The sequence below is a fragment of the Sciurus carolinensis genome, chromosome 12 (genome assembly GCF_902686445.1).
Source record: "Sciurus carolinensis chromosome 12, mSciCar1.2, whole genome shotgun sequence".
NCBI classification, from domain to species: Eukaryota; Metazoa; Chordata; class Mammalia; order Rodentia; family Sciuridae; genus Sciurus; species Sciurus carolinensis.
Window position 1 is genome coordinate 81,011,397 of NC_062224.1, and position 135,219 is coordinate 81,146,615.

General features: G+C 42.7%; 5 protein-coding genes across 27 annotated transcripts; 3 read left to right on the top strand and 2 right to left on the bottom strand.

The window, feature by feature from the left end:
* Positions 1–3,118: 3,118 nt before the first annotated feature.
* On the bottom strand, positions 3,119–11,655 carry C4bpb (complement component 4 binding protein beta). The gene is made up of 6 exons (XM_047521141.1): positions 11,411–11,655; positions 10,713–10,883; positions 9,477–9,653; positions 4,920–5,010; positions 3,904–4,018; positions 3,119–3,313 (listed from the first exon to the last, which is right to left on the bottom strand). Exons 1-6 carry the CDS (start codon positions 11,469–11,471, stop codon positions 3,173–3,175), a joined length of 756 nt encoding a protein of 251 aa, XP_047377097.1. The 5' UTR covers positions 11,472–11,655; the 3' UTR covers positions 3,119–3,172.
* A 4,946-nt stretch (positions 11,656–16,601) lies between these two features.
* Pfkfb2 (6-phosphofructo-2-kinase/fructose-2,6-biphosphatase 2) lies at positions 16,602–41,294 on the bottom strand. 23 transcript variants are annotated; one of them, XM_047520388.1, is made up of 18 exons: positions 40,992–41,129; positions 39,848–39,958; positions 32,593–32,718; positions 31,991–32,087; positions 31,300–31,366; positions 31,107–31,181; positions 30,701–30,757; positions 29,709–29,833; positions 27,915–28,122; positions 27,349–27,495; positions 26,498–26,602; positions 25,665–25,794; positions 24,842–24,904; positions 24,529–24,593; positions 23,743–23,922; positions 23,028–23,096; positions 17,825–17,855; positions 16,602–17,537 (listed from the first exon to the last, which is right to left on the bottom strand). In XM_047520388.1, exons 2-17 carry the CDS (start codon positions 39,936–39,938, stop codon positions 17,847–17,849), a joined length of 1,614 nt encoding a protein of 537 aa, XP_047376344.1. In that variant the 5' UTR covers positions 39,939–39,958; positions 40,992–41,129; the 3' UTR covers positions 16,602–17,537; positions 17,825–17,846. The 23 variants fall into 23 exon arrangements, 22 of the variants coding, with proteins under 22 accessions (XP_047376344.1, XP_047376346.1, XP_047376342.1 ...); XM_047520390.1 differs by having other exon boundaries at positions 23,028–23,100; XM_047520386.1 differs by having other exon boundaries at positions 23,028–23,100; positions 23,731–23,922.
* A 1,547-nt stretch (positions 41,295–42,841) lies between these two features.
* On the top strand, positions 42,842–49,876 carry Yod1 (YOD1 deubiquitinase). The gene is made up of 2 exons (XM_047521436.1): positions 42,842–43,349; positions 44,319–49,876. Exons 1-2 carry the CDS (start codon positions 43,007–43,009, stop codon positions 45,020–45,022), a joined length of 1,047 nt encoding a protein of 348 aa, XP_047377392.1. The 5' UTR covers positions 42,842–43,006; the 3' UTR covers positions 45,023–49,876.
* Positions 49,877–59,599: 9,723 nt separating this feature from the next.
* C12H1orf116 (chromosome 12 C1orf116 homolog) lies at positions 59,600–70,926 on the top strand. Its single transcript, XM_047519813.1, has 4 exons — positions 59,600–59,719; positions 64,770–64,955; positions 67,271–67,448; positions 68,620–70,926. Exons 2-4 carry the CDS (start codon positions 64,851–64,853, stop codon positions 70,161–70,163), a joined length of 1,827 nt encoding a protein of 608 aa, XP_047375769.1. The 5' UTR covers positions 59,600–59,719; positions 64,770–64,850; the 3' UTR covers positions 70,164–70,926.
* Positions 70,927–125,281: 54,355 nt separating this feature from the next.
* Fcamr (Fc alpha and mu receptor) lies at positions 125,282–132,899 on the top strand. The gene is made up of 6 exons (XM_047519970.1): positions 125,282–125,315; positions 126,610–126,753; positions 129,238–129,576; positions 130,690–131,446; positions 132,055–132,170; positions 132,715–132,899. The coding sequence occupies exons 1-6, from the start codon at positions 125,282–125,284 to the stop codon at positions 132,897–132,899; spliced, it is 1,575 nt and encodes a 524-aa protein (XP_047375926.1).
* The last annotated feature ends 2,320 nt before the right edge of the window (positions 132,900–135,219 follow it).

The window sequence follows — 135,219 nt, forward strand, 5'->3', positions numbered from 1 at the left end:
GCTCCTTTTAAGTTGGGTCTCCAAAATACCATTTCCCAATACTTTCCACTGTGATGCTGCAGATTTCTTTCTCCAGGTCACCAAAATTGTCTTACTCTTAGCAAATCATCTTGCTTCCCACTTTACTAAAAATCATTCTATATTAGCTCCATCCACATCCAACTTTCACTCCTATTCATGCTGATTCAGAGAATGGATTCTTCTTCTCCGACCTCATATTCACTTGTCTTTCATTCTGAAATGCTCCCACCATCTTGCCCAAACCTCCACTTCCATTTTTCTTCTTTAGTGTGTTGCTGTACTTCTCAGAAGTGGGACCTGTGCCTTCTGCCCACACTTTCTCATCAATCACTTTCCCTTTTGCCTTCTCATCTGACTTCCACCCACCATCCCACACACACACTTCTCTGAGGCATGCCCTTATCTCCAAATCCAAAATTTCTTTATTTCATTTCTTATCATTTCTGTGTAGCTCTTGACATTGTTGACCATTTCCTTTCTAAACCTTTCTTCTTCTTTGACCTCAACTACCCCAAACTTTCCTGATTATCTTATTTTATTAATTTATCTTTCTCAGTTGTTACCTCCTTTTACTCCTCATTTCTAAGTGTGGGTACATTCCGTGTTCCTTTAAATTTTTTTTTTCTATTATTTTAATAGATTTACATACTCTCATAACTTTAGCTATTTACAGGAAGAGGCTTGTCCCATCCTACATCTTTATCCCTGATTTTATATATATATATAGTCACCCACTGGACATATCACAAGTACGTCACACTCAGCACATCCAAAAAATCATATTTACTGTCCTTTAGCTTCATCTTGTGATACCAACTCTAATCTAGGTTCTCAGACATGGAATTTTGAGCTCGCCTTTGAACTCCTTTTTTTCCTAATCCTCCAACATTCCATCAATTAACAGGTTGATTTAATATGAGTTTCACAATGCCTCTCATTTCTGCTGCTTCCTTTTCACCTCTGCTTTTGTCAGGTCAGTTCTGGTTAACATTGTCTCTTGTGTGGATGTCTTAGTCTGCTTTCTACTGCCCGAGAAAGGCATTTTATAAAGGAGAGAGATTTATGTCTTACATTTTTGAGGCACCCGACACGGGCATTCTTGTTACATCCCACAGTGGAAGGTAGAAGGACAAGAGAGCACAGGGATGAGAGAAAGAAGAAAAGGGGTTGAACTCATTCTTTTATTAGGAAACCACTCCTGTAATAACTCACTCACTCTATAATATCAATTCATTCATTAGGGCTCTGCTCTCATGACCTAATCCCCTCTTAAAGGTTCTACCTCTCATCACTACCACATTGGGGTATGGCATGAACTTTGGGGGCATCCTCAAACCATAGCAGGTGACCATTGCAGTAGCATATTTACTGGTTTCTCAGTCTCAATTTTTTTTCTGCTTCAATCAATACTATATACTATTGTGAGAAAAAATTTCCTCTATGCTCTGCCCTTATTATTTCCTTACTTGAAAGTCTTCTACTCACTGCCTAATAAATTCTCTAATGTGCCATTCAAAATCCTCTTAACTGACTTTAACTGATCTTTCTAGTCAATTCTCTTAGCACTTCCCATGTTTTTCATAAGCTATGTACTGTTTCCTAAATGTTCCATCTTTCCTGCCTCTGGGCAGTGATATATGTATATATATATATATATATATATATATATATACACACACACACAAACACACACATATATCAGAAATTCATTTTAAAACATTAAAGTACTTTAAGAGAATAAATGCCTATAATTTTAACATTTTAAGACAACAATTTTCATCTGTGTATGTCATTGTCCAGTTCTTTGCCACAGAACAGAGGTCTTACATAAATGTAATCATAAGTATTTGTTATTATTCTACTTTTTACTTAAGATTACATTTTCAAGATTTCCTGTGTCTTCATAATTATCACTGTAAAATGATATGTAACGTATGATCTAACGTACATTGTTAAATAGTCTCCTATTGGACAAATGTTTACAAGGTCTTGCTAGTATAGATAATAGAGATAATAGTGTAATAAATACCTTCAAATGAAAAACATTAGTTCCAGTTAGATTAATCCTAACAGTGTACTTACTTGATTAAAAAAACTTATGGCTCTCTTACTCCATTTTCAAAAACTTACTTCCACCTGGAATGTCTTCCACCTTAATCTTTGTCTCTCTTACTTATAAAGACTGAAATGACTACGACCTATTCCTTAATAATTTTCTTCCCCCAGACAGAAATGCTCTGCCTTCTTCTGCACTCCCAGAGCACAGTGATCTCTGAAAAGTGTTTAACTTCATCTTAAACAGCCTAAAATACTGTTTTAAATACACAGGTCTTGTGTCTACTAAAAGACTCTAGGATACTTAAGAGTGCTTATTCTCCTTTGTCACTTCACCTGGAGATCTTCCATTATTTCAAACTCTCTTATGTATTTTGGATTTAATTATTCAGATTTCCTATGTGCTGTAGTAGCAGTCAGGCTCAGGGATGGGAGAAGCATATAGTGTCAGTTCTGTATGACATCTTGACAGAAAGTCTTAGGATTCTTATTTCTTCTATCCTCTAAAAACGAAGAAAATATATTCACTTGTGTTGCATCATCTTACACCTCAAGGCAGTGTAAGACTGGGTTCCATCCAAAAGGGAGTAAGAAGTATTATTGCAGAAAATTGAGAAATCTGGTTTCATAAAACAGATGTAGCAGAGAGCTGGGATCCTAACTCTATGTCTGTCTTGATGGGTCATTTTAAGGATATAACTATTCTGACCCTGTCTTTCCAGGATAAGGAGTTAATTTTTGCCTCATAAATTTTGGGTGATTCAAGGTTAGTTTTTGGTTCATAATTCATGGCTCATAGGAGGTACAGTCTTAGTTGAAATCCAAGCTTCTTCCTTCTCCTTACAGACAGGAAACTAAACTCTCCACAGTTCATCAATGTGGTGCCAACTCTTGTTTTAAATAGAAAACAACCACACTTGGTCTAAGTATGACAATTCACACAGACAAACACACAGAGATACACACATGCAATATATTATACATTTGCAGTTGCCTTCTATGAAGTTGCATTTCAGCTCAATAAGAGACAAACCAATACCAGTTTCAGAACCAAGAGAAAAATTTATTCATAGGTGTATTTGTATTACCAGCCTGCTCAGCTATTATATTGCCATAGTTTTGCCTCCAACTCAGCTTTTTGCATCTCCAGAGAATATTTTAATTCTTCAATTGTTGAACCACTTTCCTTTAATCTTTTCATAAAGTTCTTTATGGCACTGCAAGGATCCTTCCTCTCCTGAAAGGCAAGTCGAAGAAACAAGTTATTTTGAAGTTTTAACTGATGGATTGAGATCCAGCTCTATGCTCTGAAATCTGTAAGCAGCAGGGAGGTCCCTGATTGGTGGTGGGGATCAAAACCATGGAGCTCTGGTGGGGATCTGGGCCTTGAACATGATGAATCATTTACAATTTCTGTCTTAATAAAAATGTATTAATTTTTCCATAGTAATAAATAGGGACTAAAAGAAGAATCTTAAGGAAAATAAATCTGTTCAGTGTTTATTGCAGTCTAGAAGAATTTTAGAGATTCTTCAAAGGAATACTTACAAATATCAGGCATTGATTTTAAGAATCTTGTTCTATAAAGCACATGAGACAATAAATCATACCAACAGTGCTTTACAAGGCATTTGTGAAGAAGGTGGAGAATGGAAATCTCCTTATATAGAAATGTGAGTCAGTGATTTATGAGGCCCCTTTTACAGTCAGGCCAAGGTCACCCATTCAAAAACTATACCAAACTGAAAAGATACTGAGCATGAACTGGGAACAATCCAGGTTCCAGAGACACAACTGTGAATAGGACAAACAAGAGCCCCTACTTACCAGTGCCTTCTCAAACCCAGTCTGTAAACCTGGTTTGTGGATCCTCTCACAGGGAAGTATACTGCCCTGGTCCCCGTCAATGTCCTGCTGCTTCTGTAGGCCCTCTAGGTGGTACCTGAACAGAAGTTAGAACATTTAGTCCTTCTACCTTCAGAACAGAGTAACTGAGGTTACTGAGGTAGTTGTATTTCAGGCTGTGAAAGAAACCCCCTCCCTACCCCTGAGACTTAATGCATGCTTATCTCATTAGTACCAAACAGTTATAAAGTAAAACCATTCTCCTGTTTGGGCGGGGGTAGGTGCAGGGAGGACCCAAGGGACAAGTTGACACCCATAAAACAGAGAGGTGAGAAATTCTGAATTGGTGTGTCCATGCACAGAGTTTTTGGGTGAGGATAGGGAGGGAAAAAGTTTTGACCCATAAACTAATGAGGCATCTGTCATGTAAGCTCTAGAAAGCAGTAGAAAGTTAAAAACACTACTCAAATAAATCTCAGTGAATGGGCTAATAAGTAGCAGTAGCTTTTAATCAGAAAAATACAGAAGTTGACTTCAAAGTCCAAGGCAGGTATATATTGAAACTGAACTGCCAGTGAAGCCATGTGACTTATTAAGAGTGAGACAAGGAAAAGAAAAGGCTGGGCCATCCATCAGGTGGGAGACCGGCAGTCTAGACTGAGGCTGGACTTCGATTAGGATTTTTTAATGGGCCATACCCTGAATATTTATATTTTTTAACTTCTGTTTCTTTACATTCCTTTTTTGTCCTTTGATTCCTTAGAAAAACATACATTTTTAAAACTGAGGGAAAAATGGTACTTTCAAGAGGATAGGATCAGTCTGCTTTCCAGGGTTTGGAGCTGGCTGGCCACGAGCTCATGCAGTTCTCAAAATCAAAATGAGTCCAGAATCCTAAAGCAGGAGGTTGTAGGGACTAGCTACACACAGACTAGGTCATCCCCAAACCAATTCTGCCAAAGAGCAAGATTTCATATTCAAAGACTGTATGCACTTACCTTTCCTCACAGGACGAACTGGTAGACCCTGAGGTGGAATTTCTTCCTTCAAAATATCCATGGGCTGTATCTCCAGGAGGGCGATGGTCTTCTGAGGAAAAGGAGTCCCAGAGGACAGTGGTAAGGTCCCGTGATGCTGAGTGAACTACCTATGTGCAACTACCTAGAACAGCACCTGCCATCTCCAGAGCAGCACTGTGGGACCTGGACCTGTGTTCTCCATTCATTCCCTTCTCATCAAAGTCAGATTTGTTTGCTTGCTAGTGGTGCACACCTGCCATGCCAGTGTCTCGGAAGGAAGGCTGTGGCAGGACGGCCAGTTCATGGGAAATTTAAGAAGACCATGTCTCCAATTTTTAAAAAATGTAGTAGTGGGGGAGCTAACTCAGTGTCACAAAAAAGCAAAATCAGATTTGTCCATGGGAAAAAGCCCTCCCCAGGTTCATCCCCTGAGTTGTGAGGGATTCAGGGTACTTTCTGACTGCAAGGAGCTCAAGAAAAGGAAGTTTAAGTTGTAGGGATGCTAATTATTAATGCACAAGAAAAGAAAAATTAGACCCTAGGTGAAGGCAGAAGTAACCTGAGACAGGAGATGATGGATGTGAGGTCTCATGGGGCTGACATCTATTGTGAAATAGGAGCTTCAGAAACAAGGAAGAACAGAGCTGGGAAGAGGGCAGGTCTGTAGAACTGGAAAGAACATACCAGAAATGGGGCATTTTGATTCTGGCTCTTCCAAGGGCAGAAAAGAAACTCCCTAGCACCAAAGAAATCATTTTGGTCCTCTCTGCTTCTAGTATTTTATGTTATTTTATTTATTTATCTGTTGGTACTGGGGATGGAGCCCAGGGGTTCTTTACTACTGAACTCCATCCCTAGTTCTTTCTATTTTATTGTTCATTTTGAGATAGGATCTCACTAAGTTTCTAGGTTGGCTTCAAACTTAGGATCCTCCTGCCTCAGTCTCCCAAGTTACTGGGATTACAGGCATGGGACACCAGACCAGGCTCAGCTTCTATTAATATAAGATAATTTCAAATTATTTGAAACTTCTAATATTTTAATATTTCAAATACTTTAAGATATTTAGGTTAAATATTATTTCTAATGTCCTTTTCAATTCTAAGATCTATGAGGCTACACATGGTGATCAAGTTTAGAGGCTAAACTAAAGGTATATATGTATACTAAAAATAAAGGTCTTGAAAACAAGTATCTTGAGTAAAGACAGAAAATTATAAAAAAAAATGTATAATATTGAAAATAGTCTTGAAAATCGGGATAGGGTCCTTGTTCCCCCAGTGTTGAAGATTAAACACCTGAGAAACACCAAGGCAAGAGCAAAAAGCAAATTTTATTTAAGAAACAGAACAGAGAGAAGTGGGGGAGCAGTTCAGAGCTGGTGCCTGAGGGAGTGGGGGTGTCTTGCCCTTTTTATAGATTTCAGATTTCCTTTCTTCACATGCTCCCTCCTCCCACCCTGCCTACGTGACCAAAAGTGATCAAAAGGGCAGGAAGAGAGCTGTTCAGGGGGTGGTTGCTTGTGTTGGAAAGTGTGATTCTTCCTCTCCCATAGAGGCTGTTAGCCACCAGGTGATAGGGAGTGCTATTTACCCATTTTCTTTTCTTTGATAATCAGTTACACTGTCCTTTGCCCTGGTCTCAATATAATACTATTTTTGTGAAACAGTCACATACAAACATGCACAGAAAAAAAAAAAAGTCTGTAAATAATATATCGAGGCTTTCCTAATGCTTATCCCCTGGTGGTAGGCTTGTGGGTAATGGTTTTTTCTCTTCTATTTTCTATACTGTATTGTATTTTTAAAAAAGAATCTGTAAAAACTAAAAGACTGAGTTCAAAGACCAGACAGAGAAAATCAAAAAGAATTGCCATGAGTCAACTGAGGAATTCCAGTTTAGAGAGTGTTCTGGTAACTTAAAGAGTTCAGTTTTAAGCTGAAGGACATGATATCGATCTGGGGTCTAAACACAGGGAGCTCCTCCAAGATATGGTCAATTAAGTAACACAAAAAGAGATGCTGTGGTTGAAAGCCAGGGTAGGAGCTGCTAACTTAAAAGACTAAAATAGAAAAGATTTGGAAAAATGAGGAAATACTACAAACCCATGTCAAGCTATGGATGTAAAATATAATCTACATGCTTCTGATGTAACTGCATGTGATACAAAAGCATGTTTTGAATACTCCAAATGCCCACCTAAGACAGCAAATGCAGTATGTGTTTTAAGCTCCTTTCCAGTTATTATCTTAATACCTACTGAAGTCACATACCAAGAATGACCACTTTACATCTCACCAACCTAAGTGGCCATTCTTCATATTGTGAATGATATTAGATGAAATCAACTTTTCACTTTTTGCTAATCTAATTAGTAAAAGATTTGTATTTAATTTTAATTTCCAGTTCCAAAATTATTAGTAAATGTGCAATCAATTGGGAAATAGAAATAAGGTTGGGGTCATAATTTTAGAATTGTCTATCCTTACACAAGTCCACCATTTTTCCATCCCGCCATCTTTTCTGTGCTAATTTCTAGGCTGTTTTTTTTTTTTTTTTTTGGTATGTTTAAAATATGAACTATTTAGCCATCAAGTATGTTGTAAATATTTTCTCCAAATCTGTTATTATCTTTTAATTTATGTAATGTCTTTTAATGTATACAATTTTTATTTGAAGATTTAATTAAATTTGCCTTTATTCTTCCTTTTTGATTTCTGAGTTTTATGTTATTGCTTAGGAAACCCTCCCCATCCCATGATAATAAACATATTCTCTCATGTTTTAATAACTTAATAATTTTGCTTTAATATTCATCTATTTTTAACCTGGTATAAATTAGAGTCCCAACTTTGTCTTCTTCCAAATAGACAATTATTACCACTGAATGCAAATATTTCCCACAGATTCAAAATAAGCCATCCTACTTTTTTGTCCCCATAAATTACTGTTTTAATAGCACATTGATTACAGTTATTATAATTTACATTATTAGACATTTTGCTATATGATAAGGCAAGTATTTCCTCCCATTTGACCCAGTCACATATAAACATTAGTCAACATTTTCCAAAAACAATAAACTTCACATGCCAGAGATATACCCATATGAATGAGATTTTAAAATGAATTTTTTGTTTCATATTTTTAGAATTTAAAATGCTGGTGGAACTGCACCATAACAGTCAGTCCAGCCAGGTCATGGCATATATTTTCTTTTACTCAGGTCTTATTATATGTCCCTCAATAAATTTTAATATAGATTTTGCAAATAGTGTTATTTTACATTTTAATATTCAGCTAGTAATTATCAGTAGAAAATAAAACCATTGATTTTTCAATATTTATTACCAGTATGCATTAAAACTATTTATTGCCATTATGTATTAAAAATTTTTAGTAGAATTTCATGGATCTTTTACATATATTCTGTAAACAATGATAACCTTTGACATAGCAATCATTCTAGGAATTTATCCTAAAGAAATAATAGCATAGGCATAAGCATGTGAATGGGGTGGGTATGAGGCGTTCATTTCAGTCTTTTTCGTAATAACAAAAATGTGGACATAAAATAAATGTCCATCAGCATAAGAAATGTATAATAAATTATGGCATGGCTTTATGCATCTATTAAAAAGCAGGAAAAGCTATATTACTGATCTGGAAAAATGCTCAGGTATATTATTTTATAAAAAAGTAATTCAAAACATAAGTACAGCAAGATCTCATGTTTATAGGCATACATACACAAATGCCTATTTGGTGTTTATTTAATTTAAAATACTCATGTGGGTGTTTATGTTAAATGTCTGCATAAACATAAGGAAAAGAGCCAGGCACCAAAAGAGCCAGACACCGTGGCTCACACCTGCAATACCAGAGGCTCAAGAGACTGAGGCAGGAGGATCTAGGCCAGCCTTGGCAACTTAGCAAAAAATAAATCATGACAGCGAGTGCTGGGATGTGGCTCTGTGGTAGAGTCCCCCTGGACCCAATCCCTAGTGCTCCAAAAAAAAAAAAAAAAAAAAAAAAGGGAAAGAAAGGAGAGAAGGGGGGAGGGGAAAAAGAAAGAAAGAAAAAGACATGGAACAAATATATCCAACTGATTACCTCTGAGAGTATGAATTGTACTAATACAAGAGGGGTTGCCACCGATTGTATATAATTTTTCAATTAATTACTTATGGTCTTTTTTCTCTCTCTTTTGTGTATTTTTCAAACAAAAACTAGTCACTATCTTAAAATGAAAACATAAAATAGAATAGTAAATGCCCCCAAACTACCCTGCACTGAACCTAGTAGAACAGAAATCCTACTTGAACTTAGAAAAAGTCCTTGTTTGGATGCTGTTCACTTCATTGGAATATCACTTGAGATTTGTTTCTCTGAGCTGTTTATTTCTTGACTGCCTGACGGATCCATACCTATCCCCAGATACAAAAAAAGAGAAAAGCATTGCAGGGATATGGAATGTCTGGGGTGACACAGCTCATCAGTATCTTTGGGAGTCCCCATGGTTTCTCTGGTACTTACTGCTTACGCAGATGGGAAAGGGAGGTGCCCAGCTGTGGTCTTCTTGGCACTGGCTCCAACTGCTACCCCGGAGGATGTAGTGATCATTGCACTTAAATGTGATTTTGTCACTTATATTCACAGGCTTGACGAACTGAATTTCACCATTCACCAGCACAGGGTCAGGACAGTGGCCCACTAAAGAAGAAAACTGACAGTGATCTAAAAGGTCCAGGCTAAAATCTGTGACGGCAAAGTCCTGATCTCCTCAGGAACCAGTGAGAAAACAGCAAATCATATCAATGCAGACCAGGTTTCCATAAATAGGGCAGAAATGGTCTTGTCCAAGCATAAGAATGACATGAATTGGTAATTGAATTTGCTAAACAAGATGAAGCCATAATTAGAAATCCCCAACAGTATGCTCATTATCCTGTCCAGCATGCCTCAAAATTCTTGGGCCTATGCTTTAAGCAAGTCTCTCCTTCCCTCTCATTCAGCCAAATATACACTAGCTCATTTTTTGTTTTGTTTTATTTTGTTTCTTCCTATGGTGTGGAAAAACAGGAGAAAATGCCAAGGGATATGAATTTCTTCATACATATGAAGGATAAAAATATTGGTATAGGTATACAGATAGCAGAATTTTTTTCCCAGTTCAAAAGTAATCTGATGAGTGAAATAAAATGTAATATTCTTACTTCAAAAATAAATAAAGTAAGTATATAGCTGAAAAAGGCTTAGCCATGTATTGATAACCGATGAAGCTATGGATGAGTATCTATGTTAATTTGACCTTTCTGAATTTGTATATATTTCCCAATATTAGAAGTAGTTTTTAAAGCAATATGATATTAAATACATTACAGTGAAAAACAAAGTAGTTTTAATATATGGAAAAAAATTCTTTCAGGGGCTGAAGGTGTTGCTCAGTGGTAGACATATACTTAGCATATGTTCATCCCTGGGTTTTATCCTCAGCACCAAGAAGACAAAAGAAAACAAAAATGACAAGAAAACCTTTTTCCTACCTGTAGGAGTAATTGATTCTATTAATGCAAATAAATTAATACCCAGCAAGAGCTGATCTTCTACCTTACCAGAGACATGGCACCACTATGCTACTTTAAAAGGCCATATCCAGAAATGAAGATTTCTTTTAAAATAAAGTTTCAGCATGGCCTAAGGGAATAGAAATATAAAAGAATATATAGCAGGATGACAATATGGGCAAAGAAACAGAAAGATCCAACTTACAGCGGCACTCGGTGGTGGACATGTTCCATCCCTCAGAGGCATTGCAAAGAAAGGTTTTCTTTCCTACCAGGTGGTAGCCCTTGATACAAAAGTAAGTCCCCAGAATCTGTCCTTCCACCTCCTTTGCAACAAATACGCTGTTGTCCACTGTGGGAAGTCCTAGACAATTCTCTGTTGAAAGGAAAAACAAATTGGCATATCACACACTGTGAGGAAGACCTCTCTAGATTCCTGTATCTATATGGCTTTTTGCTGGGTTATTGGTCCTGATTCCTTACATGGCTGCCCCTTCCTTTCTCAAGATTTCCAAAGTTATATTTCCCAAAGGATATCAGGCATTCCACTCAAATTCAGTCACAAGTTATCTACTACACAAACAATTCCCTTCCCAAGTAGCAGTCTTGGGAGAGTTTACAACAGGTGTAACCTCTTGAGATTTTGACATTGGTACTGATATTGCTCCCAGAATAGGAAGGGAAAGTCAAGGGTAACCACCCACTTAAGAAAGCAGAATATTCCTTAAATAGACAGGAAGTCCCTCAGGAATATGGAGCACTAGGTGAAGTAACTTGAGATTTTTCAAAAAAAGAAACAAATATCATAAATGTAAATTTCACTGAAACCCTAGATAGGATGCCTCACAACCCCAAATCTGAGATTAAGTGCCTTGTAAACTGAGTTTCGGAAAGCATACGTACCATCTAAGGCAGAAACCAACCACATGACTGGTACAAGACAGCACACGATCCGACAAAACATTGGTGATCAATTACTCGCATACACGTACATATGTGTATCCCCTGCCACAGGAAATAGTAACAGTAAGGAGGTTGGTGTGGGTAGGGTCCTTGCAAAAACACAAAGATGGTTAAAGAGCTGCCAGTTTTAGTAGTCAGTTTCAGAAATGTTCCAGTCCCTTTTAACTGAGGTTTATTCTTCCCCAACAGATGTGGGCCAAACTGTCTTGCCATGACCTTGATATCTGTCAATATTTGCCAATGTTTACAGTTCCCTTCTGCAACTCTCTAGCATTGGGGGTAGAGGACTGGGTGCTACTCAATGGTGCTTTCCCAAGAATGGTGCTTTCCCAAGTGAGAGCCAATGCTCAGTGCCACCTTCTCCTTTCCCAAACATCAGATCTCAGAAGACTGTAACAGCACTTAAGACTGAAGGCTCAAGGAAGCCAGCTAACCTTACCTGTCTCTATCCCTCCAGATCAGTCCTGACTGATTCCAAACCTGAGAGCTCCTAAGTCCTGGAATGGCACTTCTTCCTCATTTGCCAGAGCTATTCCCATTCTGTGACTCTTCCTGTGGCAGGATGTGGCCTGAGATCATAGTTAACCAAATCAATGAAGAGAGGTGAGGGGAATGTTTTGATCTCAGGAATGAAAGCACATTACATTGCTTTGGGATTCTTTAGCATCTTGTTCTTGACTATTGTAACACTTAGTTGGTTCTCTGTCTCCAGTTCTAAAATTGGGATCAAATTCCTATGAAATTTCTACAAAATTTTAAGTTTTAATAATATATCTAAAGCATCCAAGGACACAGTAAGGTCTTGAATATTATTCTCCACCCATTATCATTACTCTGTAGTGATCTGTTTATGTTCTTCTCCTGAAGGAGTTTGGAATTGCCCCTCCCAAATTTGGCACTTCAGTATAAAAGTTATTTTAAGCTGAAGACACTTCAGATTCAACAAATGCAGGGGAAATTGACCTTTCATGGAGTTTCCCTTATCCAACTAAAAGCAGCAACTTCCAGAAAATAAGGTAGACATAAATTTCTCTTCAAAGCAGATCTACTCCTAGAAAAGAAAATACAAATAAAACCTATCCCATATTCTTCTCCAGGGGAGTTTTATTGCCTTGAAGCATAAAGATCATTCATACTTAACATGAACAAACATTACTGAAATTTCTTATCTCTTGTTTGTTCTCCTGAAAACCCATTTTATCATTAAAAAAGGTCATCTGTAAGTACTTTTCCGGTAAGTACTTTTTCTCTTCTACCACTTCACCTATCAAGTGGGCATATAAATTCCCAATTCTAGTCACTCCTTTGAGCTAATCAGTTCTCCCACACAAATTTGATTTGTTGTTTTTTTCCTTCTATTAATCAATCTTTTGTCAGTTTAATTCTCCGTTCCCAGCTACTGAATCTAAGAGGATAGAGGATTTTTTCCTCCTTTACACTTCAACACTATACTGTTAACAATTCCAGGAAAGGGTTTGTGCCTTATTTGTATTCTACTCCCCCTTCTACTGTATCTATATTGCAAAGCAGAGTTGTCTACTAAATGAATAAAATCAATGCAGGGCTGGGTAGTAGTGGTGCATGCCCATAAACTTAGCTACTCAGGAGGCTGAGGCAGAAGGATCTCAAGTTCAAGGCCAGCCTGGGCAATTTAGTGACATCCTACTCCAAAATAAAATAAAATAAGCAATGTTGGAATAAATAAAAAGAATATAGTCATCTAGATACTCAAGTCACCAAACCAAATGTATACTGATTATTTATCATTTACTGTATTTTTACCTGTTTTTTTTTTCATCTTATCTTTTCTCAAGATGTTATGACTGGTTCAGAGAATTTCAGAAAGATTTATATAGTCAGTCAAAAGCATTATTTTAATAGATGCAAAATTAGTTAATACCTTACAGAACAATAAAACTTGGAATTGACTTTTATACATAATGAAAATTAATTGAAACAAAATTAATTGAAACAAAACTCGTGTTCATTGGTGTTGTCCTCACATAAGAGTAATCTGCACTTTCATCCATTTGCTAGTAACTCACTGAAAAATTATTCTAGTGATCTCTTTTTGCCTAGGTTCAAGTTCTGAATAATTTTTAACATACCACATATTCTACTTCTTGAGTAATATATGTTCTTCAGTGTCTCATATAAAGTTATAAAGATATAAAGATATATATATGTGTGTGTGTGTGTATATATATATATATATATATATATATATATATAGTTTGTTCAATAAAAGATTAAAGACGGAAATTCTAGTTTAGTCCTACATAAATATGGACATAAAATAGAGCACATACTACAGAAAATAATTTTTCATCTTAATGGCTTACTTCAGATGCATGACTCTGAGGACCTTATAGAGCCCATATTGCTTATACTTTACTTCATGAAATATAATATTCACACTAAGTGGGATACATGGAGACTATAAATATGTTCATGAAGTTCAAGTCTAATTTTAGTGTCACATGAGTTAGAAGAAAACTTGGTTTTCAAAGTGTTTTGGAATTTAGAATTAGAGAGAAATGGATGCCACCTGATTATATGTATTTTTACCATATCAAAGTAAGCTCTTGGTTTCCTATCCTAAGATCCAAGGATGACCCCAAAAAAACTGTTTGCAAAATCTACAAGTGTCTGTCTTTTTCTGGGAAGAGTACTTCTTTGCTTGTTAAATTATCAAATTAACTGAAGAAAATGAATGTAGGTTGATGGTGCAATGTCTAGAAATCGTAAAGCTTTGGAATGGGCTGTTGACAGACTGCCACAAGAAGAGCCAGTGGAGTTTGTCACCAACAAGGGCAAGCTAAAAGTCTCAAGGTTGAGCCTCTTCACAGTTGGGTCCCTAGTAAAATCCCTGGAAAAGTTTAACATGGTATAATAAAGCAACAGGAGAAGAGCAACCAATGATCACCATACAAAACAGAGCATTTTCTGAAATCATTTTCTAATCCTGATGTCTTTGTTACCAGTGACATTTAAAAATACTATGGTATGTTTCTTATGCCCTTACTGTTATAAATCTTACCATTTACTTTGCTCTGAGACATTGGTTTTCACAAAAATTTCAACAGTGCTAAGGAGTGTCTTTCAACGACCTGTCTGTAAATGGAGGAGAATGATTGCAGACTCTCAGGTCTTTGACCTCGGATGGCTTGATGTCTGATTTAGGTAATACTTCCAAGTGACTAAAGATTTTTCCAAGGAAATTATACCCTTGACAGCGTACCCACATTAAAGCACAACATATTTATCAATACTTACAACCACTATCTCTCAGTTCCAAACTTAGAAAATTCATAAATAATTTTCATTCTATCAGAAGAACCTTTGAACTAAGAGAATTTGGAAATGCTTTTGGATTCTGGCTTATTTCACTTAGCATGATATTCTCCAGGTCCATCCATTTAGCATCAAGTGCCATAATTTCATTCTTCTTCTTATGAACATTTTATCTCTGTTACTATTTACCCCAAGGAGAATGCACCAAGTTCCTTCACCATACCAATTTACTTAACTATTATCTAATAATGGTTTTGGCTCAAGGTCATTCATGAAGGAGAAATTATTCCCAGAGGGAGGGATGAGACAACAGACTTGCTGTTGACCTTTTCTTTTTCAATAATAAACTCTAGAAAAAGGGCAGGTACTTTGTTTGATCCAAGGCCCACCAACCAGTAGGCAGTCATGAAATATTTGTTGAATATATAAATGCCTAGGATATCAACAATGTCTGGCTTTAACAATCCACTGATATCCCTCTGAAATGCTAGTGGAACTGGAAAAGACAATAATCGCTAATGAAAAGTACTATTATGCTTGGAAATATACACACTATAATAATTTGAGAAAAAAAATTAAAGAATTTGGTTTCAAATACATTTTGTATATGTTCCAAATGTTATCATTTGTGTGTGATTTTAAAAATTAATTGCATTTTTAATTAAAATAACTTTTATTGTATTTTCTTATTACAAAAACAATACATATTACTCACATATTTTAGCATATTTTATTTATCCAAGAGATGAACATTTCTGCGCAGAAATACATCTCTTGATTTGTAATAAAAATCAATGAGGAAAACAGTGCTCAAAAAAAGTCCAACGTGCTTTAACATAGTTACTATCCTTTTACAGACATCCATATTCTGAAAATTTAAGTAACACTATAGACATCAGACTTAAAAGTTCAAACCACCCAGGCCTCTACTAAAACACTGACAAAATAAATTACATTACATTCTGATTAAATACATGCAAATGCTGATAGGAGGATATAAAAATGCTTCATATGGATAAAATAAATAACTAAATAAAACATTGATCATCAGAAGACAGTGTATTTAGATGCAGAAAGAAATCTGCATCAGAAGAACAAATCAATACAGTACAGCATGCTACAAGGAGCCAGATGAAAACCATCTGGTACAGAGCAGAGGAAGGAGCCTTCTGAAGGCAGCTTTGTGCGTATAAAATAAGCTCTGAGTTGCCAGATGCTGAAGTGCCTCCAGCTCAGCTCTTCACATCTTCAGTAACAGTCTCCTGCATCATTCACAGTATAAAAGAACCATTTAGGAAAAGCTGAATCTCATGACTTTTCTTGCCACTCAGACTTTTGCCCAGTAAGTGGACATTTGAGTGAAAAAAGAAAAAAAAAAATTACAGCCCAAACCGTGCTATTTTGGAAAAAAAAAAAAAAAACAAAAAGCAAAAAACAACAAAAAAACAGATTTTGTTTGTAAGATCTAGTGTCCTGTGGGGATTTCACATTCTTCCTCCTCAGGAGTAGCAACATATTAAAGTCACATTCATAGAGACATTTGCATATTTGATGATCACTGATCTAATAATGGTGATCCAGCTTATCTGTAAGGACAGTAAGTGATGAATGCATTGTGGTCTTGGTTCTCCTCTGCTCCTGTGGTGTGACACGGGAGACCAGTTGATCAAGATAGTGACAACAGGATAAGAGGCAGACATCACAGGACTGCTTTCTTGAAATCACAGTCACAGCTTTCTTAGAGAACAGGTCACCATGACAGAGTCCACCAAAGAGCAGTTTTGCCTTTACCCATTTCAAAGCAGGAAAAAAAAAAAAAAAAAAAAAAAAAGCCCCAATAGAGTTAAAGCCCAAGGAGCTGTCTTCATTCCTTCATGGGGGTATAAGTGAAATGGCACCCTCTTTCCAGCCCTCATCCCAGTCACCCTGGAGAATTACCTCAGTCTTCTTCAGCTACGAGAAGAGGCACATCACTGGATAGAGATTACATTACATTCTGATTAAATATGTGCTGTACAAAAACACAGTTGTACAAAAGAGAACTTGAAGATGGGTAACCTCTGGGGAAGTCTGCTAGTCAGGCTCTGCTCTGAAGGGCCTGGAATGAGAAAAACTTCTCTAAATGGAAAGGGCGCTACCGACACTGCGTTCCATCACTTCAGAAGAGACATTCTAGGTACTGAATTTCTTAGATACCTTCCATTCACCTGGAGATTTTGTCTCACTTCCCATGTATCAAGAGATGACTGTTAGCATATGTATATTGGACTCCAGCCAGCTGAGTTGCACCAGATGCAAAGACCAGTCTTATTGCACAGAAAAGGCTTCCTGGAGCTCATCCCTCTCGCTCAGAAACCAAATTTGGAGAGGTATATGTACCTCAGGCAAATAGCCAGCTAGGATGCAGTCACAGGTAGGATGCTGAATGCCTACATAGAATAATATTCACAAACCTGGACCAAACCCAACAAAGAGATGATAAAAACTAATTGGTTCAGGCTGTTAAAATGTTTTGAGGCACAGTATAACTGATATTCCCATTAGGCATGGGGAAAGAAATGTGGTGATGTTTTTCCAGGCCTCATTCTGGTGGCCACGAATTTGCAGTCCCCACTTAACTTCCACTTCTAGCCTCAGTGGAGCTGACATCCCAAGCTTTACAGTAGATCCAGTCCCTCGGAAAGGTCTGGCCTCAGCCTCTACATCATCAGGAGAACAACGTGAGAGATGTCACAGAGGCAGGGTTATGCTCAGTCAGCACAGTATTCACTTCCTAGGAGTCAAAGAGGAAGAGAAGCAAAGCCATTATACCACAACCAGAAGATGAAGAGGGAAAAACAGGAGAATTCAGCCCCAGCCCTTCTGTTGCTTCCCCCGCCCCTCATTTCCCCCCTTCCGCACACATGCAAGGACACACTGGTGTGCTTGCACACACACCTGGACTCTGGGGAATCAGGCAAACTCTAACGGTATAGACAAGAGCTTCTTTCCCTGAGAAGCTGACCTTGTGACCATGTTGGGCCAGGTTCTCCTTTCAGACCTGGACCATAAACTACATACCTAAGATATGATGCAGAAGTGGTCAGGATTCCTGTGGCAAAAAGAAAGTATGCAGCCCATATCAGCCAAAGATCATGTCAAAAAAGTGACACTGCAGTTGGAGGCTACTTGGCTTCTGAGGAGGGTCCTTACCATTATAGTTACTCCAGGCCATTCTGAAATCAGTGATCAGGGCAGATCAACTTTTTCCCCTAACCTGGGATTTAATGTTTTACCTTGTGGGAAGTTCTTCCCCTAGAACAATGTTTCTCAAATGCTAAATGTGCCTATGAATCACCTGGTGATCCTGTAAAAGTGAAGGTCTGAAGTGGTAGGTCTGGGATGGGAGCTGAGACTGCATTTCTAATGAGCTCCTGGTCCTTTTTAGAGTAACAAGGAACAAAGTATGAGAATGGCAAGACGATTTCAGCTGTATTTCCTGTTCCGGAAGTTGTTTAATAACCATTTTATCACCGTGGGCTATAATCTCTTTAAAAATAGGCAGGGTATATTTTAAAAGAAACAACCCACTAAATTATAAAAGATCTCCAAAGTTTGTTTGTTTGTTTGTTTTTTAATAACAGGTAATATGAGCTACATGCTGTTAGTAGGAGTCACGGCACGATAGGGTCAAGAGTAATTTCCCTTTAATTCTTGCATAGTTACCAATTGGTGTACATGACTACTCAAGTTCACATGCTTCCCATGTCCTTCCCGTCCTCCCCAGAAGGTGGTGAAAGAGAGCCATGTCTACCACGGACTCCAGTCACACAGAGAACTCCTGTTGGCCTACCCAAGTCTTCTCAGCATGCGGTGAAGTTTTAGGGGTAGGGTGTCAGTGGGGACATAGCCCAAAACACAAAAGAAAAAACCCAGAAGCCTTCTGATAGGTTCAAGTTACTCAACAATTTTATTTACCCATTCTACACACACACACACACACACACAAAAGCACATTTCCAATACAATTATATACACCTTTAGTGGATCTGAGTAAAAATTTTTGTCATCAGTGTCATCAGATTAAATCAGAATGCTGCCACAGATTGATGTTCCTACATTCAACACAGCTGTGCCTGGGAAGTCCACAGGAGACCTCTATTCCTGGGCTTCCCAGTCCAGACCATCTCCATTCAAATCTGTGGTGCTCAGTCCCACTCTTAGTTTTCTCCAAAGAGCACCAGTGGCAGTTAGTCCTTTGCTTTTGCCACAGAAAAACCATCACCATATCACAATGAGTTGATTTTGTTACTTCAACAACAATAAAAATGTACACAAGCAATTCGGATACAAAAATAGTGAGTATGTAAATGTTGGTCACAGGTACCTAGTGAAAGACTTATGGGAAAGAATACCTTTGCCCACTCTTAAAATCAGTTTCTGAATGCAAATTTCCTTTGCATTTATTATATTAGGAATAAAAACCAAACACATGGCAGATTAAAAACAATAACACTCTCCAATAGAATGCTATATATTCCTTAACAGGGTAAGGTGAGGACAGAAGGTTCAGGAATGGATAGTGAAAGAGAAGTCCTACTCTGAAGCAGGAGACTAGATGACATGACTTTTAGTAGAAATCACAACTTCAGAATTTGAATAGGCATTCCCTTAGCTGAGTTCACAAAATACCATACAACCATCATCTTTATAAAGACAGTGAGAATTTGACCACTATTATACAAGAAATGTCTATGAAAAATTATAGCACACAGAACTTCCCCATAAAGAAAATGTATAGTGTTTAGTTCCTTTCTTTTCAGGACGTGTGCCATAGATAGAAAATTACAATAATGTACCATACTAACAAACAGTACAATGCCAAAACCAAGAAGACTGTTGGCTTACAGACGGTATTGTAGCCCATTAGTCAGTCAGCACACGGACCCCTCTAGAGATAGTCTTAGGGACACTAAGAGTCCAAACAAAATTCCTGGACACACTTCTGATGTCTGGGTTATCTTTAGGGAAAGTCAAAGATCTAACATGCCAATGTGACAATATATCTTTATACTAAAAAATTTAAAAATGTAAAAAGTCAAAATGCATATAGGAAAAGTTGGGTATGTCTATCAAACGTCTTGATAACAAATACAACATGGATTCTGGGCTTGGCTAGGATAATGAAATGTTCATGAGACTCCATCACCCTGTCACAGTTGCCTCAGTGAAGTAGGATGTGTTTCCCCTTGTCCACTGGCCACCCTAAGCACCAATGAGTTTCTCTAGAACCCAGATGTCCTGCCCCCAGAAAAACCAAAAGATGGATTTATTTGCAAACAGCTATCTCATGTTTCTTCAAATACCAGTACAGTTGTAGATCAAATGTGGATTGCAAGAGGCCCACCAGACCTTCACAAGAAACATTCAACCATTCTGCCCAGGTGTACAAATACATTGTATCCTCCACTCCAACTTCTTGGGAAATGAAAACAAAACCCAGAGACAATGATATAGGGCAATTCCCCAACAAAATGCATATAACAAGATTTTTAAGAGATTCAAAATCTTAGGATTAAAAAGATTTTTAAAAGATTTTCTTTTTTGAAAAAGATTTTCTTATTCTATTTTCCAATTTGATATAAAACCAGACCATTACCAAGACAAAATCAAAGACTATACTGATAATAAGAACTAAAATTTCAATTTGGAAATTAGGAGGTAGGAACAGAAGAGAAGTGGGTTCTCTGAATCTGCAACAAAATCCTTTCAAATCTGTTACAGACTTCTTCATTCAGCTTGGAAGTAAGAAAAAACAAATATGATTTTCATTTCCCCATTTTATACCAATAGATCAAATGTCAAAGTCTCACCTAGTTCCCCCAGGCAACACTTAAAATCTCAGCAACGGGTTCTCTGGAGTCCATCCTTTCTTTGTAGGACTTGTGATATAGACACAAGCAGAGTCATAGGTATCTACTAACAATATACATTATTCAAGTAATAAGGGGGAGAAGGACAGAAAAGAAAAGAGGGAAGTAGGACTTCCCTAAAATTTCGAAGAGCTCTATTCAATCCTATATTCTCTTTACATCTTTGAAGGGATCAAAAATTGAAGGATGTTGAACCTTGTGCTGTTTTCAAACTCCAACTTCCCCTGTCCTGTGTGAGGACATGGTTACCTCAGTTCCTCCTCTGGGAATAGCAAACTAACACAGGGGAAGATTAGAAATATCATTGGCAGAATGAGTACCAAAATGAACATCCAGTGACCTGTCTCTAATGACGGTGTTTATAACAGGCTAACCCAATGCTAGTCAGTCAGAGAAGGCCCCTCTGGCCAAGAGGAGGTGCAGCCTAACTCCCACATCTTTGAATCAAAGTTCTCCCTCTTCTTATTTACGATCTCTAAATTACTCTCAGCTCGCAGCAGGAGAAAAGACTGAATGCCCATTTGGGCTAGAGTTGCCACCATCTCAACAAAGTTAGAAAAGGTAACCCTGTAAAAGTGCCACACATACTTCCCAGACATTCATTCTCACACTGGGGAGATGGGCCATCTCTATCCCCCAACACTTTTGGTCTCATAGCCATTGGACAAGAGAACAGTCACAGCAACATCAGTACTTCCAGACTCAGTGTGTGGCTCTTTCACAAATGTTCATTTGTTGCAAATTATCTGCCCTGTCTCTTAAAGTAGCCTTCTTGAGGGCAAGAACCTTTCCCTCTATTTCTGTTCCTCCTTCCCTCATCCAGTCCAAAGCCCTACAGAGACACTACTAAAGACCTTGTGCAACAGCCTGACAGGAAGAACAGGTTACTTTATGTCTAAGACACAATTTTGAGAAGAATCGATGGCAGCAGACTTTGGAGAGAGGCTGTGGTATCCTACTTGGAATATAACAGTGAAGGGCTCAAGGTGGAGACAACCTTCCTTGTCCTGCAGGTAGTAGTACCTCAAGACCTCTCTCCTGGGTGCTTAAAACCCCAGCTTTTATTCAAGGACATTTATGTAATTTAGGAATTTGTTCCACCTCCCTCTGCAATGTGAAGGGTAAAAGATGGAACTAGACCCTACAGTAAGTCTCTAAAGCACAGCGGCCTGACTAAGAGGACTGCTTCATTTAATATGGTGATCTGCTCCAACATCCAACTCCAAAGAACTGTCCTTTTAGAACAAAGAGGAATTCGGAATGCCAAGGTTGATACTTTCTCCAAGAAACTACTATCTGGGTATGTTTCTACCCAGTCTCCTAAGGTGGTATTCCCAACCCGGGCATGAATCAGAATCATTAGGGAATCTGTTTAAACACACACATGTCCAGACTCCAACTCCAGAGTTTCTGAGTCAGCATTCAGCCTGACTCAGATGGACCCAGGCATGTGAAAGTTTCCAAAGCTGTAAAGGAGATCCCAAGAAAGCCTCCTGGGTGAGAGCCATGATGAAAGGTTTTCTATTACAAAACAAACAACCTTGGGAAAGAGCTAACTTGCTCCCACCAGTTAACTCTAAAATGTAAACTGATAGGCAGGGGGTTGCCTATCTCTTAATTATCTCACAAAAACTCTAGATTTGTCTCTCAAAAAAAAATGTGCACATATACATTCATATATTTTGCATATAAAATTGAAATAGAAGAAAACCATCAAGGAGCTAAGAGCCCCTTCTTTAAATAACATCTTTCAAACCCTACAAAGAAAATGAGATGACAGAAATGAATAGGTAAGAATAGTCAAGAGTGGGTCTGCATGGAACTTCTCAGAACGTCAAGATAACCTCTCTTTAAAAACAAAAGAATACCCCAATAAGAGAGATAAAGTTCATTATCAAGCGTTCCCACACTTGATAATTGCTCCATTTTTTTTTTTTTTAAACTTTAGGGCTGTGCTGAAAATTACTGGAAAATAATAAGCAGTTTTAGGAAACCGTAGTGAGCTCTTCTCTGCCTTTTGTTTTGAGTGATTCAGACATCAGTGGTGAATCCAGAATCTAACTTCATCCTTCTAAAAAGCCCCAGAGGTCACTGGCTGTGGCAGGAAAGTTGCTGTGATTGGCAAAGAACCTGAAAGCCACAGGAAAAAAGATCTGACTGAACTGAGAGGCCCAGAAGAACAAGAGACCACCCTATTCTCCCAAACCCCACTCCACAGCCAGAAAGGACTACACCTGGCTCTTCAGGGTAAAAATACAAACCAAGATGTGTCCCACTTCCCCAGAGCCAGGTTCCCCCAAGGCATCAAAACTACAGGATTGTTTCTCATGAAAAGAGGCAAGAACTCTCACCCTATGTCCACTTGCAAGCTCCAGAGCACTCTGTGGATGTTCTGTAATCTGGGCTGGCCCTTTCAGGACCTGGCTAGAGAGGAAGGGAGAAGGGAAAGGAGAGACTCCTCCAGTCCAGATCCACTTAGGCCCACTGCAGAAAACATCACTCGGGCCTGGCCTTCTCCCACACCAATTGTTCCTTCCCTCTTGGACAGACACCACAATGTCATGCATTACACTGGACAATCCAAAGTGGAGATGAAAACGGGAGAGAGTCAACTAAGGACTATGAGTGAAATACACATTAAAGAGAAAAGGTGAAGGAAAAATGGGTTTTCCTGGCTCCCTTGGCTCACCACCATCCCCACATCACCAATGCTAGGATGTGAATGAATTCAGACACCAGAGAACAGAGAAGAACCAAGTTATGAGGTATGCTTAGCCCCAGAGGAATATGTATCCTTTTCCTCCTCCTCCTCCAGACCACCCCATCTGGGAACCTGTCCGAAAAGACCCAACTTGCCATCTTGCCCCTGGATGAGGAGATGTTTCCAACTGGAGAACAACTAAAGTTGGTCTGCACATGGGTGACCTCATATTCTGGGTTAAGAATAATGGTGAGGTGTTGAGGGAAGGGGTGGGGGTGGAAGTTAAATGACTCCTTGAGATTAGTGACAAGGGCAAGAGGCCAGGGCTAAAGGGAAACACACGGTTACACCACCGGAATGCTGACTTGGGTCTTCGGCTGGTCGGCCCCTTCTTGCATGTCCAAGGCACGGAGAGGGCTGAGGGGCTTGAGGGGCCGGCTCCCAACACTGTAATTTCTTGGACGCCTTATTGTATTCGAACTGGACAGAGGCGTAAAGCTGTTCCTTCTCATCCTTACAGGGGTTTGGTTCTTGGGGAGGTTGTTCTGATTGGAAATGGAGGGACACCACACAAATGAAAGCCACGCCAGAAGCTCACTCGCAAAGGTTAAATAACCCTTGAAACCACAGCAGTTGCCTTCCTCCTGCTCCTCTGCACACAGAGAATCTCACAGGACATGGCCTGGTCTCCTGGCCCCAGGGAGCTCAAAGGATCACAGAGAGAAAAGCTCCCTGAGCATTGCATCCCAGAACCAGAAAGGGGTCCACTAAAGAAGGGATTTACTTAAGGCCACAGAGATCACGGGCAGACCAGGAACCAAACTAAACCTGCTGACCCCACCTTTCAGCTCCTCTGAACCCTGTTCTCTAAAGGGAGCCTTCCTCGGGGGGAAGTCTGGATTTCATTTCAGTGGAACATTTCCCATACTTAACTCAATTTCCAGGAGCCAACTTTCAAGGTTAAGATTCATGAAAAAGGTGCTAATTCATTTAAAAATGTATCTTTTCCTTTTAGAAGCAGACTATTGAGGCCATGAGTTCTGGATCAGCTTTCCTTTTGTACATAAAAGAAACCCCAGTCTCTTCATGCCAAAGGTTCAAGGACTCAGGGAGATGGAACCTGACACATTGGTCCATGGGAAAATACTTACAGCCGGTTTGTCGCGGTGAGTGTTCACAGCCTCCACACCGAGCTTAATCGTTTCCACTTTGCACCCTGAGAAACAAAAGAAATTAAGGCCTTCAGGAAAAAGCGCAAAGAATTCCTCAGCTTCCATATAGGAAAGTATGCTCCCCAACACACACACACATATACATATATCCCTTTAAAAATGGACAGCGCTAATGCAATGACCCTGACATATGGGGGTAACAGTCGAATTTCTGGATAACCTTCAGAGAAAACCCAAATACCCTGACCTTCCTCAGTCCCCACCTCCTACCAGCCCCTGATCTCATAGTTACCGTAGGCCACAGGTGTGAGTTTGAAGATAGTATGGAGAGGACACCTCAAGTATGGCAGTTCATCTGAAAGAAGAAAGATTGGGATAAGGGAAGTCTCTGAGAATCATGGAGTAAGATCAAGTTAGCAGCAGAGGATCTGAGCTCCTTAGTCTTATTCAACCCTGACCATCACCTAGAGTTGTACAGCTTCTTCCCTAAAACCCACACAATAATTAGGACCAAGAAGCCACCCAATCTTCTGAGTGGTAAGGAAGGAAATAAGGCCATCTCAGTTTCTTCCATGCAGGCAAAACTGGAATAAGTGCAATACCCCAGGCCCCAAGGGAAGGAAGACTATGGCCCATCTGGATTACCAAAGGCCAATCTGCAGACTTCCGGTGGCTCAAAGAGATTGAGAAGGGAAGGGTCAGAAAAGGAAAAAGCACTTCCTTACTGTTCTTACCTGGAAAGAGCTGCCCACCCCCAACCCAAAGGACGAAGATGCTTCTAAGATACCACCTTCCTAGTAGCCAAAGTGACAAGCAGGGACTATTCAACCACTTTCCTGATGCTGCCAGGAGCATCAGCCAGAGGCTGGCCCCCTAGCAGGCAGGTTCACGCAGCACCAGCAGCAGCCACCCTCCACCGGGGCCTTTTGTAGCAGTGGAGTGAATTCAGCAAGCAGTTGACCCAGTGGCTGCTGGGAGCCCCACACTGCTGCCCGAAGAATGTACTCTAGTTTGAGTGGAAGATGAAGAAGCCCAGTTGCCGGGAATCCTGGTGCCACTGTGAGTCTGGCCCTCTCCCCATGGATGTGTCCCCCAGCCCTTCCCTCCAATGGCACCTGCGCCCTTATCCAAGAAGTAGGCCAGAAGGCATCGCATGACAGCCTGGTGGCAGATGACGAGGACATTGCCCTGACGTTCCAGCTCCATGATGACAGGCTCCAGCCGCTGCACCAGGTCCTGGTATGACTGTGGGGGCAAGTGGAGCAGGCTGGTAGGAGGCCAGGTGCAAGCTGGCAGCCAGGCCAGTGAATGAATCCCAGAGTCAAGAGGCCACTTCTTCCCCAGGCTGGCTCTTCTCCTGGAGGCTCAGTGACTCTGTGTTGCTTACTAGCTGCCACTGCCCATCCCCACCCCCACCTGTATCTTAAGAATACTTCTTGGATCTTTTAATAGCAATCGTGAGACCAAGAAAATCACAGGTCACGAAAAGCAAGTTTGAATTTAACTTGCATGTGTGTGTTTTGTTGTTGTGGTTCCCATGATTAAGAAGCAGGGTATAAGGCAACGAGAGACTTCTAGAAGTTTCCTGGACCTCTGCCATTCTGGTTTATTTATTTTTGCCTTGAATGTCCTAGAGTAGATTAGACCCACTTGAGTGGGGGTGAGAACGAGGGAACAGAATGAAAAAAAGAAAAGGAGTAAAAAAGATCACATGGATTCCACAGTACTCTTCACAGAGGACATCTTGTGACCCTTTTCTCTAGAGATCTTAACAAGTTAATGAGGCATTGGACTGCCTGAGCTGACGGATGACCCACAGTTAGGAAGGTTAATGATAGCGAGACTATCTTTTCTACACCTTCCAAGATCACATCAGCCCATCCTCCAAATTAAAGCTATTCCCCCACCAGCAGAGGGCTGGGTAGTTACTCCACATGAGAAGTCTCACCTCTCCACCAGGATAGCGATACAAATACTTGTCTTGATCTCGAAGAGCAAACTCCTCTGGATACTGTTTCTCGATCTCTGCGTATGTCATCTCCTCACACACACCCTGCAAGGAGCCACACTGGCTGAGGAGATGGACTGGCCCACACTGTCCTATCCCACAGGAAGAAGATGCCACTGAGGAACACCAACTGTTTACTACATGTCAGGCACTGTGCTGGGTTCCTTCATGTACTACAGCTGACTGTGACCAGGGTGTCATGGGGTACCATGCAGGGAAGCCACAGCAGAGAGAAAGCTGCCACTTTCTCCTACTTCTGTAGGGAATGTAAAAGTCAAGAAGAGTCAACAGATTAAAAGGAATAGGAAGCACGGAGGGAGGGACACTGATGAGAACTTAAAGGAGGAATAAAATAGTAGAGAGGAGGGAAGGAAAAATTAATATTTACTTTTGCGTCCAGGGATAGAAAAAGCCAAGAAAAATTGGAGGACTTTCCCAGAATAGCTGACCAAATAATCACAGCAGAAATTTAAAAACGGGTTTGTTAGCTACTTCTTTTTCCCAGGAGGAAATTAGACAAAAGAACAAAACAAGTCCTTATTAGCCCCAGTCTCCCCAGGTACTAGAATGGCTGGGTCAAACATTGGTTTAGGTCCCATCATTGGCACAGATCTTAAAGCAGGCAGGAAGCCCTGATGGGTCCTGTTGTCCTCATTTCCTCCCCCAACCCCCCAAATGGCCATAGATTCAGCTTCCTCAAAGTTTCTACTTGGTGGTTCTAGTTTTCTGGACAAAACAGCCCAAATCATGACTTCTGCAAATTTCCATCTGAATTAGAGACTCCAACTCACAGCATCAATCTCATTCAGAATCTTCCACTGCTCATAGGTCACTCCAAGAGACTCAGCAGTCTGGATAGTCCTCTTCAACTGACTAGTCCACACTTTGAGGTCTTTTATCTCCTGTTCCTCCAGAAAGTTCTTTAGAGCTTGGGAAAACTGGGGTTTAAAAATTGAAAAAAAGAAAACATATACATACTTAATACACACACACACACACACACACACACACACGAACTGCTAACTGCCTATAATTGGCAGTTTATCAAGCCATGATCAAAATATAAACCCAAGAGGAAATGAACTTGAACTGGAGCACCCTGTACTGTGCTAAGTACACAAGTCATGCACAATAAATATTCAATGGCTGAATGATCACAGTGGAGATAGTTCCAAATTACCTGTACTTTAATATGGAGCTGGGGCCACGAGCAAGAAAACATCTTTAGCATTTGCCTGACCATCTGAAACCACAGCCTAAGCCCAAATGGGATTTAAGAAGGGATAAAATAGATGACCTCCACCATGCCCTTCTAATTCTAAGCCTAGGAAATCCAGCTTGCTGGCTAAATACGCACCTGCTTTCCCCGCACAGAGAGGCCAGAGTCACCCCCAATCCTTCCCAAGAGATTATACTCGCTCTCTCCATGCCGGCAAAGGTAAATGGTGCGAGGTTGGACATGAATATTCATGAGGTAGTAGACAATCTTGCTCTGGATGTAGTCCTGGACTCTGTTGACTAAAAAACGCTGGCCCACATTTATCACCTTGATGAAAGAAAGATCCCTAGGATGGGGCAGGAAAACAAAAATTCTAGGGTAAGAAAATCTGTGAATAAGATTAAAGGGGGTGGGTCTGGACAGGGTGGCGCACACCTGAACTGTGCCACCAGTGGAGACAAATATGGCAGATGGAATTCAGGCTTCCCATCAGGCGCTAGACCAGGGGACCTATGAGTTTGTTAAGCCCCAAAGTTGGTGAAAAGCACAGGCCCCATCTGGGGTGGTGAAAATATGGTGCCATTAGAAATGAGAGGAAGGGAGGAAAGCAGAACCACAGGCAGAGACACCGACCCACTCCTCACATCTACCTAATCAAGCTCTCTCAGAGCCACTGCTGAAAACCATCTGCTTTGTGGCCATCGGAAGGTTTTTCTCAATATAAAAGTAATAAGGGCTTATTTAAAAATTAAGAAAACAAGTAGACTGATGTGGGATGTGGCGGTGCATGTCTATAATCCCAGGGACTCAGGAGGCTGAGGCAAGTTTGAGGTCAGCCTCAGCAACTTAGTGAAGCCCTAAGCAACTTGGAGAGACTCTGTCTCAAAACAAAAAATAGAAAGGACTAAGGATGTGGCTCAGTGGTAGAATGCTCCTGGTTTCAATCCCTAGTACCAAACACAAACAAACAAACAAAAAGAGGTAGAATGATACAAATCACCCAAATCCTACCACCAGAGATAACATCTATAAATACACACACTTGTTCAAAACAAGAAACAGACCACGGCAGCAATTTAATGGTGTGCCAGGCGCACTGGTCTCACCATTTGAATAGAGCTGTTAATTACACTCTTCAACAAGGACACATTTACACAGGTTTCCACATGCATACCATTTTTCTTCAACGTGAACTTGACATTTCACTATGGCTCCCATACCTTACATATGGCAAATTCATCTGTATTCTATGTCACATCACCAATAGGCATTGCTGTAGCAATGATGGTTAGCCTCGGTCAGGTATTTCTAGGTCAAACATGTCCTAAGGGCTTTACAGGCATTTTATATATATGAAATGTAATATGTACAATATTATATATGTTATATTACATGTGATATAAGCATATACATATATATACATAGAATACATAGAATAAACTTCTAAAATTGATAAAAAATGATGACACGTCCCCCAGAGTGTCCTGTAACACCCCAGTTCAGAACTACAGATGTGGACAGTGGTTCTTAACCAGGGGATACTTTGCCCCCCAGGGGACATTTAGTAATATCTTTACACATTTTTGGATGTCACAGCTTGGAGTTGTTACTGGCATCTAGTTGGCAGAGGCCAGGATGCTACTAAATATCCTACAATGTATATGAAAGACACCACAACAAAAAATTATCCAATTCACAGTGTCAATAATGCTGAGATGCAAAAAATATAGAGAATAGAGAGAAAAAATTGATTAAAAAAAATTTCAGTGTTTAAAACGCAACCCACATAAAAGCCACAATCTGTACCTGATTTCTTGGGAATAATATAATGTTTACAGGTCTGGAAGGAAGTTACGGGGCAGAGGGAGAAAGGCTCTTCTCCTGATGAGACCCCTGCCTCAGGCCCTTCTAACCATGGCCTTAAAACCTCACTTGTCATAGTTGTCTGGGTCAAGGGGCTGGTAGGTGACTTTGTAGCACTCGATCCTCTTCAGGAAGTCCTCCATCACATTCTCCCTGTTCCTTTCAGGGTAGTCAGGGCTTGACACCTTTACCTCCTGAAATCAAAGGATAGTAAGGGTCTCCTCAAAGGTCTGCCCTTAACAGCATTCCTACAAATAGCCACTGTTAAGAAAAGAAAAAGAGGCCCATCAAAGTAGCCTTTCACTGGAGTGGTGGCGCTCCCCATTCATTGAGCATTCCCTCCCCAGTCCTGTGACCCTGGCAACCAAGAAGGAAAAGACAACTGGGGAGTCATGTGCCTGCCCTTGGCTGAAGGACAGGGGCAGTCACGCAGCTGACACTGCTCCTGGGCCCAATCCCTTTATGTACTTTCCTGGGAAAACAGAATGGGCTCCAATTTTCTCCCACTGCTACTTAGAAGAGGCCCAATGCCTGACTTGGGACCCAGTGCCTCTCCCTCAGATGACCCCAGTTCTGACGTTGTTGGGAAAGCACCTCCATGAGACCACGTGCAGATGATGACTTGGCACAACACAGCACGACCCATTGGATAAGGACTGTCTTGTGCTATGACCCCACAGGGCACGAGGAGCTCAGTGTGTGGAATGCTGACCAGAATGTTAGATAATTTCTGGGCAGATGACATTCCTATAAGTGGCCCTGACAGATAATGAAGAGTCTGATCTAGGATAATATCTAGTCTCAGAACCCAGCTAATAACAGAACACAAGGCCAGGACTCCTACAGTCTAAGTTTTGGTTTTTATTCAGCAGCTCATTCTTATTTTATTGCTCAAAACCTAAGGAAGAATATGGAAGTACAAAATGGCACTCTGGCAGTAAGAAGAGATCACTCTGTGACGTTTAACACATCTATTTCTATCATGATCCCTCCCCATACATATACACATAAACACAGGCCACAAAGGTGAGAAAGAGGTGATACATAGGGGTGTCACCCACCAAGATATTGGCAGCAATGACATCAGGATCATCACAGACAGATTCCACAAAGAATACCTGGCCATGGAGAGAAGGCAGTTATAAACCAGTCAAAAATGCCAGGATGTTAATTAAGAGCACATGCTCCTACCCCACCCGGCCACCACATCTCCCAGGATTTTCTTCATGAAAATCCTTCAAGGCCTCCTCATTTTAAAATGGCTCTTACCACATTCCCTGGGCCTCAAACATACAGGCTAAAGGTCTAAGAAAGGACCTGGAAGAAAACACTCAAGGATTGGGGGTATACCCCAAGAGAAGAGAATCAGATATCCAATCCTGTCCTCACCAGAGTCAAACACATCCACACCCCATCCTAACCCCACCTCCACTCATCCCTTTACTCTACCAGGGAGTCAGATCCTACCTTGAAGGAATTCTCCTCTGCAAAGTTCAAGATCATATTTCTCCTCTCCCTGGTGGTATTGGTGGCATCAAACACCTGGGCAGAAACCCATAAGGTAAATGAATGGGGACAGAGAAATGGAGCCCCGCCAAGGCAGACCGAAGGTGGGACTAGGGAGCTCAGCTGCCAACAGGGTGGAAACCACAATGCTTACCGCAATCTGCCCATTCTCCTCAATCAGATAGGTCTTAACATCTTCCAGGGCCACCAGTGCACAATGTCTGCCATGAGAGCAAAGAAAATCAGCAGGCTCAAACACAGTCAGGGACACAAACAGTGGGACTGCAGTAGGAGTCACATCCCTTCCCACTTAGTTTCCCCTCTGGTCAAATTGTTTCCTTAATTTGATCTTTTTCCCCCACTTGTTTTTTCTTCCTTTGGCAGGAAGTGTGAACTGGGGATTGAAACAAGGGGTGCTTTACCACTGAGCTAAGTTCCTAGCCCTTTTTAAAATTTTGAGACAGGGTCTTGCTAAGTTGCTTAGGGACCAGGGCTTTGCTAAATTGCTGAAGCTGGTTTGAACTTGCAATCCTCCTGCCTCGGTCTCAAGTCGCAGGAATTACGGACATGTGCCACCACATCTGGCTACTTTGAAGTTTTTAATGCCATCTTATACCTTCCTTTGTGCCCCAACACATGTGTCTTCTCTTGTTGGGCATGGTCTACAACTATCTCCCTGAGACCTATTTTTCTACCCAAAAAGCCCAAGATGATCTGCCCATCAGATAACTTCCACTTAAATCCCCACAAGATATTTATTGAGGAAAAACAAGCCCCCTGGCATTCAATCTCATGATGACCCAGAAAGCGTTGACCTGGAGGTCAGGCCTTAAAAAAAGACTCACTTGCGGATCTTCATGGCCTCTTGGTTATCATGCCGAAAGAAGTCGTAGGACTTATAAGACTTGACTGCTTGACGTCGATAAACCCCAAGATTGAACACTGCAGAAGACACCCAAATCCCTCAGCAGCAAAACAGTATCATGGCCTCACCAAGGGGGACATTGGCCTAATGTCAGAGTAGCCAAGGGACTGAAAACAAAAAGTACTGTGGTATGTTGGAGACAATACCAGATTAAGAGTCAAAAGAGTTGGGTTCATGTCCTGATTTATGACACCTTGGGACAAGTCTTGTGTAACTCCAGCTATTTCACAGGGATACTCCTAGGGTTAGATAACATGATGCACATGCAAGGGTTTCAAAAAAGGAAAGCCCTATTCCCACTTAATTCTTAATAATCCTATCAAAGTCTTTCCCTCAAAACTGGACCAATTCATCCAGACCAGGAGGAGACAAGTCTGGGGACAGAGAATCCAAAAATAAGAAAGCAACCACTATTCTGCCAGAAGCACCCATAACCTTAGTTGCTAGACAGAATAAGTCTCCCAGAAGCCAGTGGGACAAAGGAACTAATCATTCCCTTCCCAAGGAATGACCCGCACCTACCTTTGGTGGGCACCCCAATCCAGTTGAGGTAGCGTGTTAGTTTCTTGGACACATAGGTTTTACCCCTGGCTGGCAAACCAATCATAACAATAAGAGTCGGGGAGTTGGTCATGTAGGAGGCCCAGGCTAGAAGGAAATGAAACAAAAAGAATTAAATGACTATAGGCCCCATTAAATTTATTCCCTGTTCTAGAAAACTCAGTCATAATCTGGGGTTGTTGTTGTTGTTATTGTTTTGTTTTGTTTTAAAAACAGTTGCTTCGGTACTGGGGACTGAATCCAGGAGTATTGCTCTATGTTTGAGATAGGGTCTTGCTAAGTTGCTCAGAGTCTCGCTAAGTTGCTGAGGCGGGTCTTGCACTTGTGACCCTTCTGAGTGGGTGGGATTACAGGTGTTTACCACTAGGCCTAGTTCACGATCTTGTTTAATCCTCCTAAACCTGTGGAGCAAAGGTCCAGGAGGAATGGGAAAGCAAACTAAGAATATATTGAGCAGATTCTCCTGAAATGAAGTTAAAGGGTCACACACACTTCCAGAAGGCACCCAAACCAAGGAATGTCTTCCCCATATGCTGAAGTCTTCACAGAAGTACCCAAGATGGAGAGTAACTACAGTACCCTTCCTAACATGAGGATACCTACCAACATAAACATGATAGAGCTGTGATTTTATCAGTGCCCAACTGAGCAGGCTTCTAAAACAGGTCCAACAGTTTCTGTCTTGAGGATTCCACCCATCCCCTCAAAGCCACAGGCAAAAATTAGCCTGCCAACTGCTTGGCTACCTCTATCTGTTTTGGTCTCTGCACTTAGGCCGCCGCCATCTCCTCCATAAGCTAGAATTTCTAAGCCATAGTGAGATTTGGTAGGAAAAGTCTACTTGACACAAATTTGAATAGACCTCAGGAAGCTTCATGGTAGAGCTAAATTCACAAGAGCATCCAGGTCAGCCTGACTCAATGACCCACATAAAAGCAAGACAACTGAAAAGCAGGAACAATGGAAGGTCCATCCTTCCTTAGTAATTGACTTATTCCAGGAATGTTCATTTACAGAGATAAGTCTCACTAGATAGGTGGGGCAATTTAAATGCCCAGAGGTCAGATGACTTGCCTAAAGACACATAATGAGTCAAGGGTAGTGCTGGCGCTGGAATCCAGATCCTGTGCTCCCTCTGAAGTTTTTCTTTATTAAAAGAGGCCCCCTCCCTAGCTTGCTCACAGGTCTGGCTCCTCCCTGCCCATCCCAACAGAGGAGAGGTAGAAGGAACCAGTACCTGCTACAACCCCTTTCCTGCGCCAAGATTCAATCTGAAATCTTGGGGAAGGGGAGGCCTCAAGCTCTTCCTGCTCAGATGGGAAAAGACTTGGAACAGGGACAAGAAATGAAAACATACCCTTTACTTTCTACTTCCCAGCACCACTTTCCAGAAGGGTCCCTGCAAGTTGTGGCTACTTCTCTGCAAGAACAAGGTGGTCCTGTCAGGTTAAGAAACTGTTCAGTAAAATAGTACTTGCATGGGAAGTGCATCATTCATCTTTGGAGAAAGAACTGTTAAAAGATCTCAACGGCGAAGTAGGTAGAAGTGTAACAGCGGTCCACTTTAGGCTTTGAATATAACCCTTGCTTCTCTGCCAATGCAACTTATTTTTAAAATGGACACGTTTCTTTCTCTTCCTCTTTCCCTGTTCTTACCTTATCTCTCTTCCTCTCTAATCTCAGGGGAAACAGGATTACGTTTTTTTCCCCAACCTAGGCACAGTTACCTATCCCTGAGCACACACGCACCATAGGAATGAAGTAATTCAGACTTTGGGATGGTACTAGAGATCTCAGAAATTACTGTCTCCCAAATTAACAAGCGAATTACAACTCCAGACAGAGAACATGGGGAACGTAGTCTTTGAGTCACCTCTTTAAAAGCCTCCATTCCTGCTGATGGGCACAATCACAGCCTTTGGGACAGGAGTCCCCTGTGTTTCTCTTTTGCTAGCAAAACAATAAATTTTCTTTTTTCTTTTTCTCAAAACCACATCCTCATTATTGGATTGGTATGGGGACAAGGACTGAGCTTTCTGCAACAGAAGGACCAAGGAAAAGAAATGACCACAGAAGGAAGAGTTTCATAGGAGTGTTTAGCAAGAAATACTAGGCAGCAGAGTGGCCCAAAGAAGGGGTATATGCCCAGACTCTGGGCCAGAGGATTGGGCTTTTAGCCCTTTATCTTCTGGGCACGCGGAAATTCCTGACTCTGGGCAGGAGCCCCCCAACATAGGTTATGGAGCAGCTAAGATGATATTCATCTCTGTCCAAACAGGGAGCTCTCAAAGGCAAGCAAACACCACCTGGTAGCCTCAGTGGGCATTAATCCTTGGTCGCTAACCCCTAACAAGCACATGTACTCTGCCTGGCATTAGCTGCATCAGGTTCAAGTTGTCAAATCCCCTGGGTCTTCACTTTCTCCAGCTGAGTGCACACTCTTCTCAATCCCCCCTGACTTGGTTCATTAGTTGCGCTTCCAGGACTGCCTTGTCCACACCTTCCAGCCCATTAGGCTCTTCCCCCAAAGGTCCTGTTAGCCTCCCTGAAGCTTAAAATGAACTGAAACTTAGGAGTGACTCTGAAGGCAACCAGGGAGCCAGCTGTTCTGTGTTTACCAGGCTGGACAGAGAATACTAAGAACAAAAGAACACAGTCCCCCAGGGACTCTACACCCTGTCCTCCAGCACCTCCCCTCCTGCCTCTGCTCAGAACACACCCACACACCTGCTGCAACCTGGACTTCTCCCTTCCAGAATGAAACACAAAAACACACTTTCTATCTCAGACTGTTACACTGGCAGAACCAGGAACATTCTGTTCTGTATGTTAAAAAACAAAATCACCCCACACTACTTTAAATTGGAATGGAATCTACTTCACATTGCAGGGACACTGTAATGCAGTGTCTTGACATACAGTGGAAACCTGTTTCATTCCTGGAATTCCCAACTCGCTCCTTTGTGCAGTTTAATTTACTTTTTTAATCATAAATTTATTTTCCCTTCATAAGCATGTTTAGAAAAGATGAAGGTATCTTGATGTCTTCCCTCATACAAAGAAAAACTCTAGCCCAGAGAAGCTGAATATTGCTCACAGTTCCACAACAGAAAGTCAAGGTTAAGGCTCTTGACCAGACTCTAGATTTCACAACTTCCCATTTAGCTGCCGGTCTGGAGCCTCCCAACATGGTAACCATTACTATACTCTCCATCCCAACCTGGAAGAATGATCTGGAGATCAAGGGTTCCTATCCCTTCCATGGTCAAGGTCTTCTTCCAGCATTCACTCTAAATAGGTCCATAAAGCTTGCTTCATTAGTTAATCTAATTTTTATTCATTGTAAGTCATAAAAACTGATTATCTCCTGCTATTTTACTGACCATCACAAAAAAATCAAGTTCATGGGTCTGGGGTTTGTGGCTCAGTGGTAGAGAGTGCTTGCCTAGCGTGTGTGAGGCACTGGGTTCAATTCTCAGCACTGCATATAAATGAATAAAAAAAAAGGTCTAGCAACATTTTAAAAAAAAGTCAAGTTCATCTAACTGCAGCCAAATAATAAGGAAGCTGATGTTTTAGTCAATCAGTGTAACTATAGGTGATCGTGTCCAACTTCCATCACGTATCTTGAAATAGTGGAAGCAGCTTACAAAATTGAATTTCCGTGGAGAGAAAATTAGTAACACTGACCAATAATAACTACGAGTTGTCTGCCATTTCCCCTAACATTTCAGTAGAAAAGATTTCTGACACAAATGTACAAAGGTATAAGAATGCTCATTGCAGCCTTCTTTGTGACAGTGGAAAAGTCGGAGAATAATTTACGTGGAGAATGAGGCAAGTCTGGATTTACCAACATGGAGAAGATTCCACAATACAATAATTTTTATTTATTATAAGGAAATGGCAGCAGAACAAAATATATATAGTACAAACCTATTTTAATCGAATATGCCAGAATAAGATGTCTATAGGAATCAAGCTTAGCAGGGATGGGCGCGATTCTAAAAGATTTTTACTTTTCACTTTCTTTCTATATTATCGAGATTTTTCATGAACATGGACTACTTTTATACTTGGGAAAGGTTCATGTGTGAACTTATCTGCTCCAGATCTACTCAAGGTATCAAAAAATTTTTAAAAACCAACAACAACAAATGTAGTCTCCTCCATTCCTCCATTCAGGGTTCTCTGAAAACAGGAAAGCGGGATGGGACACGGTCAGCAGCCATCTGAATACTTGATGGCTTCTGGTTGCAGCACTCCCTTTGAATTCCCATTCCTGGAGCCCCTGAAGTGCCAATAATGCTCCTTTGGAGGTTCCAGCTCCCTGAAGTCATTCTTCAGCCCTCAAGTCAGTCCTCAAGCCCAGTGGCTTCCCAGACTCAATGTCAGCCAGCAGAGGTGTAATTACCAGCAACTGCTGGTGCAAACATTAGGCAGCCAGGAACCTGAAGCAAGGTACATTCTGCATCTGAATTTAACGACATGGAAAGATGTCCACAATACAGTAAGTTTGTTAAAAAGGATGTGATCGCAGAACAGAATACTTAGGGTATGAACTTACTTTCATTAACAGAATACACCAGAATAAGATGTTTAAAAGAATCGAACTTACATATGTCTCTGTGCATGAGAAAGGAAAACTAACACACAGTCTCATAACTACGTATTCTAGTCTCGTGATTGTGAGTGCCACAGTCTCACAGTCCAATGGGGAGGTGGAGAAAGTGGGGAACATGAATGACAGTGGCTTTAGGATGACCCAGAGACTTCCAGTTGGGGAGAAAAAGCAGTTTGCTAGAACATAAAGCTTGGAAAAGAGAAATTAAGAGCCCAGAACAGGAATGAAAACCTAGAAAATATGAAGGACAGTTAGGATTACTGCTTCCTAAATTAAAGCCCTCAAAGCGGAAAAATTGCAGAAGAGGTAGGAAGGTAGGTAGGAGAGCCTGCTCATGTGCAGAATCAGGCAGAGCTAGGAACAACATGGAGTATCCTATATAGTCAGAAATACCCCTGACTACTGGGCGCAGTGGTACACACCTGTATAATCCTAGCAGCTCTGGAGGCTGAGACAGGAGGATCTTGAGTTCAAACCAGCTTCAGCAACTTAGCAAGGCTCTAAGCAACTCAGTGAGACCCTGTCACTAAATAAAATACAAAAAAGGGCTGAGGATGAAAAGGACTGGGGATGAGACTTAATGCCCCTGAGTTCAATCCCTGGTACCAAAAAAAAAAAAAAAAAAAAAAAAAAACCCACGACCAACTAACTGCTCTACTCCCCAGTTCTCTGGTCTTTTTCTCTTCTTTTTTGGTACTGGGGAGTGAACCCAGAGGTGCTTTATCACTGAGCTATGTCCCCAGTCCCTTTTATTTTGAGACAGGACTCACTAAATTGCCAAAGTTGGCCTCAAACTTATGATCCCCCTGCCTCAGCCTCCCAAACTGCCGAGATTACAAGCATGCACCACCACACCTGGTTTCTACTCTCCTTTGACTCAAGCAGCCTAGTAACATAAGTGTACCCCCTTTAAGAAGTGCATCCTAATCCGGGCACAGTGGCACACACTTGTAATCTCACAAGTTCACAGCCAGCCTCAGCAACTTAGCAAGGCCCTAAGCAACTTAGCAAGACCCTGTATCTAATAAATACAAAAAGGGGCTGGGGATGTTGCTCAGGGGTTAAATGCCCATAGGTTCAATACCCAGTACATAAAAAAAAAAAGAAAAAGAGAGAGAGAAGTACATCCTAGATCACCAAATCTGAGTTACAATATTGTCAGACAAAATGAGAACGCATTCTTTACTGAAAAAAATAATTCTTCGCACGACTCTTTTTAAATGGCGAGCTCTAAGCTCAGCATTTGAGTATAATTTGATTTATATGCAATGTTTCAAGATTATTCTTGAAACAAGAATCCAAGAGGCTGTTAGTCACCTGTGTAAAATAATGTACGTTACCTATGTCCAAACTTCTTCTATATTTGTGCTTTCCTATATTTGCTCATTTAATCCTCATATCACTCTTGGGGGAGGATATTACTGATATTCCCACTTTGAAAAGGAGTAAAGTGAGGCACGGAGAGAGAAAGCAACTTATTCCAGGACACGCAGCTAAGAAAGAGTAAAAGCAGGGTTCAAACTCAGGCAGTCTGACTCTAGAGGTTACACTTAAGCATCATGCTATATTAGTTATCTCTCATGGGACATTGTGCCCTTGGCACCTGGCTTTCTGCCCTGGCAAAGGAGACCCTAATCACAGAGTTGTGCCAACCTCAGTATCATATCCAAAACAGCTGCTTCTGTCCCACAGGCCTCACAGGTGATTGGGGAAGAGACAGTATTGTTTTAATCATGAAACTGACAAGAGTTTTTCATCAAGGTGGAGGCTCTAAGGAAAGCTTTGAATGAGACAATTCCCTGGTCTCATGCTGGTGGGCTGTTTCCACCTGCTAACATATATAACCACTGAAGTGAGAACAACTGAATGATAGAGTTCCAAGGAAAGGTGCAATCTGGAAGCAGAGAATAAAGTTAGCATTCCTTGAGGTTTCCAGAAACATCTTGGACTAAAGTCCCAGACTTTTGAGCAGCTATGCAGCCTATAAGATGCTAGGGAATATAGATGACAGGGGACAGGAAATGATGCTTCATCCCCCTGCAGCCCCTTCCTGCTATCTCTATCTAAAAGACTGACATGGAAATGCTCCTGACATTATACTATGTGTAATAGTTTACAAAGTCCAATAGCTAAACCTGTAAGAAGGTAAAGTGCCCAAGACACCATGAGAAGTCACTTGTCAGGGCTTATTTCCCTGAGGCCTGTAGGAGTGACACAAGGTAACATTGGCTCCTACCTACAGTTTCTAAAATGAGCAACACCCACCTGGAACTTAGCCCAACAGATAAAAGGAAACTGAGATAGTAACAGCTCCAAGTAATTTCTACAACTTGCCACTCTTACTGTTCATACAATGCTTGCTCCAACTTCGAACATCAAGCAAGTGTACAGATGTATGCAAAGAAAGAATAAACTACTGGGTCACACCAGCAACTAGCTGGAAGGACAGTCTACTTGTTTCAGACAGGAAATTGCCCTCTGGAAACTTTTGTTTTAAATTCCCAGCATCAAGGAATTATTTCTCATTCCCACCAAGCAATAGAGTCTAGGATTACAACTATATTCCCAAGAACTATATTTCCCAGAACTCACAACATTTCTTATCTGTCGTTCGAAGATTTGTGGGTTTGGGTTCATAACTGTTCTTGTTGTGTACTGTGGAAGATGCAGAGTTCCCAGACATGGTAGCTCTTCAGGAAGCACCTGGAAGGGAGAAAAAGAATGCAAGGAAGGGAAAGAAGAACATGTCCCTCAAAACACTCAATGAAGAGGATCAGTATGGAATCAGTGAAAGGACACTAGATCAAGAGTCAAGTCCATTTCTGTTTCTCCCAGTTAACAGTTACCTGTCAAGAATCTATTCCATTCTCTGTTTCCTGGCCTATAGAGTTGCACTAGAACTTTGTATTTATTTGCTGAGTTAGGAGTTTACATTAACATGCCTTATCTTCTGCATTGCTTCCAAAAACCCTTTAATAAGGCAGATTTTATTACCACTATTACTTCTTTCCATTTTACAGATTGAAAAACTGAAGTAAATCAAATTAAATGGCTTGTGCAAGTTTTCTCCTGGTCTCAGATTCTAGTTTTAAGAGAAGGGAGATAGTAGTGGGAATTGGGAGTAGTATCAAGAAAGTAAATCCACTCCAAAGGTAAGACTCAGTCTTGAAAAATAAAAATGATCATGAGGGGAACTCAAACATGTTCCCTGAAGGAAAGCATGTAACTGAACTCGGAGACGGCAGTAATATATCATCAGTTCTCCTCTGGTGTTCTCCTTCTCAAGCCTTGCTCCGTACCCTCTCCCTGGGGTACAATGTAAAGAACGAATGCTATTTATCCCCTGGGCCTCAATGTAAAGAACGAATGCTAGGGTGCAAAGGAGGTTAATGACTTCCCCAAGGTTACCTACAAAATAAAATTAAGTCCTGATATGAACTGGAGTGGGAGAGTCCCAAGTTCACTACCCAAACCCAGAAACCAAAGAGGCTCCTGATACATAAGGTCCTATGCTTCAAAGCCCTTGCATTGATTCCTTCACTGAAGCCAAAAATCCTCCAACCCAACAGCTGCTGCCGCTCGGGGGTCCCTAAAGATCTGCACTTCAGGCACTGCACGGCGGCCGGCACTTCCCGAAAGGGCGAGGCATCTCCACCCAGCACCTCATCTCGGCGCACACAGCCTCCCCCATCCCGCCCGCTCAGACACTTTGAGGTATTGCGCAACTGTCGCTCACCCTACGATCTCTTCTAAGATCCCTCCCGGCTGCGGCCCCGATGCTTCCCCAGTAACGTTGCAGACCCGCGCTGACAGATTGTGGCTAAGGGCCCGGCACGCCTGTCCCCGGCAAATCACGAGGCCGGGCCTGGCTCCGCCCACCCGCGCGTCAGCCTCACCTGGAGAGAATCATCGACCAATCGGGCACTTGCAGGACCGAGGGGGCGGAGCTCCAGGCGGAATCCCGGACCCCAGCTCCAGAAGGAAGATGGAACTGTGAAGGAGAAAGACCGCCGGCGCCCAAGTCTCCCAGCACTGTGGAGGTTGGTTGCGTCGTTGCTTGGTAACTAATAAGGCTGGGGGCGGGGTTAATAAAAAGACTTACTTTTTTTCATATTATCGCGAGAGCGGAGCATTTAGTAGACGTCTTGGGAGGGTGTGACTTTATGGTGAACGTTGAGAATATTAACACTTTCATTCCTGAGTCCTAGCTAGACCTCGTTAAGATCCATAAATTGGGACATAAGCTTTAAAAAAGAAAACAATGCTAGCTACTACAGGTACTTGAGCTGATTACCCTCAGTGTTTGTATAATCTTCCCACCCACAGGGCAGACATTAAAACCTGAGTCAAGTGCGCTTTTAATCAGTAGATCATCTTCCTTTTCTGCCCACCCTATATCATCTGTGATGGTAATCTTGAAGAACAAAGGAGAAAAACTGCATCAGCAAAAAACTAGAGAGGGCGGCTGGGGATGTAACTCCAAGGTAGATCGCTTTACGCAGCATGCTGCAGGCCTTGGTTTTCATCCTGCACAAAAAGGAAACGGAGTTGTGAAAGGTGTGAAAAGACGCAACGATTTCGTGTAAGTTATTCACAGATGGAACCTTTTAATGGAGTTTGCACATTCCAAGTGAACTACACTTTTCATAGTTTCCCCGGAGGGCCCTTTTCATGCTTGAGTCTATCTATAAATCCTAAGAAGTGTGGGATTGTTGCTGTGGATCCAGGATGGAAAAATAACAATGATTATGGATTTCTTGAAAAAAGGATAAATTCAGGAACATCCTTATTTTTCCTTCACCAGAGACTTATTTGTCATCCAAAACAGTTCAAATATGTAGTTATAACCTCTTTGAAGTGTTTTACAACTCTCAGCATGTTATAGTTGCCCTCTCTACACCTACAAACTGTCTTTATCCATTCAGTGAGTAGTTATTAAACACTTTATATTTTTAAGGCAAGTCTTAGGTTCCAGGCATACAAGGTTGAAAATGACCACATGACTAGCATTACCACGTTGTTATGAAATTCAGCAGTTATGATTCTTATGCCCTCCCTTCTCTCTGGACTACAATAAGTACTTATACTGAAGGCAGGAATGAAGTCGTCTTCATATTTGTATACCCAGGAATTGAACTGGAATCCGGATGACATGCCTTAGTCGTCTACATTCCTCCTTATACTGTCACTGCATGAATGAGGCAATTGCCCTAGGCCCAGATGCTGACCTCATACTGCGCTTTCTGAGGTGGCAAAATAGACGTTTTCAAGTTTCAGTCCCACGGAGGTGGAAAGGCCAGTCGTCCCGCCCCCTTAACCCCAATGAGTCAATGTTTGGTGCAGCCACGAGTCTAGTCATGAGTCTCATTGTTTTTAACAGATCCTTTGACTCATAGACCAATCTTTGCATTCATTTGCGTTCTTATGATTCTGTTTTTCCTGGTGTGGTTTGGAAGCCCCGACTTAATAATTTCCGACCTGGGTGCAAGGTTACATTCCACTTGATTCAGGAACTCCTTCCCCCGCCCTCTTCGCTTGAGCATATATGCTACCAACGCGGAGGGCACCTCACTCGCTGTACAGGTAGCAAGAACAGCTGTGCTTTAGGAATACCGACAAATTTATCCTTGGGCTCCTGAGGGTGGGCGGAGAAATTAGTTATCACTTTAAGAGAGTTAGCTCGTTCCTAGAGTGCTAAGGCAGAGGCCGACCCAAGTGTCGCGAGAACTGTAACGCCGGCAACATCTCGCGATGTTTGGCCCCGCAAAAGGTAGCCATTTTGGAGTCCACACTGCGGCTGGTTGCCCCGGCGGCGTCTCCCAACCGGCTGGCGGGACCAAAGCTGGCCCTGCGGGTGTCTGGCCTGCGGGCGGCCACGCCGACACAATGTGGCGGCTCCGCTGCAAGGCCAAGGATGGCACCCATGTTTTGCAGGGATTGTCCAGCCGAACCCGGTTGTGGGAACTCCAGGGCCAAATTGCCGCCATCACCGGGATCGCTCCCGGCGGTCAGCGAATCCTTGTCGGATACCCGCCCGAGTGCCTGGATCTTAGCAACGGGGATACCATTCTGGGGGACTTGCCCATCCAGTCAGGTAAGGGAATCGGGGTTGGGACCCGGAGAAGTCTTGGGAGGACAGGACGTTGAGGGGGGAAGAGAGAACCAGTAAGGCAAGGAGGCAGTGGATCAGCTGGAGGCTTTGAGGCCAAGGGTGAGGCTAATCAAAGAACAGAGAACTCTGACAGAGGCCGGGCAAGTGTCTAGCAACTCCTTTGTTTACACATGCTTGAGAGAGGAGCCAAAAGCCTAGGAGTCCTCCTTACCCAGTCTGCTTTTAAATCAGCTGGGAACAATCTTGTTCATTTGTTTTCTTTGCGTTGGCAAAAGTATAAAAATGTAGGACCTATTTTCTTTGCCCGACGCGTTTTTCCCCCAGTATCATTGATCAGCAGGTCTCAGTGGTGCATCATACTTTTTTATTTACTTCCCTGATTTCTTCTTGCAGTCCCCTTGGTATGTAGTTCGACAGTTAGATATACTATGCATTTTAGAGTTAACTTTTAAAAATTCACTAAAAGCCCTTTCAAGTTCTTACCAACAGCAGTTCATTTTTGCCCCGTACTAAAATTTGAACATCAACGTTGACAATTAAAAGCTTTCTGTTGTGTCAAGAACTCTGTAAGCACTAAATAGGGTAGATAAATATTAAGTTTCAGAAGGAGGAGAACCCCCTAGTGGCATAGCCTATAGTGAACACCTTTTGGAACATTTGTGCTTTTTGCAGACAGCATATAAGAAAAGTTTGTTTTCAAAATGTATCTTTTTAAGTATGTATATAGGTATAATATACCCCAAGCGGATTCACTAAGTTGGGATGCAATCTGAAGTGTTTTCTTCTTTGTTTTCTTTTCATCTTTATGAAGAGTCAGTGAACGAAGTGTTATTAATCACTTGTTTACAAAGTTGTATTCTTAGAAGCTCCACTATATGCTTTAACTCCTGTTTGTAATTTAATTTTGTCTATAATTTTGCTGCACTTCTGGATTTGTTTTATTTTTAACAGGTGACATGCTGATCGTTGAAGAAGACCAAACCAGACCCAAAACTTCACCTTCATATACAAAATATGGTGCTCCTAGTTATGTCAGGGAAACTTTGCCTGAGCTTACCAGAACCGTGGTCCCAGCAGACAACTCTTGCCTCTTTACCAGTGTATACTATGTCGTTGAAGGAGGAGTCTTGAATCCAGCTTGTGCCCCTGAGATGAGACGTCTCATAGCACAAATTGTAGCAAGTGATCCCGACTTCTATAGTGAGGCAATACTGGGAAAAACAAATCAAGAGTACTGTGACTGGATCAAAAGGGATGATACTTGGGGGGGAGCAATTGAGATATCAATTTTGTCTAAGTTTTATCAGTGTGAAATATGTGTAGTAGATACACAGACAGTAAGAATTGATCGTTTTGGGGAAGATGCAGGATATACCAAAAGGGTTCTACTGATCTATGATGGCATCCACTATGATCCACTTCAGCGAAACTTCCCTGATCCAGATACCCCTCCTCTGACCATTTTCTCCTCTAATGATGATATTGTTCTTGTACAAGCACTGGAATTAGCAGATGAAGCTAGAAGAATGAGACAATTTACTGATGTAAACCGCTTCACCCTGAGATGCATGGTGTGTCAGAAGGGATTAACTGGACAAGCAGAAGCAAGGGAACATGCCAAGGAGACAGGCCATACCAACTTTGGAGAAGTGTGATCTATGCATAATGAGGGTTGAAGCCTACTACCTCACAGATCCAGAAAGCTCTGGGTTTTCTAATAAGCTATTCTTAACCGTGAAGAACAAAGGACACAATGCTTGAACCATCCTTTTAACTTAAACCACTAAGACACTGAAATTCCTTGTTAAGATTAAAATTAGTGTGCAAGTTTACAGATGTGTGTCTACAGTGGTGATACATGCCCTGGTTTCTGCTGGGGTGACGGAATAGGTGGTCCTCAGCCACTTACTGACACTAACCTGAAGATTGGATTTTAGTATTACAAACTAAACTTGTAGAAGAAAACATATTTTGGGTAATGTGGAAGGCCTCATGTTAAGGCCATTGGACATAAACCACAGTGCTCCAGTAATTGATTCCTTTTAATAACTGAGTTAATAGTTTCTAAATTAAGAATTCATCAAATGAAGATACTCAGAATTGTCAAAACTAATTTTATATTGCAATTTGTTAGACTTTGTAAGTGTGTACTTAACCACTTATAAGTACAGCAAGCAATTTTTGCAGGGATAAGTCTATTCCTTGAGAATGTTATCTAAACAGGAACTGATAGGGTCCTGTTTAAGATTTCTAGTGTATAAAAGTAGAATGTATGAGGGAAAAGGTGCCTGAAGCAGCTTATTGAAGCTTTAAAAGACCATTGGCCTCATGTTTTAATGCAATTTATGTTTTAGTGTTTGTCACATTGGACAAGATTTTTAAATTAAGCAGGGTATGCTATTTTAAAGTTCCTTGAAATTTGAGTGCTAAATTTTTGCTTTTTTTTTTTTTTAACATACAGACTGACCTGGAGGGCTTTAATTTCTTTAGCCTTTTTGTTAAGAGCACTTCCTCCAAGAAAAAGTCTTCATTTGAAGTGATAATGCTATGCCTTGGTTTGGTTTTTAAAAGCGCTTTTGCATTTCTAACCAGTGTTTTTGTGCTGGCAGTATCCCTCCATTAATGCTCTTTGGAATATTCCATGTTACTATAAGTTAGCACTTATCTTTCATATTTTATTTTGACCTTTGAACAGTTTTAAAGTAATTGGTGTAATTTGTTTCACTTCCAAAATATGAAAGTTTTTAAATCCTTGCCTTATTCAGCTTTCTGAATTCTGCTTCTTCCTGATGTCAGATGTGTAGCCATTTGCTTGGTGAACTAATCCTCAAGGCACACCCTCTAAAACTTAGCTTCACTACAAGATCTTCCATATAAAGTTTCCTACCTCTTAATTCTGAAGATCAGGGATGCTAAATTATAATTTGTTATATATTTTACACAATGTGAAGAGGCTTAATGTGAAGTTTTGTTATCTCGTTCTCATTTTTTTATTATCTCGCTTAGAGAACCAGTGGATACTTTAAAGCACTTAATAACTCCACATATCTTCTTGGCAGATGTTTTAAACTTGAGATTCACCTTTAGCGCTTTCACTTGGTGAAGATGACCTAAAATTAAGGAATATTAAGGTGAACAATTTAGGAGGAAATTTCCTTTAAGGAACAATTCACAAAGTGTGCTTCAAATCATCAGATGACATTTCCTGAGTACCTTTTGTGTGCACAGCTGTTTTAGGCATTATAAATTATTATTATCAGTATGAGTTGAAAGTGTTTCTTTTTTACTGAGCCTTAAAAATAACACTTGTGAGCTTATAATACTTAATGTTTGGCAATCATCATATGAACAGATGATACGAAAATCTCTTCATACCTGTCACCTGGTCTAGATGGTTTTTGTATGTCCTTTATTTTTCCCCCAGAAAATATTAAATTGAAAACTGTAAATGAAGATTATACTACTGGGTAGCATCCATCAAATTGAACTTTTATCCATCATTATTCATAAAATTTACTTTCCTTGCCACTTCGGGAGCCAAATTTGATATTTGTTTACTGAAATTTTAGATCTAGAAGTTTATTCATGTGACAAATATTTATTGAGTAATTTATAATGTGCTTGTCATGTTTTATGTTTTGATATTTCCCAGCATACATTTTTGTCACTTTAAAATTGAATATAGTTACCTAAAAATTGAGTATATGTTATCTACAGTAGATTAATTTAAAACATGGAAAGACATAGAACACTGATAATTTATAAAATTAAGCCCCTTCACTATAATTGTTATTTACATGTTGTCAAGTATTTATTTGGAATCTTACTCTGTTTTATCTTTTACCTAGGTTGTCTGTTCACCAGGTGGACATCAATGTTCAAATTGCTTTCAGAATTCACTTTTTAAATTAATATTTGCTGAGATTCAGCACTAGTACTTTGGTGTTCTTATCATGGAAAAATTCAAGATGAAACAGTATTTGCTGACAATAATTAAGGACTTAAAACTTAAACTGCTAATTCTAAACTCTGACCTGAAAGCCTCAGAATTTAAAGGGGTTTTTTCTCTTCCCTGCACTTAGTAAACTCTTAAAAATTACTCATGTGAGTAAATCCTCATCATGAGAATTTTGAAAAATCTATGGATTTAGTACTTACCAGTATTAAAAGAACTGTCCTAAGTTTGCACTGGAGGAGCAGAATGAAACCCTTCTTCCTATCAGTTTTTACCTGTCATACAAGATTTTTTTTTTTAATTAAAACGAGAACAGTTTATACATTAGTGGCAGAATGAATTGACTACTTTCCCACCCTATCACCTGTTTTCCTTTCCCTTACTCTTCCGATTAAAGATTAGGTATAGTGCTATGAAGATTCACTCATAGAGTGACTTCAGAAGTTAAAAGTAATATCCATGAGAATTTTGTGAAGTTAGTCACATGAAGACATCAGTATGTTTTGCTAATTATTATTTCCCATGAATGAGAAATGAGCGTGGTCCAGTGGTACCCTTGAAGCTTGACTGCTGGTCAGCTTGAACCTGTTACAAACTATATAATCATTCCATTGTTCCATGAAGTTCAAGTCCCAGCAAAATCATTATCAGTAATTTATTTATTTATGCCCCTAAGTGCCATGCCTAACTTTTTGCCTAGGTTATTTCTTCTGTCCTGTGTAGAGATTAAAACATGGGTATTGCAAGGTATCCTAGCTAATCATAGTTTTCTATGTCTTGAAAAAATTGAAATGGGGGAGTATGTACAATTAAGCAAGAGAGATTTTTTTTTCAATAAATCAGGTGGCCTTCTTAAACTTGCATATATTAAGAGTTATGTTCTTTCATACGTTGAGACACATTTATTATTTGCAGCACTTTAAAAAATATGAAATAAAAGTTTACATGTTAGCCCTATAGGGACCTTGTTGAGGACATTAGAATAAAATTCCTGAGCTGCTAACCATCGGCTCTTCTTAATCAACTATTGCCATAAGTGTTTAGTGTATCAAGTGGTAAACATTCTGGTGTTTTGATAACAGTAGAACTCAATTTCAGTAACTATTAGGAGCATGATCTGTGCCCTAGCTTAAAAATGTTACTTATTGCTATGAAGTGATTATAATTTATCATGTTATACAGTGCAGTATTTAAATTTGTTCTTGTAGCACAAAGATGACTAACAATTTCTAAAAGATTAGATTCTTAAAGCTCTTTGTTTGTTTCTAAACAAACTTATTTTAAGGAAACTGATTTTTAAGTCTAAGTGGAACACTTAATTTGAGTAAGCTAGTTTATTAACTAAAGATGTTTTCTTATTAAGAATTTAATATTTTAGTACATTTCATCCAATATGAAAAGGAACTTCCCTGATTCAGGGTAAATGTTTTCTTTTCCAAAAGCTAGCTAGCACTTTGTTACAGTGCTTTGAATATTTGGCTTGGAAAAAGGTATTACATTGATACTGAATTGTGAGGTGCTGAGTTAGGTCTTGATTCACATGCATTTAATGGAGGTTGATAATCCTGTGGTATTTTAGAAAGGAGAATAAAGTCCCACTAAAAGGGAAGAGATTGTCAAATAAGTGCATTACTTGTCATGTCATAAATTATAAGTTTCAGAAAATTTTTCAAGCAATGCCTTTGTATTGCCCCAACCCATTTCCTCCATTTCTTGGCATAGAATATAGTAGGCTCATAGATGAAAAGGAGCATCATTAAAGTATAAGACCATGAATATGTGAATTTTGCTGATTTCCTTTTATACTTTTATTTCCTAAAATAGTAACCTACATGTAGGAGTTTAAGGATAGTGAAGAGGCATGATTTCATTAAGTTATAGGTAGACAGAAAGGTTAACCTCAGAAAGAATTTCTAAAAGATTATGTGAGTCTGACTTTTGGTATAATTAACTACTTGGTAGTTAATTATAATCCATAAATTAAGTAAAGGACCAGGGGACCCAATTCTTGTCGTTTTTCCAGTTCACATTGGTGCCATCCAAGACGCAAACTGTTTACAGGAAATATATACTTAGTAAAGTTATATTTTCCTTTAAAATCTTTGAACTTAGCTTCAAATGCACAATAAGTATGTATAGTTTGTCCAAAGGAATAAAGAATAACAATGGTTCTGTAGTTCCTGCATTAATACAGTAAAGGAGAGGTTCCTCAAGCAAGAAGAAAACCACAAGACCATCAAACTTAGAGCTTTAGAATATGGCTTGAAAAAGTAGGGAAAGGCAAAACAAAACAAAGCTCATTTTCTTGACGTAAGATATTTTTTTCTAATGAAGAATGGACAGTATTGTTTTTGAAATGTTCTTTTGTCTCTGCCAGCTTTCTTTCAAAGTTAATGCATTGCTGCTACCTGGAAGATACTTCATTTTGTAAAACTCATGTGATTTTGCCATTGTCATTAAGATGCATTGATTTTATTTATGAGGTGTATGACTTTAAATATATAAATGCTGTATGAAGTGACTTGTTTTAAAGGAATAAATTAATGAAAACCTTGTTGTTTGAGCATATTTTGGGATCAGGGCAGAAAGCCGGTGGATAGCTACTACACATAGATAGTGTCAAATCAAATTTTGATTGTACACCAAAATCATCCAAATCCCAGACCTTTAGGTGGACTCTTAACAGAAGAAAGTGTTTCTCCTTTTTAACACCAGAGGGCATTTGAAATGAACCTTCCATGGCTAATTTATTTATTTTCCCTGAATCCACTCCTGAAAGTTATCATTTGGTATTCGTTCTGACAAATTATCAAATTGGAAGACTGAATGTTCCTGTTCATCTGTCTTTGTTTGGTACTGGAGATTGAACTCAGGGGTCTTTACCACTGAGCTATATCCCCAGCCCTTTTTTTATTTTGAGACAGGGCCTTTCTTGCCAAGTTGCCAAGGCTGGCCTGAAACTTGGCAATCTTCCTTCAGCCTCTTAAGATGCTGGGATTATAAGTGTGCACCACCATGCCTGGTGTTCTTATATATTGTTAATTGACTGAAATCTGTGAATTTACATATGTTTGAAAATGGTAACATTTATGAAAGAAATTATTTTGTCTTTGACAATGTCATCATTTAAACACTTACTTGAAACAGCACTAAGGTTATTAGAATTGCTCAGAATGTAGGGCCCCTAAATTGAACTACTTAACATTTCCTCATTGAAAGTTTTAAAAAGTAAGGGAGTGGGACCATAATAATGTAATCCAATATGTGTACTAGGACAAAATACATTCCAGATTCAGTATAAATTGAACATAAGTCAAACCAATCCTCATATTAAAGGTTTATAAGTAGTCTTAGTTCTGTGATGGTAGCCCGTTGAACAATTAAGTGCCCATAAGCAGTGCTTCTCCAAGTTAAGTCATCACATACCTAGGAACTTGTTAGAAATGAAAATTCTCAGAAATCGATGAGGTCCAACAATCAGTTTTAAAACATTGTTCAGCTTTAGAGATACATCTGATTTCTTCTATCAGTGGTATTCATTTTCACTCACTATCTGAAGACAGTTAATGAAGTTTACAGATAATGTAAATCCAGAGAAGACTGATAGTACAATGAATGACAATTCAAAAATCTCAACAGGCTGAAAAAACTTAAATGCTTAACTTTGCAATGGAGTGGGTAAATCTTTTATGAATTTTGTTGGATTGAATTATTTCTGCCAGAGCTTGAAAAAGGAAGGCATGAACTCCAAATAATCCAACTAAACAGCAAAAATGAAAACAGATGTAAGATTTTTCTCAGACATGATTGACAGTAAACTGGTCAAATTGCACTTTTAAAAGTGCAAAATAAGGAATAGACTGAATTGTGTTGCCCTGCCAAATGATCCTCCCATTGGATCCATCCTTTAACATCAAAAGATCCAGTTTTCTTTTTCTTACTCTTGACTGAAGACTGAGAAGACAAGTTTAAATTTGGCTTGGAGAAGATAACTAATAATCTCAGATAAGCTGTTAAAACAATTTAATAAATCCATACTGAGCTACTTTTTGCAAGGTAGACTGTCAAAAGCCTCAGAAATACATAGATATCCAATTCAATCAAAAAGCATTTTTGAATGATCCGATGTGCCAGGAACTGCCCTTGGTACTGGGTATATATGGGAGTGAGAAATACACCTACTACTGTAAAGGAATGCAAATTTAGGGATTGAAGAGATTAATGGGTGGGAGAACCAAATTAAACTTGATGAATCTGGGAAAACCTTTTTGAGAAAGTGACATCTAGGCTGAAAATGGAACCAGAAGTGGGAATTAGTTGAAGAATAAGAACATTCTAAGTAGGAGGTATAGCATTTGAAAACAATGTGGAGGATGAGGTATTTTTCAGATCAGTCTGAGAACAGTGTGGTAAACAAGGGCGGAACTCAAAATGAAGCTTTAGAAGTAGGCAAAGTCCCAGATTAAAGTGCGTTTAGCTCTGTTAAGCACCTACACCACTTCATATATACCAGGTTTTATTGCTTGTTTATATTTGTGTCCCAAATTAGTTTGTAAACTCCACAAGGTAGGAAACCAGTTCTATTCTTTTATCACTGTATTCCCAGGACCTAATGAAGTAATGGATACATGATAGATGTTCAAGATATATATATATATATATACATATATATATATACATATATATTTGAATGAGTTAACATGAGTAAATGAAGTTAAGGTGTAAGGAAATGCACATTAACTTTGACATTTATCATAAAATCATTGAGGTGACATTAGAGCATTTTAAGGAATGCATCAGATTTAGGATTCTAAAAGGAATTTTATTAGCTCTTGTATCTGGGAATTCCAAGGGTTTTTGGCCTGACTGGAACCAGAGGTTCAAATAAAAACTTTTAAGACTTAGCACATCATCATCATTATCATGGAATTATCAGAATACTGGAGATAAAGAGAAGGACCTAAAATTTAGGATTAGAAATGCTTTGGGTTTTTCAACAACACTTGAAACTAGCAGCCATTAACCTAAAACTATCTAGCCATACCATCAGATCACACCTTTGGATAGAAAAATGGTATTTTGGGCGGCATACAAGATCTTATGCACTCATTCTCAGGAAATTGCTGGAGAATGTTTTGTACCAAAAGAAGGGGAATAACCCAAGAAAGAGGAAGATGTGAACTCTAGCTAATCCAACAAAAAAGCAAAGTGAAAGGATTTTTCTAAGTATGATGACATATCAAAACAATAGTTATTGAACTCCCTAGCAAACAAGCTAGCCAAATGAAAGCAAGTCAGCATTCTCTGGGAAATTTTTTTCCAGAATGAAATTGATAGAAGACCTAATGTATTTGAATGTCCTGAGAGGACATTTACATAATGGGTGGGAGTGGGGAGTGAAACAATATATGGAAAAGAGTAACTATAGTATTTCTCATTGCACAAGTGTCAATAGCACTTATTTAATCATAAAAGGAAACAATGTATGCAGTATATATTAAGCATTATAATACAAAATAGTATGGGGGTGAGGATGTGGGTATAGATGTCAGGGACAAAGAACAGTATGAGAAAGAACAAAGTCCTTATCTTACATAGGAGAAAGAAGAAAATATGAAGACAGCACAAACATGTTATATGGACAGGATTACCAAAAAATTTGTGTACCTAGTATTGTTTTCTAATGAGACTTTTAGAACTATTTGGCTATATCTGTGTAAGCATAACTTTGTGAAATCAAAAAGTAAATAAAAAATTTTAAAAGAGTCAATGGAAAATAGGGAAATGGATTTACCATATGTAAACAACCCAAGAAGTATGACCGTGAAGGGGACCCAACAGACAGAACAGAAAGAAGTGTAGGACCATGGGGGCAAAGATTTAAGCTTTAAGCTACCAGCAACTTGTAGGTATTAAGTGTTTACTATGTGCCAGGTACTCCTAAGTACTATATGTGTATTAACTAATCTATTAGTGGAAGCATCAACCCAATTTTATAAATAGGGTAACTGAGGCTTAGCAAGGTTAAATAACTTTCCCAAGGCCACACAGCCAGTAAGTGCAAAAGTAGGGAATAAAGCTGGCTGTTTGGTTCCGGAGGCACTATGCTATAGCATGGTGTATTTGAATGCTGGTGGAAATTTTTTTAGTGGAAAGGTCAAAGTGACATAGGAGAAAGGTTGCAGAGATTGAGTTCATGATATGAGATCCAGAGCACATGTAGATGATGGAATTTTATAGGAAGAACATGTGTTCTCTTGTACCAAACAGAAGAAAATGGATATAAAGGAAGGTAGATTTGGAAATTGAAATTCCTGGCCTGGCTGCTGTATTCTTACTAAATTCTTAAAAATCTGTGACCTAGTTATTATCTGAAAGTAAAGAGGATGAAAGAGAGGGGGAAAGTTTGAGGGGAGAGAACAAAGAGTAGGCTCAGACTTGGAAACTTCAGCTTCCTAAAGAAGCAATTGTCTGGCAGTGTAGAGTTCCCATCTGAGGTTGTTACTTGTGAATCTTAATGGTACCAATCCACTGTCATCAACAGAGATGTCAATGACTCAAGGGAACCCAATAATATCAAATCAAAAGTGAAAGCAGGAAATACTGGTAGGTGGAATAAAAGATTAAAGGTGGTATTTTTGGTAACCAGGATAACAGCAAGTAGGAGATATAAATGGTCATGGTCTCATCAGTTTACTTTCTTTTTTTCAGACAGTTTCATATAGAAAAGCAGATACATATTCAGGAGAGAATGAGGTTAGCTCAAGGGAGAGATGACTTTTGGGGTCAAGTAAAAAATATACATTCAAGGAAAAATTCAAGTCATCTTAACAGCAAGAGGGCCTGGGGGTAAAGCAAGAAATACACATTCAAGGGAGAATATGGACCAACTCCAGAGGGAGAGACAGCCACAGTCTCATCTGTGTACCTTTCTTATAGCTATTGCCATGTTGACTATGTCCTGTGACTCTGTTTATTGCTGAGTCATTATAACCAAAAATATATGCAATAAATGCATACTGATGGAGTATTTTATGCAAACTCTATGAAGAGTGGTCCAAGAAATACCAAATTTAGGAAGCGAAATAATTTATTAGATTGGCAATTTCAACAAGCAATTCTGTATAGAGTTGTTAGACGCTTGTTAGGAGACCTATAGTGTTGTCGGGCATCTCCACTATTTGACTACTTGCTATGAGCTGAAATTCTTTGCAAGTACTATTAAACATTTTTAATTTATTAACCAATTTTTAGATAGCCATAACAATGAGTAAACAACATAAAGCATGTAAGAAGCACATTAAGAAAGATAAAATCAGCCAACTTATTATAAGTGTTGTAAATCATTGTGATATACAGCATCATCAGCTAGAGGCCTTTGTAAGTATCTCAGACTCACAGGTATTGTTATGATTTGGATATAGTATGAGTGCGCCCCCAAAGGGTTCATGTGTTGGTGCCCAGGGTGGCAATGTTAAGAGGTGATAGACCTCTAAGAATTGGGGCCTACCAGGACGTCTTTTCTGACCTCATGTTTTTTGAGTTATCTAGTAATGTGATCTCTTGCTTATATGTGGGCTCCTGCCAGTGTGATGCCGTCCACCATGAGGTTCTCCCCAGAGCTGGTATCATATGGTTTGAACTTTGAGCCTCCAAAACTGAACTAAATAAACCTCTCTTCTTTATAAGTTCCCAGTTTCTGGTATTTCATTACGACAGTAGAAAACTAATAGATATATTTGTAACATCAAAACATCAAAAACCTCTGAAAATAATTCTGATATTCCAATGCTTATTACTTCTAAAAACAATGCACAGTTTGATAGTATGTCTGACAAAATTTAGGGAAAAAACAATAAAATTGTAGTAGTACGTGGATTATCTATCACTACCATCTCAAAGTATGGATTTTTAAAAGGCAAGTGTGTTAACGACTTAAGTTGCCAAAAAGTTTTATCATTGGTTTTGGCCTTATATATAACTTTTAGAAGAATTATACATAGAAAAATGTTGTGCCCTTTGTGAGTTCCAAATTTACAGAGGGAGAGGACAGTTATATCCTAGTGGATTAAATCTAGACATATGTCTGCCATGTTAAGATATTACAGAGAAACTATACCTAAAATCCTATTCCAAAAGAAGTTGGTGTTGAGCTAAACTTTGAAGGAAGGGTAGACAGAGCTAGAAGGATAATGGTGGGAAGCAAAGGGTATAGCATGTATGAAGGTCCAGAAGCATGAAATCAGGGAAGTTTCATCAAAACTGGGTGTGGACGTAGTAAAGAATACAAATGAAAAGTTGATAAAAGAAGCATGTAGGACCAGCTTATAAAGGTCCCCTTCTACCATAATAGGGAATTGGAATTTCCTACTGAATGCTGTCAAGACCCATGAAAGTATTTTAAGGAGAGAAATAACTGATGTGTATCTACAAAAATAGAACATGTGCAGCAGGCAATTTCTGTAGTCTCTTCCATCCCTAATGGTCCATGATCCTACAAAGGGTGAAGTCCTGAACAGAGTAGAGAGAATGAAGGTTAGAAACAGACATGAGAGCTTTCTCACTGGAGATAGGCAAGCATTGCTGTGAAGTGTCTTGCCTGGGTGAAAATAAGTATCTTGATGCAGGTAGCTGACATGGAGAGAGAGAAGAGAGGATAGGTTTCAGCAGTTTGGACATGGACAATATTAGTTCTTGAACATATTTTCTTGAACATATTAAGGTTTGGTGTTCCTAACCCAACTTTTTTTTTTTTTTTTTTTTTTTTTTTTTGTGGTGCTGGGGATTAGAACCCAGGACCTTGTGCTTGCAAGGCAAGCACTCTACCAACTGAGCTATATCCCTAGCCCTAACCCAACTCTTTGATGCTAAGGGATTATCTCAGCCCTCAAACTTTCAAATGCTCTGGGAAGAAAAGGACATCTTCCAAATTTCCATGGTAAGTAGACCAAAGAAATCCTACTTTTAAAAAGAAAGAAGAAAAATAAAGCATGCTCCGAAACTACTTAATAAGTAAGTAAAGTCTAAACTCCTTCATCCAACTCTACTTAATTATACCCCTTAGTTCCTATTTAATTATGTTAGGCTTAGCACCAATATTACTCTGGTGAGAACCTGGTCATCTATCTTATGACTTAATCTGGTCTATCAATCCTTTGATTTATAGCCAAGTTATAATTATCCTCCTCTGAATCCTTCTCTAGTCATGTTCTCTTTAAAGCAAGCTCTTGGTTCCCCATTCCCCCCTTGGATAATAAACCTTCTGTCCTCAATATTTTAGAGGTTACCCTCTGAGCCCCAGTACATAGTACCCTAAAAGGAGATGCCACTAAGTATTTCCTAAGGATGGTAATTGCATGTATTCAAAGTAACTTCATTTTTCCTTTGGAAAGGAAGAAGACACTAATAGATGTGACTGTAATATAAGTATCATGGATGGTTTGAATGGTTGTCCACAACCATTTTGCCCAATTCAACTTTGTAAGGAACCCAAAGAGGAAAGATTAACAATGACTGTCTGTGGTGCATTTTGGTTTTGAAGTGGTGTGTGTATGTGTGTGTATGTGCACAGGCAGGCACTTGGATGGGGAAGTGTGTTGTCAGAGGCTTGTTTCCTATTTCATCCTCAGCATGGCCTCCCCAGCGTAGAGATGACTGCACTGCAACAGCAGTCAAGGATGGATGAGGGGTGTGGAAATCGCTGACTCAGGTGAACTGAGCTGTAATTAAACTTCAGAGTCAGGTCATCGAACGTGAATTCATATACACAGAGCAACAACATACACTTGCCCCTTAAATGATCACCTTCATCAAGAAGGAAGTCTTATTCTTCCAGATTTTTCTGACTTTGGATGTCCTCCCTCCTGTGTAGTCCAGTCTACCTTCCCAATTCTCTTGAAACCTTAAGAGACTTCATCTTTTTCCAAACCAAAATAAAGCAAAGCAAAACTAAGATCAATTCCAAGGAAAACATTCGAGAACATGAAGAGTGGGAAGCATTTAAGGAAGGACTGTGATTTCTTTCAGTTAAGATATGTGTGTGCTTTGAAGGACAGGGAGAGGAGTAGCTTTGGCTTTGGCTTTGGCTTGAATGGAGAGTTAAGTACAGTGGCTTTGTGTCACGATATCTGAAATATTTCATAATTTTTGAAAGGAAATTTCTGAAAGGAAAAAGGAAGTTTATTTTGGTTGTGTCTCTGCTTCTACCTGAGAAAAGATAGAAGGCCCTCCTATTATTCTAATTTTATTATAAACTGAAAAACTATGTCTGTTCATAGACAAGACTGTGCCTACTCTCCTCTTTTAAGTTAATGCTCATAAGTCAATTCTTTTTTTTTTTTTTTTTTTTTTTTTTTTTTAGCAAATGTTCAAATCACACACCTATGAAGCTGGATCAACTTCAGTGACTCCATCCTTGGGTGAACTCTAGTTGCATTGAACTTCTGATATGGAGATGCCCTTCCTGTTTTGCTAGTATTATGACATCACACATGTTTGAATGACACATCAGGAAGCAAGGACATAGCCCCGGAGTACTCAGGCAGCTCTGCTGTTCTGTCTGCCGCAAAGGTGCTAGGTTTCCCAGGCTTCTCCAACTTCCTTCCTACTCAAAGTCTTGCCCCGCCTCTCCTTCACCTTGGCCCAGGATCACACTGCACATCTTATTTCCTACCCAACTATGATCACAAAAAAAGAAAAGATGAAAGCCATGTGTCATCTTGTTATTAAACATATGAACAGTTAAATCATAAATGAAATAGGAAAGGATAAATTTAAGTGGTAGTATAAGACCTGAAAATTGTCTGTGTATGGTATGTTTACCACTAGGGTTTTCTTCAAAATAGAGACAGACTGGCCTCATGCCGATGCATAGCAACCTTGAGTCATACTGCCTGAGTTAAAATCCCTGCTCTGCCACTTCCTAGCAACATGGCCTTGGGCAAGTTATTTAACCTCCCTGTGAAATCTAGATAGTAATAAATAGTGCCTTCTTTTTGAGGCTGAAACAAAAGAAATTATGCATGAAAATGCTTAGCATGATACTTAGCACACAAGAACTTAACTTTGACATTATTATGTGCATTGATCTTAATTTTTCTTCCAGCCCTTTTAATGCTAATAAGTGAAATACCTTAAAAACTGATAGGTATTGGAGATGACCCGCACCCAGGAAAAATCAGCTCTGGGCAACAAACCACATGTGGTAGAGTGGCCTCCACACCTGGAGGAAGAGTTCCTCCTGAAAGCAGTGGATTCTCCGAGCTACTCTCTTCACCCTACAGGTGCCAAAAATCTGCCCATGAAAGGAGACAGGAGTTGCTAAACTGGTTGGTAGCTTAGTTTGTTTTTATTTAATATCCATTACCACCTTCCGAGAGCAGCCCGAAGAGACCAGGGACACAAACGACAGAGTTCAAGTTCCCTCCTCCTAGGCTGCCAGGTCACTTTTTCATCCACACAAGACCTCAAAGGGAGAAAAATGGTTTCATTTCCCCCAGAAATAGAGGAGGCTGAGGAAGTCAGTTGGCATGTTGGGGGCATTGATGGCTCAGCTACGGCATCCCTGGCCTTAGGGTACCTGCTCAGTGCTCCTGGAGTTGCTGGCTTTATGGGCTGCTGGGAAGAGACTTGGGACGAAAGTGATCATGAACATCTCTAAAGCTAATAGCACAGAGTAGAGTCTACTTCAGGTACAACCAGAGAAATGAAAGTTGTACCCCATTTGTGTACAATGAATCAAAATAATAAAATAAAATTTAAAAAGCTAATAGCAAAATTAACCATAAAAGATTTTAACCTGGAGAATTCAGAGGAATACTTAGCTCCAAGCTAAAGAAAGTCACAAGGAAGAACAGGAAACCAAGTGTTAAACAGGACCACAAAGAAGCACACTGCCCAGGGGGGCGGTCTGTGTTTCTTTATATCAAGATTAAAAATAATAGCATCTTTAGTCTCCCTGCCAACTCTCTCTCCTTCCCTCCATGCTTACTCAAACTGGCTCCTGCTCCTCCACCTTCCAGACCTCCTCTTTTTTTTTTTTTTTTTTTAAATGACTCTTTATTGGTTGTAAATGGGGGTGGGGGAATGGGAGGGAGCAGGGGGAGAGCAGGATGTGATTGGCTAAGTGAGACCAGCACTGCCCTGATCATTCCCCACCCACACCCTCCCTGGAGAAACAGCTGGAATGAGAAGTGGGGAGGGAGGCTGGGGATTGGCTGAGAGTCAGTGGCAGGGTGTGGTGAGGCAGCAGGGATGAAGCATTTACCTGTGTAAGTAAGTCAGGAGGAGGGCAAAAGAAGAAAACAGTAGGAGGCAGGGAAGCAGTCTCTGTCTCCATCTCTGCCCTTTGAAATAAAAGGGTATTCGTTTCCTCCCTTCAGCCCCCAACCCAGTGAAGGTGAGTTACTCACTAACCAACTAATGCTTATTCTGCAGCAAGAGGAGCATGGAAGTCAGAGCTGCATGGTTTCTGGGTGTCTCTCTACACCCCAACTAAGGGTTTTCTCCCTCTGTTCAATTCTCTGAGTCCAGCCTTGGATCAGAGCAGGAGAGTAGCTTTCTGAGATTTAAATATTTAGACCAGGACCAGGAAAGCTTTTTCATTTATTTAGGTTGGGTAAGCAATTGTACAGACAACAAGAAAAGAAAATAGACATGTTTTGGAAATTTCCATCTCTGAGCAGTTGAGATTGAGTTGTGATTTTGAAAGAGAATAGTTTGAGCAGGAGTCAAAACAGGGGTTCACCCAGGCGAGTAGAGTGTCTTGGTTTTCCATTGCATTTCTAACAGGAAATTCTCCCATGGCTTTATCAACTCAGTGTCTATCTGTATTTAAATAAAGGGTGCAGTGTGTGTATGTTTGATTACGATGGTTGATAATGGAGTTCTTGTTGGACAGGTGTGTAAGGTATGGGCTGTGCTAGGTTGTTTGTAAGGAGATGTGATATTGGGAAAACCCTGACATGTGCTACCAGTTCATCTCCGGAAAACCCACCAATAATCTAGCTACAAAGTCAAGTTTATTTGGGTTCAACTCATTCCTTTTCTGACTTTTCCTATTAATAGATGTAGACACTAACAAACAGAAAGCTACCGGGCTGTGCCGGGCCTCGCCCACATTGATATTTCATGGCTGCATGTTGAGTCTGGTCAGAGTTCCAAGTAGGGATCAGGCCAAGATAGTGTGGCAAAGTCCACAGACAGGAGAACTAGGCCAGGGCAGTGGTTTTGCATGGTGTTCCTTCAGGTGTCCCAGGTGGCACTTTGTGTGGCAGGGGTACCTGTTTAAGGAAGCTGACTGTAGAAGCCCAATCAGTGTAGCAAGTCAGAGCTCCATTTTCCACCTTAAGGGTTCACACTTTGGTTCCTAACTTTGCCTTTTTTCCTCCTGCTGCAGAGAAGAGCAAAGTGGGAAGATCTCAGGGCCAGGTTCCCAGGGCCTGGCACACACTGTACTGAAGGAATATACTAGGTTTCCAGTGGCCAATGGAACTTTAGGCATTAGCGTCCCCCACACCACAGAACCAGCCCACCACACTAACTGCCTGAGGGCTGCCAGAGATGGGGAACTTGTCAGCAGTGAAGGTCACCTGCAGTGTCTAACTGGTCCCTTCTGGGCAAAGGGTCTTCTAGTCATCCTTTCCCTCATACCACTGGTGAACAGGAGATGACAATGTTTCCTGACACACAGAGATTTGTCTGTGTGCTCATGGAGAGGGAGATGACACAGTGCAGATTTCAGCCTTCCTGGAATTTTTCTTAGGATGTTCTCTAACCCAAGGCACATTTCTAGGTAGTCAGCCAAAACCTCTCTGACTACTGAGAAGAGAGGCTGAGCTCTTGGAGGATATGGGGCGGGGTTCAGGGAGGGGGACGATAAGGGGGGCCTGGGTCTGTTCAGAAAGTCTCTTCCAGTCAACCTAGAATGGGACTGGAGCCGAACCCCACAGGCTTCAGATGCCAGAGTGCCACATGCCGTTTATTTACTCTTTTCTAAGGCTTGGTTAGTTTTAGTGGCATAGTTAATATTTAATGTGTCTTTGGATGGGTGGCCCTGACTATAGGCTGCGCATATTTCCCAGCCCATTCCCCCCCTCCGCTTCAGTCCCCCAAAGAGGTCAAGGGTGAAAAGACACAGAATTCTCACCTTGACTGCTGTGCTTGTTTCTCAGGTTTCTTATCTGCCAGAAATACGTCAGGTTTCGATGTCTGCCCTGATAAGCGCCCCCAAGTTTCAAGGTTGTGGAGTTGATAGAAGGAAATGCTGTATGTGGGTTGGGCAGAGGTGGTGAGGGAGGATGGAAAAATGAAAAGAATAAAAGACTTTTTTAACTGTTCAAACTCTTTGGATCAGAAAATTTGGTATGGAAATGAGGTGTCAGCACCTGTGGGCTCGCTCAGCTTGGTTTCAGGTTCACATCATCTCTGCAGGGATTATAAAGTGCCTGATGACATGATCTTCAATGGCATTTAGTGTCATTTCTTTGCCTCTTTCTCTCTCTCTCTTCTTTTTTGCTACTGGAGATTAAACTCAGGAGTGCTTTATCACTGAGCTACATCTCCAGCCTTTTAAAATATATTTTATTTTGAGGCACAGTCTCACTAAATTTCTTAGGGCCTGACTAAATCGCTGAGACTGACCTTGAACTTACGATCCTCCTGATTCAGCCTTCTGAGTCTCTGGGATTACAGGAGTATGTCAGCACACCCCTCTACTGTCATTTCTTTACTCTGGAAATATGTGACTGCCGTTAGGTCAATAAACTGTCCTGGAAATATAGGTATGAACCAAATAATGCACAGGGTTTAAGATATGAAGCAAATGAAGAGGGTGGTCTTTCAGTCTTTAGTACTTAGTCAGGGGTGATCAATGACCCCTCTTTAGGTGCATACCCTCTGGCCCTTGGCTGTCCCTGAAATCCCTCTGCAGGGGGCCCAGATCCACAGCTGTCCTGTATATGCTGCTCAGATTTTTCACCATTTCCCTTGGTAACAGATAGTGGGAAGAGCCCCAGATTTCACACCTGTAAAATGAAGAAAATGTCACTGACTGTCTAAGTTACCAGGTTATTCTGAAGTTCTGATGAGCATATCTGAGAGCACTTTGTAAGCGGCAGTATGCCAAGTTGTTGTGGAGCAAGGCTATTCCTGTGCTTCAGGGTCCGCAGTGCCAGTGTGAAAGTCCTCCCTGGGAGGAAGGAGAGGCTGTCGACCCACTGCAAAACCCGAAGCATACTTGGAAGATCAAGGGTAGCAATTTTCTCTGAAAGTAAGAGGCTGCATCTGCTCACCCATTCAGAGAGAAAATTACATTAATTACAGTGAGTCACCTTAAATATTTATTGCCTCAATTTTACATATAAGAAAACTGGAGCCCCAAACCAGACCCTTGGATCAACACTGACTTCTTAAAAACAATGCTTTTGTCTTACTCTATTTTAGACCCCCACTGCCTAGTAGGTGCTCATAAATGTTAATTTAACTGAAAACACTGCTCAAATTCCACTAAACCATATATTCTCTGGGAAATAAAATATTTAAGAACAATTTTACAGTAATAGATTAGAAGTCAAGGAGAAACCTCTCAAGAGCTCAACCCAACAGACACGAGGACAGATGGCAAGCATGTTTTGAGTGCCTCCTGTGTGCCTAAGCCCATGAGCCATGGGTTCCCTTTGCTGTATTAGCCTCAACCCTGCAGAATGTTAGGGATGGGTGAGTTCTCTCTGGACCTGGACAGTCATTAATGGGGTATATGACTGGGATGACTAAACTTCATCCACATGATTTCTCACATGCCTTTCTAACCTAATGAAGAAAGCCTAAAAGTCATCTCTACCAATGTTACTTTATCATTGGGTTTCTTGGTTATCTCTGCCCTTTTGTTCCCCTCCTTTGTAGAGACTGTGGATCCTTATGAACCACATTTGGGATCTTCCCTTTTCTTTCTACAGTGTTCTGCCCTTCCTTTCCTCCCTCCCAAGCAGAAGACTAGCTCCATGAAGCATACTTGTCAGCTCTCAGGGGTTAGAAGACTGACTCACTCAACCCTGCCCAATCCTGCCCAAACCTGACATTGGCACTGGAAGCTAGTACTGGCAGAAGCCAAAGGGATATCTGCCTGGCTTCCAAATCCTGAGTCCTCACATCTTCTAGAGAACACATTTTTTCCTAGGGTATTTTATCTAGTATTGGGAAAGCAGAGGAGATAATTAAAATATAGCATGGTTTTATGGGCAAAATATAGACTCAGAATCAGATAAACTTTATTATGATTCTAGTTCTCCCGGAATTTTCTGTTTGACCTTGGAACTGTTCTTTGATCACAAATCTTTTAGAATTTAATTTAACAGAGGAGTCACCATGGGCCTGCCCAACTCTATTTCCCACACGCCAGTATGTGGAAGTCCTTGGGACAATCAGTGGGAAGGCAACACTGACTGCCTTTGATACTACTATGGTCACAATGAACTTGAAATTTTTTCCCCTAGGAGTTGGAGTCAGGAGGAAGCTGTATAGAACTTTTCTCTTTTTCCTCTGACATAGGCTAGGGAACTTTGCTGGGACTATATGCCACAAAGTGGGAGGAGATGCACAGGAGGGACCTTAGACTTGTGCCAGTCATCACAGGTGCCAAGCTCAGAGGTTAGAGAAATGATGATGGTCATCGTGGTGGTGGTAGCTGTGATGACTCTGATGACGTTTACCTTGACAGCAGCTGACCGTGCACTGCACAAAGTGTTTTACAGGGAGTTTTTCATTACATTACATTCTTAAAGTGACTAGGAAGTAAGTTCGATTAAGAACACTGTTTTTTCTCTCAAGTCTATTAAACCAGAACCCTTCTTTTCTAAATTCTTATTTCCCTTACTTCACTTTAGTTTGGTCCTAGATGGATCTTGTCTTTTTCTTATTACAAGAACAATAGTAGTTATTCATTTTATTCATTAAGTGTTTGAGTATTTACTACCAACAAAACTGTGCTGTTCTCTCATTTAATCCTTACATTAATCTTATTTAATGAGGAAAATTAGACTAGAAGAGTAATTTGCTTCAGGTAAAATAACTCTAAATGGCTCAACTGGAATTCGACCCAGACCTAACTACCTCCACAGCCCAGTCTATTAAGCCCTGTAATATTTATGGTTTATAATAAAGACAATGTAGGTGAAGCTCCCTGGTTAGGAGGGAAAGGGTAACTAAGAGAAGTGATAGAAGCTGCTTTCTGACTAGACCACCTCCCTACCACCTAAGTCTGTCCTTGTGCATGTATTTGAGCGAGGTCACGTGTCCTTCCACGCAGGCTGGGGGCTTGGAGCCACGGCTCTTCACCGCCCGCTTCCTGCTCTCTGCTTGCTTGACGTCTTCATGGCCATACTGCCCTGGGGCCTGGGCAGAGCCTTGCAGAAGCCTCGGCTCACACGTGGCTTTGATTCTTCTCTTTTCAGGCCCAGCTTGGGACATTCTTCGCTTCCCTTCACTTCCCCTCTGGGAGTCCCTTTCACCACCCCTGCGCCTTGCTTCGGGCGATGCCCGAGAGGGAGCTGTGGCCAGCAAGGCCTGGCTCGGAACCCGTGACCTGCATCCGCAGCTGCGACAGCATGATGAGCGCCACCTCCACCCGCTCTGGATCTGTATGTACTCTCCCTCTGCTCGCTGGCCCGCTCTCTGCACACCTGCTCCGCCCTGCCCCGCCCCGCCTGTCACCCTCATGGCTCACCGCACCTTCTCTTTTATCTTCCTTGTTAGCGAGTGAATCACAACATGGATGGGTGCTTTCTGCCTGAGTCACGCTCGGTTCTATTGAGCACGGGGCGGAACAGCCTCAGAGAGTGATAGAACCAATAAGAACCCCGTCCTGTCCCCAACTTTCATTAGGTTGAGGAGTTAAACTGAGGAGAGAGGGAGCAGGCCTAGGATCCGAGGTCATGGTGGAAAGCAGAACCTAGATCCTTGCAGCACATGGATTCGCCATTACTTGAGTCTTTTAGGAAGATCTGAAAGAATGGAGTAATTGGGAGTCTTAAGTTTTACAGCTAAAGAGATCTGGGTTTTTCAACTTGTAAGTTATATGACCTTGAGCAAATTACTTGATTTTCCCAAGCTTCATTCTCCTCAGTTTTAAAATGGGCATAATATTAGCACCTAACTCACTGGGGTATTGGAGGGAGTAATTGAGAGGAATTTAAAGCACCTAGAACTTGCCTCTGTGTAGAAAAGCCCATCTAGGAGCAGAGACTGAGACACTTTGAAAATCACTGTATTTAGCTATTTGTGAGTGGCATATAATAAACTATAATTTGGGGAGGCAGGAATTTAAATCTCGGTTGTCGTAAGACTGGTGTGAAAGAGTTCATCTGCCCTATCCAAATGTAAGCATCCCTTTCTTGTTCACTGTCACATGCATAATAACCCAGAGAATTTAAACTGTTTTGTTTCATATTCAATAGGGGTCTTTGAAAATGTAAAGATCATAAGGGTCTCTACGAAATGTCAGAGGTTTAATATAGTTAATGGGCTTTAATATGTTAAAAGTGGAGCAGATAAAGCAACACAAACACACACAAACAAAGTGCAGACAACCTATGCAAGATTTCTTTTTGACCCCGTAGGATGGGGACATGGAGACATCTTCCTGTTCTTGATAGGCTGAAGCCAGTACGTGTAGTTGTCACATCCCATTGGACACAGAATATGACAAGGACTACAGGTTTTCTGAGTGAATCATCCACAAAGGAGAAATTCAGAGTTGGCTTATCCTGGCAAGGTTATTTTAGAAGAAAGAGGCAGTAAAGAAGATCTCTGTTCCAGGAACTTCAAGGGCTATATTTGGGGCTTCCTTTGGCATGCAGGCCCCCAGCAATCATCAGACAGATGACTTTAAGGGCAGGGGCAACTGGACGGGTTATTTAATCACCTTCTCCCCTCCCCACAGGATATTTTTAGGGCAATCTCAAAATCTTCCTTGCCATCTGATGGGATCTGAAGAATATACAACTCTGAGGTGTCCCAAATACCAGGAGGACAGATGGAAAGGCTAAGAAAAGTCTGGGACCTGGCCTTTGAACCTCCTTTGAAAAGCAACTAGTTCACCAAACTTCCTGGTCTGGTGGAACCTGGGCAGACCATTGGAGATGGCCATAGTATCATCCTCCAAACATCCCATGTGCTTTCTCACAACACAAATGATCCACTTTATGTCTTCTTAGTGTTTAACACTAAGTTTCTTTCCCTTCCCACCAAATCACCCTGTTTCTCCACCCTCCCTGCTTAAGTTAATATTTGGTTAAGAAATGCACACTTATTTGAATATTAGCCAGAGCCAAATGCCATCAAGAAAGTAAATTTATAAAAGGAAAAAGTCCTGCATGGAATGTATTTCAAAGTCAAGTATGAAGTATTTAGTAAGCTTATCTGTGGCTAGTCAAGCCACTGTTCCCATTGACCTGGCAATCAGTGGTTGGCTGCATTTCCTGTTTGTCTTCATATTGTCCTTGACATACCAGATCAAGTATGCAGAAGTATTTTAAAAAGTTAAAAATAATACCCATTTGAGTTTCAGGTCAAATAATTTTGTTGTCCCTATAATCTGGAGTTAAATCAGAGAAACTGAAATATTTGACAAAGGTCACACAGAATTAAAATCAGAACCTGAACTGCTTCTTATCTGTGCCCAGAAGCATTCCACCCAGGACCAAGCAAAAGAAAACACCCTTGCCATCCCCTTGGTCAGCCACCAGAGCTGGGTACTACAGGGGCCCCAGCCTGGCAATCTCTGCCCTCCCTCGTGCCTGCAGTTGTAGGAAGCAACTCCAGTGGGTTTGCAGAGTCACACCAGGAAGAGGATCCAGCTCCTCAACATTGTTTCTCCACAGCAGGGTGATTCTCAGGCCCCACAGTTTCTGCAGAGAGAGAGTTCCCTCTCACAACTCCCTCTCCCCTTCTGCAGAGTGACAGTAGCTACGACTTCCTGTCTGCAGAAGAGAAGGAGTGTCTGCTGTTCCTGGAGGAGACCATTGGCTCATTGGACATTGAGGCCGACAGCGGACTCTCCACTGACGAGTCTGAGCCAGCCACAACTCCCCGGAGTTTCCAAGCACTGCCTGTAGCACAGCTGGATCCCCAGAGTAAGCCCATTGGGCTGTGGGGGCACTTGTACCAACACCCAGAGAGTCAGTGCCTCCTGGTCACTTCCTGGCACTCCTGCCCTCTGTTCACAGGCAGGAGGAACTCTGCACTTCTCACCACTCTCTTGGCCAGAATAAAGCCTTGTCCCTAGAGGGAAGGAGGGATTGCTGACAAACTAGCTCCCTATGTCTTCCTGTGAAGTAGCAGAGGCTTGGGAGGGAAAGGGGTTTGGTTACCTACTATCCTCTTGTGGAAAAATTCTAAAGACATATGACCCCCCAGGTGGAGGAGGGGGTCAGGGAGGGCTGGATGGTTGGCCCTGGACAGACCAAGTCAGTCTGGGGAGCTAATCAGGTTGACCCAGAGGACAGGGCTGCAGGAGATAAGAAGAGGGAAGGACTCCCCAGCTGCAGTGGGTGGTGCATGGAGGCGCTTCTTAGAAAGGATGGCATTGAGGCGCAGTGGAAGGGGACAGGACAGGATGGCACATAAGCGTGAGTCATATGTCCCAGGGTGCAGGGAGAACTTTACTCTCAGAGACAGTCCCATTGGTTTCAAGTCTACAATTACTTATTCATTCATTCATCACATATTTATCGACAATGTGTTAGACCCCCCTATAAATAGAGTAGTAAATGGGGACCTGCCCCTTGAGGCAGCTGAGGCACCTGCTGAGCTTGCAAGAAGGAAAGAGGCCATGTCACTGTGATGCAGGGCACTGTGCTATTACAGAATTGGCCAGGTGCTCATACAAAGTGAAAGTAGAAGACAGAGGCTGGTCAGATCAAGAGCAAACCACTTGTTCAAATGCTTCCCTTGGGCTCAGTTACCCAGGATCCCCAAGATAACTAGAGGGAACCAATTCTAAATCCAATGCTGATTTTGATGCATTTGAAGAAGGTTGGGAGAGCCTGAGTCAAGGATGTGGAGCAATCGGGGGTTAGTCTTTCCCCAGTGATCATGAAAAATTAATCCTCAGTCAAAAGGAATCTGTCATTATTGATCTATTAGACTAGGTGATCTCCAGACAAGAGTGGTACCCTTTAAAAGCAAAGAAAATAAAACCCATTCGTTCAGTTGGAGAGCAGAGTTCAAGTATTTGTTTTCCCCTTTGCAGCAGGATTCTCACCTCTGTCCATTCTTTCTGTCTGTTCTCCCTGATCCTCACAGGAAACTCAGAGAAGACGATCATTCAGCAAGGACCAGAGCCAAGGAGGGTGACTCAGTCCTCCTCATTTCATCCCCGTGAGCCTCACAGCTTGGGCTTCAAGTCTGGCTCCTATAGCCTCCCTAGAAATATCCATATTGGCAGAAACCAGTACCTCAAGAAAAGCACCACCCAGACTGACAGTCACTTCCCTGGAGAATCTAAGGGGCCCCTAGCTGAACCTAAGAAAAAGCAGACCAGCCAGAGCAAGGGACCCAGCCAGGCACCAGCTGATCCCCAGGGGGCTGCCCTTGACCTGGACGTGGTACTCATTCCCCCGCCTGTGGCTTTCCAGGACGCCCAGCCAGAGCAGGATAGGAAAGACAACCTGCCCAAGGGGCCAGGAGAGCATCGGCCCCAGCTCCACCCACCATTCAGCTCCCTGGATAGAGTAGAGCCAGATTCAGAGACCATGTCCCATGCAGCCACTGGGAAAGGCTCAACAGGGGGTGCAGGACATCCACAGCCTCCTCTCACCGAGTCGTCTTGGGTTGCTAGAGCTGAAGATACTTCCCTGCCACCAGGGGCCGATCCAAATTCCAGAGTGGCTCCACTCACAGCCCCAAAGCCCCGGAAACTGCCACCCAACATTGTTCTGAAGAGCAGCCGAAGCAGCTTCCACAGTGATCCCCAGAACTGGCTGTCCCGTCACACTGAGGCTGGAGATTCTGGCCTGGTGTCATCTTCACTGCAGGAGCAGAGGAAAGCACGCAGAGAAGCACTGGAGAAGCTGGGGCTACCTCAGGACCCAGAGGAGCCCAATCTCCCCTTGAGTAGGCCCACGAGCTCCTTCAGACTCAAGGAGTCTCAGGGCCGTGGCCCTTCCCCAGCCCCAACCCCAGCTCCAGCTCAGCCATCCGCTCCAGCTCCCATAGCAGCAGTTGCTCCTGCTGCAGAGAAGATTCCAGCTCAGGGATCTTCCCCAGTGAAGCCTCCAGCACCAGCTCTAACTCAGGGGCCCTCTCCAGGCAAGGTTTGGATTCCTGCCCAGGAACCCTCTCTCATGAAGGTTACCAAATCCACACCAATCCCTATCCCTAAGGCTCCAAAGGCAAACAGTGGCCTAAGTCAGCCAAAGCCAGACTCAGGACTGACTCTCCAGGAGAGCAACATCCCTGGCCTGAGACAGATGAACTTCAAGTCCAACACTCTGGAGCGTTCAGGCGTAGGACTAAGCAGCTACCTCTCTGCTGAGAAAGACCCGAGTCCCAAAACCAGCACTTCTTTGGGAAAGGGCTCCTTCTTGGACAAGATCTCACCCAGTGTCTTGCGTAATTCTCGGCCCCGCCCTGCCTCCTTGGGCACTGGGAAGGACTTTGCAGCTATCCAGGTTGGCAAGTTGAAGGACCTGGAGCAGGACCAGAGCTCCAAGCGCCTGTCCTACCAAGGACAGAGCCATGACAAGCTTCCTCGACCCCCCTGTGTCAGTGTCAAGATTTCCCCAAAGGGCATCCCTGATGAACATAGGAGGGAGGCCCTGAAGAAGCTGGGGCTGCTGAAGGAGTAGGCCACCAGTGCCACCATCACTAAAACAAGAGGAAAGACTGCGGGTTCCACTCAGGAGCCCTGTGACCTCGCAGCTCAGGGCTGGGGCAGCCAAAGGCTCCTCTCAGGTGCTCTGTGCTCTTGGAGGTGAAGGGGAGGGAGAGACTTTTGTCCAAGCATGTGTTTAATTCAGAATGATTGTGCCATTGACCACCTCTCCGGATCATTCTGAAAATGAAATAGACAAGAGGGGGGCATACACATGTGTGTTTGGGGGCACTATACGTATCACTGGCACTATTTATGTAACATACAAAGGCACTGCTCAGAATTCTACTCTGGTTGAAATTTTTCTTACAATGGAGAGGGGAGTCCAAGCCCGAGCAGAAAAGTCAAATGAGATGATGAATGTGCAAGTGACCTGAAAGAAAAGTTATAGTCGGCACATAAAGGTTTACATGAAATGTGGGCCTCCTCGAACCCCTGCAAGAAATGGAGACTGGCTCATACCTTGCTGGATCCCTCTCTCAGTTCAGGCTTTCTGGACAAGGCCTAAAGCCTAGAGAAGTTGGTTTGTTATCTCTTCACCCACTGCCTTCTCAGTATCGCCAGTCCCACCATGGTAGGACCCCTCCCTGTGACTAAACCTTAGTTCACTGATAGCAGGATAGCTCTTGTCAGCTCTTTAGGATAAGAGGCCACACACTCACACCTCCACCTGCACGGGAGAGAGTCCTTGTTTGTGGGCTTGATAAATTCAGTAATAAACTGTGCTGTGGTCCATGGCTCTGGTATTACCATGCTTCCTGCTCTCTTGCTCTTTATCTCAACTCTGCACGACTAACTTGAGGACAGGTCAACACTGAGATGGAAGCCCCAGCCCAGAGGCTTTATAAATACCACAGAACTGTTTCAGACCTATGCTACTGTAGGCCGTTTTCAAATGTCCACAGTTCCAAGGATAAGAAATCAGCACAATATATAGAAAATCGGAACTGAGAGAAATCTTAGAAAAGCTCCTATCTGACCCTGCTGGGGAAGGGAAGAGACTCATCTACATATAGTAAACAGTCAAGTTGGGGACCCAGGGCTTCTGATTCCCATTCTCTGCTGCCTCCCTTAACCACGCTCTTGTACTTCATATACCACCTTGAAGACCCGTGGTCACTACCAAAGGCTCAGCCCTAAGGGCCTTCTGAAGCATCCAGGATTAAACGTTCAGGATATTTAGTGTTGTAATTTTTATTTCATCTTCAGAAAGTGGTTATATAATAACTCATTCTTAACCAGAACCCCTCTTCCTGCAAATTATCTGACCAAGCTGTATAATTGGAGCAAATGCCAAAAGAGGGTAATGTGAGTAGGTGAGTAGGTGAGGGTACTGTGAGTAGGCTTGTGAATACAAGTTTGGTGATTCGACATGGCTAGACATGACCCTGCTTCCCCTTAGGAAATACATCTAATGCCTGTGACTGGGTTGGAGTTCAGCACGTCTAGTTGTGAGGGGCAGATAAAGGAACTTGTTGGAAAGGTGCCCTGCAGGTCTGCTGAGCATTTCTGGCCCATGTTCTTTAAGACACATTACTGTCAAACTCCAAATTTCTAAAGGTTGGGGAAAGGATGACAGGAGCTCCACCCTGTCATGGTATGTGGGGTGTGGGTGTGGCGGTTTCTATGTGCACTTCTCACACACACTCACACCCAAAAGCCTGGTGCCTCATTCCTAGCCCTGGGTGAGGACCTGGTCTGTCACAGCTGGAGGGGACTCCCACGCTGGTCAAACTATATCTTATTACAGACTCTCATGAGGAGAGAGGGCCACCTTCTAGAGAAATGAATGGACATGCCAGATTATTTTGAGCTGCTTCATGTATAGGTTTCCAGACACAACCTGAGGAACAATAGCTTTCTTCCTTATTCATTAATTACCTTAATTAACTGGAAAACATGAGACCATCTATCAGCTGAGACTTGGTGGGAATCTGGAGCCCTAGCATCAACACAAGGTTAACCAACACTGGTTGGTCAGGACTACGACCTGTTAAGTCTCCACCCCTGGGAAAAGAAACTTCTCTCCCAGACAAAGCAGTTACAAACAGCTTGCACCTGCCAATCAGCATCCTCATCCTAGTGATGAACTGGCTTTCCCAGTTCTCATAATCTGAAAGACTCCTTTCCCTTGTTATTTAAGGATACCATGCTCCTCTATGTCCTTGTCCTTCAAAGAGTATATTCTGCTTTAAGGATAACCTTTGGGGTTCAGGTATAGAATAATAAACCTAAACTAAGTCATCTTGTTTTGAAGAGGAACAAAGAGACCCAGTGAAGATGGAATCTACCTCCCTGAAGGGGATGCGAGACCCTCCTGAGATAGGGGCTATTCTCTTGTATGCATGTAGGATTGCTCTTCATTCAGCTTGAACTTGTTTGGTGGAAGGTGAGAATGGGTTCTGTTATTTCTTTTCCGAGGATTTTGGGAATAAGTTTGTAAATACCATCCATCTGATTTTAAAAGCCAAAGTGATGACTCTTGGCCTTGGATTTCTGCTATACACCATCATAGTTTTGCCAGTACCAGGCACAAACTAGCCGCAGAATAAAGGAGTTGGCCTCTCCCCAGCCAGGCGCAGTAGGACCTGTGTCTTCAGAGGTGTTGTCAGCTGCTCCCCTGAGTCACCACTCCTGTGCTATCCTGGGAATTCTGCATTCTGACTCCAGGGTGGGGGCAGGGCAGACCCACAGGCCATCTTACACTGAAGTTGGGACAGGCCCACTCACCTCTTACCTGCCACCTTCCAGATGGAAGTGTGGTCCGGCAGAGTCCATCCTGTAACCTGGAGGTGGGAAGGTGTGCAAACATTGATGTTTGTTTCATGGAAGGAAAGGCGGGTGAAAGATAGCACAGCCCTAGCTGATGTTCTGGGTTTGAGCTGGAGGAGAAGGTTGAAGATTCTATAGGATGCACGAGTATGTGAGATGAACTCCTCCCTCTTTGTATCCATGGTTGCCTATGTAGGCAAAGAAGGATCATACTTTGCAGATATGAAAATACATCTTTTAAACTAATGGAAGTGAGGACCAAGGGGCTGAGAAGGAGGAATCCTGTCTGTGTCAATCAGAACCTAAGAAGGAATGCTCTTTTCCTCATGCAAATGACTATAGAGCATATAAATCTAGACTCAAAGTCAGCCTCCATCATGGCCAATCAAAAGCCCTGGCATGTCACTTTACCTTTCTGTACTTCAGAATTCTCATCTGTGAAATGGAGGAAATGCCACCACCTTTCAAGATTGTTGGAATGGAAAGGTGATATAAAATATGTCAAGCTCAGTGCTTGGCACTTGACTCCGTAATTACAGTATTATCTTCAGGACTTGGTCTTTCCTTCTCAAAAGGAGCAAATAGAGAAAGGGTTGAAGCCAAGAGCTCACCTAATTCTGCTCTGAGAGGGAAGAGAGGAGAACAAGCTGCCTATAAAAGTCCAAAGTAACAACTAGTCTTTGGCACACCCTGCAGGTGACTCAACTTCACCCACGCCACATTTCCGGAATTTTGAGTCTGATGTTTGTGTCTTGGTGAGGCTGAGCCCGCTGTTTCCAGCTTCTGAATCCTCAAACCCAGCCTCCCCTTGATTGTGAATCTCATGCTTCCTATGAGTGTATAGTTTAGTTTTTCAAGTTTTCTCTAACTTCCTTTTGCTGTGTGGTTCATGGAACTACATGGTGTTCTATAGTTATTTATTTTTAGGAAGGAGGAGGAAAACTTACATAAGAAGTGGGAACTTTGGCTAAAATCAGAAAGAGATAGAAACTATAAAAAGGTTTCAAGATTCCTGGAGACTTTTTTAAAAAACAGGGTAGGCATCTTTTGGATTAGGCATTAGTTATCAGAAGCCCACAGGATGACCTCTCCACTTCCTTCCTAGTGTGGTGACCCTGTGAATTGCAGGAGTCATCACCACCATCACTGACACTTGGCACATGAGTGAGGTGAAAACAGGTAACAATCTAATTCCAGGCTGTCACTCTCTCTTGCTCATTACCTAGTTGAATCATTGTCCTTATTCCCCACTAGCTCTGGACCCTGAGTTCAAAATAGTATGAAACACAATGGTATCCAGGCAGAGCTCCAGAACAGGTGAACTTTAGTAGATGACTTCACATCACTCAAGAAATGGAGGACTTGGAATGAACAGTCTCCTAGATCCATGGCAGCCCTGTTCATAAACCTAAACAAATTAATTAGGAAGATCAACACCCTGCCAAAAATAACCATGATCCAGTCTAAGGTAAGCTATACCTCATAGAATTTGAGAGCTGGAAGGAAATTTAGGTTTTCAACCCAAGTTCCCACTTAAAGAGAAAAATGGATGGATGTATAGATGAATGGATGAATGGATGGATGGATGGACGGATGGACGGATGGATGGATGGATGGATGAATGGATGAATGGATAGATGGATGGATGGATGAATGGATGAATGGATGGATGGATGGATGGATGTACAAATAAAAGGGGAGGGGAGAAAGATTAAGAACATGGAGTAGTCAAGAGCTTAGGCTTGGAAGGTAGGTTTCCAGAGTCTTTGTACTTTAGTTCCCTTTCCAGTTATTTCTTTTTATTTCCTTTATATTCTTTTTCTGTGTAGTTCAGGGAACTAGATGCCATCCAACAGTTATTGTTTTATTTTATTTTACTTCATTTTTTGGTACTGGGAATTGAACCCAGGGCCTTGTGTAGGCTAGACCAGGGCCTTGTGTAGTGCTCTTCTCTGAGCCGCATCCCCAGTCCTTTTTATTTTATTTTGAGAGAGGACCTCACTAAGTTGCTGAGGCTGGCCTCAAATTTGCAAAACTCCCTGGATAGCTGGGACTACAGACCAATAGTAACATCTAACTATTTTTTTTAAGTGGAGGAAAAATGAACTAAAGTTATAACAGGATAAAACCCTATAAAGTAAGGTAATAATAGTACATACCTGTTTTAGCATGTTTTGTCATCGTGACCAAAACACCTGACAAGAACAACTTAGAGGAGGAAAAATTTATTTGGGGCTCACAGTTTCAAAAGTCTCAGTCCATAGACAGCCGACTCCATTGCTCTGGGCCAAAGCTGAGGCAGAACAACGTGGTGTAAAGGCCCAGTGAAGGAAAGTCTCAACTCCTAATAGAGTCAGGAAGAGAGAGACAGAGAGAGAGAGAGAGAGAGAGAGAGAGAGAGAGAGAGAGAGAGAGAGAGAGAAGGAGTCATAGGGAAGATACACCCTTCCAGAGCATGCCCCCAGTGACCCACCTCCTCCAGCCATACCCCACCTGCCTACGGTTGCCATCCATTCAGTCCATCCCAACTAGGTTGGACTGTTTAGGTCCCAGCTCTCCTAATCTAATCATTTCACCTCTGAGTAGTCCTGCATTAATAGGAGCTTTTGGGGACACCTCATATGCAAACTATGCAGTGTTCCAAGAATAGAATCAATTAGACAATATGTATGAAAACACGCAGCACACTGATCAATAATGAGTTATTAATATTGCTTGCATATACATATGTGATTTAGATGCTGACTCCCCACCCCCATATGAGGACTGAATTAATCATAGCCTGCACCTAGATTCCTCAAGCTGGAGTGTTCCTCCAAATTCCAGACCCTCCTACAGCCCACCTCCACACAATTCTGTCCTATCTACATCTGTGTGTCCTGCATCAGGACTTCCCCACGTCACCCCCCTCATTATCCCTCCAGATTCAAAGGCCAGGCCTTTGAGGAGTCCCTTGGGAAATGAAGTGAATTAATAGCATCTTGTCATTTTTCTAAGCTTTCTACTGAAGGTTGGGAGGGGGATGCCAAGGGACCTGTCGCAACCACAAGCCCCCTACCCATCCTTTCTATCTTCTCTCTTTCTATGCCAACTTTTCCCACAACCGGAAATCCTTCTCTCCTCCACCCACACTTGAAACCCTTTATAATCTGAGCATTGACCCAAAAGACTATTCCAAAAATTCCTCATACACACATACAGTTGACTGAGTGGCATCAGCTGTGCCTCCTCGTCATCCTGCCTGAAAGTGGGCAGAGAACTTTGACATAAAATTGCCTGTGGCATCCACACCTCCTCCAGCTCCCACTGACCCCCACCACACTCTTCCTAAACAGGCAGGTACTGAGAGACCCTCTTTGGATCATTTCCTTCCTCTGTCCAACTCCTTGGGTGTGGGAAGGGTTTGTCATCTCTTCTCAGTGACTCTTTGCCCCTTTCTTCAGGCAGGGTTCCTCTGCATCAGCAAAGGGTCCTGGTAGGTCTCTGTGGGCTAAGGGAGATATTGTTTGTTTGTAGCTAGTTCAAATACAGCATCGTTAGCCTTTTGGGGTCACTTAAAAGCAGGCATAGTTAGAGTTCCAACCTTCTGCCATTCCTCTTCCAGCTGGGGGATCAGGAACCACCCTGTGCTCGCAACCCAGCCACCTGGGAAGGAGCATCATCCAGTGGGTCCCCTGCCCTGCCGAGTGCTCTGTTCACCTCCCTACAAGAAGAGGTCAGAATAGCTGCCCAGGTTTTGTTGCTGTTCTTCCTCATGGGACAGTCACCCAGGCTGAAGCACCCTCCTTTCCAGAAATAACGTCCAGAAGGCCAGAACAGAGTTCTCCATTTGGGAAATTTCTCATCGAATCTTCCCTCTGTGCTCTATTCCTCAGCCATCTCCTTGATGAGCCAAAGGCATCTCACACTTAGCATGAAACACAGACCCCTGTGGGGGACCTCTATTTCTCTGTGTAGAAGTAGCATCCACCCAACCAAAATGTGATCCATGACACCGCCCTCTCCATGGCTTCACCAAAGTAGTCAGTCCATCAAGTCATGTAGATGTTACCTCCAAACCTCTCTGGAACCTGTCCTCTTTCCTTCTTTCCTTCCCTCATCCTCTCTCTCTCCCAGACCACAATAGCAGCTGTCTGATTGTTCTCTTCACATCACCCCAGCTTGCCCTCAGTTCCCTCTCCATCCAGCAACCAGAAGGATCTTTACATGTATACTGCATTACCTTTCATGTAAGGAAAGGGAATCTGAGAAAAAAAAATACAGGGATAAACCAAAAACAAATGTGATCGGTTACCTACAGAAGGTGGGAAGGGAAGCAGTCAGAAGAAAGGGGGGATGGGAACAGGGAGAACCACACCTTCCTGAGTATACCTTTGTGTATGATCCAAATCTGAAAACCCTAGTAATGTTTTGTATGCTCATTAAATAAATAAATAAGCAAACAAATACCTGGCGCGTGTGTATAAGGAGAAGGGGAATCCAAATGGAATACAAATAACAACAGATTAACCTGCGTTAAGAATGAATGTCATCACCAGGCACCATTGGCATGTGCCTGTAATCTCAGTGAGTCTGGAGGCTGAAGCAGGAGGATCCCAAATTCAAGGCCAAACTCTGGCCAATTTAGCAAGACCCTGTCTCAAAACAAAAAATACAAAGGACTGTGAATATGGCTCAGTGTTAGAGTATCCCTGGGTTTAATCCTCAGTACTCCAAAAAAGAATAAAAAAGAAAAAGAAAAAGAAAATAGTGAATGATATCATCATACCAAAGTGGATGGGAAAGAAAAGAGCTAATTTAAGTAATTTGGAGGAAAAAAATGAACCCGTACTTTGAATACATGCTTAAAAAAAAAGACATTCTATTTTATAAATGTTTTTCACATTTATAAGTTTAACAATTCTAAAACTACATTATGAGTGTTATAGGAATAATTAAATAAGCAACTATGCTATGGATAAAGATTTATTACTTTGAGGGAAAGGAGTAATAAATTCAAAAATGAAGATTGGAATGAACCCTGGGATACTGAATTGGAATCAGAGACATCCATATGAACTCATGTTTAGTTAGGTAAATAGATGGAGAGGCAGACAGATAGATGATGGATAAACATAGACAAAGATATTGGTAGGTATGTATATCTGTACTTACCTTTCCCAGTTCTATCTTCTCTCTGAGAGAGACTGTGGGTAATGACACCCCAGTAGGAATGAGCATATCTGGCACACGGACCTTGGTTTTCAATAGCATTTTCTACAAAAAGAAACTAGAAGTCTTTGGAGAATTCCAGGGCCAGCCCAGAAAAAAACAAGACAGGCTTGAAATACCTTGTGATGCCTAAAAGTAAGAAAATACTCAAAAAAATGATGACCACATGTCTAAAGGACATAAGAGCCAACACGAAGTTCTCTCGGTCAAATAAGGGAGAAGCTGAGCAATGAAATAAATGACAGTTATGGATTAAACTCCTTGGATTGAAAATAATTATTCATGGTTCCCTACTGATGTAAGTACATAATTGAATAAATAACTAAATCAGGGAGAAGCAATATTATTCTTTACAGAACAATTTCAATAAAGGTGGAATGAATGTCTAAGATAGAAGGATCACAATTGGCAAGCATTACAGTAATAATCATCGCAGGCAAGATTATTAATGGACATTGAAATGAATGGAAGAAAATATGATGAGATGTTGGCATAGTCTCAAAGTATCTCCCCACAAAATCCTTATTTATTACAGAGGGAAAAATAGTACGTTTGCAATGAAAAAACCTGGCAGACACAAGTTTGACCAAGCGATCAAAGTTAACACCGCTAATTACAACATACATGGTTATCATGTACCTCCTATTACAGTGCACAAAATCATTTCTATGGTGTTCTTGCCAAAAATGCACACCCTGACCTTAAACACAAGGAAACACCAGACAACACAGATGGAGAGACTCTCTACAAAATAGTTTCAAAAACATTGGAGTATTGAAAGATAAAGAGAATCTTGAGGAATTATCGCACATGGGAGAAGGCAATTAAATAGCATCCTGGGTTGATTCTTGCACCAGAAAAGGACGTTCCAATTTAATTTTGATGAGTATATTGCGCAAGATGCTAGCATTTGGGAAGGATGGGTAAAGATTATTTGGGGACTCTGTACTATTTTTGTGACATCAAATATTAATTTTTTCCCTAAATCTGACTCCTCCCACTGTTCTAAGGATATAGACAGGAAAAAACATTTTTTTTCAGTGCTGGGTATAGAACCCAGTGTCTTGTGCAGGCTAGGCAAGTACTCTAGCTGTGAGCTACACCAGTTACAGACCAAAATCTTAAACATGGACTTCAACATTTCCAGATTCAGGGAAAGGCAGTCCCAGTCCATCGCTCTTAGCCTCCTGCCTCTTCCTTTCTGAGCGGCAGTCCCTCCTTTAGTTCATGGAATTAATCTCTCCTCCAAAGAACATTTGCATGATTATGTCATTCATGTGTGCTCTTCCATCAACTCCACTTCGAGGTATTGGAGACCAGGTCTCATTGTATACCACACACATTGCACAGTACTTAGTATGCAGAAAACACTCAATGAACTCTTGTTGAATGAATGAATGAATGAATGAATGAATGATGGAGTGCAGTCTGCTACAAATGTCCATCAAACAGAAGGTATGAGCTACAGAAAGGATACTTCTGATTCGCCGAGTCTCAGGGACACCTTTTAAATTTTTTCTCATATACCCAATTCACATTGGGATCTTCCAGGTGGTCCTCGTGATCTCCTTGGTAGTTAGATTTGGTACAACAAATACGGAGCCTTGTCTCTGCCCAGGGCCTGGAATCATGTTAAGGAAGCTCCTCACCAGAGCTGGGAAACCTGTTTGCCCCAACTCTGCAGGACCATACTTTTGGATCTTCAGAGACAGAAGGGCACATTTTAAGAGGAAAGATTCTGGAGTCAGATCTTGAGGCTTATTTTGAGAATTATGATGACAGGTCACATTTACTGTGGTTAATATATATGAAACACAGGGGTGTGTGTTTACCCACATGCCATCATTTGATTCTTTAATGTCCTATAAAATTCCATACATTAAACCTTAGTCCTCAGGGTGGTGCTATTGGCATCCTCCCTACTCTCTATTGCTCACTGGCCATGAGGTGGGTGATTTTGCTCCACCACACACTCCCTACCATTATCATCCAACACACCCACCAGAGGCCTAAAAATAATGGGTATACTTGATCATGAACTGGAGCCCCCAAACTCTGAGCCAGAATAAACCTTTTGTCTTTTTAAGTTGCTTATCTCAGGTATCTGTTATGGTAATGGAAAGCTGACTAACACACCATATATATCCTAATTAATCTTCAGAACAACTCTAACATTTTTGCCATTTTGTAGAAGAGGAAACCAAGGCATAAATAGGTTGCAAATTTCTCCAATTCTCACAGCTAATTAGTGCTGTAAAACTTTGAGCTCTGGTTATTATACAAAATCCCTTAAACTGTATTTTCTCCATCATACCCTAAAGCAAATATTGTCTAACCTCTGTGGGTGTTCCAGTGGGAAAGGCCACTTAGGAGGCCACTCGTGTGATCACTCTACTCTGATTGCCTATCATATCAGGATATCAGTATGTATTTGTAACAGTGACTGGGGACATTAGTCCCACTATTTTGCTTAGCAGACAAATGACTACACAGTAAGAACTGGGGCCAGAGAGATAGGTTGGGCAAGACCTGTCAGACACATGAGCAGGAGAGGGTAAGGATCTTAGTTGCATGGGGACCATTCAGTCCACCCCACCTCTGGGTCCAGTTCCTTTTCTGGGGCTCATTGCAAAGAAGTTTCTTCAGCTATACAAGGCTTGGGGCTAGTTTGGGAAGAATAGACTTCCAACTCCTCAGCTTCCTGTTCACCTTCCACTGTGGGTCTCTTTCATGAGCCACTCCAGCCCAGATCCCTTTCCCTTACCCCTAGTAGTGTGGATTTACCATAAACAAGGCTTTATCACTTCTCAGAACTTTGAACTCTCAAATCATCTTTCTGCTCTGCATTCTCCTCCAGCTCTGGAAGTGACCAAAGGTGACAGAGCTTAAGGTTGTTGGATTTGGTTCTTCCAACATGTGGCAGCTGTGTGCCCTTGAGCAAGATACTTGGTATCTCTGATACCTTTTCTGATTCACAGAGCTGTTTGAGACTAACAGCAGACATGTATTTATGAAAGCATCAGGAGATCTTTTCAGCGTGCAGATGTTAGTAACCCCTCTTCTTCGCCCAGCCTGGGGGCAAAGATCCAGAGCAACTCCGAATGAAGTTTCTTGAATGACAGCTAATGTCTGCACAGTGGAAGGAAGAAGGCACAGTTCTTTGGCTTTGGCTGCTAACAGAATTGGAACCTCAGCAGTTCTCCAGGTGAGGTCTCATTAAGCCTGAAGATCTCTGCCTCAATTTTAACTAAACATTTATTGAACCCCTCTTATGAGCCATGAATTCTCACATTCTGTATCTCATTTAATCCTCATGCCATTCCACGCATTTTTATATTGCTTCCTGTTAATTCAAGCTTAGAGAGTTTGCCTAATTTGCTCAGTTCATAAATTAATGTTTAGTAGAGTCACGGATTTAAACCTGGGTCAGCCTGTCATCAAGACCAATGCTCTTTCTGTCCTTACAAAGCTGCCATACACAAATACCTTGACCAACACTTCAAACAGCCCTATGATCTAGACAAAGGTAGAATCACTTTATATATATATATATATATATATATATATATATATATATATATATATATGGGAAATGAGTTTCAGAGAGTTCATGGTGTTATAAGAAATAGAACTAGGAACAAACTCCAGGTCCCTGGCTCAGTGTCCTAACTCACCCACTCATTCATTCATTCACTTCATAGTTCCCCATGTTCTAGCCTTCCATCCAGTATTGGGAAAACACAGATGAATATGACAGATCCAGATGGTGGAGGAGCTCATAGTGTAGTAAGAGGAAGATACAATAAAATGTGATGGTGATGACAAAATTAATGTTGTCATTAATAGAGAGTGACATTCTAAGAGAGGAAGGAAAAAGGCCCAGAGAGAACATCTTCCGGACAGAGGAAATAGCCCTTGCTAGGAAAACAGGGACTGTTTGGAGAACTGTCTCTGAGGTACACCACCAAAGGATAAGACCACAGAAGCAGGAAGTGGGAGATTATGGAGGACTCATGTGCCATGCAAGGAATCTGAACTTTATTCAGTAGGCTGTGGAGAGTCAATGGTAGATTTCAAGCACCAAGATCAAATTGCATTTTATAAAGGCTGTGGCCAAGGCTGAAGAGAATGAAACACACTGAAGTAAGACAAACAAGGAAACCAGGTAGGGTATTTTATCAGCCAAGGATGTTTTGACTGCAAGTAACAGAATACTCTATAGCCTAAGTCGAAGGGGGTTTATTTTTCCCCATAATGAGAAATCTGAGAGCAGGTGGCTTTTGGCAGTGGTCAGGGCTGGGATTCTCTGCCTTTCCCTCAGTGGTTACAAACTGGTGGCTCGAGTCATGCTGTTAGTATTCAAAGTATGAAGAAGGGAAAGCAAAAGTGGCAGAAGCTGTTCTTCCTTATCAGAAGGCAAAATCTTTTCCAGAAACTCTTGTGTGAGAACTTCTCTTAGGTCTTATTGTTCAGAACTATGTCACATGCTCCCGGTATCTTTTAGGGATCCAACCCAGAAGAATGTGTGGGTACGAGTCTTCTGCTAGCTGATCTACAATGTCCCCAACAGTCCCAGTGAGAGTTTAATATATCAGTGAAGATGGTGAAGTGTAACAATTCCAAATGTCTTCACAAAGCTAACCAGCAGTTTAGAGACTGATCAGACATCAAGAGGGAAGGAAAGAGGCATTCAAAAAGATGCCCACATTGCTAGCCTGGATGGGTGGATGGCATTCAGGGAGTTGCAATAGGAATAGGACCAGGAGGGTCTGTTTGGGACATATGGAGTATAAGATTTCTGTGAGACTTCCTACCTAGGTTGGCATGGCTCCTAGGTAAACATACTGTGGGGCTGCAGCTCTGTAGAAAGACATGATAATGGCAGCCTCCAAATGCAGGAGAGTTGACATGAGCATGGATGATGTTGTCATAGGGGGCTGGGTACAATAAGAGCAGGGGTCCTGGATGGAACTCTGGCATGCTGAGATCTGAAAAGGTAAAGAAAGAGAAATTCATGGGCAAGTCTGTACTCCCAATTTTACAGCTATGTCTGGTCTTTCTCACATTAAAAAATAAACAATAATTAAACCAAACAAAAAACTCAAAAGCTTCCTTAACCTTACAGTTGTCCAGTAGTCCTTTCTGCAATGATAAGAACATGCTGAATCTGTTTTGCCCTGGTGAATAGCCACTAGCCACCTGTAGCTATCAAGTCTTTGAATGTGGCTAGTGTGATGAAGGAACTGAATTTTTAACTTTGCTTCATTTTGGTTAATTTAAATCGTGGCTGGTGATTGTGGTGCTGGACAACCTGCTGTAGGACTCTGGCCATCTCTCTGCTCCTCCTCTGAAAATTTTCCTTGAAATAGTCACAATTTCTCCTTTCTCACCTCAACCTTACTTTTCCTCCTTTGAAACATACATCTACTCCCTTCATCCCCCCAAGACTAAGCTTGTCAAAGTCACCAACGATGCCTATGCTGGCAGATCCAATAGTCCTCTTTGCTGTCAGTTGATATTTGATACCATTGGCAATTCCCTGTTTTTGAGATACTGTCTCCTCTTGGCTCCTGAGTATTTGTGTGTTCGTTGACAGTCTCATTTGCCAGCTTATCCTCCCAGGCCCTGGGACTCCCTCCTGGGCCTCCTTCTCTCACCCATCCACATGTTCTCCTTTAAGCCCATCAAATTTGTCCCAGTTTTGGGACTCTGCCTTGACTATTCCTTCTGCTGAAATTTCCTTCCCATCATCTTTACGTAGTTAGCTCCTTCTCATCCTTTAAGTCTCAGGACAAATTTCAGACCTTCAGAGAGGCCTTTGCTACATGCTCAATCTAAACAAAACTCTTTTCTTCCACAGGAGCAGTCTTGAATACTCTGTGTGGACTCACCATGATCTAATCTTTTTTTTGTTTATTGGTTTGCTTATTTTATTTACTTTCTCTTTCCCTCAATCAAAATGGAAACTTTATGAGAGTAAGGACTTTGTCCATCTTGTGGAAGAGTTCTTGGCACATAGCACGCACTCAACAAATATTTGCTTAGTAAATATGTGAAAGGAGTTTTTTTGAAACACAGGAGAGAGATGTTTTGAAAGCTAAGGGGGAAAAGACATTCCACAAGAGGACACAGGGACACTGATCAACAGTTTCAAATACTGGAGGCACATCAAATATGACAAGAACTAAAACATTTCCATGGGATTTGGGAATTCAGGGGTCACTAGCAATCTCAGTAAAAGCAATCTCAGTAGAGGATTAAGTGCGGAAACCTAAATTTAGTAGGTTGTGGAACCGATAGTAGTGGAGGCAGTGAGTATAACTTTAAACTTAGCTAGAAAGGGACCAAAAAAGTAAGGGATATTGACAAAAGATAACTAAGAGCCAAAGAGTATTTTTTATAATTTGCATTAAGATGGATTAAGATTTGAGCATGATCTATGCTAGGAGATAAGAGTCAGTAGAGAATAAAATTACTTTCATGGAAAAGGGATCATATACAGGAAGACATAGCGGAAAGCTGAGCAGACACAATCTAGTGAACAAGAATGAATTCTTGGGGAAGAGGGTCAGCACCCTCTTTTCCTTGAGTCCAGGAGAGAAGAGGAAGCACATGGTGGGGATGGGGGACAACCTTGTGGATGGAGGGTGGGAGACTGAGGGCAGTTTTTCTTAATGGATTGTATTTTTTTTCCTCCAATTTGGAGGCTGAGAGCAAGGGAAATAGGGACAAGGTACGGAGTTTGTTAAGAGAGAAGGTTAGAACAGCTGTGATAGGAGGGATGAAATAGTTAATTTGGAACAATGACCAAAAAACAAAAACAAAACCAAAAACGTGACGACATTGAAGGCCCAAATGAGGGCAGAGGCCACCTGCATGTTTTTTGGGAATTAGAAGGTACAAGCCAAGGAAGTTCAGGAGCATTCATGTCTGAGGGAGTCCTGGTTATCTCCATCCTGAGTGCTTTTACCTAGGCCCCCTCACTCACCGTTCCACAGCTACCAAATCACAACATCCCCAGGAGAAAAGAATTGTTCCCAGCAATTTCCCCCATTTTCTATATAATTAATAGAAATCCATGGCTCTTCAGCCCTCCTTGCTAATTTCCAGAACCTTCCAGCACCCTGACAGTACCTGAAGGAGCTGTCAGTACTTGAAGGATGCTCAAAGAGAAGTTTTAGATGTACCTCAAAGCACTGAGCAGGGTACTATGCTGTGGGGTAGAAAGGCAGGTTGTGGAAATGGTCTGGGGGAAGGAAGTGCTGTTCCTGCCTCCAGGGTCACCCCAGGCCCTTGCCATGGGGTGGGAGGCTCTGGAAGTATGTTTCGACTGGGGCAGAAGGTGGTAGGAATACTGAGAGAAATGCTGAGGCTGTCAGAGCTGTGTCCTCTAGACATGGTGGGGTGTGGAGGAAGGAGCTGGATGGAGTGTGGGCCGCGTGGAGGGCCTCCGGCTGGGCACAGGCTGGGTCCTTTCTAGGTGGAATCGGTGCTAAATAACTCTGAGCCTGTGCAGGAGCACATAGGCCCTCTTCCCTCCCAAGTGTTCACTTCTCAGAACCAGGAGTTGAGGGTGTGGGGGGAGAAGGGAATTAACTAGGCTCACAAACCCTTTGCCCGCACTGACACAGGCAATGCCTTTAAGGCTTGGAGGAACCCAGCGAAGCTCATTTGTACCATCCGCTGTAGTCAAGGAAAACTTGAAGGTTTGGAAGTTGATCTGTGTGAACTAATGCGCTCTATGTCCAGTCCTAGAGAGGGAGGGAGGGAGGGAGGGAGAGAACTGCCTCCTGGCCCTGAGAGTCGCCCTCTCCACCTTCTCTTCTAACTCTCCTTTCCTTTAGTATCTCCTGCACACAGGCCTTTCAAACACTGTCCTTGGGAGAGGTGTGGCTAGAATCAGTGTTCGACAAACATTTGAAGAACAGGGTGTATTGTATTCCGACTTTGAGTAGAAAGAATGGCGCTCCTGAGCAAATGGGGGAGACCCAGATAGAGACTCAGAAAGCAACCAACCCGGGAGGCTGAGAGAAGGATGGTGGCTGATAGCAGCGGTGTTGGACTGACTCCCGTTTGAAGAATGAGGTGCTCCATTTGAGAAACCAGGGAAAAACTTTCTTTAATAGGCTTCCTTTTAGGAAAGGAGAAGGAAGAGATGTAAAAGCCCCACATGCCTAGACGGGAAGTCCTGAGCAAATGCATCCTGTCAGTCCGTCCTTAGATCTGGGCCCCTTTCTTCTTCCCATACCAATGCAATCAGAGGGCACAAACTGAAACCGGAGGCTCTTTGAGTCCTCCCACCTCTGGAAGGGTCTGGGCAGGAAGGAACAACCAGCTAATGTTTAACTCAAGAGACAAAAGGCCCTTTGATAGGACCCTGACCTTGGCACACTCTTCCTGTCTACAAATGAGCTTGGATTCCACTCAGGGAAAGCAAGGGCAGTTGCTGTGGTAAGGAAGGGACCCCTTATCCTGTTGAAAGAATGTGGTTGTAGAATGAGGGTGTTCTTTAGAGTCTCCCCTCTTATCAGGCTTTCTGTTCATGCCCTAAGATAAGGCTCTTTCACACCCAGCAGTTATTACCTGACTAGGAAAGAGGTGGGGCTGGGGCCAGGTAAGCTAGTGGAGAGAAAATAAGGACTTGCATGGACACTGGGATCCCAATGCATACCTGGATCAAGAGCTTTCCTCAGTTAGAGCACCTAAGCCCACAATTCTAGATAATTCTAGAATAGCAATTTTACCAGATTCCTGTTTTTCTCTGAATAATCAGTTCCGTGGTAGATTTCAATTCTTAAGCTAGAGGGTAGGAGAGATGCTGAGCTGCTCACAGGAAAATGGTAGTGCTGAGAAAGATCAACTGGCTTGAGAGGTGGGCACAGTATGCTGAGAATGAGGGGAGGGGACCTCCATGCAGGGTCTGAGGGGAGGCACAACCATGAGGGAAGCTGAGGGAGAGCTCCTGGGCCAGCCCAGGGTGTGGGGCCTGCAGGGCGCACCTCATACTAGTCAGGAATCACCCTTCCTGAGGGCTCAGGACTCCTGAACGCTTCAGTGTGAGCTTCTCTTCCTTTTTCCTCATGTTCTATGCACCAGCCCCCCAGGATACTTTTTTTTTTAATTTAATTTTATGTTTTAGTTGTCAACCTATCCTTTATTTTTTTATTTATTTATATGTGGTGCTGAGGATCGAACCCAGGGCCTCCCACACACCAGGCAAGTGCTCTGCCACTGAGCCACAACTTCAGCCCCCAGGATACTTTTCTTGGGTTAGACAAAACCCTTTCTCCAGGAGGGGTCCATCTCATCACAGGGAAGTCAGCACGGCCAATTCCGGGCCCTGAACAGCAAAGTTATATCCAAAGTGTCAGCAGAGCCCATGTGGAAGAAAATCCTCCGGAGCACAGGTAGCATACGCCTATATTCCCTTCTAACTTGGTGAAGGAGAGATGTGATACAGGACTTCAGCGGGAAAGGGTCAGTCAAAAGTCACTTTGGTTTAGGAGTAGGTGTTCAAGAATGGTCTTTGGAAGAGAGAGAGAGGATGCTTGCTGAATAGCAGTCATTGTTTGGGTGACTTGGAGTTTATCAAGAAGGGTGGGAGAGGAAGCTTTAAAGCTAAAGTCAGGGATCAGGGAGGAAGAACTTTTAGAAACAAATGCATGGGAGTGACACAGTGGAGAATTCAAAGTGAAGTCATTTAGGAACACGCGAATGTGCCACTTTCCTGACTCTTAGGTGTTGGTACCAGCACTGTTGCCCTTGCAAGCTGCCCTCCCCTCTGGACACCCAGAGAATCAGGACTCAGCCAGTTCTGGCCCTTGGAGCTGATGGAAAAAGAGGGTCAATGAGACCTGCCCTGGAGCAGGGAGAAGAAAGTGAAGAACCAACTGAGGAGGAGGGAGGATTCCTTTTAGCCTCTTCCTGACTGAGGAGGGAAGGGAGTAGGAGAGTGAGTGAACCCAAGGGTGAAGGGAATAAGCAGGGGCCCTGGGGGGCTGGGCCAGAACAGGGTGCTACTCTGGCTCTCTCATGCTTCCAGCAGGATTTGAGACTGGCAGGTAGCTTCATGGTCCCTATGCTGTAGGGCTCACAAGAGATGCAGGCTGATGGGGAGATGAGAGGCAGGGGAGTAGGCAGATTGGATTGGTGCCATGCAACAGGGGACATGCCCATCTCAGAGGGAAGAGGAGAGCCTTGTGTAGCCTGGGAGAGGAATGGCCTCACCGAAGGCCAAGAGACCACTCTGCATTCTGTCATGCCCAGTTTCAGTCCTCTGGGCTGCTGTCAGTCATTGGACCAAGCATCCAGAAGCCCAGAGGTGTAAACACAGGAGACATAGGGACAGAAAGACCCCAAACAGCAAGGTGAGCAATCCCAGCTCCTCACCTGACCCCTCTACTGGTCTGCTGGGGTGCTACCATTCCCCCATGCCTGCCTCCACCTATCCTGCCCTCCAAGGGGACCAGAGAGTTATAAACCACCTGTTTCCTCCTGTGTTTAGCTGAGCCAAGGCTGGAATTATTCTAGATGATTTTATAGAAAATTATAAAAAGGGTAAAATCATGCAAAATCAAAGGCAGGATTCATGAAACAGAAGAGTCTTTGGAACTCAAATCCCTTACCCAAGTCCTGCCAGAGATGGACTTGGCTGCTGGAGTCCTAGTTAGCACTTGAGCAGGTTCATCACAGACAACCAGGAAACTGGATTCATTATCCTTTGATTCTCCATCCCTCCAGCTCCTAGCATGGTGCCAGGCATCTTGTAGTTTAGCAAGTGCATGTTGGATGATCATGTACCTGTGCATATTCAACAAATTCCTACCAAATGAGAGGTAAGAGTGATTTGACTCCTAAGCACTTGTCCAAACTCCTGTTTGCCCCAAGGAGAGTTCATATATTTTCCCATCTCCCCTCAGTTCTCACCATCAGGGAGCAGAGAATATCTCAAACAAACTGACCACACAACTGGGCTAAATGATGGGAAAGAGTCAAGGGTGTTTAGGATACTCCCTGAAGCTGTTTTCTTTTCTTCATTTTTTTTAATTGCTGGAGCTTGACCCCAGAGGTGCTTAAACACTGAGCCACATACCCAACACTTTTTAAAATGTTACTTTGATACAGGGTCTCACTAAGTTGCATAGGGTCTACAAAATTGATGAGGTTGTCTTTGAATTCACAGTCCTCCTGCCTCAGCCTCCTGAGCCACTGGAATTATAGGTATGTGCCATCTTGCCTCTTTCTTTCTTTCTTTCTTCCTTCCTTCCTTCCTTCCTTCCTTCCTTCCTTCCTTCCTTCCTTCCTTTCTTTCTTTCTTTCTTTCTTCCTGTTTTTTTCTTTTGGTACCAGGGATTGAACTCAGGAGCACTTGACCACTGAGCCACATCCCCTGCCCTATTTTGTATTTAATTTAGAGACAGGGTCTCACTGAATTACTTGGAGCCTCGCCATTGAGGAGGCTGGCTTTGAACTTGTGATCCTCCTGCCTCAGCCTCCTGAGCCACTGGGATTACAGGCATACTCCACTGCGCCCAGCTGGCTCTTTCATTTTGTACTAAAGTAAAAGACTATCCTCTCTGGGCTATGGCAGTGTCCCTTTAGAGTTTCTTCTGGGCTCTTCTGTGCATTCTGCTATTCTGTTCCCTACCAGCCCTCAATGCTTCAACTTCTGTGTCTCCTCTCTCTGTTTCTTTGAAACATGGGCCTGATCCTGTACCTGGGACCTCTCCACACTGGCCACTCTGGTTTTGGTCTCCAGGGAACCCCTAGCCCCTCAAAGTGTTAGGGCTGAGCGCCTATGCACAGATAAGACAGTGAGCCAAAGGTATGAAATTGAGCTAAACAGTGGTGCACATCTGTAATCCCAGTGACTCAGGAGGTGAGGCAGGAGGATTGCAAGACCAGCCCAGGTAACTTAATGAGACTCTGTCTCAAAATTTAAAAATAAATAAATAAAAGAGTGGGGATGTAGCTCAGTGGTAAAGCACCCCTGGGTTCAACCTCCAGTTCTGCCTCCCCCCACAAAACAGTATGGAAGATCCCAGCAAGCATGTTTATGGGGAGAGACACAGCCCCCAAAGAGACTGCTGCCTTAGGTTACCGGAGTGGATCTGGTACATGCAAATATGCTGGGTCATTGTGTTTTGTAAGAACGGTACACACACTTGAGCAATACGCTGGCACTTCACGTTTTCTTTAGAAGCTTTAGCACAAATAAATGAAAATACCCAGACCTACTAAGGCATTTGCTGTGAAAAGTAAACTATGACATATGAAATGTTTCACATTTGAAAGTTAACCAGCAAGGAAAGCAGTTTTGTTCCTTTTTGCTTCTTTTTACAATGGAATCAGATGAGCTGTACCCATAATTTGGCACATAAATGTGCCACAGATGGTAGATTCACTGGAGAAGGGAAATGGGCTGAGGAAATTGTGAAAGGAGCATTTTAATATGTCTCAATATTTGGATGTAGGTAATTCACTTTTTGCCAAAAAAGCACAATAGATTTATTTGACTTCCTCTTTTGATATTCAGTGAAGAGGAAAAGTTAAGGGAAGGGCGTTTTACAGATTGGATTAAGAATCACCCTGCACGGTGATGTAAATCTAGTGGGAAGTTAATAAAAGAGCAAGGAATGAACTGTAAATGATAAAGTCAGAGGGAGGAATGGCATATTAATATCACGGGTGCAGGGAAGTTGCTTAACGAGGTGTCCTATGATCCTGGCTGAGGAAAGGCCCCTGCCAGCTCTGCTCCTCCATCAGCTGGTCAACCTGCCCACCACCACCATTCTGCTCTCTGATGACGGCCATCTTTTCCACAGCCCAGCAGTTACCCATAAACAAACATGACCAGCACAGTCTCAAAATGTAGAAGATGAGAGTTTAAGTTTTATTTTTACAGATGAGGAAGCTGATGCCCCTAAAAGTTAGATGACTGACCCCAAATCCCAAAGTGGTATTTCTGGGACCAGCACCCCACTTGCCTGACTCCATCTAGGCCATTCCCTGGCTCTTACTGCATCTCCTAAGACTTTGCTTTAGATTCAACTCTCCACACTGGACCCATCTCCTGGGATTGCCCTTCACTGCTGCCCACTTTGTTGGTGGATTTGTTAGAGTGGTGCCAACCCTAGCATGCCCACGGGGGCCCCAGGGATAAGCACACTCAGCTTAGCTCTGAAGAATCCCTTTCTCTACCCCAAGTCACCATGCTATGACCTCCATGTTGCTACAATCACTTCCTAACTGAGCTCCCTGTTTGATGGACCTTGTAATAGTGGGAAAACTTGCTGAACTTTAAAGTAAATCAGTTAAGCATTAGTTCTGGTATCTGTCTAGGTAAGTAACTCTGGGCAAGTAAGTTTACTTCTTTAAACTCCAAATTTTTATGTGCTACATGGGAATAATAATACACACCACTCAATGATGTTAAGAAGAGCAAATGAGGTATCTTTTAGAAAGGGACTACTAGGTAGACAGCGATGATTATTCTTTTCCTCCATCTTTCCATTCTTCTTTCCTCTTCTCTCTGCCCTGGCTTTCTCTCTTCTTTCCTCTTTCATCAGGTTCATCCTGCATCACACTCCCAGACTGATCTTCCCTGGAATGTGACTCTCACACTAGGCTGCTCCCTTGATTGCAAATCTCAAATGAGTCCCCATTGCTAAGTCCAGTGGCTTCTCTGTCTGCTATGCAGGGCCTTCAGCTCCTGGGCCACCTCTGTGCTTCCTCTCCTGCTACTCAGGAACATGCATTGCCTGGTGGTGGGGTGCCATTAACACTGACCCCTCCTCTCTGCTCAGTTTTCCTCTTCCTGCAATGCAGACATTCCTGAGGGCTTCCCTCACCATGAGTGGTTTTCTTCCTTCTCAGATTTCCAGTTTCACTTACTGTTCATATTAATTTCCTTGGCATGAAATCAGAGGCAACCATGTCTTCAGGTTTTTCCTTTGTGTCCATCTTTTTCTTATCAACTCTTCTATCTATTCCTTGAAAGCAAACCAAGGCCTCTTACCTCTCTGAGTTCCCATGAGGCCAGCAGAGCTGAATGGGAACACAGGACGAGATCGGAACCCATGACTTCAGGCCTGGGTCCAGATCCTGGATCCAACACCCAGGAGCTCTGTGACTTGTGTTTCTCAGTGTAACAAGAATCATTTACCTTCTTCATGGGAATGTTGCTTTTGTTAATGTATTTGTCCATTGAATAAATATTTATTGAGTACCTACTATGTGTCAGGCCTGTGCTTTACGACACATATAAGCTCATCTGATCCTCCTAATCCCAATGTGATAACTTTGTGCTGGAATGCCAAAATCTAGCATGAAGTTTGAGGAAACTAAATAAATTAAGAGCTTACATGAAGTTGCACCATGCTGGACACATAGAGGTAGGTGCCTTGGTTGAATCTGAGTATTCAGTCCTCAATAAATACTTATTAAATTGAATCTAACTGATTCAATCATATACAGTACTGAAGATATTATAGTGAGTAGAACTACCATATCCTTATCCTCCAGGAGAGTTCAGTCCAGCAAATGGATGTGATAGACATTAAGTAAGTAGCAACAATTGTTAATTACACTGGTGTTAGTGCAAAGGGAAAGTAAGGAATACTATTAGAATGTATCAGGAGACCTAGTTGGGGTACAGAGTCAGGGTAGGCAGCTCTGGAAAAGACCTGAAGGAGCTGAATAACATAAATGGGGAAAGAGAGGCGAAAGGCTTCAGAGGTGGGGGTGATGTTCCGGACAGCAGAAGGAGCAAGTATTAAAGTCCAGGGTGAGAACATACAGGGCCCTTTCAGGAACTTGAGCATAACTTGGCCATTGGTGAGGCGAGGGAGGCAAGGCGGGGCTGAAAGCGGGCTGAGCCCAGAGCATCGCCCTCCATGCCGAGGAAGCTGGAGTTGATGCACGGTGTGGGTGGCGGGGGTAGGGGGTGAGACCTGGGGCCTTGGGCCAAAGGAGGGACAAGATCAGGTTTGTGTTTGTAGAGGCTCACTCTGCTGTTGGAAGAACAGATGGAAGAGCAAAGGTGGACTCAGGAAAAGAGGATGGAGTCAAAGGAAACTCATAACTGGAACTCTCCCAATAAGACCCCAGTGTCTGCAGCCTGAAAACTGACTTCAGGGCCTGTGCTCAGAGGAGTGGAAGACCCCTCCTCCTCCTGGTGCACAAGTGTCCCAACCCACTGCCTCCTGTCCTACCTACGCTCTTCCTTCTAGTGGGACAGTGAGGGGAGGGGGCAACCTCCACCCCATGCTGAAGTGCACATACTGGTTTGAACCTGTCTGTTCAGGGTTGGTTCCAAGGCAAAGACTCACCCAACCTGGCTCAGAGTTGTCTCTCCACATTCTTGTGCCCATAATCACCCTGAGGAGGCCAGAGCAGAGGTAGGGCCCTCCTCCACCCTTCCTGCCCAGACAGCTGGCAGCAGCCCAGCTTCTGTTTACCTCACTGAGCTGAGGCATGGCTGCATTCCCTCGTTAGGGCTGGGTGACTTCTGGAGGAGGGATTAATAGGTAGGTTCTAAGCTATGGATGTGGAAATAAGAATCAGTTTCCAGTTCCTCTAGTTCCACCCACTGAGATCCAAGGGTCTAAACTCTGGGCACATCTGCCACTGAAACACCCCAGAGGCCAATGACTGCCCAGTACTCCCCGTGATATTCTATGCTGGTGTGAGAAACTGCAGCGACTCTTTGCTGCGGTCAAGAGACTTGGAGACCTCGACCCTTATCACCTCCATGGCCAAGTCACACAACTTCTCTGGGCTTTGATTTCCTCAGTTGCAAACTGGGAAATGATCACTTCTATTGTGTGCACCTCACAGGAGAGAAAGACCAAGGTTAAGGTTCCTAGAAAAGTCAAAAATACAATACCAACTGATAGGAGTATTTGTCAACAATGTCAATGATGTGATGATAGCTTATGTCCATAGGGACTTATCCAGGGCTGCAACAGCACTGAGACCCCTTCAACTGGAGTTCAGAACAACAGTCTCCAACACACAGGGCTCAAGTTTCCCACCCCAGTTTACTCTCCTGCCTCCAACCCCAACATAGTGGAGGCTGGGACGGAGGCTCAGCTCCCCTGGCAGTTACACTGCACTCAGTTAGGGACTTTGTACTGATCTTAAGGGCCATGCCACCCTTATTCTCAGCTGAGACACACTTGTCCTGAAGTTCCATGTGACTAAAATAGCAGGTGTTTCTGAGGGAAGTCGGTGGAGACGATTAGCAGCTCAAAAATGGCAGTTGCCACTGCCCCAATCAGGACTAAAAGCAGTGCCTAAAATGAAGAAGATTCCTAGAAGGAACAGTGCTCAGAGACTGTGCTCAGAGCAAAAGGAGGGTACAAAATACTACATAGACACATGTGCCTTCTAGGTCCCATGCTGTCTTCTCTATTCATAAGTGATTAATCCTCTGAAAGAGAAATTAGGAAAACCACTCCATTCACAATAGCCTCAAAAAAATAAAAAACTTGGGAATCAATCTAACAAAAGAGGTGAAAGTCTTCTACAATGAAAAATACAGAACACTGAAGAAAGAAATTGAAGAAAATCTCAGAAGATGGAAAGATCTCCCATATTCTTGGATAGGCAGAATTAATATTGTGAAAATGGCCATTCTACCAAAGGCACTATACAGATTCAATGCAATTCCAATTAAAATCCCAATGACATTCCTCATAGAAATAGAGAAAGCAATCATGAACTTCTGGAAGAATAAAAAAGAGACCTCAAACAGCCAAAACAATCCTGAGCAGGAAAAGTGAAACAGGAGGTATCACAATACCAGATCTTTATTTTAAATGTAACCTAACTTCTAATTGAAGTTGATGAATTTGCTCTACACATTTCCCCTTTCCCTTATAAGACCCCTCTAAGTATTAATGAAGGATTAAGATGTATGAACTTCAGGAATAAAGAAACCAATGGAAACGTTGTCAGCAGATTGGAGATGTCCACAAATACTTGGAAGAAAGGGAGAAGATGGAGGAGTGACTACTAATAAAAAACAGGAGCCCCCGCCCCAAAAAGGGGATTTATAAAAAAGGGTTTTTATTTTTAGAAGTTAGAAAATATACACAAGTGAGCAAGTATACATCCAGATAGAGAGATAGGCTCTCTTCATGTACATAGTGTTAGGGGTCGCTGGCTCAGTTGTGGCTCGCAGATAGCTCCCAGAAAAAACTCCGCAGACACAAGATCTCACGCAAAAGACTTTATTTATGCTGACGGCTAAGGTGCGCTCTGGGTGGAAAAAAGAAAAGAAAAGAGAAAAGATGGCCTAAGGCTTCTCCCAGATCTTGGAACCTCACGGGCTGGGAGGAACCAATCGCGGAGGAGAATTCTTGCAGGCCAATAGCATGTTAGGACGTAAGGTGAGAGGCAGCAAGATGGCGGCAGCGTAAGCAGGAAATTCCTGTCACGTAAGAGGCGGGCAGAACGCAGACTGACAGGTGATGGAGAGGCCGGAAATTCCTGTAATGGAAGAGGCAGGTGGCTTTATACCTTACACATAGAGAGACAAGAAGTTTAAACTAACTTTACAGAATAATATGTACTGCAAAGAAATACCATAAGCACCCAATGCCTAATAACAAGCTTAAGAAAAATCAGCGTCACCAGCTGCCTTGTCCTCTTTTTGACCTTCAGGGGCCCCCCACTCCTATCACATCTCTCCTTCCTGCTAAGGTAACAACTATCCCAAAGGTGGTGTTAATATTCGCTCTTTTCTTTTTTTTTTTTTTCTTTTCTTTTCTTTGTTTTAATTAGTTGCACATGACAGTAGAACACACTTATACATTTTGATAGATCATACATAAATGGAGTGTATCTCTCATTTTTCTGATTGTACATACTGTAGGATCACATCGGTCATGCAGTCATACATGTACATGAGGTAATAATGTCTGCTTCACTCTACTATCATTCCTTCTCCCATACCCCTTCCCCTTCCTTCACTTCCCTCTACCTAATATAAGGTAACTCTATTCTTCCCTATCCCCTCCATGGTGAATTAGCTTCCGCATATCAGAGAAAACATTTGGCCTTTGGTTTTATGTGTTTGGCTTATTTCACTTAGCATGATATTCTCTAACTCCATCCATTTACCAGCAAATGCCAGAATTTCATTCTTTTTTAAAACTGAGTAATATTCCATTGTATATATATGCCACATTTTCTTTATCCATTCATCTGTTGAAGGACATCTATGTTGGTTCCATAGTTTAGCTATTGTGAATTGAGCTGCTATGATTATTGATGTGGCTGTGTCACTGTAGTATGTTGATTTTAAGTCCTTTGGGTTTAAACCCAGGAGTGGGATAGCTGGGTCAGATGGTGGTTCCATTCCAAGTTTTCTGAGGAATCTCCATACTGCTTTCCATATTGGTTGTGCCAATTTGCATTCTCACTAGCAATGTATGAGGGTACCTTTTCCCCACATCCTCTCCAGCATTTATTGTTGTTTGTATTCTTGATAATAGCCATTCTGATTGGAGTGAGATGAAATCTTAGAGTACTTTTGATTTGCATCTCTAATTGCTAGAGATGTTGAACATTTTTTCATATATTTGTCGATTGCTTGTATATCTTTTCTGTGAAGTGTCTGTTCAGTTCCTTAGCCCATTTACTGATTGATTTCATCCTCATTCACACATACGGCTATCCCTCAGCAAAGCCTCATTTACCTTGTCTCATTTTTTATTGTTATATAAATGAAATCATACTTCATGTGTTCTTCTGTGGCATGTTTTTTTTTACTAGCATTATGCTTATTTTCAAGTAACTTTTATTAAGATAGAATTCACACAACACAAGGGTTTTTAGTATATTCGCAAAGTTGTGCAAACATCACCATTGTTTAATTCCAAAACATTCTCATTGCCCAAACAGAAGCACTTTCACAACATTCCTTTACTGCCATTCCCCCAATCCCTCCTCAGCCTCACCCCTGGCAACCACTAATCTACTTTCTGCATCTGTGGACTTGTCTTTTCTGTATATCTCATAAAAATGGAATCATACAATACAGAGTCTTTCCTATCTTTCACTTAGCATGTTCCCAAGATCCATCCATATTGAGCATGTATTAATACTTCATTTTTATGTCTAATATTTTGTTGTATGGATATATTCTATATTTTTTCATTCTTCTACTATTGGATATTTGCATTATTTTCACTTTTGAATAATGCTGCTTAGGACATTCATATGCAATTTCTTGCATATATATATTAGATAGATAGATAGATAGATAGATATACATATGCTTTGATCCTCTTGGAGAACACTCAGGAGTAGAAGTGCTGAACCACATGGTGATTCTAGATTTAACTAGATGCACCATCTTTCTTGCAGGTAGTAACACAGGAGGGTGCCAGTGCTGTTTTTATATCCATTCATGTCGATGCCTGTGACTAGTGTTAATCCATTTTATTTACATACCACACTTTTAAAATATATCCTACAGTTGATAGGCATTTGGTTTAGTTCCAGTTTTTGCTATTATCCACAATACTTCTATGAACATTTTTCTGTAGGCATCTGGTATACATGACCAAGAGCTTCTTCAGAGTATGTCAGTCTCCTGCATCTGCAGATTCCACATCTGCACATTCAACCAACTTCAGATTGATTTTTTTTTTTTTTAATAGTACTAGGGATTGAACCCACGGCCTTGTGCATGCTTGGTAAACACTCTACCAACTGAGCTATATCCCCAGTCCTTGAATTTTTTTTAATCTGGAAAACCAAACAAAATTGCCACACACCAAGCACTATGTAAAATTTATGTGAATGAAGTGATGTGTAGGTGCACATAGCCTCCTGCCACCTCACAGATCCTGTATCCAGCACCCATTGATAATTATTTGCCAGTGTCTCCTTCATGTACTACACGTTAAGCCTATGATAATTGAATCTTTACTAAAGGTGCACAAAATTTTCCCCCTTACTTATTATTTTCTAAACAATACAGTACAGCAAGTATATTCATAGGATGTATATTGTATTCAGTATTGTAAGTAATTTACACATGATTTAAAGCACACACGAGGACATGTGTAAGTAATATGTAATTTTATATAAGAGACTTGAACATCCACAGATTTTGGATACTGAGGGATGATGGAATATGCTCAGAGGTTAAATTCCTGTGTCATAAGGTTCATGAACCTTGAACATACATATGTTCAATCTTATTAGATAATGCTAAATTGTTTTCCAAAGTCTTGTTCTAATAATCACTTCTACCCTCAATGTTTAAGAGTTCCTGCTTCTCCAACTATAGACATTATTATATTTTTAAAAAATCTTGTCTCATTTAATGAGCATGCAATACTCTCGCATTGTGGATTTTTTCACAATACCTTTATTTAGTTATTTATTTGTTTTTATGTAGTGCTGAGGATCAATCCTAGTACCTCATACATGCGAGGCAAGCGCCCTACCACTGAGCTACAGCCCCAGCCCCTCATTGTGGATTTTTAAACTGGCGTTTGAACTGTTTACTCATATCATCAAGCTTCTTTTCCCATGTTTCTGGTTCATTTAGCAAGCCACGTCCAACATAAATTAGAAGGTCTGAGGATGTGGCTCAGTACTAGAGCACCCCTGGGTTCAATCCCCAGTACAAGAAAAGAAAGGAAGGAAGAAACGAAGGAAGGAAGGAAGGAAGGAAGGAAAGAAGGAAGGAAGGAAGGAAGGAAGGAAGGAAGGAAGGAAGGAAGGAAAGAAGGAAGGAAGAAAGAAACTATGTTTTTGTTATTGACATTTAAACTTAATTATTTTATGACCAGATAATAAATTCTGCTTTATCTTCATTCTTTAAAGTGCATCAAAAGTTGATTTATGCCTTACAATGGTGGTCAATTCTTGAAAAATGCTTGTTTATTAAAACAAAAAGAGTACCTTTTTCTTTTGTTGAGTGCAGTAGTTAAAATATGTCCACTAGGTCAACCTTGTTATTTGTTTTATTCGTAAAGATTTATTTAAATATGCACAGACTATGCCAGGTTTAGTGGGACACACCTACATTCTCAGTGGCTCAGGAGGTTGAAGCAGGAGGATTACAAGTTCAAAGCCAGCCTCAACAACTTAGGGAAGCTCTAAATAATTTAGCAAGACCCTGTCTCAAAGTAAAATAAAAGAAAGGGCTGGGGATGTATTTCTGTGGTTAAATCCCCCTGGGTTAAATTCCCAGAACCAAAAAAAGAGAGAAAGAAAGAAAGAAGGGAGGGAGGGAAGGAAGGAAGGAAGGAAGGAAGGAAGGAAGGAAGGAAGGAAGGAAGGAAGGAAGGAAGGAAGGAAAAGGAAAAGGAAAAGAAAAAGAAAAAGAAAGGAAAAAAATGCACAGACTGGAGAAATTTACTATTAAGCCTCCTTTGGTTAGGAATCATTAATGTGTTCCAGCAAACACAGGGAAAGACAAGTCAGAAAAAAACCTGGGACCCAGGGAACAGTGGCTGCCACTCAGGAAAACAGTGACAGCCCCCCGCCCCCCTGCTGTTTAACAGTTATGCAGAAGGTCTCATGAAAAAACCTTCCCTTCAGATGGGGACATTCCAGGGCTTCCAGCCAGAAGAAGTCAGGATTCCAGCCACCTAATACCGTCCTTAAGACTTTGGGATAAAACAGACAGTATTACCCTATGTATATGTATGATTATATGAATGGTGTGAATCTACATTGTGTACAACCATAGAAATGAAAAGTTGTACCCCATTTGTGTACAATGAATCAAAATGCAGTCTGTAAAAATAAAAAAGATTTTAATTAAAAAAAAAAAAAAGACTTTGGGAAAATAAGATCCAAGACAAACAACTGTCCACTGATATGCCAAAGTCAGGGTTCATTAGAGTTGGGGGCTTTGAGTTTATTGGGACATCCAGAGTGCATGGCTCAGGCTGCTTGGATTTGCCCCTGTGGAGAGATTTTGTGGACTGTGAGGAAACTGGCTGTAGGCACTTGGTCTGTATCTAGAGCAGAGATCACACAGACAGGTGCTGGCCTCTCTAACTTCATCAATGATGGTCTCTAAAGTCTCTGATGTTAACTCAGCTGGGGTTTACGGATAGAGCCATTGGGATGATGGGAGAAAATGTTCCAACCCCCATTTATCTCATTCTTTTTTATTTCTCTGTGTGTGTATATTATAATGTATGTAATAAATTAGTAAACTAGGAAATGCATATATATGTATGTATGTGCATACACACATAATGGGCACGCATTTGCAGATACTTTTAGCAGATGAAGTAATAATTAGGAATACTTCAGACCCCTGATAAACACTAGCTATGCAGGGAGGGACACTTAGATAACCTCCCAAAGTCAAAACAATACGATAGCCACATCACTGCTCAGTGACTGTGTGACAGATGCTTTTAATCGATTACTTCAGTAAGTCATCAAAACGAGTTTTCAAGGTTAATATTATTTTTTTCATTGAATAGGTGAGAAAACTGAGGCTCAGAGAGGTTCAGCAACTTCCTCAAAGTCCCACAATAGGTGACAGGTCCAGAAGGTCAACCCAAATGATCAGTCGCCAGAGTACCTGCTCTTTTCCATTAGCCAAATGTTCCCTTTACAAATTTCAACACTGCCACTTGTTAAGGGTTGGCCCATACACCCCTCAAATTAATATATTGAAGTCCTAACACTCAGTACCTTGGAATGTGACCTTATTTGGAAATAGGGTTGCTTCAGATATAATTAGTTAAGATGAGGGTGTGCTGGAGTAGGACCCTATCCAATATGACTGGTGCCCTTATAAGAAGAACTCTCATTGAAGAGACAGATATGCCCACAGGGAGGATGCCATGTGAAGATGTGACTAAGCTGACACACGCCAAGATACTTCCAGAAGCTAGAAGAAAGCCTGGAACATACCCTGCCCCTGGCACCATAGGAGGAAACAGGGTCTTGCTTATACCTCGACTTTGTACGTGTAGCCTCTATAACTGTGAAACAATATATTTCTGAATATATTTCTGGTTTTTTTTTTTTTTTTTTTTTGTACCAAGGATTATATCCAGGGTGCTTAACCACAGAGCCACATTCTGAGTCCTATTTATTTTTTATTTTTTATTTTGAGACAGGTTCTCGCTAAGTTGCTTAGGGCCTCACCAAGTTTCTGAGGCTGGCTTTGAACTTGCGATCCTCCTGCCTCCGCCTCTCAAGTCGGTGGGATTTCCATTGTTTAAACTGCTCAGCTGGTAACACTTTGTTAGGTTAACCTCAGCACAATAACAGACCAGTTATAACTGTACTTGTAGATGAGATTGAACTGAATGTATGGAGCAGGAAATGGAATTTAACTTCTTATCACTGTGTTTTTAACTACAGGTGACTTGTTAGATTGCCTTAGCCTTCTTTTAACATGCCCTAAGTATATTGGTAATTCTTCTCAAATACTCACTAAATGAAGGTTAGTCATAGATTAAATAAGTGATTGGAAGTGAACTATTTTATTCATCAAATTATAAAACAACCTGAAACTGTAAAGCATGGTAGCTAAGAACCATTTCTCTAAAATCTGGAGATGTAGGACCATGTCTCTTCTAATGCTTAGAAAAGTGCACCCGCCCAGAGCACAGGAGCAAACCCACAGCTCACACTGAACAGTGGCCCGAGAAGGAGCCAGAATTCTTGCTCACTATTCAGTACATTGTATAAAAAGAAAAATATTGTTATGTAGAAAAATCTCAACTTCTGCTTCAACTTGGTAGATTAGATACAACAGTTTATCTCCACTTTGTGTCAAAACCCCATTAAACTGATAAAGATTTTTTTTTTAAAGGACAAATCCACAAGAACAAAGGAAACAGAAAAAGAGATCATGGCAGATGAGAGATGGCGGCAAATGCTGGAAGATGAAAAGCAAGTGTGTGGGGGTAGCTGACCCAGAGGGCAGAGAAGGTGGAAGCCCGGCTGGTGAGGGGAGGCCTGTGGAAGCCAGCCTCTGTGCTGCCGGAGCACATGGAGAGGGTGCTACTCAGAGGATGGGGGTGTGGAGCACAGCCACACTTAAGACCATTTTTAGGAGTCTGCGTGGAGAGAGGATGTCTCTTTCACCTCAGGAGGAAGAAGGCTTCTCCTGAAGAGAATTTGCCACAGATGAATTCCAATCTCAAAACTCAGAAACGTCAGTCACATCTCAGAACTAAGGGATGAACGGGTGGTTTCCACTGAATGGTGAACCCTCCTGCCTCTTTCTCCACCTGTTCCAAAAATACTAATGGAGAGGCGCATCCCCCTCCACCACTTCCAGAGAAGCGGATGGAAGGTTCTCTGGGGAGACAACCAGCTCAGGAGAAAATGACTGCTGCTACTAAGTTTGGCTGTTTCCTCCAATGAAATGCATGGCGCAGATCCCGCCGGTTATCGGGACAGAGTTCTGCTTCCTCAAATGTTGAAGTTTGAACACTAGAGAAGCAGGCCGAGGCAAGCGTAAAAAGCAGGTTTTATTTAAAAGTAGTAACAGACTTCTCCAGGGACGGAGAAGGGGGCCGTGGCTGGAATCTTGGTATCCCAAGAAGTGAGAGCATCTTGCCCTTTTTACAGACGTTTACTTTCTTTGTTCTCCTGCTCTCTCCCCCTTCTCTCTCTCCTTCCTGTGGACAGTGAGGAGGCCAAAAGGTGAGAAGCAGATGGGCAGGGAGAAGGGCCAAATGGAGTGATCCAGGCAGGAAGCAGCCCAGGGGCATTAACAACTCCCTGTCTGCAACCTTCTGGGAGGGGTTGTATAGGCAGGTGATCTTGATAATCAAAGGGCTCTGGAAACATTAATATTGCAATCTCCCAGGGGCAGTCTCCAACTTCCAGGTTCCAAACCAGCCTCCATTTTCTTGATCCGACCGGATCATCTATCTGCACTAACTACCTGTTTTTAATTCTAGCTTCAGTGCCTACTTGAAAACAAAACAAAACAAAACAAAACATCCCAATGGTGAAGCCACAGATAGGTACAGTGCCTCAGTCTTAAACATGAGCACACATACCAGGAGTAACACACATTTGAGAAAAATGTTTCTAAAAGGAAAGACAAACACCAAAATGAGCCATCAGGAGGAAGGAACTTGGAGGAAGTAGACAATGCAGGGAACAGGAGAAAACAAATAAGTTTAAAAAATACAACGGACATCCTCGGACATTGTAACCATGAATCAAACATATAAAACTATATAATTTAAAAGAAAGATTTAGAGAATACGTACTAATAAAATACAGTATGATAACAGAAATTTGTAAAGATGTATTATATAATATTACAATGTGTACAAAAATGAAGTTATGGGAACACCTCCTTAGTTGACTCTGATTTTTCTGCTTCCCTCCTTCATTTTATAAGGACCCTTGTGACCCATATGATCCAGGGTAATCCTCCTGACTTGAGATCCTTATCTTAATCATATCTGGAATATTCTTTTTGCCAGTAAAATATATTCTCAGGTTATAGAAATAAGATGTGGACATTTATTTTTGCAAGGGAACCATTATCTGCCTACTACAGAAATCCTTTAGGGTGAGATTTTCAGTGACTCCAATCTGTTCCTCCTTCCTGAATGGGCCACCCCCACCTCTGATCCACAGAAAACCCACGTTCTCAGCCTGGGTAGAGCCTGAGGTGGCAGGGCAACCACTAACATTCCAGGCTTGCTCTGCTCCCAGAACAGTGAGCCAGCCTGCCTCACCTTCCCTGACTCCGGGGCAGGAGTCAGACATTGTTCTCACTGCAGGTAATGCACAGTCCCTGTGGTCCATAGAAGCCTGTCCCACCAGACTTGGGGCAAGGGGTAAGCACCACCCTTTGTGGTGGTCTCGGGAGGCCAGCTGCTACACAGCTGGGTACAAGACAATCTGCCTCTCAAGCTCCCATCTCCATCCCTGCCCGGGAGCAGCCTCAGCAGGAGGTCACCTCTCTGGTTCTCCTCTTGGAATTTTCTAGGTCTTCATCTCCTCTCACTTTTATGTCTTGGTGATCCAGTACAAATATCCAACTTAGTCTGCTGTTCTTAAAACAAAAAAATAGGAAATGGGCAGAAGACCCCTAAAAGCGATTCACAGAAGAATACAAAGAATTCAGATTAAAAGAAGATGCCCTCTTCAGCCAGGAGATTGGGAAGTTCCACGGTTTGTGAATATCCTGCGAGGGTCTGCATAGAACTTTTCTATACTGCTGAGGAGAGTATGAACTTTTGGATGACAACTTTTTAATATGCATAAAAGTCTTTAAAACATATACTTGAGGAAGTTATTGGAAGGTGTATAAACATAAATAAGGACATTTACAGAATAATAATTTATATCAATATAAGTAATTGATTATTGATCGATAAGGGATCAGTTAAATAATTTCTAGTCTCTGCATATGGTGTGATGCTTTGTAACTATCTGAAGTGATGTTAACAAAGATTATTGAAATCAATAAATAAAGTTTAATGTGCTGGCAAATGAAAACTGCTTTCAAATTGGTCTAATTTTTTGGAAAGATAGGTTTCAGGCTAAACCTTGAGGTGTTCAAATTGGTGTCTCTAAGTGAAAATGTTTACTTTTTTACTCTGACTTTCAAGCATTTTAAATATAACTGTGAAACTGTATTATAATTTTTATAATAAAAATCTATTTTTAAAATGGTAGTTTGCTTCTCTCTGTGCACAGCTGTCTTTGGGAACTGGATTTGAGGTTAGTGGGGCTAGTTGAGAGTGGAACTGGGAAACTCTCTTGTAAAAGGCCAGTAGGAAAGTTGCCCAACAAGGACAGGAAGACAGGAAATTCCAGGTCAAGACAAGTAAGGGCAAGGCGAGCAGCTGGATGGGACAGGTCTTGGAACCCGTGCTCTATTAATAGAAGGCATGCCTGCCCCTTAGGGGGCCCCAGGCAGCAAACTGGCTCTCTGCCCACACAGAAAAGGACAAAGAAGAGGATATTCTGTTTGAGACTCAGAGGATTGGTTAGGGAGAGAAAAATCGTATGAAATAATAACAAAGGTCTGCACTAATACTTTCAAATAATAGAGTACAGGCTGGATTATAAATGTGGCAAGAGCGGTACGGGGTAGATAACCAGAGTTCTGAGAGTTTGTTGAGAAACAGGTAGGATGAGAACCGTGAATGAATAGATTGGTTCTAACCAAAACCACCCCAAGGTGTGCCTCAGGCCTCTTAATGCCTATTAGGTTGTCATTGTGTTTGAGAAAGGAAGTCAGGAAGGAAAGAAGCTGGGAAAGGCATGGCCTAAGCTAGTGGTTTTGAAAGTGTGGTCCTCAGGGCCACAGCCCTGGCATCTCTGGGAACTCTTTACAGATGCAAATTCTCAGGCTCCTCCCTCAGGCCCAGCAATCTGTCTTTTAACCCTCTAAGGGATTCTGGTGTAGCCCAAGTTTGAGAACCACTGAGCTAAGCAAAGGCATAGAAGATGGCAAGAGCGGTTATGGGTAAGGGAATTTACCCATATTTATGAGATTTATGAGAAGGAAGGAGCCATATTGAAGCTGAGCGTTGAGGCCAGATCTCCTACCCAACTTCCTATTTACCTCATCTGAGTCTTATCTTCCACAATAATCAAATGAAGTATGTTTTCTTTCATTACCAGGAGTTTGGTGGTCAGTAAGAGGGTCTTGGGGCAGCTACCTGTTCTATCCTGTCCATAGTATAGTATGTCAGGAATTGCACATGAAAAATCAATGAATGACAAAAAAAGCCTGAGGAAATAATTACCTTTGTTCCTGAGTGTTGCAAACTGAATAGCATCTCTTGATTGGGCAATAAGGTCAGACGTGCAGTCATTTGACCACAAGCCTCTACCTGTTGAGAAGGGTATAAATAGCCCTAAAATCAGCTTTTCTGTTTTTCTTTTAAATTTTTTTTTAAATTTAATTTTTAAAAATTTTTACGGACTGCATTTGATTCATTGTACACAAATGGGGTACAACTTTTCATTTCTGTGGTTGTACACAATGTAGATTCACACTATTCATGTAATCATACATATACCTAGGGTAATACTGTCTGTCTGTCTCATTCTACTATCTTTCCTTCCCCCACCCCCTCCTACCCCATTATCCTCTACATCTTCCAAAGTTCCTTCATCATCCCCACCCCCCACTCCCTCTCCCTCTCGTTATGTATCATCAGTCATCCGCTTATCAGAGAAAACATTTGCCTTTGTTTTTTGGGCTTGGCCTATTTCACTCAGCATGATATTTTCCAACTCCATCCATTTACCAGCAAATGCCATAATTTTATTCTTCTTTATGGCTGAGTAATATTCCATTGCGTATATATACACCACGATTTCTTTACCACAATCTAGCTATTGTGAATTGAGCAGCTATGAATGTTGATGTGGCTGCATCACTGTAGTATGCTGATTTTAAGTCCTTGGGGTATAAACCGAGGAGTGGGATAGCTGGGTCAAATGGTGGTTGCATTCCAAGTTTTCTGAGGAATCTCCACACTGCTTTCCAGAGTGGCTGCACCAATTTGCAACTCCACCAGCAATGTATGAGTGTGCCTTTTTTGCCACATCCACGCCAACACTTACTATTGCTTGTGTTCTTGATAATAGCCATTCTAATTGGAGTTAGATGAAATCTTAGGGTGGTTTTAATTTGCATTTCTCTAATTACTAGAGATTTTTTTTTTTTTTTCCTTGCGGTGCTGGGGATTGAACCCAGGGCCTTGTGCTTACCAGGCAAGCACGCTACCAACTGAGCTATATCCCCAGCCCTAATTACTAGAGATGATGAGCACTCTTTCATATATTTGTTGATCACCTGTATATCTTCTTCTGTGAAGTTTCTGCACAGGTCCTTAGCCCATTTATTGATTGGGTTCTTTGTATTTTTGGTGTTAAGTTTTTTAAGTTCTTTATAAACTTTGGAGATGAGTGCTCTGTCTGAAGTGTGGAAAAGATAAAATCAGCTTTTCGAGAGGATGACCCTTTAGGATGGAAATTCCTACCATCTTCCTATCACCTAGCTCATCATCATAATGAAGTTCTTTCTCTTTTTCTACTACTGTCTTGCCTCTCAATTAATTGCACCTCATGTGGTACAGACTGAGCCTGAGCAAAATATAAACGTCAGAGATCACGGGAGACCAGGTGGGAAATCAGGGTCTGGAAGGCTCTATATTATTGGAGGCAAAATCGATTCTTTTCTCATAAATAACATGACTGGTATTTACATATAGCTAACATAAAGGAAAGGTGCTAAAGAAAAAGAAATCCCACTCTTTTCATTAACACATCAATTAGCTTAATATTCTCCCCATTTTTTGATTTTATCCATATACACAGAAAATGCTTACATATTTATAATGAAGTTTAATGGGTTTTGTTTGTTTGTTTTTGTAGTAGACTAACATTTTTTTGTGGGGGGCATGCTGGGGATTGTACTCAGGGGCACTCAACCACTGAGCCACATCCCCAGCCCTATTTTGTATTTTATTTAGAGACAGGGTCTCACTGAGTTGCTTAGCGCTTCATTGTTGCTGAGGCTGGCTTTGAACTTGTGATCCTCCTGTCTCAGCCTCCCGAGCTGCTGGGATTACAGGCATACTCCACTGCGCTCGGCTAGACTAACATTTTGATACATTAATCAGTAAGTTTACATTTTTATTTTGATTTGTGCTGTTGTATATTATATCCCGGTGAAATCAGATTTTCTCCTGCTATGATTACAGTGGGTCTCTCAGCTCCACACAGGCCATACCTGCTAGTGTTGCCACACAGCAGCAAACTACCAGCAATAATTCTCCTGGTTCTCGTCTTGCAGTCTCAAAGAATGAAATCCACAGATAATGGAGAGTGAGCGTGAAAGAGTAAGATTCATCCAAGTGAAAAGAAACAGAGCTCTCACCAAGCAAGAGGGGTCCTGATAAAAGGTTGCCACTCCAATGTACTCATCTAGAGGGTCATACGGCTGCTGGGTAGGGTCACTGTTCATTATTTAGGCTAACCAGATATTGGAAAAATGCTAAGGTTATTGGTCAGGCCTGCTATGTTCTGATCGGTTGTGCCCCTTTTAGTGGCTAAGTTTGAAATTTTCTGTAACTTTTACTCAGATCCATCCGGTTTTCCTTATTCCCAAATCTCTCAGACAAAGGAAGCTTTCGCCACCTCTTTAGAACAAAAGAATCAGCTAGAATGTTTGCAATCTTTCTACAGGCCAATTCATTTCTATGAAATAGCCCATATTTTCCATCTTACTTAGAGAAGACTTTTGGGGGGCCCATTGCCTTAATTACCAGTCTATGTTTTACTATTGACTATCCTACCTACTCTCTGGCTCTTCCTAGACTTGTCTCTGAAGGGTCGTTATAGCAGAATGAAATTACCAAATGATGGGTTATGAATTTTCATAGTTGGGGTTCAGGTCAAAGACAAAAGCATAAGGAAGTACATGAATAGTCAGGCCCAGCCTTCCTCACCCCAAAGTCTTGATAAAGTATGCTGACCTAGGGCAGGGCTGCAGAGAATCAGAAGGAAGATGCGTGTCCGGCGTCTGCTCCACCTGTACCCCCACAACCTTATGGATGAGACCTGAACCACCTTCCTGGAAGGAGCCTAAGGAAGTAGCAAGTGTCACTGAGATCTCTCCATCATGTGGGAGCACAGAGACTAGAGGACCAATTAGGATGTGCAGACCCAAGACAACCTCTCAGAGCTCCCTGCAGCCCCAGGGTGGTTTCATGATACAGATTAAACACAGTAAAGACAGAAGCTGTGCTGCAATTTTTTATTTTTTCAGATCCAGGAGTGCTCCACCTCTGAGCTATATCCTTAGTCCCCAACCCCTTATTATGTTTTATTTTGAGGCAGGGTCTCGCTAAGGTGCTTAGGGCCTCACTAAGTTGCTGAGGCTGGTCTAAAACTTGTGATCTTCCTGCTTCCACAAGGATCTTCAAGTCACTGGGCCTGTAAATCTTTTGTATTAGAAAACAGAAGATGGGGGCTGGGGATGAAGCTCAGTTGGTAGAGTGCTTGATTATCATGCACAAGGTCCTGGGTTCAATCCCTAGCACCACCACCAAAAAAAAAAAGAAAGAAAGAAAGAAAGAAAGAAAGAAAATAGAAGACAACCCGGGTCCTTCCTGGATCAATGACCAAAGAAGAGCGAAGTGAATGGACATCCTGTGTGGCCAGCTAGAGCACACAAGCCCAGGGAAAAGCAGGCAGCTGGGGACAGAGGGGATGGCAATAAGAGCAATAGGATAGGATATTGCAATAAGAGCAATAGGATAGAACTGTTGATATTACCCAGAATCAGCATAATGGGGACTACAAGGGCATAAAGAGTACTTGAAAAGGAAAGTAAGTTTTACTATAGAAAACTGAGAATGTAGTCTGAGATTCATACTTCTTACAATTATATAAGGTTTATTCATGTCTTATAACACTTCACTCCCTCTCTCTCTCTTTACTAGAGCTTGAACCCAGGACCTCACACATGCTAGGTGAGTGCTCTACCACTGAGCTACATCCCCAGCCCTTCCTATTTTTTTATTTCAATTCAGGGTCTTCTTGCCAAGTTGCCTAGGCTGGCCCCGAATTTGTGACCCTCAGCCTCCCCAGTAGCTGGGGTTACAGGTGTGTTACGTGCCCTGTAAATATTCTCTAAGTCTTCTGTTTTTATTTTCATTTGTTTATATTGTTGGATGAGCAGGGTTTTTTTTAAAAGGTGTTTTATTTTCTCTTCCTGTTTTCTTTCTTTAAGGATTCTTAGAAAATTGCTCCTTTAGGGATATAATACATACTCATTTTTACTTTCTGTTAGTACTTTTCAATGTTTTGATTTTTCTTCAAAGGTTCAATTTTAGTTAATCCATATGGAACTTATTTTAGCTTCCAATTGGAGCAATTTATTTTCTAAACTGCCAGCAAAGACTACTTTTTCTTTATTTATTATTTGGTGACATGTATCGAACACAAAATTCTCACTGTAAAAGGATAATGTTTTTTGAAACAGTAATCTGGTAACTCTTAGGGCGATTAATCTGTGGTTTCCATACGTGGAATAAATGGAATCCATGGCTTCATGAGAAGGGAAGAGTCTTCGAGAACAAGGGAGCTACTATTTGGTTTTCGAGACGATGTTCAGAAAATTATTTTTAAAAAGATGACCAGGGAGGTTTCACACAGTCATAGACTAGACAATGAATCATAGATCAGCTCATTGATCATTGATCAGGCAGCATCATGACATGAGTTCCATGAAATCCTCACCACACAGGGGAAAGCTCCTTCCAGAGCAAAGAGTAAGAGCTGAGTGAGGGGTTGAAGAGAAGGGCAAAGGACAGCCTGCACTGTTCTGGGTGCCTTTCCCTTCCCAGAATGGAGCACTGGAAAGAGGTGTCTCAGGGCAGGAGAGGACATGAACAAGATAACCAACCAGATAGATTCTGGAAAGCGTGTGAATTTCAGAGGTGATATCCTTCACAACCTGGGCAGAGAAACTACAGACTTGGAAAGAAACCCTTGGCCAAGGGAGATACCATGTCCAACACAATCCAAGAAAAGGGAAGTAGGAGTGACTGAATCATGTGTGGAGGGCAGCCTCCAAGTGTCCACATATCATAGCATGTTGGGAGAGAAAGCAATCTGGAGTTTTCTGATGCCCCTTGTCTGTTTCCTCTTGCTATAACAAAATTCCTGAAGCCGGGCATTTAATAAAGAAAAGAGATTTATTTAGTTCACAATTTTGGAGGCTCACTCCAAGCAGCTGGTGCCAGCCCTGGCAAGGTCCCCTTGACCGCATCACTTCATGACAGATGGACTCATGGTAAGAGGTCATGAGAGGAGAAATCACGTGACGGGACAGGAAGCTAGAGGTCAAGGAGGCAGCCAGTCTTTCTGTTTTATAACAACTTACTCTTGAGGAAACTAACCAGGATCCCAAGAGAACTACTTAATCCCTTCCAAGGGCAGTGCACCCAGTTCCATGACCCAAGCACCTCGCGCTAAGCCCCTCCTCTTAAAGTTCCACCACCTCTTAGTACCACCTCAGTGGGGATCAATTTCCCCAACACACAAGCTCTCGGAACAAACCACATCTAAATCATAGCATATTTTGTGGAGACGGGCAATAGCTGAGAAATTAAAAGAGAGCTAGGTTCCAAATAATCAAACTCAGAGTGTGGCGCTCGGGTCACCAGAGGCAATGGCAAGGACCATGGTGTGGGTGGCAGATGCCAGAATGAGGCCCATGGGCCAGCTGTACCACCATCACCACACAGAAGAGGATCATCCCAGCAGAGGCTAGGAAGGACCAGGGATACTGAGCATCCCTACTGCACCAGGCACCACGAGAGGAGGTAAGAGAGAGTCCTTGAAGCTGTTAAGAATTTAAGTTTAATTAACAGCTTTATCTAAAAGAGATCAGAGAAAAATGGAAAGGATTATGTTTCCATTAATTGGTAGATTGAAATATCTTGCCAATGTCATCTCTTCCCCGCTATCAACAGAAAGTAGTATCCAGACTAAGAAGCTATTATAAAACAAATATTTTACTTTTATTTTTGCATATTTGAATAATATGTCAATTTTGAAAGACGCACACAGAGGCCCTTTCTGGGCTTTTTGATCTTTTATTGATTTAAGATGCATCTTTAAAGTCAGAACAAAATTTTAAGTTACATAGGCAACGTAGAAAGGTTATTCTCCTTTTAATGTGCACTGTTAAGACTTCCATATTCTTTGTGCCAGAGGAGCTCAAAACTCTTTCAAGCATTGTTAACTTTGAGGCACAAGATGGCCAGCGTAGGTCCTATAGGAAACTTGGTGCTGGGAACACATGGGCCAGTGAGTCAAATGAGGGCCTGCCACAATTCCCTTGGGGAGATCTCTGCCCATCCTCTTGCTCTGCTGCACAACTTAGGGGTGACTTCACGCTGCCTGGGACAGTCCTGATTCACACCTGCTGTCCCAACGCAATCATCAGAAGTGCCCCCTTCACCCCTGTTCTGGCTGGGGTGATTCCAGGATCACTCTAGCCATGGAGTCTTTTGGGCACATGGTGGCAGTAGATGCCCACGGTTGACAATGTACTGCAGCTTGTGAGCCGTGACAGATTCTGTGACTGAGAAAGTGGCACATGCATTAACCTGGACAGGGCTCAAAAGAGAGCACCAGTCTCATGAAAGGAGAGTACACGGTAGGGGAGGATTATCAGGGGCCATATTGTCCAGCCTCTACCACAGAGAAGACTGCACCGCCCCTCCTAGCAGCCGAGAGAGGCCTTCCTCAGGGTGGGGAGTCTCACAGCCTGTGAAGCTAGACTCTGATCCTCAAGCAGTTCCTGGAGCGAGGAGAACGTCCTCCCCATCAGCAGTTTCTGAGATACTCTGAGACCCAGAGACACTAGGCTTTGTGCCGACTGTGCAGACTGCCTGGGTATTTTGACTGACACTGGGGGAAGGTGTTTGCTTTCCTGGTGGTAATGATTAGCTGTTCTCTGTTTCTTTCCCTGGGTTGAAATGTGCCAAAAAGATAGGCTGAAGTCCTAAACCTCAGAATGACCTCATTTGGAAATAGGGTCATCGATGATGTGACTAGGTGAGATGAGGTCATAGGCCTCCAGGACCATGAAAAAGAAATAAAGCCACCGTGCTTTCCCCATCCATTTCTTCCCTGATAAAGCAAACTAGGAGGACAGGTGTTCAGAGAGCATCTCTGGAACAATCGATGAGCAAAAACAGAGCGGTGGCAGAATTCTTGGCTCATGGTGGTATTTTTAGCTGGGGCATAAGTACCCACTCTGAGGCATCACACGAATGGCTCTAAACCTTATCCCGAGTCCTGTCAGCTTGGTTGCTGGGGCTTCTCCTGAGTCCAGGAAAAGAACTGTTCTCTCCCGGACACGCACCCCAGCCCCCGCCCCCGGACAAATCTCAATTAAAATTCTTCCCCAACTCCTTCTCTTTCAGGCCATTATATTCCTTCCCTTAACACTAGAGGGCGCTTTAAGACCGCCAACCATCCAAAATTCCAGCAGAGATTTTCTGTCCCAGCCCAGTCTGCAGCTGGCAGGGGCGGGGCAGTTGACCAGACATGGAACGCAGCCCTTTGGCCAGGGAGATGGTCTTCTCACCATCAGAATGGCCAGCCACCCTTGAGACCACTAGCACGTTCTCCTATCTCAGTCTGGACTACTGTCTAGAGCCCCATTCTTTTCCTTCCTCCTAGTTACCAACACCTGTGAAGCACTTGACATTTGTATATACCTGTCTCTATGGTGTTTCACTTAACATCCCTCTCCCTACTGGACTGTCAGCTCCAGGGAGGAAGGGACATATTTGTTTTGTTCAAAATCCATTCCCAACACCCAGCATAGTGCTAGCACATAGAACTTCCTTTTTTCCCCTACTTTTTTTTTTTTTTGCTATTTTTATATATTTTATTGGTGCATTATAATTATACATAATAGTGGAATATGCATACACTATAACAATAGAATTTGGAAAGTTTTTTTAAAAAATATTTTTTAGTTGTAGATGGACACAATTTAAAAAATTGTTTTTTAGTTGTAGGTGAACTATATACCTTTATTTATTTATTTTTATGCAGTGCTGAGGATGGAACCCAGTGCCTCACACATGCAAGGCAAATGCTCTACCACTGAGCCATGACCCCAGCTCCCAATACAATAGTTTTTAAATTTTTAAAATTTGTTTTAATTAGTTATATATGACAGTGGAATACATTTGATACATCATATATAATGGAGTATAATTTCTCATTCTTCTGGTTATACATGATGTAGAATCCCACAGGTTGTATAGTTATTTATCTATATAAGGTAATAATGTCTGATTCTTTCTACTGTCCTTCCTATCCCCATACCCTCTCCCCTCCTTTCAATCCCCTGTACCTAATATAAAGTAACTCTATTCTTCCCTAGCCACCCCCTCTTCCCCATTGTGAATTAGCATCTGCATATCAGAGAAAACATTTGACTTTTGGTTTTTTGAGATTGGCTTATTTAGCTTAGCATGATATTCTCTAGTTCCATCCATTTAAGGGCAAATGCCATAATTTCATTCTTCTTGAAGAATGAGTAATACTCCATCACACACACACACACACACGTGTGTGTGTGTGTGTGTGTGTGTGTGTGTATATATATATATATATATATATATATATATAATTTTTTTATCCATCTGTTGAAGGGCATCTAGGTTGGTTCTGTAGTTTAGCTATTGTGAATTGAGCTGCTATAAACATTGATGTGACTGCATCACTGTAGTATGCTGATTTTAATTCCTTTGGATATAAACGTAGGAATGGGATAGCTGGGTTAAATGGTGGTTCCATTCCAAGTTTTCTGAGTATCTCCAATATTTTTATTTATTATTTTTATGTGATGCTGAGGATCGAACCCATGCCTTGCATGTGCAAGGCAAGCCCTCTACCACTGAGTTACAGCCCTAGCCCGAATTTGGTCAATTTTGATCAATAGCTTCTTGATAAATGCTTGGGGACTCGTAAGTCAATCCCCCAATCTCTTCTCCTCTCCTACCCTGCTGTCCACTCTGGCCCCAACATCATGGGAACAATCACCCTGATCTTGTGCTGCTGTCACTAACTATGCCAACCTCAGCACTTTGATTATTGTCATGATTCCTGACAGGTTTTCATTTTTCCAAATGTGTTTTTCTTCCAATACTTAATGTCTCAAAAACCCATCACCCACAGGCTCGATTCTCAAGTGCTTTTAAGACTTACTAACAAATAAATTTGTCTGGGGGGAACAACTCAGTGACAGGGGTTGGAAGTTCCCTGAGGCTCCAGAATTCTTATCCATGTGGTGGGGACAATAATACCAATTTACAGAGTTATTGCAATGCTTATGTAAGATGGTGGCAGACATAGGGAACCGCCAAAAATAGACCTACTGCTGAAGGATGGCCTTTTGCATCTGTGATGCTTAGGATTGTATCCAAAGGAGTGAAGAATGTTCAGGTAAGTAAACAGCAGACTCTAGGGATCTATTAAAAAGACTACTATGGGAAGAAGGAGTAGATCTACTCCTGCATTTCTCTTTTCAGGAGGTGTAAGTGTTGCTAACAGGTAGGAATTAAAATGAGTTTACATTTCCTATAAATTAGAATTATTTGAAAATGGAATTGACTTTGCATTCCTTGTCACTGGAGGTAACCAGGCTGCAGCTGAATGCCATTTAACAAGAATTCTTTTAAGATATTTTGCCTTGAATAGAGATTTGAACTAGCTAACTTCTAATTAAGTGCCCCAATTTTTGTGATCCTATAAAAATTAATGATTCTATGAGAATTCTCTCCAAACTTTTCTGGACCATTAATTCTCATTCTTTTAAGATTTTTCTGGAAGTATTTTAAGTACTATATTGATATTTAACTTTTCTCATTCATTCATGATTAGGTGGTTAGAAAAAAGAAACCCAGGGTTAATGGTTAAGGTTAAGTATCTCTGAAGATAACTTTCCCTTTTAAATCGAGTAATTTTGTCAGCTTAGTGCCTTAAAGGCAATAGTGTGTACAAATAACATTTCTTTAAAACTTAAATCAGCTAAAATCAGGCTACAATTTTCCATCCAGCAAAACTGGAGATTAAATACATTTGCTTGTTTCAATATTTGGTAGGAAAATGGTCCCTGGAAACCTACTAGTTATTGGCTCTTACAGGATTTCAGTAAATTGGGTAAGTCACATGACAATCTCTCTGTAAGAGAACGTTGGCCCTGCCTTTTCTAGTTCATGGACAAATTCAGTCTGAAGACCAAAGAGTATGGAGACATTCGGGGGCAATAGAACTCTGGAACTTGGCAAGGACATCTGGATGACCAGCGCTCTGAATTTTGAACTTCCAGAGTCTTTTGAACCTTCTGATCCTGCAGAATTTTCCTTCTTTTCCCTGTGAAGAGTCAACCAGTCTCTCCCTCCTCACCTCCCACATTCCAACTTTGCTTGAAAGCAATGCAGAGGTCTCTCCCCTCCATCTCTGCTTTCAGTAAATAGGCTTGTAGTAGGGTAAAGTCATTGCATTACCCAGTCAAGTATGTGCTATGTCTGATGATGAATGAAAGGGACTAGATACCCCAGATGAACTGCAGGTCTCTGTCAGCATATTCCAGCAGAATCGAGGAGTTTGTATGGGACTGGATCCTGCAGGTGATGGATCAAAGGGGCTGGAACGTAAGATTGTGAGATCGGTAGTACTCTCCAAAAAACACCTAGTAAGGACCTCAGGAGGTGATGCAACCTTGCTATTCAAATGGCTCCTAGAAGCATGAAACAATTAAAGACCCAAACTAGACGAAGTTGAAATGCCAGTACTACCCCAGCAGGAAGTGGAGGGAGAAAAGAAAGAGCTCAGGGAAGTGAGTATGGTGCAGTGGATATACTGTAATGCTGGAAGACCTGCCACTTAGTTCTTTTCCATGAGATGGCCCAGAGAACAAATCATTCAAGGAAAAAGAAAAAGCTCCTGAGAAGGGCACCAGCATCATCGAAAAGATGAGTTGGGGGCTCTCCTACATAAGCCAGGACTGTGGCAGGAGGGGAAGGTAGAGAATCTGGCTTAGTGATACCAATGGTGATGATAGACCCAGAGCCAAAGAAGCCAGGTGGTGACACTGAACTGCAGAATCCGGGTAGATACAGTCATTAATATGAGCACCAGCATTGGAGTGGCAGCCAAGGGGACCTGACTCACAGAGTTATGAGGTGATTTAAGAAACACAATGTGCTAGAGGCAAGGTAGAGCCTCAGCTAAAAAGGTGGTTCCTCAGCTTGTACCATCAGAAGATGTCAATCATCAGAAGATGTCAATCTGCTATTTTCTGCTAGAGGGATGACTAGGCATTTGTCATCCACTAAGCCCTGCTACTTAGTATTGAAGGTATAGGTGGTGGACAAAGATACTACATGGAGCTGTGGCTACAGTGAGAGAATCATAGCCTAGGGAGGGAAGTAGCCCCAATAAAATGTCATGATCACTTGACAATTTCCTGGGCCTGATGTGGTTTTCAGACTTAGACTCAGTCAGATCCTGGGAGAGAGCAACCCCAAGGAAATAAAAACAGTAATGATTCCATAAGGTCTTCCCCTAGGGACCCCAAATCATTTATTTTGGTAGCTGTACACTGGGAAAAGTGGACTTCCAGATATTCCAGGGACTACTGGACACAATGTCCAAGCTGCCATGATGCCCAGAGAAGCAATCATCACCATGGCTTCTTGTTCTAACTAGCTGGGGACATGGGAACCAGGTAACAAATAAAGTCCAGCTCATACCCAGGGGTTGGTTCTCTAGTCTCTGAATGTGTGATAAGGATTGATATAATCGTTAGTTGAATCATTGGGTGCTAGGCCTGTCTGTTAAGATCTATCATAGTAGGGCCAAGTGAAGCCTTTGAACTTCTCCATCTCTAACCAAGATAGGCAATATACAACAATACTGCATGGCAGAGGTAATTCTGGATATAATACCACCCTTAAGGATCTAAAAGATGCAAGAATGACAGTTGAAAATGGAATTTCATTCATTCCAAGTGAATGGCAGCAAACAATCACAAACCCAACCAAATGGTAGCCCCAATTCTAGCCACTGAGGCTATTTATCCACTCTGAGCAGATCAACATGGTTTCCAGCGCATGGGATGCATTCTCTGCTATTCTCAGAGAAGAGGATGAGGGCCCACTTGCATCCACAGAGATGAATCACAAAATACATTTGCAGTTTCATACCAAGTCTATGTAACTCCCCTGTCCTGTCATAAATAGTCCAAAAGAATCAGAATCAGTTAGACGTCCTGAAGAATGTCACGCTGATCTATTATCTGATGATAGTATGCTACTGAGGCCACATAAGCAAGAACTGGCTAGCATATTGGAGCCTTCCAGAGTCACATGTGGCTCAGAGGATGGGAGGCAAACCTTACAAGACTCAGGAGCCTGCTGCATTGGGAATAGCTTTAGGGGGTCCTATACTCCAGGGCCAGAGAAGAAATTTCCTCCAAGGTAAAAGACAAAGCATTACATCTTATACCTTTTACCACAAGGAAAGGAGCAACACGCCTGGTGGACCTCTTTGGTTCAGGACACAGCAGAATCCACACACAGGAATACTAATTTGGCCTATACACCTGGTGGCATCAAAGGCTTCACCTTGAAGTGAGGCTGGAGCAGGAAAAGGCTTATAGCAGATCCTGGCTGAGCCACAAGCAGCCACTTAGTATTGAAGGTGTACATGGTGGACACAGACGCTATGTGGAGCTATGGCAGCCCCAGTGAGGGGATCACACCTGGCCACTGGTCCTCTGTGGTCCTTTTGCAAGGCCGTGCCATCTGCAGGGAGAAGCACGAGCCTTTTGAAAAACAACTCCTGGTGTGAAACTGGACCCTGACAGAGACACAATGCCCGAGCACAGGACATCGTGGGCATCTGAAGCTGCCCATCATGAGTCGAGAGCTATTATACCTACAAAGACTCAGGACAACCAAGCCTGGCAGCAGTATGTCACATTGTAAGGGTTACGTCTGGGACCAAGGACGAGGACCTGAGAGCAGCAGCAGGCTGCGTGAGTAGGCAGCCCAGACTCCCATAACTACCACTGTGGCACAATGCACCTCCTTTGTCATAAGCGGCCACTGGGAGGACACCTTCTAACAGAGGAGTTATAGAAGAGGAGAAACCCCAAGCTTAATCCATAGGTCAGCTGGTTCGGTACACAGGGTCTGGTTGAAATGGAACAACAGGAACGTGAAAGACTGAGGCGAGCCAGAGGTATTCCTTCCGACGGGCAGAGCTTTGGACGGTGTACCTAGTCATCTAGTTTGTGAGAAAGGAAAAACAGCCTCATGTTAGGATACACACAGAGGCCTGGATGGAGGAAGAGTGAAAGACTGGGCTGGAAGTTCACGAATGGACAAGGGGGTGGGCAAGATGGGTGACGATCTCGGTAGCAAATTCCAACAGCTCCACTACAGAAGAGGCACTAAAATACCAATAGACAGAGTGGCTTGGCCATCTGACATCAGCCATTGGCCACCCTGGTACTGGTACAAGGGACATATGAGGGAGGGAGTCAGAGAGATGGAGGCCATAAATGGGTCCAACAAACTGACCAAGGCTGCGTTAGCTACTGTTCTGTTTATTTGCTTGAGGAGCGGGGGTGGAACCCAGGGCCTCAGGCCTGTGAGGCCCGCGCTCTACCACTGAACCGCTCCTAGCCTAAAGCCACCATTGTGTTGCTTTCAAATATGTGCCGACCACAGAGCTAAACACTAGGTCCCCCACACAGCTCCATTCCTCCAGGAGACTAAACAAGTCAATTATTGGCAAATTAACTATTTGGGACCCTTCCCATGCTGCAAGGGCCATAGTCATTATCACAGGGTAAGGTCTATGCTAAATAGCATCTTCACCAAGTGATCCCAACCAGTAAGAAACTTTCGTTTCAATCCCCAGGCCCAAGTCACTCCAGAAAGATTATACCAGGAGCTGTTGACCATGCTTTCCTGCAACAATCCATCAGCGACATGCTGACAGGAGCTACAGTTAAGGATTTCAGCTATTACGCGCCCATCTAAGAAACGATCTCCCAGGATTCTTTGCACGTTGCCAGCAGTCTGCACAGGAGTTCAGACTCTCTCAGCACGTTCTAACTGCCTTTGGAATGCCTCCTGTGCTTGGGGGTTCAATGTTGCTGGATCACAAGCTTTGCAATCAACTAAATGATGGTTGAGGTTGTAAAAGTCAGCTAAATGCCATTATAAAATGATTATTTGTGCTATGCAAATACTTTTTATTTCTGTTGTCATTTGGAGGAGTGACAAGTTTCATAGTTCAACTTCCTTTGTGGATTTCTCAGTAAGTGATCAAGGACTGCCGTGATATGAGTGTTTCTAAACAATGTGTTCTTTAACACTTAGTGTTCTGGCTGGAATACTGAAGTCTGAGTGCAGACTGAAGGGTGGTGTTTTAACCAGCAGATAACAAGAATGGGACAAAGACTGGTCTGGTGGATAGGGGAACAGAAAACTTTGCAAAAACATGGAAAGAGTACAATCCTTGATAACCAAGGAAGAGGAAAGATCAGGGTGAGCCCCGGAAGTGCACAAGCACCTCTGTACATTGCTCTCCATCATATGTTAGACAACACGCTTCAGAGGGAGATCAAAGGGATTATTTTATATCTCAGGTAACTTTCCTTGCTTGGGTTAGCTTTCTGTTTGCTGATTTTTCCTCTGGTGAGTATGTTTAGCAAATACAGTCCTTTACTAATACTGGGATTGAAGGTTTTGAGATTGGGGATAAATAGGGAGTAAGCTCTTCCCAGATCTGGATTTGGTCAAAGTATTATTGAAACGGATTCAAAGTCTGGGTCTAACCCTTGCAAGGTCACAGTCTGATAAACCCATGGCAAAACCCCCTGTGGCTTTGTACTAGGCAAGACAGTTTAGGTACATCCCCAAAAGAGGTAACCAGCTAGTTTTCTCTCCGAGTGTCAGAGAGGGCATGTCATGACTCAGGGCTAGTGCCCTGAAAACCACACATGGAGACTTGCTGTAATTTATGTCTTTAGTAAAAAAAAAAAAAAAAAAAAAAAAAAAAGGTTTCAAAGTGTTGAAAAGTAGATAAAGTAGAAAAATATATGCTTAAGAATACAAAATGCAAAGAGAGAGAGAGAGAGAGAGAGAGAGAGAGAGAGAGGGAGAGGAAGGGGAGGGAGGGAGAGAGAAAGAATCAAAACCCTCAATAGATGAAAACCTCCAAGGAACTTGTTTTGAAGTTTTGATCACTGTTAAACACCTGCTTCCTCTTGCTCTAAACTAAGTTAATAATATTATCAGTTTATGTTTTCTGAGAATTTACTACCTGCTAGGCACTTTGAGTTACATGGATTGCATTTATTTCACATAATATTTTTATGAGGTAGGTACTATGATTTCCTGCTTAACAGATTAAGAAAAAAGATTTAAAGAGAATAAGTAACCTGACCCTATCACTATCCCATATAAACTTGGCAAGATGGGGAAGTCAAACTCCAGAGTCTGTGTGATCCAAAATGGTGTGATACTACTCCCTGAGCAGCTGAGAGGGGAGAATACAGTCAGGCACTAGCTATCCTTCAACCATCTGCTTGAGAGTTATCATTAAGTGCTGGGGATGAGCCTCGGTAAACAGGGTCAGCATGTATAGTTCTTTAGGTTGTGCGCTGCTCAAGGGTATCATTTCTGAGGGAATGCCTTTCACATTTTAGATATATTCTAACGTATGTGGGAATGAAGTCCTGGGACCCTAGGACTGGAGCTGCTGACCAGGTCCTGAGATAGCAGTTACCAGCACACACCTATGCACAAACTGCCTTAGCCCAGTCATAATCCGAGCATTCCACGGATTTTCTCTTTTCTTCTTCAACAGCTTTCAGTGACTCGCTTCCTACCCACAACCTATTTTCAAGCCTGCAAGTGGGAGTGTGTGGAGAGGATGTGCTGCCATCAATAGCTGTCATGTTGTCTGAAACAATGTGCTATTGCAATCCATTCTTAGGGAAGGGGGGGCCCTTTATCATAGGACCAAGGATGTCATATTATCTATTGGCGGTCCTGCTGAGGGTCTTTAACTACAGTCCACAGCACCTCCATTCCCCAAAGTCCCTTATTTGTTGAGTTCTTGGGCTCGGCCAGGTCAAGGCCAACAGAGTTAGAAAGATCATTTTTTTTTTACAAAGAAGCGAACCCCCATAAACAGTTTTCCAGAGGGGAATCCTGGGTGTTTTTTAGGTGTGTCATCCATTTGGATAAGACACTCTTGTCCACGTTCTCTTCCCAAGAAGACTGTCTCTTACTGTATTGTTTTTTGTCCAAGACATGGATTAATAACCCCCAGGCCACGCAGTCGGAGTGTAGTTGGTGACCTGAACTGCCCACATGGCTTCTCCCTGGGAGTTGGAGGGGCCAGGTCAGTTGGAGGGCACAGATGCTAGACGGCAGGGGAATTCCTCTCCCGAGTTTTAAAGTTTCCCTCGTCTCCTGCCTGGGTTGTCACTTCAATTGCTCTGGAGATCCTGAGTGGGTCAGATAAGCCAGTGAATCCTAAGGAGTCTGGGACCCTGCTGGAGGGGACACAAGAGAAGGGAGAATGTGGATCAGGGGGGTTTCCTTGAAGCTCCTGTGAAGCACCAGCCCTGGAAAAGTAAGTAAGGACAGCGAGGGACCAGGACTGGCTTGTGCCTTGATGCAAGTGGCGGAGGTGAGTGGCAGAGCTGTCCCTAGCTCTCCCGTCTTCCAGCACCGGCTCTGGCTGCTGCCAACACACGGAGCTGCCTTCTCTTTCTGCAGGTATAAAGAAACGCCTAGAAGACCTGCAAACACCAACGCTTCCTACGGATATAAAGAAGAGTCCAAGCAAATCTTATTTCTGTACTGAGATGGATGGAGAAGCCCCAAGGAAGCCTAGAGAATGGAAGGTGAGATAGGATTCTCCTGGAAGTTGGGGTCTTGCTCTGAATGTGGGGACCCTTCCCAGAGCAGGGGGGCTCCTTCTAGGCCATAGCATCTCCCTTCTCTGCTTCTGCTGGATGCCCACAGAGCACACAATTCCTTAAAAACCTGGGGGAAATACAGCCAATAAACATTAGAAGCAGCACAGAGATCATAGAGGTGAAACTCTTCTTTTATAGTTGCAAGGAATGCAGCATTGGTCAAGGTCAAGGCCAAGGTCATTGCATCAACCTCAGTCAGAACAGAACCTCCTGAGTACTGGTCCTGTCCTCTTCCCTGTGCACATCACTAGCCTTTCCCTTTTGGTCTGCTCAGGACTGGGGTAGAAGCTAGGCTCAGAGGAGCAGTCGGGAGCCAGGAAGGTAATCACCAGCCTGAGCTGAAGATGATGTGGCTATTCTGCCCAGCAGGATCAGAGGGTTCCTGTATGGGGCCTTAACCCCCAAGTGCAGTAAGCCTGCAGGCCAGGCTGCTGAACTGGAGCTCCCTGTTCAGGAAGAAAGGATTCCTGAAGGTCACTGGCAGGGAAGGTACCTTGGAAGCATTCCGTTGAACAATATCCTTCCTGCCCCCAATCAAAGCTGATAACCCTCTGGAGCCATTTTATCTCACGTTGTGCTTCCTCATTGCCCCATGGAGAAAGATTTCACTCCTGAAGCCCAGAGATTACTGCACCACGGGCTTCAGGGGAACGGGCACCACAGTGCAGAGACTTTGGCCCCAGTGTGTGCCGTGTTAGGACTTAGCACTAAAGAAAAATTAGCCCCGGGGGAGTGTGGGTGCTGTCCCCAGAGGTAGCCTGGACTCAGTGACTATTAATCAAATTAAGGATTAGATGCAGGCACACCCTGGGGAGGGCAGGAAGCCGGGTGAGGCAGGGAGAGGGTTGGGCTGTCATGGCGGTACCTGAGATAGGGGACTCACTGAAGGGAAGGGTCTGGGGTGTGAGGAGCCAGGAGGCTTTTCAAAATCTGGCCACTCTTGGCAGCCAGATAGGACAGCCAAAGGCCTTGGTGGAGATGGCTAGGAGGCCACACAGGTGGCAGGCAGCAGCTGCAAGTCCATCCCACAGACTCTACACTTTTCTCTCCCATTCTCCTCTGTCTTCCCTTCTTCTTTCACCTCCCACCCTTCCTGTCCTCTTTCCCTTCTTTCTCTCCTTTTTTTCCTTCCCCTTTCCCTTTTCTCCTCCTTGTGATTGCCCCTTGCACAGCCTATGTCCCAAACTGGTCAGTGACTTCATGTAGCTTGTTCTAATTGGCGGGAACACCAATTTTTTTTTAAAGTTTTTTTTAATCTTTTTTTTTTTTAATTTTTCTTAGTTGTAGATGGACATAATACCTTTATTTTATGTATTTATTTTTATGTGATGTTGAGAATCGAACCCAGTGGCTCACTCGTGTTAGGCAAGCGCTCTACCACTGAGCTATAACCCCAATCCAAGAGCACCTTCTGAACATCAGTGAAGTGTGTGTTAGAGCAGGAAGGGACAGACAAGGCCAACAATAGGTCCTAGGGACTGTGGGATGTAGATAGGATCAAAGAGCAGATTTTTAATTAATCAAAAGTATCCCCAAATACCCTATGGGGAATACAAAAGAAGTATAATGTACAATCTTGTCTTTTCAATCAGCAAGCAGAAGACCAATAAATGGTGGTCTTTGTAGTGTCATTAAGAGTGGCAGATCCCTGTGCACGATAGCTGTGCATTGCACACCTACCTGTGCCTGATCCTATGTCGGGGTCTGAAAGTAGAGGGGTGAGATAGCCCTGCTCCCCAGGAGCTCCTGAGGCAGCAGGAGAGACCGGAGCAGGAGAGATCCGTGTGGCCTGGGGGCACAGAGGGCCTTCCAGAAGCTGTGAAGGAGAAGCACATTGGTACCCTAGTGCCGGCAGCGACTTGACCTGAGGTTTAAGCTTTAGTTCCTTTTTCCTGTCAGCACACTGGTAGTGAAGCAGAGCATTCCAGAAGGAACCAATTCTCCTTCTGCAAGGAGGAAGGGCAGGAGCAAAGGGGAATCCTCTATACCCCTAGGCACAGCACCCACGACCCGCCTGCACCCCCAGTTACATTGTACAAGGACCCCACACAGATTCCTTCATTCCCATGAGAAAGGGTGACTCTGTCCTCGCACTCCTGAACGTGCACGTTTGGGAGAGCCATGGATCCCTGAGACTACCTTTTCCAAGGCCCTGTCTTTCCAACTAAGGTCCAAACTGCAAACACATGCCCTTTCCACTCTACGTGCTCCATCCGAATTCACAGCTCTGCACCAGCGAGTGGGCGCTGGGCTGGACTCCTAGAGACGGAGCTTGGTCTTTTCTGAACACACAGAGCCAGGGGTAAGGGGTACTTCCACTGTGGTGCCAGAGACCCAGGTCAAATGTGCATGCTCAGGAGTGTCCGGCAGGGCAGTCCTTGTCTTGATCTTGGATATATCTACCCCAGCCCCTGCTCTGAGCCAACTGAGGTCCCAAAGGCAAAAGGTGCTCCTTCCAGGGCTCACTTCTGCTCACCCTGCTTCCCACTTGCCTCACCTCGGGCCTCTTTCCATTTACAGTGGTTTTTTTGCAGGTCACCCACCAGGGGGCAGTACGGAAAATGGCCCTCCTCCTCATACTGTGCCTGCTACAAGGTGAGTCCCAAACACAGCCCAGGCTCAGGGCTTGCAAGCAGACCCCAGCCTTCCAGGCTGCAGAGATTCTTGGAGGGCAGCGCCATGGAATTCGGCACAGTCAAGGCATATAGGTGGCTTTCTTTCCTGGGATGCTTGACCACACAGTGGAGCCAGGGAGTGGTCGGATCTGGGCTGGGAGAATGAGGGAGACAAGCGCTCTCTTCCCTTTGAGTTGGTCACTCAAAGTCAGCTGCATTTTCAAGATAAAAGTTCCAGGGTGTACACAAGACAGAAATATTGTGGGGCTTCTTTACCACTCATTCTACAAACTCTGAAGTGCAGGGACCAGCACTAGGGACCTAAAATTGAAGACACTTTCCTCCTCAGAGCTCAGAGTAGCTCAGAGTAGCTCAGAGTCTATTAAGAAACTACATGAGAATAAAAGTTATCTCATTTATTTTATATTTATTTTATACTATGTGCCAGGCACTGGGGACAGATAAATGAGAGACGGTACCCAAGCCCTAAAGGTCCCTGCAGGCTAATGTGGTAAGACTGACTAGGTTTATGTCAGGTTCAAATAATAAATGACCTTGTCTCCTTTCAGTGGCATCGGGATTTTATGATAATGGGGAGCCATTGAGGACTATAGCATGTGCCTAGAATGTCTATTACCTAAAAACTAATTCCAAGTAGATGCTTAACAATTTATTACTAAATGAATGAAAATGCTATGATAATACCAAAAAGGAATAAACCACATCTGGCTTATCAACAAATCAAAGCTTTAATGAATCAGAGGCACCCAATATTTGAGTAAGTACTCTCTGTATTATATAATCACACCACCTCCTTATTTTAATATCCCACTGTCTTCTTTAAAGTTTTTCAGTAAAAGCAGTAGATTCCCCTGCCCTCAATCAAGCAGGCCCATGATTTTTCTGCTACTATAGCTAATCGTTGGAAATTAGCGGCCTAGTCTCACAAGTTCTAAATGTGATCATTTTGAGTGTCCAGCTAAATATTTTGGTCAGTGCTTCAATCTTCATTCAGAGATCTACGCCTTCATTCCCCAAGCCCCGCAGACCAGGAAGGGGGTGTGGTGACTGCCTTCCTCTCTTCCCTGACACTGGGGACCCTGGTGGGATCAGAGCAATGGAGGGAGGAGAGGCCTGAGGACTAGCAATTCCTGCTTGATGGGATGGCCAGGCAGAGTCCAGAGCTGGCTGCTCTTCCCACCTCTTCCTCTTGTGGGTGACTTTGTGGACACCTGGATAGTTCCCTGATAGTTCAGCTCCCTCCCCTTGCCCAGGTTCCTCTTTGGCCCCTTCACACAGAGGACCCCATCTCAGATGGCTGCAGGGCGACTCTCTCCCCTCTGGCACCCACCTCTGTGCCATGGAAGTGTTCACGTCTTCCTCACCCCTCTGCTGGCCGGAGGAGAGTTCTTTTGCAGGTACGACCTCTCCTCTCCCTTTGTCCTTCCACAGACCTTTCTAACACCAAGTCTGGCTCCAGTCCTTAGCCTCCCTCTGACTGCAGGCCTTGCTCAGACTTCCCTAAGAGAAGCCAGAGCAACAGACATAGGCTGGGTAATGATGGATGGGTGAGAGCCAGGAGCACCCACCTGCACCAAGGGCAAAGAATTGGTATCAGAGCCCCCAGATGGTATCACATGGATCCTAAAATGCTAGCCCAATTTTTAATTCTCATAGGTGACTATTCCCACAGATGACTAATATAAAATTCCAAAAATAACCCCTTAATTTTAATATAAAACTAAGAGCTATTAATTAGTAACCTAGCACATGAGTTCTTAAGGTATTGGTTCTTAACTTACAATTAATTAAAAGATGCATTGCAAGAGTTGATTAAGGATTCTTAATAAGCTTTTTACTGCTAAGTCAGACTTCCCCACCCTGCTGATTAATGGAACAGTGCCCTTCTCAAATGCGCCACATGTAGATCAGGAGAATTCCTGAACACTAATCAAAGCATCACTGCTGTTGCCTTGAGATGGTCCTTGTTTGTAATAATGAATAGTCCTACCTTTTAACAATAAGTTACTATTTAACTTTATCATCAGTGGCATGGTTGGGTAGGCTGCTTGGTAAAATTTACAGTGAGCATTAACACAATATAGCATCTAAGACCTCTACTGTGATTAGACCTTAGCACACATAACACAGGCAGCTCATGTAAAGGGACCCTGTACTTGGTTTAATTTGCTGCTGTGGATGTCTAGAAATTTTTAGTAACTTTTGAACAAGAGTTTTTGCAGTTTAATTTTGCACTGAGACCCACAAATTATTTAGCCGTTCCTGGAAATAGAATATTAAACAGAACTTTCTTGACTTTAGAGGCCCTAAAGACATAGAACAAATTGCCAAGCACCCACATGCTAAAGCAAGATGCTGAGCCACTTGGCAGGACTGTAGAAACAGATTGTACACCTGATTCCAGTGACAAACCACCTGAAGCCTTCCAAGCCAAAGAACACTCCTCAGAGGGCAGAGGAGCTGTTTTGGAGAGAGATGCCAGTGTACTAGATTCCCTTCCACCTGCTCTCCCCCCAGTTTAAGCCAAATAAGGGAAGAAATTTCTAGAAAGCCATTCATATGTCCCATGTTTCTTTTGACAGCAGGACAGATGTGTGCTTCCTGTGACCAAACAGGCCTCCATTGACAGGTCCGCCCAGAGGACATTGTGACCACAAAAAGAGGAGCAGATGGCTAGAAGTCATAAGGTTGTTGCCAGTGGCCAAAAAAGACCAGCAGAAGGAGAGGCTGGTCTCACAAGAAGGGAACAACCACATGAAGCCACCAAAAAGATATCCGAGTGGCAAAAAAAAGAGACTATTTAGAACATTTGCCTTGCACAGAAAGCACCAAGGGCAGATGAAGCCTCTCTCTTTTCTCTGTCCCCTCCCCTCCATGCCCAACCCTGGAGGGGCCCCTGAGAGCAGGTTTGAACAGAGGAAAGAGAGAGCAAAACAAGAGACCCCAATTTGTCCCTCTCCTCTGTGGTAGGCCTCTAAGCCCAGCTGGGAGAAAGGAAAGGCTTTGACTGCTTCAGAAACTGGCATTGTAATCTTTTATTGCATTGGGCTGGAAATGTAATTTTAGACTTGATTGGACTTTTATTACCTAAGAGAGAAAATTAAAGCTACTAGACAATGAGTATTATGCCCGAGCTTTCATCAAGGAGCAAAGAAATCCACAGAGATAGCACAGAGAGTCAGTGAGAGGAAGAATAAACTGTTTCTGCTAGCACCTTATCAAGTTTAAGTCATTCAGCAACCGTTACACTGTGGCTCCCGCAGGAACTGCCGCTAGGCCTATTGCCAAAGCCGGCATCCACAGTACCACTCACCTGTCCTTTCGCAGTAGCACTTGGTCATTCATGCTTCTGCAGAGAAATAGCCAGTGTGAAAGACTTTGCAGCCATGGTCCAGAGTTGGACCCACTGAGCAGAGCAGGATTTCTGTGTTTCAGGACACGCTCTTAAGGAAAAGCACACCAATATTTTCTCATGGTTTTGTATCTTTGCCTGCAACCTGGGCCCCTGTGTCAGGTGCTGCCTCAGCCCTTAACATGAGCTTAAGTGGCATCTTTTCAAACATCTGCACGGGAGTACGTGGAATGAACCCAGGTGGACTGGTTAAGAAGGCCTCGCTTGTGATAATGTTAGCTAAGCAGTGGGTAAGCCCCTCACTGTTTCGTTTTCATCTTCCCATTGGGGCCTTGGTTATAGCTCCATTCCACATCTTGGGGTGACTTCTCCCTCCCCAGGGGCTAAGCTCTGCCATTTCTGTACTGATTCTGCTCCACTTTCACAGTGGCATCTTAGGATCTATTTTAGCAGCATTTGAACTTGAAACTCTCCCAACGGCGACCCTCTCCACCCCACCCTCCCCTTTGACTTTTTTCTCTGCCTGCAGTTGCAAGTACATTGAAGGGCCCGAAGCTGGTGTCTGGGAAACCTGGGGGAGCTGTCACCATCCAGTGCCATTACATTCCCTTGTCAGCCAACAGGCACCAGAGGAAGTACTGGTGCCGTCTGGAGGTACCAACGAGGATCTGCCACACGATTGTGTCCAGCAACCACTACACTCACCGTGACTACCAGGGTCGTGTGACTCTAGCAGACTTCCCACAGAGCAGCTTGTTTGTGGTGAGGCTGTCCCAACTGTCCCTGCGCGATGTGGGACAATACCGTTGTGGCATCGGAGACAGAAACAACAGGCTGTTCTTGAGCATGAATCTGACCATCTCTGTAGGTATGAACCCATGAATGATGAGCCACGTGGGGAGAAGCCCGAGCTAGGAAGGAGCACGAGAGGACTCCCAGGCCCAGCAAGGTTTAAGCCTTTGGAGAGCACTGAGGAAAGATGGGGCAAGGCAAGACTCTCAGAGGCAGCCTTTCATTTCAGAAGGAACCTGCCTGCAGAAAGAAGGTAGACAGCACAGCCTGTAATCCCAGCAGCTCTGGAGCCTGAGGCAGGTGGATCTCGAGTTCAAAGCCAGCCTCAGCAACTTAGCGAGGCCCTAAGGAACTTAGCAAGACCCTAAGTAAATAAAATGTATCTAAAAGGAAAAAAGAATTGCTCACTAAGTGCCCCTGAGTTCAATCCCTGGTAGATATTAGGAAAAACTAGCCAACCGAATGCACATGAGCTCTCCCACCTCGTCCCTGTCCCCTGCCCCAATGCTGTGGAACATGTATCTGGAGATGGTTCCGAGCAGGTAGTGAATTAGAAAATGTGGCTTCTTGGGGTCTTAGAAGTTCTGTGTTCAGACATGCAGAGAATGGGCAGCCCTGCAGAGGAGCTGTGAGAGGCAGGACGAAAGAACTGGGACTCGGCTCTCCTACCACAGACCTGACTGAGGCCCTCAGCAGGCCTTTGACAGCTCTCAAACCCAGGCCTCTGTGGCAGGTTCCAGCATGAGCGGGAGGGCCTCTGGGAGAGAGGCCACTGGTGGGCAGGGCCAGCAAGGGTGCAGGCGGGATTCCCAGGTTGCTGCTCTCCACCCTTCAGCTCCGCATGGCTGCTCTGCAGGAACCTGGGTTTCTTTTTTCCTCCCTGAAGAGCAGTACCCTGATGAGCTGTGGGCCTCTGGGAAAGGGCTAGCACAGGGGACTTGGGCAGCTGGAGAGAGAATATGTGTGCCTGGGGGAAGGAGAGAGGAATATAAAACGTCCATATGTGCAAGAGACTAGAGATTACATCTGGGATCCCCACCTCTTTATTGTATCCGACATATTGGCCAAAGACTGCACCTCTTACTGAGGCCGCATCCTGTTTAGCAAATATTTTAACCCAGTGTCCTTTGCTAAATCTAACTGGCACCCTGGATAACCTCCCCATGTGTTCCCCCTCTTGTTCACACAGGTCCTTCCAAAGTTATCCCCACAGCCACTTTGGCTGCCAGCGAGCTGGTCACGGTATCCTTTGGGACAGGATCTCCAGCATCCAACAGATGGACCTCAGGAGCTATCCAAACTCTAGAAGGACAGGGGACAAAATGGGACAGAGTTCCTTTGACTTCAGGAACCAGCCAAAGCACAGCGACAGCCAAGGGAAGACAAACCCCTGCTACAACCTGGGCAGAAACTCCTGAGACAGGCAGTGGGACAGAGGGTTCCATTAAGGCAACAGTCCCCACGCCAGAGAGCCCAGCTTCAAAACTCAGCCGTTTGTCTAGCACAACAGAAAGTGTTCGGGAGGGGAGTATCCATAACTTAGTCACAAATACAGCTAGGGCCAGCAAGGGCTGGGGGGAGATGACTACTGAGGCTCATAGGGCAGGGCAGGAAACAGACAGGGCCCGGACAGATCCAGATGCAGCCAGGAGAACCAGAGGAACCACGAGGCCATCAGCCCCAGTCTCAGAACAACTGGCCCAGGAAACCCTCCGAGAAGCAACACCTGTTTCTAAGCAACCAGCCCCGGGTTCCACTGAGGAAGCAACCCCAACTACAGGCGTGTGGACCTTGAGCACCACCAGCATGGATACGGCATCTGTGGAAGGAAGCACTTATGGAGACCTAGACAGCACTGTTGGAGGCAGGGGTCCCCAAGCAACGCCAAGTCAGGCCCCAGGAACAGGCCCCCGAAAGCCCTCTGGCATGGAGTCCTCTGTGAAGAGGTGAGCCCCAGGCCCCTCCTCAGAGTTTAACCCTCCTCGCCCCATTCCCTGGCATGTCCCTCCCTCTCCCTCTTCTCCCTTCTCTCCCTTTTGACAGTAAGGGGCAAGGAACAGAAGCATCAAACACCCTCCCCCACTCAGGGTCCTTGACGCAAGAGGGCTACCTAAATACGTTCACATGGTTTGCAAGCAAAATCTAAATATTAGAATGGCAGAACGTTTAGGTTAGAGCCCTCTGGACTTTTTTTTTTTTCTTAAGATGAGGAATAGGAGTTCTAGAGAGGGGAAGTGACTTGCCAAAGCCACAAGATTGTGGCAGAGCCAAATGCCAAGCCCAGAGTCCTTCCTCCCATTTGTCCCATTTCTTACCAGGGAACGCAGTGCAACCCACACACAGGGGGGTGGAATCAGGCAAAGGATTTGGGGCTTGAGAACCCAAAGGCAGCAGCCCCATCTCTGCCACTAACCAACTGTGGGGACAGGGGCCACAGCCAATCTCAGTTTCTCTATCTGTGAAATGAGGGGCGCGGGCCCTTTAACCTTCGGTCCTCTCTAACCTCTCCCGTCCTGTGTTCTTCCCATGCCCTCCCTGGTGCCTTCCATTCCAGTGGTTTTCCAGAGGAAATCAGCTCTCAGATCCTGACTCCAGTCTGCGCTGTGTTAGCCCCATTTCTGATTGTGGCTCTGATCCTATTGCAAAGGAGACTTCGAAAAAACAGACCATGTGAGTTGAGTTTAAGTGGCCCTGAGGCTAAATAGAGGACTGTTGTCCCTGACGCCCCTCCCACACACACTGGGCCAGGTTAGGGTCGTAGCTAGGACTTTCAGATGTAGAGCTAAATTCTAGACTGAATCATCTGTGGCATCCCAGAGGCCAAGGAGAAGCTCTTCGGAGAGCTAACCAGAGGCATGGAACTGCTTAAGCAGCCCCAGAGGCAGAGTGCAGGGGAACAGGGCCCAGCCATGGGCCAAACTGCATGTACACCCTTCTGACGGGCCCACCAATATCCTCACAGCCATCTGCCAAGTTTAAATACTCCTAAAGCGAGTGCTTCAGGTGTGCAGACCTGGTGAGATGTTCTGGGAGCCAGCAGGGAGGCTGAAATTCTCAAAGCCAGGCCCCTAAAGGCTTGGCCCGATCTCTGCTGTTCAGTTGCTAAGTTTTGGGAAGTTCTCAGAAAGTTGAGGTGGGTGGAGGCGGTCCTTGAGGAATCCAATTCAGTGCTGGTCACCCCAGAATCCCCACAACCTGCTCTGTGTCTTTGCAGCTCAGGAGGCAGAAAGGGCAGCCCCCAGGGTCACCCTGATTCAGATGACACATTTCCTGGAGCCCACCCTTTCACCAGCTCAGCTGCCTCATGAGGAAAGGAAGATGCTGCAGGGTGACTCTCCTACCCAAGCTGGTCCGACTGCCCCAGAGAGGGACCCAGGACTCTCAGGAATGGAAAGATAAATGGCTCAGTAATCATGGAAGGAGGACCAAGACCAAGCACATTCATGACCCCGGCCCCCTCCCGCCTGTATGAAGAGAAGCTAAAGGAGCTGGGTTGCAGCTGACTGTCTCGGGCCTCAGAAGGTCAAGCTTTCTTCACAGCCAAAGGGAGCAGAATGACAACGAAGGTTTCAAGAAGGAACATATTAAACACTGGAAGACTCACCTAGGAAAGCCGTGGAATTATGATTCCTAGATGTTTGAAAATGTCAGAGGCTTCCCATCAATGAAAAGGGTGACAACTTCTCTACCATCACCCTGTCCTTTCTGGTGCCCCCTTTTCTGTTGGTACTCAGTCCGTCTACTCAAGCATACCAGTCTTTTCTGCTCATGCACAGTCTAAGCTGCTCTACAGAAGTAACTGTGTTGTCCATTTGTGTCCCTAGAGAAATTCCAACTCAGTGGGATCCCCATAAATATCTGTGACTGATTAGCTGGTAGGGCAAGAGGGGCTAGGTGACCTCTGAGGACACACCCAGGCCAGCACTCTGAATCTCCCTGTGTCTCCATCCCTTCTTTTGGGAGTCCCCTAAATGCCCCTATTGGCAGGTGGTTTCTACACAGAGACCAAAGGGAAGAACATCCACCCCTGCAGTCACCACCCCGCTTTTGGGTCCATTCTCATTATGTCATGGACCTTCTCACCCAGCCAAGACTTTTTGGAATTTTCCTAAATTCATGGAGGAAGAAAGTATTTTTCAGTAAATTTTTACCATTATAAAGCTCCTCTTGTTCAATTGCTTATAAATCCTCAATATCACAGACTGTTGACGAAGCTAGAACTTGGTTTTGGGGAACAGGTTGGGAGATGAAAGAGGCATTTTATGTGGATTCTGCCTTATAACCATGTTACCTCGTATCTGTTGGGGAAATTTTGCTCCACCCTTGACCCCGATTCTTTTGAGGAATCACTTCTGCTCTTTTCCTTCCCCTCATGTGCTAGTAAGCTGTCTGCATTCTGTGTTTGGACAGAGCTGCCTTTGAGCAACAGATGCAGAAGGGAAAGAAGCCTCCAATATCGAGTTAAGAACTGTCAAGCAGACATTTCCAGAAGGCTTGGCCAGGCTTCCACCTCCTAAGCTGTCAGCAGCATCAGAAATCCTTCAGCAATACCTCCTCCCACCTGGTCCTGGACCAAGAAAACCAAAGAGATACAGTCTGCATGGTTTGTGAGAGAGAAGTAAGCAAGTTCAGGCATCTAACCACATGGAACCATAGCATTTCTAAGCTAATAAATTCTAAAGATTTAATCTAAAACCCTCAGCCAAGAAGTGAGGAAACTGAGGCCTGTTTGGGGTTAACCCACTTAGTGATAGATAGCAGAGGGAGGATCAGTAGAGGATTTGTGCCCTTGGCCAACTAGTCATCCAAAGACCACAGTCATCCCTCCATACTTTTCATGCCTGCTCTCTCAAGGACCTGCCTGAAGAACCTATAAGAGAGAGACAGGACAGACACCATCGTTCCCTTCGACCAGTGGGAAAGCAGGTCCTGACAGGTACATCATTCAACCAAGGCCGCTTGGCTCACTGGTGGCAGGGATGGGTCAAGAAGTCAGGCTGTTCTTTATACCTAACCAGTGTTTTCCAGGGGCAGTCACAGAACACCAGCTTTTGGGGATGCTAAGAGGTGTTCAGAGGAAAAGAAGTTTGGGGGGGCTGGGTTTGTGACTCAGTGGTAGAGCACTTGCCTGGCACATGTGAGGCCCTGGTTCAATTCTCAGCACCACATATAAATAAATAAAACGAAGGTCCATCGACAACTAAAATATATTTTTAAAAAGTTTGGGAAATGCTAAGTTAAACAACAACAGATTCTTCTATGCAGGAATTCTCAGAGCCTTTGGTATACCTTATTTGCACATTGCAAATACGAGGGTGGGACCTAATGTGTCTTCCCCAGGCATGTTGGACTCTTGTTCAGTGAAGCAATCTCACCGAAATGGACTTCCTCATACCACTGGCAGGGAAGACCAGTGCATTAAACCAGGGGTCGGTTGACTTTTTCTGCAAAGAGCCAGACAGTAAATATTTTAGCCTTTGCAGGCTGTGCAGTCCCTATGGCAGTTGCTCAGTTCTGCCTGGGTAGCGCAAAAGCAGTGAGGCAATGCTGAAGCCAATGACCGAGGCTTGTTCCCTATGAAACCTGTTTGCAAAAACAGAAGCCAGGCTGCATTTGGCCCTTGGACTGTAATTTGCCAATCCCTGCACTAAGCCATTAGATCACCCAAGACTCTCCTGGCCTCGCTCTGATCTGCTCCTCCTCAAGAGCTTCCTGGCCA

What these genes read in the sequence shown, in the direction of transcription:
- C4bpb (XM_047521141.1), bottom strand. Translation starts at nt 11,471, where the DNA reads ATGTTTTGTCGGATCGTGTGCTGTCTTGTACCAGTCATGTGGTTGGTT. An exon ending in GTCCACCACCGAGTGCCGCT is followed by an intron (nt 9,654 to 10,712) that starts GTAAGTTGGATC and finishes TTTCTTCTTTAG; the next exon opens with TGGGCCACTGTCCTGACCCT. An exon ending in CTTTCCCATCTGCGTAAGCA is followed by an intron (nt 5,011 to 9,476) that starts GTAAGTACCAGA and finishes CCTTTTCCTCAG; the next exon opens with AAGACCATCGCCCTCCTGGA.
- Pfkfb2 (XM_047520380.1), bottom strand. Translation starts at nt 39,938, where the DNA reads ATGTCTGGGAACTCTGCATCTTCCACAGTACACAACAAGAACAGTTAT. An exon ending in GATTGGGGTGCCCACCAAAG is followed by an intron (nt 32,088 to 32,592) that starts GTAGGTGCGGGT and finishes TGTCTTCTGCAG; the next exon opens with TGTTCAATCTTGGGGTTTAT. An exon ending in GAGGCCATGAAGATCCGCAA is followed by an intron (nt 31,367 to 31,990) that starts GTGAGTCTTTTT and finishes CTCTCATGGCAG; the next exon opens with ACATTGTGCACTGGTGGCCC.
- Yod1 (XM_047521436.1), top strand. Translation starts at nt 43,007, where the DNA reads ATGTTTGGCCCCGCAAAAGGTAGCCATTTTGGAGTCCACACTGCGGCT. An exon ending in GGACTTGCCCATCCAGTCAG is followed by an intron (nt 43,350 to 44,318) that starts GTAAGGGAATCG and finishes TATTTTTAACAG; the next exon opens with GTGACATGCTGATCGTTGAA.
- C12H1orf116 (XM_047519813.1), top strand. Translation starts at nt 64,851, where the DNA reads ATGCCCGAGAGGGAGCTGTGGCCAGCAAGGCCTGGCTCGGAACCCGTG. An exon ending in CCTCCACCCGCTCTGGATCT is followed by an intron (nt 64,956 to 67,270) that starts GTATGTACTCTC and finishes CCCCTTCTGCAG; the next exon opens with AGTGACAGTAGCTACGACTT. An exon ending in AGCACAGCTGGATCCCCAGA is followed by an intron (nt 67,449 to 68,619) that starts GTAAGCCCATTG and finishes TGATCCTCACAG; the next exon opens with GAAACTCAGAGAAGACGATC.
- Fcamr (XM_047519970.1), top strand. Translation starts at nt 125,282, where the DNA reads ATGGCCCTCCTCCTCATACTGTGCCTGCTACAAG. An exon ending in ATGGAGTCCTCTGTGAAGAG is followed by an intron (nt 131,447 to 132,054) that starts GTGAGCCCCAGG and finishes CTTCCATTCCAG; the next exon opens with TGGTTTTCCAGAGGAAATCA. An exon ending in ACTTCGAAAAAACAGACCAT is followed by an intron (nt 132,171 to 132,714) that starts GTGAGTTGAGTT and finishes GTGTCTTTGCAG; the next exon opens with CTCAGGAGGCAGAAAGGGCA.